The sequence below is a fragment of the Pygocentrus nattereri genome, chromosome 26 (assembly GCF_015220715.1).
Source record: "Pygocentrus nattereri isolate fPygNat1 chromosome 26, fPygNat1.pri, whole genome shotgun sequence".
Taxonomy (NCBI): Eukaryota; Metazoa; Chordata; class Actinopteri; order Characiformes; family Serrasalmidae; genus Pygocentrus; species Pygocentrus nattereri.
Window position 1 is genome coordinate 9,236,760 of NC_051236.1, and position 141,859 is coordinate 9,378,618.

Genomic DNA, 141,859 nt, shown 5'->3' on the forward strand with positions numbered 1-141,859 from the left:
GGGAATGTTTGACCATTCTTCCAGAAGCACATTTGTGAGGTCAGACGCTGATGTTGGACGAGAAGGCCTGGCTCACAGTCTCGGCTCTAATTCATTCCAAACGTCTTCTATCGGGTTGAGGTGCAGGCCAGTCGAGTTCTTCCACACCAAACTGGCTCATCTATGTCTTGATGGACCTTACTTTGTACACTGGTGTGCAGTCATGTTGGAACAGGTAGGAGTCATCCCCAAACTTTTCCCACAAAGTTGGGAGCAGGAAAATGTCCAAAATCTCTTGGTGCTGAAGCATTAAGAGTTCCTTTCACTGGAACTAAGGGGCCGAACCCAACTCCTAAAAAACAACCCCGCACCATAATTCCCCCTCCACCAAACTTTACACTTACAACCACGCAGTCAGAGAAGTATCGTTCTCCTGACAACCGCCAAACCCAGACTCGTCCATCAGATTGCCAGATGGAGAAGCATGACGTAAGGCTTGGAGGCAGCTGCTTGGCCATGGAAACCCATTCCATGAAGCTCCCTACGGTGCTCTTGAGCTAATCTGAAGGCCACATAAAGTTTGGAGGTCTTTAGTGATTGACTCTGCAGAAAGTCGGCGACCTCTGCGCACTATGTGCATCAGCATCTGCTGACCCCGCTCTGTCATTTTACGTGGCCTACCACTTTGTGGCTCAGTTGCTGTCGTTCCCAATCGCTTCCACTGTGTTATAATACCACAGACAGTTGACTGTGGAATATTTAGTAGTGAGGACATTTCACAACTGGACTTGTTGCACACATGGTGTCCGATCACGGTACCACGCTGGAATTCACTGAGGTCCTGAGAGTGACCCATTCTTTCATAAATGTTTGTAGAAGCAGTCTGTAGGCCTAGGGGCTTGGTTTTATACACCTGTGGCCATGGAAGTGATTGCAACACCTGAATTCAATGATTTGAATGGGTGACTGAATACTTTTGGCAATATAGCGTGTGTGTGTGTGTGTATATATATATATATATATATATATATATAGTTTTAGGCCAAAAGCTTCTCAAATTTAATGTCTTGGGCATCAGGCACTGTATTCTTTAGTATTTCATGTAATACTTGAAAAACTGGTGGAGTTCCCCTTTAGCAACTAGCCATTTTCTCCCTAGACATTACTAAACCCATGCCAGCATTTACAGCAGATCGGCAAGAACATCTTCCATGTGCACAATTTTCATAAAATGCTTTATGTGCTGCTGAAAAAATCATAGGAACTATTAAAACTCTTCATTGGTTCCTTTATATCATATTATATTCACAAATGACATTCTGTGTTTTCCTGATGGGTTGATATCTCAGTGTAAAGGATTATGATGGTTTAACAGGTGTTCTGATTCCAGATGTATTTGACTGTTTCCTAATGCAATCTAAAGGTGTCCTACAGGAAACTAGTGGTCTATAATGGTAACCCTTAGCAAAACCTGAGTTTAAGTCCTAATGGCTCTAATGGTCTTTACTCATCAGGGCTCATCCACTGGCTCACAAACTGCAGGTCTGCAGGTTTTCTCCTCTTCAGAACTGCTCTGAATGACTTCACTCACATAAGAACCATTTACCCTGCTGAAAAAGACCATTAGAGTCCATTAAGATTAAAACCTAGGGTTTTACTTTCGATTGAGAATTGGCTTAATGGTTTCCAACAGAGAGACCTTAAGATCCCATTGGGAAACACCTACAGAATCAGCCATTGGTCACGTGTTAAAGCATTAGAGTCCATTGAGATAGGAAAAGCCAAAACACATTACAAAACCGTGAGGAACCAACAGAAACGCTTAATGGTGCCTGTGGGTTTGGTCAGCAGGGTGATTGACGCTTCACTGGAAACAGTTCTACAGGTCAACTCTTCGGGGTTTGGCGGCTCCAGGCTGAGGTTAGGTGGACTGGGCTGTACAGGGCTGTACTGGACTGTACGGTGAGTGATGTTATAACTCTGTGAACCCGAGCACAGTCAGTGCGTCGCGCGCGCGCGCGCCCTCGCCCGCGTTCTAACCGTCAACCGTCTCGGTCTTGTTGCCACAGCAACCGCTGAGGAGAAATCTGTGCAGCTTGTGGTGCCGCATTGAGGGGGATGTAGCGCTTCTGCTCGGGCAGATGGGACCTCAAGATTGACCGTGACTCACCAACAGCAGGCGACACGGAACGGCGAGAAAGGGAGAATGCTGCTCTGATTCGCCCCCTCCTGTCTCCGGCTTCGGAGACACCGGCGCCGGACACGCGTTTGTTTTTCGCCCCGCGGAGCTGGGAGCGGAGGGTGAGTGTTGCTGGATGTCCGTTAGTCCTCGGCTACGTGTTGACTGATTATTCGGAATCGGCAGCCGTTAAAAACGCTGTAAGGATCGCGCCGTTGATCCGGAGACAGACTGACGGCCAGCGAGGCAGATGTGGTTACATTTGGCGCCGAGGCAGCTTAACGATGAGAGTTTGTTCAGAGGCACAGACGCGCCTGACCCGTCGTTTGGAGTCCGTTACCTTTAGTTAACTAATTGTTGTGCGCGTTTCAGCTGCCAGCCCGAATCGCCATGGGACCGTCAGGAGTTACAGAAGCAACAGGGACGATTTCTCATTCGGTCATTTCCCTCTAGAAGCCTGACGATGCCAGTTGATGGAATCAGCCTCTGATTTTCTCCTTTAGTTACATAACGCCGTGTTATGGAAAGCCGTTCCTGCCGCTGTGGAGATTGTATACAGCCACGTAGTAAGTCATAATAATGAGAACATTTCCCATAGTGTGACCGATTGTCTCATAATAATGACTTACAATCTCACCATAATGAATATTAGCTCGTAATGAAGTCAGAATTATGCGCTAGAAGCTCATTATTATGAGATAGCAAGTCGTAATTATGAGAAAGTAAGTCATAATTATGAGAAGTCAGAAATATGTTTTAGTAAGTGGTAATTATGAGATTATAAATCATAATTATGACCTAGTAAATTTATTATAACGAGATCACAATTATATGCTAAGTCATAATTATGAGATACATAGCTATTGATACAAAGATATTAAGTCAGAATGATACAATAGGGTCTCATTACTATGAAATATTAAGTAATAATTATGAGATACGAAGTAATCATTATGACTTGGTGTCGCATATCATGACTTTCTCATATTTATGACATAGCATCTCATAATCATGAATTGCTGTCTCATAATAATAATCTGACTTACTTTCACAGAATTATGATAAAATAGATAAGTCATAATTATGACCTAGTAAGCCATTATTTTGAGATGCCAAGTCATAATTATGAGACAGGATCTCATTGTTTTGAGATGCAAAGTAATAATCATGAGATCCAGTGTCATAATAATGAGATACTAAGTCATATGAATTAGTATCTCATAATTATGACTTACTATCTCATAACTATGACACAGCATCTCATAATTATGAGATTATTACTTTCTCATTATTATGACTCACTAAAAGGCCAGTGGTGGACAAGGGCTTCCAGACTATATCAGCCTTGAACCCATTTTTTAAGGCTAAAGTATTTGGATGTCTAATTTCTTGTCCATGTTTCTGAATCAGACACAGTTTTAACGTCAGAGACCTGTTGGATTATGGCAACACATGAAATGAAATTGAGGCTCATGTTGTTCTTCATCATGATCCTAAATACTAATTAATAACGCTATTTTTGCAAGCGCTTGACATTCTGCTCAGCTTGTCTTTCTTGCTGCAGACAGTGGCTACGTTCTGCTGCACAGGCCTGAAAGCTACTCCCTTATATTCCTCCCTCTAGTGAAAACAAGCCAAGCCTCAGCATAATTTAGGCCTAAACCATCCATATGTGCTGTCTGTCTAATTACAGCAGGCCAGTGTTTTCCCTCTCACCCAAAGTGGGCCCTCTACAGTCTTTGAATCGTTTGTTGATGATCAGGATGGGTTTGAAGTGGCACTGAAACTGGCTATGAAAGTGCATCATCATGTAGAGGCTAGTGGTGCCAGTACTGTAATGAACTGTGGGAACAGTCAAAGAGAGGCTTCACAGAGTGTTACATAAACTCTTAAGTGGAGGGCGAATTCTAATTAATTCAAAGAGAAGAAGCTGCCTCGACACTATCCTATAGACACGATCCCCATAAGCACCTACTGGCCGTAATAGGGCTTGAGAGACTAATGTGTTAATGACAAAGTGAGAAGACGTGGATTAGTTGTGCTAATGCTTAGGCGGTGAGAATGAAATGGGCAAGGACAGACATGAAGGTAAAGGACTTGCCTTATAGGCTCTGTAAAAACATTTAAAAAAAGCATTGCTATTAAAGGGTAATTCCAGATGTTTTTTCAAAATTTCTGCATAATTCAGTCTTGGAGACTTTAAGTCATTCATAGTGGAATGATTCACGATTCAAACGTACACTCTCTCTGTAAGGGGTGGTGATAGGAACCAGGGGATTGCAGCATCTGCAACTCTAATACAGCCTCTAGTGAACCTACTTGTGCCTTCTGAGCTTTTATATATAATGTTGCTAATGGTAAAGTAGTGAATAATCTGAAAAAATACATCTGGCTACAATTTTGCCTGTACATGTACCAGCCCACCACAGATTGCTTAAAAAAATATGTTTTAGGCCAAAGCCTTTTCTAAAAATGTTTGTCTCAGGCATCAGGCAGTGCATTTTTAACCATTTCATTAACTTTATGTGAAGGAGGTTTTAGAGGCATTAAACTCTACGGACGTCTGGTTCCTATCACCACCACTGTGAACAATTCTGACTCTGCAAATTTGTCCAGAATGAAGCATTTTACACCAAACCATTCTGAATGCCTTTATTTACATCTCAACTGTTTAACTATGCTGACGTTTTGAAAAAACGGTGGAGTTCCCCGGACGTTTTTCTCTATAGACATTAGTAGACACATGCCAGTGTTTAAAGCAGTTCTGCAGGAACATCTTCCCTGTGTAGAACTTTCATAATTCATAAACACCCACTGGTCCACAAACTGCAGGCCTCTAGATTTACGCTGTTTCATTTACTTTGAAAAGCCCCCCAAAAAGAGGAGTGGTTTCAAAACTAGGCCACTAACGACCTGTGTTAGTCTGACAGCTCCGTGCCGGCAGTGGCGTGGAAGAAAGCGGATTTCTCGAGCACTTCCACTCCCATGTGAGATAGCCACCAAGCTGTCCCATCAAATCACACACAAAGAGATAATGCCGTCTTCTCAGTGCAGGTGCATTCTTTAGAGAGATAGGAGATAAATTTAGCAATTGGCAAAAGTCCAAAAGTTGCTTACTGAAGGAAAACAGAGAGTAGGCCTGCAGACCTGTTAATACATGTGGATAATGAACGTGTTGGACTGGAAATGGTGTCAGCAGCGCTTTATGTTTGTTGCTTTTCTGAAGTGGTAAAATATGCTGTAAAGATTCGGTGATCTAGGGCTTGTAAAGGATGCTTGTTTTGAATCAGTATTTGAATCTTAGATCAGTTATTATATTCAGGTTTACATCATTACAATTATTGTACAGTATTTTCTATGTGTACATATCGCTGCTGTCAGAACAAAACCACATATCTCCAAAATAATAACTTCACAGGAAAGGGAAAAAAACCTAGTTTGCTTTTAATGTAAGTCAATGGAACCAGATGCTTTTTCCAGTCATTTTGGGCCGTTTCTGTTTGTCTATTCTCATGAGAGTTGCACACAATGTGAAGGACAGCAGGCTTTTTTGAAATTATGTCAAAAACTGAAAGATGGACCATTCTCATGAAAAAGCCTCAAGCCATCTCTGTAAATATTTGTGTCAGAATCATCACTTAGATAGACTATATTCATGTAGTATAGCATAAAAGTGCTAAAATTATTGTTTCTATTTTTTTTTACCCTAATTCTCATTACTGCAGCGAGTCTGTATGTCTGTTTCTCATCATTTTATGTATCTAGTTTTATTTCTTTTTTAATTGGAAAATAAAACTTGATTGACGTTTAACTGCTAGATATATTAAATTTAATGATCACAACAACAGTGTGGCACATGTAAAAATAAAAACCTCAGTGGTTGTCAAAATATTGCAGAAATGAGATAAAATGGCAAAATATTACATTTTGTGAAATGAATTTATGTTAATAATTAGCATTAACGTATTTAGTCCAACAGCAACATGCAGATTGTGAAAAGAAAAGTTAAGGGAAAAAACATTATTTATACATTTATCTCATTGTGGTGATTTTGGTCTCCTACCTCTGAAAAGGTTAAAACTCAATTTACAGATAATGATTCAGGTTTACTTTTAATTATTTAACCAGGTATCACTGTTTATATGCAAAGACTTAATCATGAAATCATTCAAGTTTAGCCATTTTTACTTTTTCACATTGGGCCCCAGTGTTTGTCATATACATCATAATAAGCCGTAATTGAGCCCTTGCAATAAACACTAGTGAGACATTTTTTTGTAAAAAGTCATAAAAGCATGGTATGGCAGTGTTTGATGGCCGATATTTAAAATAAAGGGGTCACTAAAATGTAAATACAGCATAGTCTGGCAGTGTAATGTAAAAGGTGGAAGGTTAATACATGTGTTTATATTGGAGGGGCTCAATTATATTACTGACATAGTGAAATAGTCTGAAGATGCATACATTTTAATAATTTGAATAATCTTTAATCTGTCAATCTTACTTGTGACCCTGCAGGACATTCAGAAGTCAGGAGTGCAGTGTAGCTCTCCTGAGTGCTCTGAATTGAGTGCAATAGTAGGAATTGAATTGGCCATTAAAGTTGAGCTGCAGTGATCAATTTTGCATAGACTCATTTTGCAATCAATCAAATCTCCTGATAGATGGATCACCCACTTTATTGCGGTGGTTTCATCTCCAGAGGCCTAGTTCTCATAAGCAAAAATGGGTTATTATGGTCTGGAAAGGTGTGATTTTAATTTTAATGTAAGATTAAATAGCTAGATACCCTAACTGGATTTTGGAATCTGCTTTTTGTTAAATTTGGCATGAAATTACAGCAGCATGATGAGCTCTGTTCTTTACACCTGTTCCAAGAAGACCATATAATGACAAAGTCATTAATTATAAGAGTTTTTATTTAATGATTAAACTCAGCAGATATACAGTGTTCTTTGAAGAGGATGTGTACTTGTTCTAAATGTTTGCATAAAAGTATATGCTCTCTGAATTTTGTCATTTCAATATGCTTGGGCAGCTACACCACTGCTTGCTGCTGAGCAAAAAAAAACCCCCACAAAAAACAAGGATCATCAAAATAGAAATATTAGAGGAGGGCAAAACGTTCTTTACTTCTAATGCCAGTTAAAGTAAAAAGATTTTATCTTTGTCACGATTGGCCCCTCCCAGTTTCCCCCATGTGCTTTTTAAATTTATTTTTGATCTTCCACATGCGTTTGTTTTGGTCATCAGTCCTGCCCCCTTGTTTTCTTGACTCTGCCCCTGATTAGTTTCACCTGTTTCCTACCTGTCTGTCATCCTTGTGATTATTAAAGCCCTGTGTTTGCCCCTAGTTTTCATTGGTCTTTGTTTGTTTGTGCTGTTTGTTGGGTGTATGTATTGTATTCTTGTGTTTGCTTCTTGTTTGAGGTTCTGTGTTGTTTATCATCTCTGCACCCTGATCTGGTCGCCTTGGCTCTATGACCCTGGACTGTCTCGACCCTAATTTTGGATTTGCCCACAATAAAAGTCGATTATCTCAGCATATGCGTCCGCCTCCTTGCTCCCCGGCGTTACAATCTTAAGTAATTCTGAAGCCTTTTTATTTGTTGTAACATTTCCACACAATGTAAAGGACTGCTGCTGTATCCAAATGATATAGTAAAACAAAAACAATAAAAATTGTCATATGTCATAATTCAACATCTTTTAGTAGGTGAAATGAATTGAATGAATAAGTGAATGAACTGAGTAAATAAAAATGAAACATCAAATACAATCTACAATATTTTTACTCTTTGATTCATCAAAAAACAACTAAATCAAAATAACTGTACCTGAGTACAGTATTTCCACCTCTAACCTCGTTCCTTTTATTAATGAATATTGATAAAAATATATACATTCAGTACAGACATTCTGTTTTATAATAGCAGTGAATAATGCCATAAATATTTTAGCAAAAACACAATCATTTAAAAAAAATATGATGACACTTAAGAAGAAAAATGACAGACTATTAATCACTGTTATGGCATAAGTCAACAAATGACCATAGTACAGTAGTGTTGAAAACAATGCCAGTGCAGGTTAGTACTTTTTGTTGTTACTGACTAAAATAAAACCGCCAATAATTTTTGGTATTAATTAGAGTTTTAAATTGTGATTAATGGCTATAATTGATATCAGCCCTTTGCAACTTCTTGCACAATTTCTAAAAGTGAGGGGTCATTTCAAAAGCACATTTTTGAGTGCAAGGGGTCTTTAAAGATCTGTCACCATATATTACAGAATATTTGATGCTCTTTGCAGTATATCGTCACTGTCAGAACAAAATCTTGTATATCCAAAGCAGTAATTTTACAGTTAAATCAACACTGTGTAAGCTGTAGGGATCTGGAGACCTCTCTGGTGGAAATGTGTAACTGCACACAACAGAAGAACATTTTGTAATGTGGGTTGTGGCTTGGACCCCTTCCTCAAGCGGATGAATATGATGATTGTTAGAGCGTTGAAAGAGTGTTGAAAGAGAACTGGTGGTGAAGGACATGTCTTCCGAGGGTGTGATTGTCAGCATATTTTGTTTATTTTGCACTAGAGGTCTAAACATTGAGCCGCACCTTCTTTTACAGCCTCTGCACGACATAAAGACAGTTGACGTAGTCCAAACTCCCACCAAAGCTCCTCTGACAATCACTCCCAATAGCTTGTTGGCACAGACATTTAATACTTTTAATATATGGATTTCTACAAACTTCTATTTGCCGTCTGCACTATCCTTTTCAGTATGTGATGCACTTGGATCATTTTCCTGGCAAATTCTCTGAGGTTCCAGTTGTATTTTTTTAATGGTTGCTCTGACACTGGATACTTTAAAGCTGTGTGAAGCCCAAGATTTTTCAAGGTGTGCCAATGACTGCAGAATCCACTGTATGTGATTCAGGTTAAAGACGTTCTGTGCATACAGAAAGATCTGTTTGCTCACTGTTTTGCTGAGTAAGGCTTGTGAAACATTCATGACTTGTTAGAGATGAACGCTGGGCCAGTAAAAAAGTAAAGATGCAGAAGCTGCATGCAGTTGCTTTACATGCAAGCCAGATTTACTTTGTTTGCGTGCTTGACTGAGAAGTTATCATGCAAGCCCAGTGTTTCCTAATTTAATCTGTCGTATTTGTTGTGCTGTTGAAAACTGTGACATAACAGGAGTAAAGTTGACAGAGTTTATTAGTCTAAACCTTATTCACAATTGGACTGCACAGTACCTTTTTATTGGCAGTATATTGAGGATAAGGCTTAACAGTGATGAGGAATATAATGAAATCTGGACAGTTGAATGAAGTGTCTTTGCTTTTATAGAAATAATGTCCCTTTAAACATCTAAAACCCCTCTTCAATCTATTAGTAGACTATAACTCATGTCAAACTGCTGTTCAGCCGATTAGTAATCGATAAGTCATCTCAGATGTGTTGTTTGGTCAATCAATCAATTATCTATAATTCATTCTTGTTACTTATTTTACTGAAACAGCTGATTAAAATATAACAAAAATAAAACAGAGGATTAAATAAAAGAAAACAATGTCATTCAGGGTTCAGCGTTCAGTGGTTTAATCATCTAACAGCATATTCTTTTTGGGGGGGGGGTTTACAATACTGGATATGGAGAGTACTGTATATTTATGACATACTTAAAGGGGCATTTCAGCCTAAAACTAGCCTTTAATATGTTATTTGTAGTGTTTTGTAATGTTCTGTAGCACAGAATTGCATCATCCAGCGTCACTGGCTTGACAGAATTTACAATTTTGTATTATTTTTGCTTTTTTGCCCATCACTGTTCTTACACTAAGGTACCCATTCTGCATTGCAGAAATACAAACAACCATTGGGTACCTTCTTGCAGTGATGCACAGGCTACTGGATACCTACGTGATTTTTGGCTTCCAGTCAGTAACATATCTGGGTTCCTTATGTATTTGCCAGCCAGCAGCACTTGAAGTTTTACAAAAGTTCCTCCCACCTTCAAAATACATCATCAGACCAATGCAGCACCACTGCAAAGGGCAAATGGGTATGTTTACAGCAGAAGCAATTGTGCATCTTTAGGTTTTAAGAAATTATGCTGAAGTTAAGTTTAATAGTCTTGCCTTTTTCTTTGTTTAGCTCACTGTTGCAAATGAATGTGAAACAAAACAGAAAATGCAACAGAAGCGTATTTGTGTTAAAGTCATTCTGACTAGTCAACAAAAGGGTTCAGGCATTCAGGCTGTTTAGTATTCCTTACATCACTCTGCAGCAGAACTACTTTCTCTTCAAGGAAACAGTTCTGCTTTCCTCCCGAGTGCAACGGCAGCACTGGAGGAAGAAAGGAGAGAAGACATGTGCACTGCCAGGAGGAATGAAAGTTGTAGATACGTAAACAGCGTGTCAAGGTGTTTGTGTATACGAGGGTTACACATGTCAAAAATCATGAACTGTGCCTTTAAAGCGCAGGGATTTGGGAAGGAAACCCAAAGGGAGGTATAAATGTTGGCACAGAAAAATAGGTTTGCATCATGCTTGCTGACCACAGGACAGGGACACAGATGGTGTTTGCTGGTTAATCTGTTACATTTCTGGCATCTCTACCTGTACAATGTTCCCCCCTCTCAGGGACTAAAAACACTCACACCTTTGTTTGTTTTTAAACAATGTTAGGACATGAATTCTATTCCATGTTTAATATGTGTTAGCACTGCAGTCGTTGGAAAACATTGTAAGCTATACATTTACCAGTAATTTGAATGTGATTGTTACTGGCATTTTATCTTGAAATAAAGGACAGATGGTGTTTTCAATGTGTGTAAAAAGTAATGAAAACAATGGAGTTGGAGAACGTTTTGATTTGATATTGACAATATATAAGAACCTATACATAACAATATATCCCATATGTACTCTGGGGGACCATGACTATTAGAGCTAGGCCTTTAGTGTCTTGTGTGTGTATATATTATATGCTAATTTCTGCCACTCTCTAAGGGGAATACTAATAGTGTGTTAATGTTAAGCTACTTGCTTAAATATTGCTTGTATTAGTGACATATCTAGAACTCCCAGAAGGCTTACAGGCTTACAGTTTCTTACAAAATTGGTCCCATCTAAATCAGACCATGACCTCTACTATCAGTTCCTGCTTGTGTTATTCATTAGTTATTCTGACGTGTAACCATTAGATATAAACCATTAGATATAAAACATTAGCAGTCCACACAGCAACAGGTGACCAGTCATTTCTAATTTGTACCTGCAATTTGTTGAAATGGTGGCAGGGCTAGGAATGGAGATGAACTTTTCTCAGATTTATGCAAATGAACTATAATGAGGTGAAGTGACCATCATAAACAGCATTCATAAACATTTCATCCTTATTTTCATCCATACTGGCATTTCATCCTTATGCCCAGTAGTTTTATACCAAAAAAGGAAGAGAAACTTACAAACTTGTGTACTTATATGTTTTGCATTTTCTTTTCAGCTACTAATGTGAACAAACAGTAAGGCCTTCTGCTCAGCTCCTGAAGGCCTACCTAATGGGAGAGCTTGGTGGCGTTACAATAAAATAAGAGCAGTGGTATAAAACTTGCAGAGTGTAAATACAACGTGTAATGATACTATTAAATAAAAATAGACTGAAAAGTACAGACATATATTTTAAATTCCTGGAAAACATGAGGCCTTCCCCAAAGGCATAGAAATGCCTATAAAACTAGGACCAGATTATATTGCTGTTGTCGGAAGAAAACCTTGTATCTCCAAAATGAAAACTTTACAGGAGAAGGGAAAATCCTACTTTATTTGTCAATGGAAGTCATTTTGGGCCATTTCTTGTGGTCCACTTTTCATGAAATGTACACACAATGTAAAGAACATCAGGTTTATTCAAAATATGTCAAAAACTGAAAAACGATAAGTGATAGAGTTTTTTTTCTATGATAGAAATGTTTACAGAATATTAATAAACCTAACCTGACCTTTTGTAAAAACCGCATCCTTTTGGTCCTGACATTGTAGGCTACTCGTGTTCCTTTCTGGTCAGAATGTTTTTTTTTTGTTCTGAAAATGTACAAAAGCAAACGCTCTCCCACACACATAAGAGCTTTCGCAATGCATGTTGCTACAGCTGCAGCGCCCCAAAGCAGCAGTCGGCCAAACAATTTTTCCTTATAGTTGTGACATTATCTCTTAAGACTCACAATAAAACTACAACAATCCATGCATGCTGAAGGGATGCTGGTGTCAGTTTGAGATAGTCTGAGCTCTCTAGAATGTCTTATTATAGACCTTTGGGCAGAGCATGTGCCGGCTGGCTTATGTTGCATGACAGGAAGGAGGTCACTGTGGGGTGCTGAAGTCCTCGGGTTTCCAGTCTGATAAAGTGGTGCAATAAAGGCAAAACAAGCAGAAATAGAAACACACAAACAGGTGTTCAGCAGCACCTGAATAGCATCTAAAAGAAGCCTTTTCTTGCTGTGAATAGAGAGCAGTTTCCTTCAGCGCTGTGGATAAGCTCTCCATACCACACAGGTTAACATGCATCAGTGAAGATGCAGCTACATTGATTACTCAGCTAAATGTAGATGTCCCCTCAGGCGTGTATTGGCTTGCTGCATTTTTAATAGGTAATGAATTCAAGCTGGAAAAAAAAATCTTTTCACATGCTGTGCCCCCTATGTTCTGGACATGGGGGCTGACCCGCTGTCTTCTGCTCAGTAAACCGCCCGCTGCTATTTATGTAAGCTTTTTGCATCAGGATCCCTCAGAGACAAGCTGCCATACAATGTCAAAGTCATAATTTCTCTGTCTCTCCTCTCCTTCAGGGGGTCGATGTGCATGTCTCTGCGTATATGTGAGTGTGAGAGAGTGGGGTACTCTTAATCAGAGTCATCAAGGACAGTTGGGGGGCTGCTGTGTTATATAAAGCCCACTCTGTTTCCTCCAGCACGGGCGTGTGCTATTTATAGGCCGGGTTCAAATTCCAACAACCTGCACTACGAGACAGAGAGAGAAAGAAGAGGGGGAGAAAAGCAAAAACAAGGCGAGAGATAAGGAAACGGAGGTGTTACATAACATAAAATGAGATGTTCGTGCTTGGCGGCGTAACTCTGGCAGTGGGCCACCTGTAGGTCCGTGCATGAATCATTCTCTCAGGGGACTAGAAAGCTAATTACGCATCCAGGCACCTGCATCAGCTCCTTAACTCAGCCTGGAGCACTGCATCCCACCACACCCTCTTTCTACGTGAGCTTTCCTTCGTCTCTTGTGCAGCGCTCGCGTGGATGCAGCCCACTTGTCAGATGTAAATAATGAGCCGTATGCTAAGACCACCATAATTCTCCCTCCTTCATTTCGTAGATGGTATAGAGTCACACTCGCATACACACAGCTATGACGTAACCGACAGCTTTATGTGTGTGAAGGGTGTGATCAATGCAGAGGCTGTAAATAAAGTGAGGTTAGAGACAATATAAGGTTTTTGATCAAAAAGGGCAAGTTATCAAGTCACAAAGTGCACAGTTGTAATTCATAATATGGGGTGACATTGAATGACCCCAAAGATTACTGCTCTCTTTTTCTCCTCTCTAGATGCTCTCAAGGGAATGCTGGTTTATAGTGATGACATACTGGCAGAAGAATAGCTGTCAATGAAATGTGTTTTTTTTAATACATGCTGTCACTGTCACAGCAAAACTTCATATGTTTGAAATGTGACTTTACTCTTAATGTAAGTGAATCAGTAGAAAACATGCTAAATATGGTGTGTGTGCGCGCAGTGCTGTGAGTCACTCTGTAACGCCTGAAATAATACTTTAAAAGTCAAAGGCGTCGGGCTGGATTTGGTGGGAGTTTTTCAGACCCCCTCATGCGTCTTTATGTGTTATCGTCACACGCACAGACTCACAAAGAAAGTCTGGCTCAATGTTTAGGCCTCAAATAAAAAATCGAATTAAACTGATGATGATGACAATAGAAGATCCTTCACTTACATCCTCGGGAGACACATCCTTCACCAAGTTTTGCACGTTGCATGCAATTACACATTTTCACCAGAGAGGTCTCCAAGTCCCCAAACTTACATAGTGTAACTTTAATAGAAGTAAAGATTTATTTCTGGATCATTCTTGTTGGTCTGATAATCATGAAATGCTCATGCAATATAAAGGGCAGCTGCTGTTTTCAAATGGCTTTCAAAAAAGAACAAAGTTAGATATTATTTTTCTAACATTTTATGATGCAACATAAATAACTTTATTAAAGCATTGGTTTGGCAAAAAAAAAAAAATCCTATTTACAGTTTTCCACTTAAGCCAGATACACTTGATCAGCCAAGACATGTTTGGTGTCCAAATTTTGTTTCTTTAGTTTAGTGCTGATGCTATGTGGCCAATGTTGCTAATAAACACTAGAGGTCAGTAGTCACCCAAATCTTTTCCACAAATACATTTCTAAATCCAGGTTTTCATCAAGGTTGTACATCCAGGTTTTTATTAAGGTTGTGCAGATTTGTCGACTGTTTCAGGGCTGTTTTTAGAACGAATGACTGAGAACTATAAAAATGATCAATCACAAAGGCATTTGGATGCTAGATTACAGTCGAAATGAAGAGCTGGATGTGGTTTGAGGAGTTTGAAGTTTAAGGGCTGTATTAATGGAAGAGATTTGGGTGTCGTTTTACTTCTTGGCTGCATCCAGAAACCCCGAAAGCTACTTTTTCCTACAAACCGGAAACTGATTTCGTGACAGCATCTCTCTGGCTTTCTGAATATAGGAGCACACAAGAGAAGCTGCTTAAAACCTGCCAAAGCAGCTTCCAGTGGAGGATACACAAGAATACTTTACCCAGGAAGACTTTTACAGATTTTAGAGCGACATCACTGCAGACACGACCAGAGAGAACAGACAAACACAGAGCAATCATTCTGAGTTATATTTGAGTTCACATAGTCATATGTATTGTGTGTTTTCTACTACACTCTTAAAAAAGATGGTTCTTCAAGGGGTCTTGAGTAAAGAAAATGGTCCTATATAGAACCATGAATTCTCAAAGAACCCTTTGTGTGATTAAAGAGTTCTTCAGACTGATTGAGAATGTGCTGTAGATAATTCTACATAGAACCTTTTTGAAAAAGGTTCTATATAGCACCACAAGGGTCCTTCTGTTGTGATGATGTCAAGCTTGTAACAGTAGAAGAACTCTTTTTGGTGCTGTATAACCTTTTTCAGGTTCACACAAAACACACAAATGGGAATAGGCAGGCTCAGTACAGCAGCTTGATTGGCTCATGTCATCAAAAGTCAACATCAAATTTAATGGTATTTAAAGGTATCATTTCTCCAATTTATGCTCGTTCTCTACTTCTAGTACTTTACTCTACTTAAAGTCCTCTAGTACTTTAATTCAAGCCTGTGATATTCATGATGGAGTTCTTTAGGCTGTTAGCTATCTTTTAGCCTGTTAGCTGGCTGACCAGCCAGAAGATAAGTTGCCAGCCCCTCAGTTTAAACCAAAAATGTGTTCTCACTTCATCAATATACTCGGTGGTCCATGCAAGCAGCATGAGAGTCAAAGATTATTCCATTAACAGCACAAGGGTTTTTTGTGCTGTGGTGTAATAATACAGAGTTCAGTTGTTGTGAGGTGGTCATAGGTGTGCATATATCATGGATTTTACAAAGGGCTTAGAACGTGACCCAGCCAATCAGGTTTTAGGACTGGACTATCCGTTTTATAAACATCCAAAAACATAAATACATTTTGGGGCCACTGTATTCTCCATATTAAATCAGTAACACCTGAAAAATGCATTACTTTTGTAACTGACAGTTTATTTTTACTTCTTATTCTTGTTATTTCAGAAAGAAGAGCTTCCCTCTGAATGTTTGAAGTTCAATGCTTGATGGACATAAAATGTCTATCGTCTTCACTTAAGAACACTTTGCTGAAGAAATGGACCCATTTAAGGATGACCTTACCCAGTATTTTAAAGACTATTTTTCCTTCTGCAAGTTCCTATATCAGCTACGGATAACTGTGGAGCAGCATTGTCTCAGGATTCTGAACTAGAATGAATTCAGCGGCTAAAGCAACAGCTCTACAGTATTTCATTACCTCCTATTTAATAACTAGTGTTTCTTTTCTTGATTGTCGTCACTCCGTGCAACTCTAGACCAACACACTTATCTATATGTATCAATATAAGTTTTATGCATGGAAAATAAGAATTTGCATGCACTACTGTGAAAATGTGAATTATAGCTTTTAGGGTCATACCGGTTATCAGCCCCTCAGAGTTTAATGACTGGGCTGATTTAGATCCTCATTTAGAGGTTTATTATTTGCTCACATCTGTAGCTAATGTTACATCAGAGAAACTGAAGAGTTCTATGAAATATGAAACCATACTATTAAAAAATTGACCAAATAACATCTCTTAAGCAACGCAGGAATCAAGGAACACTGAGCAGGACGGCCAGTTATCAGCCTTGGTGTTTAATCACTAGGTGGAATTTAATTGAGTCAGGGGTTTGATCATTTCCTTTGAGGAAGGCAGCCGAACAGCTCTAAAAAAAAATGACCCCGCACTATTCAAACAGAATTTGAAATAAATCCCCTAAAAAGCTACCGCAAAGCAGAAATCCGGGGGCGCTTGCAGGGCGGCCAGGTGCTGTTACGTAGCACGCTCAGACTCTATACTTCTTAACGTCCCCACCTGCATTCTGGCCCTATCTGCTCCTCTTCTCCCACTCTCGGGATGAGCCACAAATCAGACTCGGAGGCGGAGGCCTCGCAGGCGTCCGTTGTCTACACACTAGAGGAGCTGGAGTGCAAGATCTGCTACAATCGCTACGACATGCGCATGCGCAAGCCCAAGGTACTCAGCTGCCTGCACCGTGTCTGCGCCAAATGTCTGAAGAAGATGGTAGAGCTGGACGCATCGCCCAGCATCGTCAGCTGCCCTTTCTGCCGCCATGAGACACACGTGCCTGACGAGGAGATCTGGCTGCTGCAGGACGACAGCAACATCCTGGCCATCCTCACCTACCAGGACCAGGCCAGGAAGAGCGGCTCGGCACCCGCTGGCGAGGTCCTGCTCACCCCTAACAGCCTGAGTGGAGGTGGGAGTGGAGAGCAGGCCCACAGCTCTTCCGACTGCTTAGTCATCACCATCATGGAGGTCCCGGGTGAGTCGCAGTCTTCCGACTCCATGAGCATGCTGAACATGGTACGCATGTACCGGCCGGCCAGCTTGGACTCACTGCCCTGCCACCTGCCTGTGCAGAAGTGTCGCGCATGGACGTCACGCACAATACCCCGCTTCCTCATGGGCTTCCTCTGCCTGGTGTACTTCAGCTCGCTTCCGCTGGGTATCTATCTGTTGATGATCCAGCAGCTCACCTTGGGTGTCATCCTGGTCAGCCTGGTACCCTCCACCCTGGTCCTCTGTGTCTTCTATGGCTTCTGTCAATGCCTGTGCCATGAGATCATGGAGGCTATCGCCACATAGCCAATGTAGCTTCCACATGTTTTAGCTCATCACTAGACATTATGCACTTCACTTAGCAAAACCTGTAAAGAATAAAGCCAAAATCACAGATGTACCTGTTAAACCCCTCGTCTGACCGCTCACCTACTGTTGCACCGGAATATACCAGCATTTATCAGTGAACTCAACAATCCCCTTCAGATTGTATGCAGGACAGGACACCTTGAGTCAAGCAAGTTAAGACTTGGCAGTTAAGACTTGGCAGGTTGTGTGGATTGAGCTTAGGCTGCCTCAGCTTGCTGGCATTTTTGTATTTGTTAGCTCAGTCAGTGGGCCTTCAACACAACTGTGATCCTTTTACATACCACTAATAAGAGAATGAGATTCTATTGTACCTAACATGGAAACTATGGGCTTTGTTCTATTACATGAGTCAAAAATGTGTCCTATCTATATTAAGTTGTTTTATGAAAATCTATTTGTTGTATAACTTTAAAGCATAGTCACCATATCTTTGTCAAAGTTTCTAGTTGCCTTTGTAAGGCATGTCAATTCCCAAGCTGTATTTTAATGTTGTATATGGAAAAACAATGTGTTTGTCATTGCTTTGAGAATGAACAAATACCTTCTAACCGCCTAAACTGTTATTAGATATTCAATAAAGACTCAAAAGACAGCCAGCTGGATGTCACTTGATGGGGAATTGTAAAGGCCTACCATACTAGCTAAAACTGAATTCAGCTGAGAGGACCATTTTTCAGTGTGTTTAAATAATGAAATGTTTCTATAAACATCATTGCAGTATGTCGTCTGAATTTTAAAAAACGATACTGACAAAAGAATGGACATAATCAGAGAATTCAGTTTGATATGTATTAAAATACTCGAGAAAGTGATTCATAGCCAACGTAGCTTCCATGTGTTTTAGCCCATCACTAGACATAATGCACTTCGTTTAGCAAGACCTCTAAAGAATAAAGCCAAAATCACAGATGTGTCTGCTAAAGCCCTGTTTAACAGATGGCCAAAGGAAGTGTGAGAGTTTATGACTGTGATGTTTTGCTAGCTGAATGGACTAATCTTAGTGGGGTTGCTTGGGATACTAGACCTGTGGGAGCGCTGATGTGTCAAGGGTCCTCTCCTCATCGACCTGCTGCTTTCAAACGAGCCTGAGTAACCACAGGGGGTGTCAACAAAGATTCCTGGCCTGTTCCTCTGCAGTCCCGCACCTCTCTCCCAGCTGACAATTAACTGCACCTAAACCCCAAAACGTACACACAAACATAGGAAAAAGGTGGTGTGCATGGATCTGATGAAACCTTGCTCAGTATAAATCACACTCCTCTTTCCATGAGTCACATTAAGTATGTGTTTATTTTGAAACGAGGATTCCCCTCAGATGTGACGTACATCCTCAGGTTGATTCGGAGGGCATCAGCTGCAGGCTTTGGGCCTAATTGAAACGTGTGTCCCTGAAGGCCAGCTTCTAAGAAGCCATTGGAAAGGAAGTGCAGAGGTGAGTTGGGTGATAATAGAGTGGTTGGCAGCAGGAGTCACAGAGGCAGTCAAACTGTGGCATGAGTGTGTCAACACAACAGATCGGGAAGAAGGCATGACGTCCTGAAGGACTGTTAGAAAGATTCAGGTAATCACTGGTTCCTTTCTTTCAAAGTTGGAAGGCAGTTACACTGATTTTTCTAACTGTGTGTACAATTAAATGATCATGATAACAAAGTCATTAAGATTGATTTGACGTGAAGTGCTCCATTCGAGAGAAACCGGAATGTCGGGATTGTACATAGCAGTGGTGATCGGAACCAAAGAGTCCTCATAAAACCGCTTTTACATGAAATGTTACGAATACATCGTCTGATGCCTGAGGCACTGTTTTGTGATAGTTTTAGCCTCTTTTCTTTTTTGCCTGGTGGATGTAGGCAAAATAACCTCAAAGAAGTGTATTTATTATTGTATTTATGTGACATTGTATTGTATTGATATCACCTTTTCATCATTATCAATGTGCTTACAAGATGTCCAGGATCCCTGGTCATTTTGGATAGCAAATAAAATGGTACTTCCATAGTAAACTGGTTCCTATCACCACCAGAAACAGAATCAGTGTCTCTACAGTGAACCGTTTCACATCAAGCCACTCTGAATGACTATGTTTACATCTCAATCACTGGATTATACAGGAATTTTTAAAATACAGTGGAATTCCATTTAAAACAGGTACAACTACAAGAACTGGTTAACTAATTTGTGATATTGGATGAATTTGTTATGGGATCTCATGCAAAATGCTTAAATTATGTTGATACCCAAACATGATTAGTATATGATATATGCCATATTAATGTTATAAATCGCTGTTGTTGGAACAAAAGCTTGTATATAATAAAGTTGTTGGGAGTGGGGTTGAATATAAATATACAACCATTTTTATTGATTTTATAGCAATAGTTTATCATATATAACAGTACATACAACATATATATTGCATAATCCACAAGGACTTGCATGATTGAATAATGTACTTTCTCTGTCATGTAAAAAAACGAATAAAACATGAAATATTCTACATTTTAGCAGAAATACAGTTACCTGTAAGCATCACTGTGCTAGACTAGCTCTGCAGAAAGGTTCATCACTCAAAGTATTTTTAGTTTATGGCCAGGACGTCTCTGTGTACAGGCAACCAGTCCCAAATGTGCTAAATCTTTAATCAGCTGTGGGCTGTGAGCACACCAGTGGGCATGAATCGCTGGCGGAGGTCGGTGGGGGAGATACAGGCCAGGAGGAGACAGGTGAGCGAGTGTGAGCAAGCGCAAAGCGCCCTCAGCAAGGTAACCGCCTGCTACCAGCAAATGGCCACCTGCTTAGGGAGCAACACAGATGGGAGCAGCCTGAGAGAGGAGCTGGAGGAAACCAGGGCATTGGCTCATAGGATATGCACAGGTAGGGAATAGTGGAGGCGAGTAATAGGTAATTGGTAGCGGATTTAACTAAAGTATTGTGGGCAACATTATTTTAATAATGACAGATATTATTTGTGTGACTATATACAACATTTTTTGCAAGTCTTTTGGCAGCCAACTTTGTGAGGTCTCTATAGCATAAAGCTGGGCAATATGGGGAAAAATGATTGTGATTAATTGTTTAGTTAAATTCTTCAACAACAAACATGACAATAATAAAGAAGAATATATTTACAATATACACTCACTGGCCACTTTATTAGGTACCCCCTTTTGCTTTAGCCCATCTTCTTCAAGGTTCGACGTGTTGTGTGTTCAGAGACGGTATTCTGCATTCCTTGGTTGTAACAAGTGGTTATTTGAGTTCCTGTTGTCTTTCTATCGTCTCGAACCAGTCTGCCCATTCTTCTCTGACCTCTCACATCAACAAGGCATTGTCATCCACACAACTGACCGCTCACTGGATATTTCCTCTTTTTCGGACCGTTCTCTGTAAACTCTAGAGATGGTTGTGTGTGAAAATCCCAGTAGATCAGCAGTTTCTGAAATACTCAGACAGCCCGTCTGGCACCAACAACCACGCCACGTTCAAAGTCCCTTAAATCCCCTTTCTTCTCCATTCTGATGCTCGGTCTGCACTTCAGCAGGTTGTCTTGACCACCTGTACATGCCTAAATGCATTGAGTTGCGGCCATGAGATTGGCTGATTAGCTATTTGTGTTAACAAGCTATTAAACACTTAATAAACCTAATTTTACCTAATAAAGTGGCCGATTAGTGTATATTGATGACAATTGGAGAACTCTGCTGCAATTTTGACTTAATTCACGCTGTTCCTCACTGTTACTGGTTGGCGTTTTTTTTCATGTAATTCTTCTATTAATAAGTTACATGGAAAATTAGATCAGGATTTAAATCAATTTCTGAAATTCTCAACTTCTTTCTTTACTCTGACATCGCCTGCTTCAGTCCACTGCTGCTCCAACAGTCCCCAAGCAGGAGTCAACGGAGGAGCTAAACATATCACTTACAAACACGTCCACTGCTGAGATTATTTGTTTATTCATCCCTCAAAAAAGCTCTGTGCTGAGATTAATAACTCATAACTAATAACTCCTCTTCACACTGATTTGTCAGTCTACTCAGGCTGTACCAGGAATTTCAGTGTTTGTGAAGAAGCGGTTAAATGAGGTCCAACACCATTAATGGTGTTGATTTTGAAGATTTATTTTTATTTAGTGGTTAAATATTCCAAAATACTGCCTTTACAAAATATAACTGAACTGAATACAGATACTTATTCTGACTTGTACTGAGTAATAATACTGACTAAATTTAATTTAAAACTGAATGTCAGTACAGTATGTGAAATGATAACAAATGACAAATTTGACACAAAATATACATCAGAATTATTTATAATAAATGATTAATATGATGCCTGTTTTTGGGGGGTGGGGTAGAGGGAAGTTCTTTCCTATTGTCTTGTTCCTAAAGGGCACATATCCTCCCTTACTACATGTGTTATTTATCCTGGGTATGCTCACATTCTGTTCCAGGGATGCACCGGAGGCTTCTGGCCCTGCTGGCGGAGACAGAGCAAGTGCAGGAGGACCGGGAGCAGGTGGAGCGGATGTGGGTGCTCTTCCTCTGCGCCCTGGAGAATTTCCAGCAGGACCTACGGAAGGTCAGCATCCTCCAGGAGACCTTTCCCCTTGGCCAACGCAAGGACCGCCGGGCCCTGGTCAACACAGGAGCAACTGGTGGAGGTTCTGAAGTAGCAGGTCGTGCTGCCACCGTACAGACACCCTGGGTAACAACAGAGGGTGAGAAGAAGCCAGACCTCAAGAGCCATGTGCTAGAGATTGATGGCCTGCTCCAGGAAATGCTCCAGAGAGTGAACGTGCCATTGTGGTCAGTGGAGCCCACACAAAACGCCTGGGGAGAGGGCTGTGGAGACGCACAAGACGAGGATGATACTTTGGAAGAGATCATGGAGGTGGAGGTGGTGTCTCAGGACAACAGAGCTTCTGGCTGCTGCAATCATTCCAACTGCAAATTAGGGTGTATATTCTGTTTGCTCAATTAGAGCCATGCGTTGATTGGAATATTAAGAGTACAGCTCTGGAGGGGAGTCCAAATTACTATGGTATGCCTTGTGATAACTCCAGCTAACGATCATTTGTTGGGATCTTAACAATGTCCATTTCCTGTTGCACAGAGTAGACCATTTTAAATGTGTGAAACACTGCCCCCTACCTGCAAGGAAAAACTTTCTTTGCACAGGACTATTGATATCCCAAATGAAAAAAACCTTACTGGTCACACACAAAAAAATTCCCATCTGAGAAATTGGAATATTTTACATGAATCTTATTCTTCCTTAAATCAAAAGGGACAAAACTTCAGTTTGTAACTCAAAGCAAAAATTGTCCCAACTATAAACAAACTTCGGGCTTTGTTTGCCAAATCATCCTACATTTTTTTCCTTAAATTTGCTCCCAAGAAAGATCCTAAGAAAAAACCTGTCAGGACATGTTCTTAAACAGCAGAAACGATCACACCTTTGTGCTCTCAAGTGGACGGAGTCTGTTTTTACCCAAGAACAAAGACAATTAAGGAAACATCAGTAATGTCAGAATCTTCATGAAAACCACATAAATAGGTTTTAAGAACAAATATCTTAAGAACGGCTGATGAATGAGGCCCAATGTCCTTAAACAAAAGGTCACAAGTTTTGGACCATTTGATAAGACTGTAGACATAAATATCCTAGTCTCTTGGTGCTAGTATGATCATCTCAGAGAAAGAGGACAATGCATGTTAACCCACTCCCAACCTGGAGATGTGTGTTAGAACACAGACACAGCTCAAGTCTGGCGTATTGTTTTCATCCATGTGTCACAGGTCACTTAACTTAGTGTAGTTCTAGTCACTCAGATAAGAACATGGTTCTACCCCTTTTTTGTGAACATGGCAGTATGCGCTACGCTTTACTGAACATTAGTGAATAAATACACACGAGTCCAACTACTGAAGGTCATTTTATTCAGACAAGTTAAATTCAACATACAAATACTGTACATTAAACAGACTCAGGTTAATTTACATAATTATAAGCAAGGAAGAAAAAAAAAAAAAAGAAAAAAAAAAAAAAGGTCACACAGAAATGGAAGGGGAGAGGAGAGACAGGCATGTTAAACTGTGGGGGTCAATTCTTGTAGGTTGCGTGCAAATGGGCTTTGAAGGCTGGAAAAAGAACAAAGGATTATGCAAATATTTTCTTACCCTCATCATTCATAAAGTGAATATTCATCACACCACAATAAGCAGCATAACCTCTGACTGACCACTGCATGTACTTTAACTGCTTACCTTCCTGATTATCCCATAATTCAGCAGCAACAGAGTTCATAGGGCTATCATTGTTGGGCTCTATAAAGCAAGTGGATATTGAAGGATCGGTCATCACAAAAGAAGCTGGATATCAGAGACAACAAGCAAGTCATCAAGATAGAATGCAGATCAAGTCTGAGAAGCATCTTACCTCCAAGTAAACTCTGAATGGATAGCAGAATGGATCGAACATCATAGAGAGCCGACCACTTCTCTTTTAAAATGTCTAAGCAGATGAACCCATTCTCGTCAACATTTGGGTGGAAGCAGGAAGTGATGAATTTCACTCGTGGGGCATTGTAGGGGTATCCACTGGGAAACTCCAATGACAGTTTATACCTCAAGCCTTCATACACCTTAACATTCAAATAAATAAATAAATCATCATCATCACTGGTTGAACAATACACAGGGGGGAAAACTGAGCTTTACCAATTCATTTCTGGTTAAACTGAAGAAAAAAAATGTTTACTGTCTGCACTGAATGTGGGGTTTCTCAGCTAACTGTAGTAAACAAAAGACTTACTGTTCCTTGTGCCCCATCTATTGTGCCAATCCATTTGAAGAGATTGTCAGACTCTGGAAATGCGGAAATTCCCTTATCTCCAGACATCTGTGGGCAAAAACAAAAAAGTTAAAACGCTGCAAAATATTTTTGAGAAATAACTTTAGGTATTTGGTAGACTCACCATAAGCGTCATCAGCTCTTGTTGAAGCCTGGAGACACAATGACGGCAATCAGTAATGGGCATATTAATGTCAGAGAAATAAGGCCACACTTATCAAGTATTGGATATTTCCTGCATATGACTGTTAGGGGTGCACAGACATGGGAGTTATGGGCCAACACCAGTTTTCCCAATGTGGAATATGTACAAATTGTGGAAACTGGGGAGAAACATAACATTTGCTTCTGTATGGTCACTAATGCATTAAGATGAATACAACATTTAATAAAATGCATGCATTTTAGTGCAGTAGGCCAGCATCACCTTAACATATTGCTCTTCTGAAGTACAATACGAGTCAAATGCCCCATGCTATTTTTTTTTTTTAAAGCACATACATGCTGATACCAACATGATTCAGATATCATGCACAAGTATTTAGCCATGCATAATGCTAGTTGTCAACTTGACTGCAATACCTATGCGAACTTTCAAGAACCATGTCAACCAACGAGAAACGAAGCAAGACAAGAAAGCAGAGGACCTTTAGACTGGTCATCCAAAAAATCCAACATGTACTTCATAGAGGTGGGCGACATGGCAAACTTAACTTTCACGACACAGTTGGTCACGAAATGTACATTTTCAGACATATTAGACGACATGCATGCTCAGAAAATCAAAATTATTGTATTGCGACAAAATGCATCACTCTAATGGTGCATACGGTCATACTGGCCAGCCCTACTACAACTCGAGTCTGGAAAAGCTTTGGCGCTAGTATGAATGGCAAGGACATGTCATTGCGTACCTTTTCGAAACGGAGCCTTTCGGTACACTTCCGCCAGTTTCGTTTCCTTTTAAAGCAGCTGTGGACGAGGCTGCCGCAGGATCCATATTCTGGGAGGCCATTACTTAAAACCTGTGAAGAGACCATTCTGGTTAAGGAATCGCGACATTCTGCCCAGTTTACCAACCGACAACGATGCGTATATAACACGAGGACAGTCCGACTAACATTAAGTTGAAATCAACTCCACACGAGGCTAAACCTGGTTTCGCCAGCTGCTTGTCCGAATTTTCCAGTTCCACCTTAAATGGTGCAGCAGCTACTTTAGAGCGCCCGATGCGCCAGTGTAACTGCTGCACTATTTAAGGTGGAACTGGAAAATTCGAACAAGCAGCGGGCGAACAGGAAGCCAACTTCGGCTTCGGTTGAGTGTACAGTGTCGGAGCCAATTAAGTCAACTGAACGGCGACAAATCACAAAGACACAGCAAGATCATCTCAAACGATCTTCAAACGATGACTCAAGGAAATAAGTTCTAGCTGCGCTGAGTGACTAAAGAACCAACAGACGCTGAACAGCAACGTTCACTCAAACGCACTTAGGTTCGCCAACGTTAGCTACCTAAACTAGCGACCTTCATAAGCTAACGTTGCACAGACACAGCTAAATTTTTAATTACAAAACCCGGAGCGCTCAGAAGTTTAGTCTAGACATAAATTCTGACTAGTTTCCCCCCCTTTATTAGCTAGCCAGCTAACTTAGCAAGCAACGTCATTAAGCACTGCAGTGCGAACCTAACGGTAGCTTAGCCGAGCTAGCAGCCGGACGTCCATCAAGGTCTCCAACTGCAATAAGCTAGGGTAAAATATCGACCGGGCACGTTGTTTAGCTCCAGCGTGAGATATTAGATGCATCATCGGTCTCGTCCAGACTTGATAACCGCTTAAAGTAGGCGAATTAAATGAAATAACTAGCCAACCACCACGGCGAGATTTTGGCTTAGCTGGCTAGCGTTAACGTCTGGAACAACACGACAGCCACATAACAGCAACGTTCAGGCTGAAGTCAAACGCAGACGAACAAAATGTACGCAAAACCTTTAGTGTACAATCAAACGCCTTTCTTAAATACCGCTAATAAAGTGAATTAGACGCTCAGTGTATATTACCAGCTGCGTGCCGTCCTTTGGCCAACAGTTACTAACGGAGTTGTGCACGGTGAGATTTTAAAATCTCATCCCGCCCCCCCGTTTAAACGGACTCGCTCACAACTGTTTCACCGCCCCGACCGGCGTCTCCACCAATCACAACCCAGCACTCAAAACAAAGCTCGGCCTTAGCAACCATTAAATAACGCGCCTTACGGCCCGCTGCGACTTGATTGGACAACGCTCTCGAGTGGGCGTGTCTACGACCGTTGAAAGCACCGCAGATGAACACAGGGAGCAGAAAGAGTAGACAAAACATTATTTATTGTTTAGGAAATAAACTGATATTTTTTTTCTGTTTCAATGTAAAGTGTAACAGATTTTTTTAAACAACGTACAGTATTTCTTTCTTTCCTCACTGTAAAACCCGTTTTTCTCATTTACCCATAAAATAATTACAGTAAGTACACGTTTAAAGATGGTTCTACAAGGAGTCTTTAGTAGACGCAACGGTCCCATTCAAAACCATGAGTTCTGTATAAAACCACTTCATTCTTAAATAGTTGTCTGCACGGTGAAACGGATGGAGAATGTGTTGTAGGCTGAACGATTCTATACAGAACCTGCAACTACAGAACAGATTTTGGTGCCAAATAGCACAAACATTTTATATAGAACCATATACAACACACTCTCAGTCAATGTAAAGAACCATTTCACCATGCAAAGAACCTTTTAAGCATGAAATGGTTACATATAGAACTCATGGTTCTATATAGAACCATTGCCTTTACTTAAGAACTCTTGAAGAGCCACCTTTTAAATGTGTACTGTGCTACACTGCACATGGCATACTACAATACCTTTGTAGCTTGAATAGAAGAATTTCCTTTTTTTTGGAGTATTAAACAGTAAATAAAAAGGTGAAAAAGAGAAATTATAGACAAAATGAATGAATTCCCTTTGATAAGTAAAAAATGTTCCAGCACTGTGTTAAAAAAAAAAAAAAAATATTAACAAGGTATAAACTTAAAGGAGTGTTCCACCAGTTTTTCAAAATTTCCATATAATTAAATGGTATAGATATAAACATTCAGAGTGGTTTGGTGTAAAATACCCTGTTCCAGAGACACCCAACAGAATTACTGGTGGTGACAGGAATCAGACATGTGCCTCTAAAAGCTCTTACAGAAGTTGTTAAATAAATTGTTCACCTAAAACACACATATACATACATACATATATATGTATATATGTGTGTGTGTGTGTGTGTGTGTCTGTGTATATATACATATACTTACACATACACACACACACACATACATATACACATATATAAAGCTTATTTTTTTGGACTATTTCACAATCATCACCATTACATAGAAAAGTTCAGAAGACACGTGTAGGTTCACATGTTTTGGATAGTAAATAAAATGGATAATATTTGTGCTGCAGACATCGTAACGCCTGGTTCCCATCACCACCACTGTATGGAAATCTCAGTCTCCACAATCAACCATTTCACATCAAACCACTCTGAATAAAGAATGAACCAAGTTTATATCTCGCCCACTGAATTATGCAGAAATTCAGAAAAAACACTGAAAAAGTCCTTTAAAGAGGAAAATAAAAAAAGCCAATAAAAAAATAAAAGGAAAATAAAAAAAGCCAAAATCACAGAAGAAAGCACTCGCAGTACCACTGAGTTTACACATATGCAGATATTTTCTCATACAAAAAGGTATTTTGCTGATAAAAGAAAAAAGGAAGACAAACATCTAAACTGTTTCAGTCTAACATTATCTCTATAAATACTGGTTTATGAAAACAAAACTGGTGAACATCTTACAGTTCACACTTTTTCCAGCATGAGGGTAAGCAACAAATTCCTAAGCTTGATTGTAAGGCCAGAGTCAATAACGAAAACCACAAACGGAAATCAAAAATAATGCAATAATGCACTGTGGTCAAGTGCAATGGTCCAGTGACTTCTATTGTGGTTTAAAAGGTTGATATTTTTTGTGACATTAGGAAATGTATCTATCAAAATTCTCTATCAGTTTCCTCTCGTTTTTATTCAATATGATTATAATTATGACTTAAAATAAGTCATACTATACAGACGAGAGGGAACTGATCCCAGAAAAGAACGTATAACCTAAAATGTGCTGGGCTCTCATTCTTCTAGTCTTTCTCAGACCTCTGAGATTCCATTGCCTTCTGCATCTTCTCTACCATCCATATCGGCACCCCGAATGGTTTCAGCTCATCCAGCCTCAAGTCAGGGCAGTCTCTACAGATTTAGAAGAAGAACAAAAATTATATGAAGCTCAAGTCATTATAGTCATGGTCCCATTCTTGGTGGCTAGTTCATCCAGTCCAGCTATTCTAACAGTTAGGAACTTGGCAGAGTTCAAGCTCTGAAAAGAGAGAAACGCGCAGATTCATATCATTGAAGTTTGGTTGTGATGTCCAATCAGTCTGCAAAAGTGTCTTTCATGGCACAGAGGGCTACAAGTTATCACACAATTAAAGCATCACATCTTGCAACACATTGCTTTTACATGCACTAATCAAAATGATTGATTTCTGCAGTTATCTGATTATTCAAATGGTCATATAAACAGCACACTCCAATTTCTTAGCTCGGAGTAAGGCCAAGAAATCTAATTAAGAAATACGATAAAGAGAGCTGGATTTTAGCTCAGTAACCAGATTTCTCAGTGCATGTAAACTCTTACTCTGATTTCTTTCCGATTTCTCAGTCTGCACATGTGCGATAACAGACCACGGTACCGGAGCGTGGCCATAAGATTCAGCAAAACACTTTTGGAGCAACGCTGAAAGCAAATACATGCTTGATGAAATTAAGGATTTAAATAAGCATCTTCTAGATGATGTATGTTCATATTTTCAGCTAAAGTAGCACGATGTTTGAAGAAAGAAAAAAAAGTCTTGGCATAAAGAAATCTGCTTACTGTCTGGCTTATGTAGACCTGGAGATTTCCTACAGTTATCAGATTATTAAGTGTATGTAAACACACTCAGTGTCATGACAGTGAGTGTTGGGCAGAAATAAGGCTGAAAAACTTGATGATAATCAATCGTAAGTTGTTTATCAGCTGAAAAGATTTCTATACAGATTAGGGTATGAAAGTCTGAGACCACATCGAAAATCTGGGATTTTTCTATCTAAACCAGACAATAATAAGCAGAAAGTTTTAGAATTTGGAAAAAAAATAACAATAACAAAAACAAAAAACCAACAAAGAACAGTCATGACGAGTAAAACAAAGAAGAAATATTGACTCGTGCTTTTCGTGATTGTGCGTTATTTTTCTAGATTACTAATAAAAATGTAAGCAAAATTGTGAGAGGTTAACCTTTAAACAAAAAAGGTCAAATTTTCAGTCTTATTTCTTCTGTTGAAGCTCACGTTCAGATGATTCTCAGATGGATCTGATCTACTCAGAGGATTTTGCACAAAGTTGTGTAGTCCAGCTCGAGTGCATGCTTTCAAATTCCAAATACTAAGAAATTCTGAAGGCTAACAGTTCAAAGATTCTACTTTTTCCTCAAGCTGTTAGGCTAATAATATCATTTGTAATGAAAAATTTTGTATCAAATTAGAAAAGCATTTGTACGAAGAGGCAGGACTCCACCTATACGTTCTCTAACAAGGGTGGGATTAATCATAATAAAGCACTGATATCTACTGTTTGTATATGTTCGATTTAACCAGGAGTAAAGGGTCTTATAATGGTCTTATAATGGACTATTACTTACTTGTATTCTTCACTTAAAGCAAGCTCTTTGATGTCCTCTTCGATTAACAGATATGCCTAGAAAGTGCACATCATTAAAAATTCAGAAGAGTTAAGAATGAGCATCTATTCATGCAGCACACACACTTACCATCTTTCCACCTGTGGCTCTCATGTGCTGCCGCTCTGCAAGCCAGTGTTTGTCCTGAGCATCAGCAGCGTACTGAAACAAACACACACATGCTGTCACAGCTGGACACCATTATAAACAGTTATAAACAGGAACCCAGCAAAGAAAATCCACAATACCTTGAAGAGGTCTGCATGTTTAATGTAGATCCTTCCTCTGGTGCCACCCATCCCTAAAGCCCTACAAATAAACTCCATTAGTTGTTTTTCTCTCTGCATATATACAATAAATTCTTCTAGCAGAGATGACGTTTTCTTGGCTTCGGCCACCAATAACTGCGTTCCAAAACCTCGACTGCAGCCGAAGTAGTGCAGGTCCTCGGTAGGACTGTCCTATGAAGACTCCTCCTTAGTAGCCTAGGTCACATACATGGAACAGTCTTAATGAGACAGCGTGGTGATGACACCAGCGGCGCGAAATGTGAGAGAACTGGTGAGAAAATGTTGTTGCTGTTGCATTGCGATTGTTGCTTTTTCATTTCTTCATGGAAATGGAGATGTTCCTATGTAGTACGATAAACTACATATTTATAAATACTTTTAAATAAAATCCGATATGTGGACAATATACGACATATAGACAAATGCTTTAATTAAATCAGTCATTTTACACTTTATATGGTAACGAAGACGAATTCAAATAACCGAAGACCTGGAAGGATACATCTGATGTGTCCTTGTACTGTAATGTAAATCAATCAGAATTTAGGCTACATTTCTATGCTGTACATGAAGTGTCATTCGCTTTGGAACAGCCTGCCATGACGTAGTAGCCGAGAAATACAGACTAGGCTTTGGAACGCAGTTAATGTGACGTAACTGGAGAGAAATCCAACAACCGTAGACATCATGGAGTCCTCACATGCCGTGTTGCACACACAGCAACTCAATGTTAATGCTCCCACAGGACAGGCAAAACAAAACAGCAGATTATGTGTGTGCAAAGTGTGCAATGTTGTTCCAGCTTTGTGCAAACTTCATTAGAGGTATACTAAGGCCTTATTTTAGAGCTCTACTAGCAGCTATTAGCAGACCTTGGTAAAAAGAAAGAAAAAAAACTAAGCAGGGCCTTTGAACCTTTAACACAGCAACTACAGTGTTTTGTTGCTGTGAAAACATTGTATCTCTGAACTGGTAACTATCGGCCCATTCGTCACTACATGTTCACAGAATGCAAAGAGCTGTTGGTGTTTTCAATGGGACTGGATATCGAAACTCAAAATTTATTTCATTTAATGTTACTTTACTGAGCGTTGAAAAACTTACCTAAGCAAATGAGCATGTGTTCCAAAATCTAGACGGCTGACTGGCTGTGTAAATTACAATCTGCATGCATGTTAGTAATGTCACCACTATGATTAGCTTGCAGTCCTTTACAGACAGAAAATAAACCTGTTTCTGACCTGCGTTCAGTTTGTGATTTAAAAGAAGGTACTGAAAAGGTTCAGAAATTGGTAGCCTTAGTTCTACATTTTGATATGACAGCTTTAATACACTACTTTCTAAACATTTTAAATTAAGTGACACTTTTTAATCCCACAAACAGGGAAATTTTACCTCAGCATTTAACCCATCCGTGAAGAACACCGCATACACACTAGTGAGCACACACACACTAGGGGGCAGCGAGTACACTTGCCCGGAGCGGTGGGCAGCCCTATCCACGGCACCCGGGAGCAATTGGGGGTTAGGTGTCTTGCTCAAGGACACCTCAGTCATGGGCTGTCGGCTCTGCGGATCGAAACGGTGACCTTCCAGTCACAGGGACAGTTCCCTAACCGCCAGCCCGCAACTGCCCCGTTTACCAGGAATCACAATTTTAAATGTAGCACAGCACCTTATAAATCACCACAACAGTGACGCCAACAATTTTGGCCAGTGGTGCCCTTATGCGTCCTTATGAGATGCTATCACTCAGCCACATGACCCAACTTGGAGCAAAGCAACTCAATAAAGAAACACTCACTTGTTCGCTCTGGATCCCAAAACAAACGTGCTTTTCTCATTCAACCTGGCGGGATCCCACTGGATGAGAGGGAGAAGTACATTGAAAGCAGGCAATCTGTTTATTATATTGTCAAATAGTACATGATATAGTAAAGAAGAAGATACAACTTTCTCTTAACCTTTGGTCCTTCTCGCTTTATGGGCTCAGATGTCTTTGGCTTTATCCTGTAGGAGAATTTTACACTTCAAAGTTTACTTAACCTGCAAGTCCTTAACTTGAAAACAACATACAGAATCGTCCACAGTACTTACGGAGTGCTGTACTGTATAGTTCTGTCATAAGATATAACTTGCCCAGGGGGACGTCCCTTTCTCTAAACACAGAGGAAAATCATGTGTCAGTAACGACTTTCATAGTGTGAACTGGAGCCACTGAACCTGCTTCGTTTGTGAAGGATTGGCCTTTAGATTAGATACGCTTCATGAATATTTTAAATGCAAATTCAATCAATTTTTCACAATTTCATTGAGTTTCGTCTAGATAAACTTACTGAATAGTTCATAGTGGTGGTGATAGGAAGCAGATGTCTGAATTGTTAAATGGCTCTAAGTTATTTTACAGAAAGCTACAACACAAAAGGGCTATAAATCCGATTTTGAATGATAAATCTAAACATATTTTTGTGATTTACCACTATTTTACCTTTATCAACATCACATACTCTGTAAACAATATAATGTAGATTTAAAACATAAAAACTTAGTAAGAAGTCAAATAATAACCTGACAAATGTAAAACAAATCAAATTATTGTTCTGTTAATACTAGAAATACAATAAAATATTTGAACAGAGTTGCTTACTTCCTTAAGTTAAACATTATATCTTCTTTTTTTTTTTACTGCATATAAAATCTCATACATGTTCACGTCATTTTAGATCAGCCAATAACACAATAACATTTTAATAATAATGTATTACTCTGACCACTGACAAAAAAGCAGCTCTATTAACAGACCTACCTTTTTTGGGATTGGGCTGCCTCTTTGACTTGATTCATCCTCCATCTGCCGTGAGCGCTACAGGATGGATGGAGGTGTTTTAAGACAGCTGATTAAAAACCTCAGGACTGAAATTATGTTCAGAGCTAAATTATATTTAGTCTCTCAGAGCCAGACGTGAGAAATGTTAGGATAAAAGTGGGTAGGAGCACAGACTTATTAGGGTGGGAACAAACTGAGTGGGATTCTTTTAACAGCTTGTGAAGACTGAGTTCAAATGGTGGGCAATGATGCGATCATCAACATTGTCCAACGGGCAACAACCTGTTGTTAGCCCATGGATATAACCCAAGTTAGCATGGCTAAAAGTGCCCCGAAAAAGCTCCAATGTAGATGTCTGTCATGTGCAGAGAACACATTATATACAGTAAAATTAAACATGACATCTGTCAACAGAACAAAAAACGTCCTGTTAAACTAGACCACCTTTAGAAAATGGGCACAAAATAGAAGTTGCAAAAGTTTTCAAAGTCTATTTATTTGTGTAGTTTGTGTTTATTTGTGTTTAATAATAATATTAATTTATATATATATATATATATATATATATATATATATATATATATATATATATATATATATATATATATATATATATATAAATAAAAAATGTTATCACAAATAACAAAGTGATTTTCTGGATGTTAGTGTGTTTGTTTAACCATTTTCAAGCCTCTCCTCGAGGAAGTCCAGTATTATATGTAGTTTAAAAGCAGCTCCTGGTTTCAATCAGTGCTTCAGTAAATTGAGCTCATGATGTAATTGATGATATTAACGAGTCTCTGTGGCGGCTGTGAGGGTGACAAGGAAAAATATGGTCCCAAGAAATTTTTATTATTTTTCATTGTTTTTCTGTTTATTTGAATTATGAATATGACTTTATTCTAATGTATATTGTGATAAACTCACTGCTGAGGTCAAGTGTTTAAAAATTTGCTTAGGTGCCTAAAACTTTCCCACTGTACTGTGTGTAAGAGAAAAGATGAGCTCTCAGATTTGTATTCGAGCCAAGTGATGAGCCAGCTCATCTACTAAAATTATACGAAAAGAATATTTCTTATTCGTAGCAACAAATAACATAAAAAATATATAAATACCTTTACTCACCACTGGACAATGTTATGAGGAATTTGGGGAGGGTTTTAGAGGGGTATACCCTTGTGAGCAGCGGGTTTCACCACTAGCACCAAAAGTTTAACAAATTGTCCTCAGATGGACATTCTCACTGTGAGGTCATGTCAGGCCCTGCGAGACTAAAGTATTCCAAGAAAGTTCATTTTGATTACTATCATTAAAATGTCTTGAAAGACAGAAAAGAACAAACCCTGGGACAAATACACCAACAGCAAATTCTGTTGGAACAGCAAAATAACATTACACCCAAACAGCACCGACTAATCTTTACCTTCACTGAGGCATCGAAAACAGGTCTTTGGGGAGTTTTCTCTGCTTCTGGAAAAAGCTGTTTTGCCTAGACAAGGAGAAATTTGCTTAACAAACAATCCTTCTTCTTAAGTTTTAGTCTGATGCTTGGGTGCTGCATCTTCCTTACATGTTCCAAGCAGTTTCGACAAGCCTCCCTGATAAGATGATCCGTTTGTACATCTTCTCCCACGTTCTCTTTGACATTGCTGGCTGCCTTTTCAAAAAACTGTGCAGAGAGGAAAAAAAATGAGAAACTGAAATTCACTATACGTATCCCCAGGATTAGACAGAACTGGTGGACATCTGGCTTGTTTATTCACCTTCATATATTTTCTGAAGACGGCCAGAATGTCCTCATTGAAGCTGGGCTGCAGAACCTTCCGAAGGAGGTCCATAGAAATAACAGGATCTGTGTAACTAGGAGAAGCACAAAGATGGATAATTGGAAACTGGAAACGAGCAAACAGAATGTCTTTACATGTTTTACAGATACACTTTAAGACAGTTACCTCACGGTCATCTGTGAGCGTCGACCCCTGCGGTGAACTTGTCTGTGCTTGATCATGATGTTCCATGGGTTCTACCACACAAAAAAACAAAGCAAAAAAATTGAAATATTGTAGAGAAAAACATGCTGACACTACATTAGCACTGATCATTTTACTAAAGCCCAGGGTAAGTTGATACATGAAAATCATGTTTCTGGACCAGGATCATACAGAACCAACCATGTATGCATAATACAAAATACACTCGTTTGACAATTTAATAGAAACACCAAACTGTAGACTTCATGTATAATTGGAGCCCAATTTGCAAATTTCTTGCTCATGAAGATCCGGGTAAATAAAGTAAACAAGAGAATGTCGAAAACGGTTCCCTTTAAATGCATAAACATTAATGATTCTTCAGGCGACTAAAACTCTTTAAAAACTTTTAAATATCTTTAAAAACGCAGAAGAAACATCCCGTTTTTGTTCGGTTGAATAAATGTAAACATTAAAAGCTAAAATTCAGATAGCAGTAAAGGTTATTCTTGAGCATTTCACATATTTGTTCTGTGAGAGGATGGACCACCGGAGCTTTCAGGTTGAGCTTTGGGTCATTTTGCATCCGTGGAACTGAATTAGTTTGTTTTGCAGTGGCTTTTCCACTTTTAATCAAGGCCACGGACTCTGAACAGACGAGACACATCAGTTCTGAACACCGAGCTCTCTTTTCATACGCTTTTAAAAAGTCTGTACAACACAAATACAGCCATTTAATTTACCATCCAAAACCACCAGTGAACCTACTCCGGTCTTCTATATGTGTAATGTAGATGATGATGGAACAGTGGTAAATCTGAGAAAGTTTTCTTTGGATACTATTTTGCCTTGCATGTACCTCTACACCATGAACGGATTTTTAAAGACATGTTTTAGGAGAAAAACCTTCTCAATCATGAAAACGGTGTTCCAGGCATCAGGCGGCACAATGGCAAACATTTCATGTAATAACTTTCTTCTAGGGCGATGTTCAGAGGCACTAACCTCTTCAGACATCGGGTTCCTATCACCACCACTGTGAACAAGTCTGCCTATCTGAATCTACTGAACAACAAAAAGATACTGTTAGCTAGGTTAATTATATTTTTAAAATATATCTGTGCTCTGTCTTCTATGATAATAAGGTCACCGTCACACACAACCTGAGCACTGATGGAGCTGCTCTTCTTTCTCCACAAGCAGGTGACTTGTGTACTTGAACAGAGTCACCCACCAGGTTTTGGAACGACCCTGCGGCAAAATATCTCAGTGCCAGACACAAAGTAGGACTCGAGCCTCCGTTCCTGTCTATGTGGTGGTCATCTTTTCTATCTTCAATCGACAAAAAAGGGTGTAATCTATCCTGCAGAAGTGGCTGCCAATGCAAAGCGAGACTCATTTCATTTTTCCACCGATCAAATCGACCAGTCACTTTAACTGATTTTTTACAACAGAACTTGCACCCACTATAGGCCACGTGTCATTTTTAAAATATAACTTAAGTCTGCTTTGAAACTATGTTACTTGGTGCAAGCAGTTAAATGCTAGTAGCTCGTAAACCAAGTTTAAACCACCTTTGGGACCGAAATGTGTTTTAATATGACCATTTAACAATATTTTTATTTTATAAAGAAAACTGTCAAATCATTATTCAGGTAAAACCCACTCTTCATACCATAATCACAGGCATGTCAAACTGGGGACCTCCCAGGCCAAAGTGCTGTGGAGATCAGCGTTTACCCTCATCTAACACTCTGAATTCAGTTCATTCAGCTCACGAAGGCTTTGCTAATTAGCTGATGAGCTGAATCAGGTGTGTTTTATGAGGCAATGTGCTGAAGTCTGCAGTGTTTTGGCCCGCAAAGACTGGAGCTTGGCACGTGTGAGCTAAGTGATGCCAAAAAAAACATTATTAGCTGTTTCATACTGACAAAAGTAGAAGCATCTACTCTTACAGAAAGGTTTTGTACTAGATGTTGGAACATTGCTGCAAGGATCAGACTGCACTACGCCTCAAAAGCATATGTGAGGTCAGGTACTGATGTTGCATGATCAGGTCTGGATCTCCAACTCATCCCAAAGGTATTAGATGGAGCTCCATCACTCTAGAGATCACCTCTTCATAGCCAAATTTTGGTTGGGGGGGGATAATACCCCTCTAGCTGATGGTCAGCATTAGACATGGAGACCTGTGTGGCTGCTACAGAGCATCTGATTCTACTGGGTGCAACTGAACAAAGGGCAGAAACAGAATTGTCCTTACTTCATTTTTAATGGGGGTAAAAGGCACCATGTAGGCAAAAGGCACGACCAACTGTTTCATTTTGAAGAGAGCAAAACCAGTCCCTTTAACTGGAATTAGTGCAACACAGTATGCAAAATATATATTTTTTAAATCACTGTATTCATAGGTATGGATAATATTTTTGGGACTGTAGCACTACTGCTTTATTTCTGTCTGCTCCAGCTGATCAGATGTCTGAAAGAATAAAAAGCATGATCATGTATTGTCATTTTTTAAACGAAAGTATAGCAATATTATATTTTTGCCATATCGCCCGCCTCTAGTACTGTGTGTACGTTTCAAAAACCTACCACTCACTCCCAAAGCACACAGTCACTATGAAACCTAAGGTGCAGAACTTTGAATTCATTATTTTTGTGATGAACATATTTACATAGGCTTTATAACGCTTGTTCTACAGATTAGCCCCGCCCACTCACACTGAAGTTATAAGGAGCGCTTCACCCTGGACTGCTTTGGAATGAAGCGCAATACGGAGCAGCAAATCAGAACAGAGCTCATTTGCATATGTCGGTCTGCAAACAGAACATCCTGTTTAATTCTAATGGATAAAGAGGTCGTATGGCGTCGTTATTAGGAAATACAAACGTTCATGTCCAACACTGACATGGTTTCCTTTGACGAGGCTGAAGTCGGCTTCCTATTCGCCAGCTTCTTGTTCAAATGTTCCAGCTCCACCTTAAATGGAGCAGCAGATACATTCTGACGGCTCAGACACCAGGATGTAAGTGCTGCACCATTTAAGGTGGAACGGGACAATTCAAACAAGAAGCTGACTTCAAGTTCGCGTTTCTCTGCGCCTCAGTTCAGCTGACTCGAACTCCAGAAATGAGTCATCATCGACACGACGGCGGTAAAGGCGGCGCGTTTCTCACTCAAGCAGCTTGTGACTCACCACGGACTGAACCTGCTGCTCAGCCACGTCCTGCTCGGCGACGTCCTGCTGGAGCCAGTCTCTGCGGCCCTCGTTCCTGTGCGCACCCATCGGTGCGGCTTACAGCGCTTTGACTGCGGTTCTGAAGTCGCGCTCCGGCTCTGTTCGGTCGGAGGTCCCGAACAGCTCGCGTCGTTATAGCAGCGAGAGCGAACAGCAGATTTATCCGCTCTGCTGGCCGTTTCAAGTCCCTGCGCAGTGCAAAACTGACAAAACTCAGCGTATCATACACACAGCTGGAAGCTACAGGGGAAATTATGCAGAATAACTCGCCGAAGTGACACTAACTCGCTTTTTCCAAAGAGCTCGTAAAACTGCGAGGTTGCGGTTGTGCTGAAATCACTTCAGAACTGACATCCGGGTCCTTTCTGGCGATTTTTCAAAATAAAAGTCGGGTGCTCACGGCGCACGCGCACAGCCGTCGTGGGCGTGGCCGAGCGATGAGCCCGTTTGTAACGGTTGTGCCGCCATTACAGTTGTGGCTTTGGGCAGATTTGAGAGACACTTTTTAATCCCATAAACGGGGAAATTCCACCTCCGCGAAGTGAAACACCACATACACACTAGTGAATACACACACACTAGGGGGCAGTGAGCGCACTTGCCCGGAGCGGTGGGCAGCCCTATCCACGGCGCCCTGGCTAGTGTTGGGGGTTAGGTGTCTTGCTCAGGGACACCTCAGTCAAGGACTGTCAGTGCTGGGGATCGAACCGGCGACCTTCTGGTCACAGGGCCTGTTCCCTGACCTCCAGCCCATGACTGCGCTATGTGGATCGTTTCTGTGTTTTTGTGGATTAAAGGTGGAACTGAACTATTGCAGACTTGTTTTATCACTGTGTCTTTAACGCAAGAACGTTTTGGACAAATATGCACAACTTTATTAGCGAACAGCATGGGAGCATCACATGGGCTGATGAGCTTGATGTTTAGTTTGGTTTGGACGTGATGAGTTTAAAATAAAACTGTTCTGTTTCACACAGTCCTGACTTTTATTTGCGAAGATTCGTATTCGTAAAAGTAAAACGGTCTCTCCAAACCTAATTCTACATGCTTTTTGGAGGATTTCAAACAATATGTCATCCTAATAAAACATGCAAAATTAAAGAATTTAATGTAGTGTGATGGATGTTTTTTTAATTATTTATTTTCTCTGTGTACACTGGCAATGCATGCATGCATATTTTCAGTTCTTTAAAGTTATTCAAGAACACTTGTTGCTTTTTGGTGGTAATAAAAAAATGACAGCTGGAAGGCCAACTTATATACTGTTGCTAGATTTCGCAACTTATCAAACTACCCAGTTACTAAAGTTACTTTTAAAATTTACTGGAACTTTAAGCAACTTTTGAAAAGTGATTCAAATGTTAAAATGCATGCTTGTCCCTAATTATCTGTCAGTTAGGTAGGCCGACTAACTACCGGTACACTGCTTAAATCTATATTTCAGAACGTGTAGCTTTACTAGTTAATGAGAAAATAAAATGTAATTGTTCAACAATACAATGTGTTGTGTGTAGTGTTGCATATTACCTTTGCAAAAATGTAATAATAAACAATCTAAAAATTTTAAATCTTATTTTTCACTGAGAAGACCGGTCAATTTGTGCTTTAATTATGCTGATTTTTTTTGATAAATCATTAAAATATCCCTTTTAGTGACTGCTTTCCATTTCTAGCCAAGAACTTAAAAACTGAATTTGTCCTAAACTCAAGTATATACAGTCGCATGCAGAGGTTCAGACACCCTGATGAATTCACTTATTGACTTTTCTAAGTGTAAATAAGTTCACACAACCTCTACACACTTTCAGGCAAATAAATTAAAAAATAGTAAATGCTCTAAAATTAGGATTAAAATTTGTTTACTGTAGAGCATTTGTTAAGTTTTGTTAACTTGTTTTCACTCAGAAAATCAACAGATCACGTCATTTGATCAGGGCGTTCAAACATTTGTGTACAAATTTATGAATAAGTACGTCAGACTGTTTGAATTGATTAATTTATATTTAATTACCATCTTTGTGTGTAATTATGTCATAACTCCTTTGCTGTTGGTCACACATTTTACTGAAAGGAAAATCAGACGGATTACATCAGACTGAAAGGACCCCCCCCCCACCCCACCCCCCCCCCAAATAAAAGACAATAACAGCCCATCATTTCCTATGATCATAGATGCTGGATGTACCGAGTACTAGAGAAGTTTCTTGACCTCATTTTTATTTTTTTATTTTACACTGTCCATCTCTGTCACAATCAGACACAGTGATCATACCGTAGGGTGGACCAGAAGAGAGGACACACGCCAAAGACCAAAGACCACACACACGCAGGGGTACATGGTTTCAATAGAGTTTACTGAGAGCCAAACTGACCCAGATGTATATCTTCATATTGATTCAGAAGATGAGAAATGCCACAACATTGATAATATACAGGAAGAGGAAACTAACGATTTAAGCACAAACATTATTTACATTCATTCCATCTTTGTCCATCAAAATTAGAAGGGAGGGGGGGGGGGGGGGGGGGGGGGGACATTCATGGTGCTTTAGAGCCAATAAAACAAATGAACGCAACAGTGATGGGGTAAAAATCAATAAAGATACAGACAGAAATATATGCAAATCCATCATTAAAGACAGAAATGACGTCTACAAGCTAATGCAATAATGAAGCTACATGTAATTATTTCTGATTGTGAAGTTTCTGATCATGCAGAAAAAAAAAACAACAAAAGGAGACTTATAAAAATAATGAGTCATTTGCTGGTTACACTATGCATTACTGTTCATACACAGCTTTTACATACAAGATAAATTTCTCCTCTTTAGTTATCACTTTGGTTTAGTTTAAAATGACTTCTATTTTATAAATTGTATAATTCATAAACAGATTTGTTTTAAAAAAATGTTAAATTAAAAATAAAAAGCATGGAGAAAAAGACATGTACAATACTTTTTTTTCCCATATGAGCGCACTACCAAAAAAAAAAAAAAAAAAAAAAAAAAAAAAAAAAAAATCAATCATACTTCATAATGCTTTTCTGTACAATATCTACAGTTTTGCTGGTGACAGAAAAAACACCCCAGGAATGAGAATCCATCTGGTGTTAAATGCTCAAATGAGGAATTCAGAGGGTGAGTAGTTTGGCGAGTTGGAGGTTAACAATGTCAAGCCAGGTTATGAATCTAAAAAAGAATGACTTGCTGCTTTAACAGCAGGAACACATGAGCCATTTCCGCAAGCCTTTTGAAGTCATTACAATACATTACTAAATGAAAAAGGAGAAACATAAAAAAAAAGATATATACAGAGGGAGGTGAGAATATACACAACAGATAGGATAAGATACTACATATAAGCATACAGGATCCCAAAAACTCAATCACATTAGTGTGTTACTAATTGCAACAAACGAAGCCAATTTTAACAAGAAATTTCATGAATCCAACAAGAACTGACAGGGAGTCCTTAGCCCCCCTTTTTCTTTTTTTTTTTTTTTTCTGTTAATTTACATTCAATATGCTGCCCAGTGATCAGGATTAATCTCGTTCTGGAGTAAACAAACACACAAACATTTGTAACATCACAGAAGAAGAATAAAAAACATGACGTTTAGGACCTTCATACTTTTGTACTCTACTAATCTTCTGAGGACACAATGAAGAGTGTAAGAACCAATAAATCGTGGATGGATAATCACTATTGCTAACATGCAATATCAAACCACTTGTAAGCTTTCGTTATTTTAATTCTAGGTTTAACTATTGCTTGCTCTTGTAAGCTTCAGAGATGAGAGGTAGACTCAAAAAGAAGCAGGGGTGGCACATTGTTAGTGGAAGTAGATTACCATGTACAAATGCCACTGACTAAAATCTGAAACCTTTTTGGAAAGTTTCTCTAAATTCATCGAAGGGGACAAGCTTTAGATTCTGTCATTTCTTCTGTTTAAATGGAGCTCCTGTTTGTCACAGTAAGACATACCAAAAGCCTTCGTAAGAACATATTTTACAGCTCAGAAAGAGATATAAAAAAGTGAACCATGTTCCTACAGACAAGTAAACAATGTCAGTTGGTTTTATCACCATCCTCTGTGCATATGTTAGGAACAAACATCAACCAAGAGTGAAGGAAATCGAACTGTGGAAACTACAATACATACATCCATATCTATCTGAAAACTGACCTTTTTTGTTGCGTCTGCTATTTTTGCCTCGTCTGTTAATTTTCAGTTTTGAAGAAACCATGTAGACCAAGCTTTGACCCCCAGGAGAGTTCAGTTCTCCTGGTGCCTTGTTCTAGAAGAGGGACCATTGGGGCTTGCAAGGGCATTCAGAGTAGCCTCTATAACACATAGGAGCGTAAAATGAACTGGCTCTTACACAGGTAATAACTACGCACAAAGCCTACAACTACTCTGTAATGTGCATCATCTTAAAGGCTTATAAACATAGCTGCCTACTCTCTGGTCCACCTCCCTCCTGTTGCCATGAAAGAAAGAAACAAAACAGACCCAAACGAGAATGCACAACTCCAAGAAACGCTGCCCTCCATCCTCAACGTTCAGTTCTCGACCTGACAGACCGACAACTCTGCCAGGGAACAAAGCACAAAGTTAAAAAGGCCAAAGAAACAAAAGGACTTGACCAGAATTACCACGTCTTATACAGACGACAACGGTAACAACAACAAAACGTAATAATTAGTGACCAAACAATCACTACATCGATTTAAAAAAAAAAAACCCTCAACAACTATGACGACATTAATAATAAAAACCCAGAATAACTCTTTAAATAGTTGAGGCAGAGAAAAGTAAATAAGTAAGAGTCTCTCTCTCTCGCTCACTCTCCTTCATTCGCACTCATGAACTTAACATGCAGAGAGTCAGTCTCAACCCAAAAGCACGGTTTCAAAGCTCACTCACATATACGCACACATTCACACATTTAAATGTTTGCCACTTCTGGCGCAGTCTTGTCTACAGGACTGCTGTTGTCTCGGCTTCCCGGAGTGTCCAGGCTTGCCGAGCGCTCGTGGCCTGGTTTGGAGTCTTTGTCTCCGGCACTGGCGGAGGAGGGCCCAGGAGAGGACAGTGAGCGTCCGGAGATCTTATAAGCCGCCAGGACCTCCTGAATTCTCTCTGTGGTGGGCTCCCACTTGGCAAAGCCAGCATTGTTCTGCAGGAAGATGACTGCTGTTCCATGTATGGCCTTGTAGTACATCTCCTCCCTGTAAAATAAAACAAGGTGATAACATCGTAAAATTGACAGAGAGCAGGACTCAGCAAAGAGACAATATTTATCATCATCGCTACAGATTATGCCACATGTCTCAGAGTACATCATGGATACTTAAAGAACACTGATAAATTGCATGTTTCCTTACAACTACAGCATGACTAATCCTGTTGAACTGGAGCCTATCCCAGCGGCCACGGGGCGGAATGCAGAATACACCTTGGACAGGTCACCAGTCAATCGCAGGGCAGACAGACAGACAAACACATTCACAGGCGCAAAATAGCTTGTCCAATTGGCCTGACTGCATGTCTTTGGACTGTGGGAGGAAACCGGAGAACCCAGAGGAAACCCACAGAGACACGAGAAGAACATGCAAACTCCACACAGAGAGGACCCTGGTCACCCGGCCGGAGACTTCTCTAACAAACAGATAGATGTAAATCTGGCTTGTGCAAAATCTTAGGCAGCCATAAAAGCTGTTTAAAACTGTGTAACATTTGGCCCATCACTATACACATACACAACAAATACAACAAATACACAGGAACAAATAAACGCATAAAAAGAGTTTTTTTTTTTTTTAAACAGTCCATGGTACTGGCATATACATTAAAAACTTTATTGTAGTAGTAATAATAATAATAATAATAATAATAATAATCATCTTCATTTATATGGCACTTTTCATGCCAGCAGCAGCTCAAAGTGATCAAGCTTAAACTGAGCATTAATGTAAAATTAGAAATAAGAAAAACAACAAAGATAAAATTAAAAAGATAAATACCAAGAGTTTTAACTAAATGTTAAAGACATACATTTTAAAATGTTTCTTAAAAGTGAGCACTGAGTTTGACTGTCTAAGGGTGAATTAAATTCAACAGTGTAGAAGCAAAATAAGTGAACAAGGCCCCTCCATGTTTTCAGTATTTGGGGATTTAGGATCACATGCTGGAACACAGACAGACCTTCTGTGATGTAAGTGATGGTTTAAGGTCATTTAGAGCCTTAAAAACTAGCAGAACTTTCAAATGTGTCCTGAAAGGTACAGGCAGACAGTGCAGTTCTTTCAAACTGAAGGTGATGTGATCTCTATTTTTTGTTAGAATCTGTGCTGCTGTATTTTGTAGGAGTTGTAGAGGATGAACTATTTTCTTAGTCCAGCAAGAAGAGCATTACAGTCATCAACTCTGAAAAAATTTCTCTGTATCGTTCTGAGACAGAAAAGTCCAAACTTCAGCAACATTTCTCAAATGATAAAAAGCTACTTTAGTGACTGTGTTTACATGCGGGATAAAACAGCTCAGAGTCCAAGCTTCGTACTTCAGGTTTTGTATATGAAGCTAAAGTTTCTCAAAGCAGCTTTCTCAGAGTTTTAGTACCAACGATCAGTATTTCAGTTTTTTCGTAATTTAGTTGTAGAAAACTTTGACACCCACTGAAAAAATCTCTCGCACACAGCTGGCCAGCCTGTCAACAGTCTTCTTATCAGAAGGAATGAAAATGTATAATTGTGTGTTGTCAGCATAGCTATGAAAATTATATTTTGTTTCCTAATGACATCATCTAGAGGTAACATACAAAGAGAGAAGCAAAGGCCCTTAAACTTAATCTTGTGGCACTCCACAAGAAGTTTTAACATTTTACGATAAATGATTTCTAAGCCCTGAACTGTGCCTGAAGAGCCCATCCAGTGTTCAAAACAGTGGATTAGAATCTTGTGATCAACGGTATCAAAAGCTGCACTAAGATCCAATAAGACCAGAATAGAAGCATTTTGTGCATCATTGCTAAGCCTGAGGTCACTGACAACACAAACCAATGCTGTCTCACTACCATGGTTTAAACAAAAAACCTGACTGAAACTTCTTATATAACTTGTACGATATTTGATACACTTGACAGGCGGATTGGTGCTGGGTCAGCAGTGATGCGGGCTCTTTACCGGTCTGTTGTGGTAAAGAAAGAGCTGAGCCATAAGGCAAGGCTCTCGGTTTACCGGTCGATCTACGTTCCCACCCTCACCTATGGTCATGAGCTTTGGGTAATGACCGAAAGAATAAGATCGCGAATACAAGCGGCCGAAATGAGTTTCCTCCGCAGGGTGTCTGGACTCTCCCTTAGAGATAGGGTGAGAAGTTCAGTCATCCGGGAGGGACTCGGAGTAGAGCCGCTGCTTCTTCACGTCGAGAGGAGCCAGCTGAGGTGGTTCGGGCATCTGGTTAGGATGCCTCCTGGACGCCTCCCTCGGGAGGTGTCACAGGCAAGTCCACCTGGGAGGAGACCCCGGGGAAGACCCAGGACACGCTGGCGTGACTATATCGCCCAGCTGGCCTGGGAGCGCCTCGGAATCCCCCTTGGAGAGCTAGTGGAAGTGGCTGGGGAAAGGGAGGTCTGGGCTTCATTGCTTAGGATGCTGCCCCCGCGACCCGAACCCCGGAGAAGCGGAAGATGATGGATGGATGGATGGATGGATGGATGGAGGGATGGAGGGATATTTGATACACATTTGTTTGAAAACAACTTTTTCTGGGACTTTACTTAAAAAAGGTTGGTTTGAAACTTGTCTAAAAGTATTTAGTACAGAGGAATCCATGCTACTTTGTTTTAACAGAGCCTTCATGGCAGTTTTAAAAGTGTCTGGAAATAGTTTTACAATAGTTAAAACATCACTCTGAACAATCAAAATCCATCTTAAGGAGAGAAGTCAGAACAGGGTCAAGCTCACACTTGGACAAACTTAGTTCGTTTATAACAGCTGTGAGCTTCCGATAATTCATGACAACGAGAGACGTCATTACTGATGTAGGTGGTTACATGAGCTTGTTTCAGCTGGGTAACTATGCTGTCTTATCAAGGCTACTTTATGTTGAAGATGAACTGCAAACTCATAATAAATAAAAAGTCACAACGAGACACACCATCAGAAACGTTAGGTTTAATTAGTCGGTCTATGGTGGAAAACAGGACTTTGGTTTTATTATGTTTATTCACTACACTAAAGAAATATGACTGTCTGGATATTTTCATAGCTTTATTGTGGATGGAGATCTGCTATTTGAGAATATCAATGGACACAAAACCCCGAAACAGATTTTATTGTCCACAGTCATGCTATGAAAAAGGCTTAACACAGCGAAAAGTGCCATGGAATTTAAGCTTTGAAATATTAATCCACACAGCACCTTCAATATTTGTGCTATTTTCCTTACCAGTATCACCCTCTAGGTTTGTACATTTTTAAACAATTATTCATATCTTGGTTAGAAGAATAGTTAGAAGAACATAGGCTCCATACCTGATTTCTTGCTGAACTCAGTGAAAGATTAATTGCATGTATTTGTTCCATCATCAGATTCAAGTTAATGAAGGACTGATCAGATAAACTAGGTATTGGATGGTAACTGAACATTTATTTCTTTCAATGTTAGTGTTTTTTTTAAAACAAATAAATCATTATTACCCAGATAAACAACCTTTAGACAAGACTTAAAAGCCAGATACAGGCAACTTTTCAAAGTATTGTTTGGACATGAAAAACACTATACACAAGATGCTTTGTGTTAACTCTATTCCTTTGCTGAGCCACATTAGTACAGTGCAGTTATTCCTTTTCAGACTTTTTGAACAAAATGTGTTTCATTTCATATCCAATATTGGAAAAGGTTTGAAATAATTTTTGTGCACAGTATTTTGCAGAATAGAACAAACAGGAGTCTGTGCACACATGGAATTTAAACTATTTAAGAACACAGTTTGGCGCTAAATATGCATTTATTATAATTATTTATTCATTCATTCTTCCAGCCAACTGTGTTCTGAATTTCAAAAGCAAAAGGCCATGCATTATTCTGTAGTAGTCACTTCCACAGTAGCGCAAACTCTTATATTCGCATTTTTTCTTTTTTGTTTGGTTAGCTTTTCTGTTTGAGAATGTTAACACCACAAACCGTGGGGGGTTGGAACTAATTGTATGTAAACTGAATGATCATCCTAATCAATATAAATCAACCTTTTAAAACATAAATAACCTTTTTAAAAAAAAAGGACTGAATGGATAATTAAAAGACATGACTGAATACATTATATTGCCAAAAGTATTCACTCGCCTGCCTTCACGCACATATGAACTTGAGCGAGATCCCATTCTTAATCCATAGGGTTTAATATAATGTTGGCCCACCCTTTGCAGCTATAACAGCTTCAACTCTTCTGGGAAGGCTTTCCACAAGGTTTAAGAGTGTGTTTATGGGAATTTTTGACCATTCTTCCAGAAGCGCATTTATGAGGTCAGACAATGATGTTGGATGAGAAGGCATTGCTTGCAATCTCCACTCTAATTCATCCCAAAGGTGTTCTGTCAGGTTGAGGTCAGGACTCTGTGCAGGACAGTCAAGTTCTTCCACACTCATCCATGTCTTTATGAACCTTGCCTTGTGCACTGGTGCGCAGTCATGTTGGAACAGTAAGGGGCCATTCCCAAACTGTTCCCACAAAATTGGGAGCATGAAATTGTCCAAAATCTCTTGGTGTTGAAGCATCAAGAGTTTCTTTCACTGGAACTAAGGGGCCAAGCCCAATTCCTGAAAGACAACCCCACACCATAATCCCCCCTCCACCAAACTTTACACTTGGCACAATGCAGTCAGACAAGTACTGTTCACCCAAACGCATAAGTCTAGGTTTCTTTTTATTCATTTTCAACAGCAAGTAGTGTCAGTTAGTGTTTTTCCGCTAGTATCGTATGCGGTCTCCTGAGGTAACTTTAGTTGGTACAGCCTGTTATGTAGGTCATTTGCACTTGACAGGGAAAGTCACTAACGTTTACCAATTTGTGCGGCGAGAGTTCACAGTTGTGATTTTGTAGCTAGGAGTAGAAAAAAATGAAAAACGTGCGAGGCTTTGTGCTGAGTTGCAAAAGTACTGCATGGTGTGGAGAGGGATAAGTCTTGTTTCACTCGTTTAGTTTCAGTATGTGTGCGCGCGCTAGGAGTGTACCACATCGTATTGTTCGCGATAATACCGGTATAATTCTAAGCGATAAAAAAATTCCATATCGTGATAACAGCGATATTCTGACTCGTTGACGTAACGATGTCATGCGCACGGCGTATGTTCGTTGCGTGAGTCATTCTGGAACAGAAAGGAGTAGCTATGGCGCAAAGCAGCTCTGTGGCGGAGTTTATCCCAAAAAGGGGAGCGACTTCAGTAGAGTGGAGGTTGTTTGGTTATAAAATCTCGGATGTACAACAGATCATAGTAATATGCAAGATATGCAAGATATGCAAGAAGCCTGTAACAACAAAAGGGGGAAACACAACTAATCTGTTTCACCACCTCAAGCAGAAGCACTTAGTGGAGTATGAGGAAAATCAAAAATATCTGTTTACACGCAAAGACTGAATACAATCGGATTACAGATCCAGACTGAGGTGTTTATGCTCACTCTGCTCAACAATCTGATGAAAATCTTTGTTTACATGCTCGCTACAAGTAATCCGATGCAAAATGACGCGCATGCGTGGAGCAGCGCTGAGAATAAACGTTACCATGACAGCGAGCATCACGTGAGGTCCAGTCGGAGTGAGATGAGTTTCCAGTTGGCACGCTTGTGTTTTTAATCGCTTTAAAATGATGTCGAGAGGAAGACGTCGTGTTCTGAGACACATAAGCTGGACGTCCGTCCCACCGCAGTCTTTTAAAGCTCAGAGTATAAACCTCGTCTCCTCTGCAGACCAGTTTCTGCTCTGCCACGCTGAACGGTATAAACCTTTGGCTGTGACGCGCCGCGCATGCGCAGAACATACTTAGACCTTCCGATTGGAGTGTAAACGGATTCAGGCTATTATTCTTCTATTTAACGGATTATTTACAGGTTTACTCACCTCGTTCAATCGGATAGAAATTGTATTCCGAATGGCCTCAGTCGGACTAGACTATTCCCGATTGAGGTGTTTACATGGACGTATTCTATTCCGTACACTATTAAACATGGCTAATGCCGCGAAGAGTGCTCAACTGCCGTTAGGCACATTTACATGCATCCTAATAATACGTCATATAATATCACAGCCGATTATCAGTTACATTACAGCGTTATGCAAATAGCTGCAATTAGGAACCCTGGACAAATCGAATAATTTGGCGCTATTTGAAGACGAAGGCTCCTCTGCGGACTGCCACTGCTAACTTGGTAACGACCTACAGCTTCTGTGGAACTTGAATACACAATTACATCTCTATTAATTGTATAATTTACTGCCATCAAACAAAAATATAGTTAAACATGCTGTGCTACACAGGCTTTTTTCACACAATACAGGCTTGAAATGGAGATGGACCATGCAACATGAAAACGACCCAGAACATTCCAAGAAAATCCAATATGTAATGTCTCAAAACAAAGAAATGGAAAGCTTGGAATGGCCAAGTCAAAGTCCAGATCTTAATCCTAATGAGATGCTGTGCAGGCAAGAAACCCATTAAGCATCACAAATCTGTATGGAGGAGTGGGAAAAATGTTCTCCCAGTTGATGTCAGATTGGTAGTCGATTATAGGAAACGTCTGATTGACGGTATTTTCAGTCAAAGTGGGAAATATCAGTTAATAAGTCACAGAGTGTTTTTTCAACAGTAGGAATTAGCAAATTTTTTGCATTATTTTTGTCAAGGAAATAATAATGAAGCCAAATGTTCATTGCTTTTGCAAAAGGTGAAGCAGTAATCTATATATAGTTAGTAATCTAACTAATCTATCACTTATCTATAAATAATATGTATAATGATGTATAATTATAAAGAACTGAACATTCAATAGGGCGTCCTAGGTTTTTCACATGACTAAGCAGTAGGGTTAAATGGAAGTCTGAGGAACTAGGAGAACACAAGGGACCAAGGACTCTCACCTCTTGCAGATATGCTGAGAGCCACTGCGATACTCGTGTTCAAAAGCAGGTACTGTCATTTGGTGTCTACGGAACCGACTGTTCTCCATCCGAGTCAAGGCTGGGGTTGGGGGGTCACGCCATTCGGGAACAAAGATGATAAAGGACAGTGGCTCACTGGACTTTTCGAGAAGGTCCTACATGAAAACACATGGGCAGTGAAAGAGAAGAGAAAGTGACGACTACATTATCAAATATTTTAAACACACATCCAGCTGCTGTGTAAAAGCCAGGGACACAGGAAGTGGGGATGCTAAGGGTGCAACAAAACCCCATATTTCAAAACTTTAAAACCCTTTAAATGTAGTAAAGACCTAAAGCCAAATCACTTCCCTCCCCAACTACAAATGCTTTGGATGTACGTTGTTAAATCACAAGCAGGTTGAGATGCAAAGCGTGAAGTACATGCAGACTTATAGGCTTGTTCTGAGCAGCATATAGTTTTTACAGAAAAAAAAATTAAGATGCCCACTTTTTGTTTAATCAACTGTTATATCTCCCACTTGGTGTGTGTTCAACTGGTGAACAGCAGTGTCATAATAGGAGTGACACAGTGTAAGCTGCTTAAAATTTCAGCACCTCAGCTTGAAGCACCTTCCCATGACCCTGACTGCCATATTCAGTTTGCTAAACAGTTTTTATATAATTTTTTATTTTTACATCATGCTGGTTACAATTACATGATTTCAAATGATTTGCAAGAAGCTATGAAGATATTGTCTGTGCCCATATTGATGAACAGAGCTGTATGACAACTGATGATCAAGAAAGCTGCTAAAAATCAAGAATGGTTGGGAAACCATGCTTTCAATGGTTCCTCATCATAGAGGAGTTATCTCGAAATTGTATAATCTCATTATGTCTATTAGTGATTACTCTGATCTAAAATTGAAGGGTAAATGGGAGGAGGAACTAGGAATTCAAATGGAAGAAGGCATTTGGGAACAGGCCGTGGATGGTATACGTTCTACTACCTCTTGTGCACGACTTGGATTAATTCAGTTTAAGGTTTTATACAGGGCACACTTCTCTAAATCTAGGCTTTCTAAATTGTATCCAGAAGTGAAAGATGTGTGTGATAAATGCTATGGTTCCCCCTGTGACCTTAGCCACATGTTTTTTCTTTGTCCTGCACTAAAAGGTTTTTGGACGGGTTATTTTACTATAATGTCCACTGTTCTTGGAGTTCAGGTACAACCTTGTGCACTAATTGCTATATTTGGGGTTTCAGACCGCTCCCTCGAACTTGGCACTATGAAAAGCGGCACTATAGCTTTTACATCCTTATTGGCAAGACGCTGCTTATTGTTACTTTGGAAATCTACCAAGCCCCCTTCTATTTCTTGCTGGCTGAGGGATGTCATGCTTTTTTTAAAATTAGAGAAAATAAGGTACACACAAAGAGGGTGTACAGATAAATTTTTCCAGAAATGGCAGCCCTTTATATCGTATTTTTCCAACCTAAAAGTATTACCTGGTTAAATGTGTGCTTCCATACAAGTGTCGTGGCCTTTCTGTAGCTATTGCTATTCGCAGTGTGCGTGTTGGGTGTGGTGAGCTGGGATGGGACATTTGGGGGGGTACATTTTTGTTTTTGTGTGTGTTCTATTATAAAACCTGGTCGATGTGTGGTGGAAAAATGGGGAAAGTTGTGAAGGTATTCTGTATATAAACGTGATGTTGTATTGGGCTTACTTTCACTTTCTCCTAATAAAAAGTTTTTGGGAAAAAAAAAAATCAAGAATGAAGTTATAATAAAAGAAACATCTCAGGATAGCTTATATGTGAAAAGTGGCGATTAAATCTCAAGGCAGACGTCACAATAAATATATAACAGAGAAAATTAGATATAAATAAACTTTATAAAATTAATTTTAAATAGTAAAAAAATAAAATGATAAAAAATAAAATGTAGATCACTTAATTTCCTGTTCCCAAGAAACTTTGACATGGATTGCAATGCTCATGCTTATTACTCATGAAGAGTAATTATAAACTTTTTAACAGTAGCGTATACAAAATGTCCACGCAAAACATTTCCATCTGAGAGAAACTATCACAAATACAGTGTCCCTTACCTCAAAGTGTGTGACCATGGCATCCATGAGCTCCTCACAGAAGGGAGGGTTGGCTTCAAATGAGCCGCTGACAGGAGAGAAGCTCAGAAATGGCCTGATAGAACAATCACAAGACAGCAAAATCATTTACATAGGAAACAGAGGAACTCATTATGAAACTACTGATCTCTAATAACACTGAACGCAGAGACGGCTGAGGTGACAGTTAGCAAGCATTTCTGCACACATACCCCCGAGAGCCGAAGAAACCGTCAATGTCAGGGAAGGCAGAGCAGAACTGCTTGAAGTAGCAGTTGAGTGGTGAGGCGAAGCACTCAAAACTGACCCCAAACTGCTTGTTAAGGGCCTCAAACACTGGTACAGGGAGCGCCCCCTGTAGGCCTGTCCCCTCATTCACACCTGATCCAAACATCACCTACAACACACAATTGCAACGTGCAATTAAGTCATGGACAATATGGGTAGTCTAAGAGATAAAAGGCTTATGCAAACGTTTTGTAGAAAGATAAAAAAAATCTTTTTACCTGGTATCTCTTTATAAGGCACCATACACGTGACAGAAACTTTTCGAATCTTGGATCATCAATACAACTGTACCGGTACAGGAGCTCCTAGTGAGGATAAAAAAACAAAAAGGCTTGTGTTCGGCTCAAAATGATCCGAGATGTATGCTTGTAGATTATGCATTAAGAGCATACTCATATTTCATACACATTATCACCTACATTGGTCCTTATAAAAGTTTATGAAGGAGTCCTACCAGTTTATTGAAGTGGCCACGGTTGACCTTCACCATTTCTCCTTTATAACGCAGACAGGCGATGTCATTCTCAAAGTGCAGCTCAACGCGGGGCTGCGGAGGGGACGGGACAGACAGCCGGACTGGATAGCAATACACTAACCGGTCCTGCATCTCTGTACTCTCTGCTCCGTCCACTACAACACAAAAATAACATTGCTCAGACAGGAATTTTGCAAGTTTGGGTCTTCTATTGCTCGCATGTGCTACTGTAATTCTGAAATAATTCTAATAAATTAACAGCTTTGTGCTACACCTGCAGCAAAGCTTGGACTGGTCGTTTCAATCATTTGAGATGTAATATTAAGATCCAATTTATAACCTTTACATATAATACCATATTTGTTACAGCATAAAAAAGCACTAAATGTCAGTGCTTAATCGGTCAGGCCCAATTAAGCATACAGTAATAGCTAAAATGTGGAAATTTTAATACTTCAGGAACAAAAAGTTAAAAAGAAGTATTTTAGGAAGCAGCAGCAATTAAGAAGCTATTAAATGATAAATAATTTACTATAATTCTATTTGCAATAATTCATGTGGAATGTTACTTTACTTGTCAAACAGTGTCTTTGGGCTTTTTTTTTAACCAATAATAAGTGTTACTACTACCATTATTATTATTGTTTATTGCCACTGTAAGCCAAGGCATGAAATAATACATTTTTTGAGGAATACAATGTTTGTTAGATTAAACAGCAGCTCAAGTCTTTTATCACGTTTGTCCAACCTGCGATGTTGCACTCTTTCAGCAGGTTGACGTGGGCCTGACGGATTCGGCGCACGTATTCAGTGGAGATGTGGTATATCTTAGAGCAGATCCCCTCCACAGAGTCTTTGGCTACAGCAGTCACGTGAGGACCACACTGCTTCCGCAAGTGTTCCAGGCGATCCTGAGAAAACCCCAGCAAAATCAGCACTTGAGGGATAACAGTAAGAGGGATATGCATGTAGGAAGGTGTGGATAATACCATGTAGTCTTCTTTACTGGCAGAGTGGTCTCTCCTCAGCCAGTTCATGGTGTCTTCAACGTTCCACTTCACAACCTTTCTACTGTCAGGTGTTGCGTTTCTGTAGACAAATAGGTGCTGCTGTTACACCATCTGTATTTCACCTCCATCCAAAATACTGTCAATATTTCATTAACTCCAGGAAATATACTATTTAGGCATTATCACCTCGATTCAATCATTTTCTTGGCTGCCTCAGCGTATTTGAATAAAAGCTTTCTGGCCTCCTCCTTGTATTTAATGCGGGAGAGCCTAGAATTTCAGAAAAGGAGCATAGTTAGTTCTCAAAGAACTGAAATGTACATATATTCCAGTTTTTTTAAAAAGTAGAATGGATTCCTACCTGATGGGGATGTCATTCATGACCTCTCTGAACATGGAGGGGGAGACGGCAGGGTCACACTCGCTGGGGAGCAAGGGGTCCACTCCTTTATCTACCACCTTCCTCTCCAGCAGCCAGCGGTTGAAGGACTCCCGTGGCGGCTCTATTCCTACAAGGTCCAAATCAATATCTCAGTAAAGATGCACAGAATCAAACTGGACAACACAGCTTTATACCATGAGAGCAGCCTGTGACTATAAGAGTGTTTCCCTTTAATGAAATAGAAATTTAAAAAAAAAAAATAATAATAATAATAATTGACACTGATGTCAATCAAACGACGTTAACTTGGTTGAAAACAACCTGAACTCTTACTGTCTAGTTCAGCTGGAAGTAAAACAGTCTAAGGGGAGCAAGCTGAGTCACTGTATATCTGGCAGTATATTCAAACTAGGACTGAAAGACTGTTTATCCTAATTATACTAAAATCGGAATTTGAAAGAGCAATTTTCAAATTGCAAGAGTTGGAATTTTAATTATGGCCTACATTGTCAAGAAAATTGTTTTCATTTTACATATGAGATTTAACCTAATGGAGCATGGGGAATGTGAACTGCCTGTACATGATTTAGACTAATCAGAAGCAGGTCTCAGAACAAAAGAAGGACTGACTAAGCCTTGGGTTTAGTCGTTGCCAGTTGCTGATTTGGCCAAAAAGACTTCAAAACGTCTTTATTTGAAGTGTAAGGCCTGCTTAAGGACAGGTCCATAATTTAAATAAAATAGATCATGAAGATAATTTTCATTCAGTGTTTCACACACTGAATCGCACTAAATCCACTTAAACATGACTAACTATACTCTTCTTTGTAATGAAACAGTCAGTGTTGTCTGTAAGTGCTGACAATATACTCAAAAATACACTTTTTTTATAACTGTTTTTAATGTCAAGAAGACATATTTGGTAAAATTCCCTACTGTATCACTAATCTTAACAGAAAATTTGCTCCACAAAAAAAAAAAAAAGGAAAATTTAACAACGGAAAGCTGTCCTTAAAAGTAATGCCTAACTTTTGAGCCAAATCATTTGCGCACTGAGACAAAAAGCCCTATTATGCATTGCAGGAATGGCTTATTCTCTTTTTTGAACATGATACGCACAAAGCATGACTCATGCCCTGCAGTTGTACCTACTGCTCTGCACACCACGGCTCGACATCACACCTCTGACTAAAACATTACAGCCAAAATGGCTCCTGTCATTAATAAACTCATTCTTTCTGACATGAGTGATTGAGTGTGGTGTTCTATCCAGAGGAGAGAACATTTAGCGGGAAAAGTCTAAAGTGAGGAACACTATGAAGAGCAGATAATTTGGGAGCAGGGAAAGAAATGCAAAAATGGTGGCACTTTGTCAAGATCTCTTTTACAGGCTTTATAACTGCCTCCTCTCTCTTACCACCGAGTCCAATGCAGAATAGGACCACAGAACTCAAAATACGGTGCTCTTCAAACCTATTTTCCTTACTATGCAATACACACTGATGAGCCAAAACAGATGAGGGGAATACCATTGCCATGAAGGGGTGTACCTGAGCCACGATGACGTTTATGTAGGTGGACTGGGTCAAATTGACATCCACATGAACGGATGGACTCTACAAAGAGCGTCACACTCCTGACAACTGGTTCAATTCTTGCAAGCTGGTGCCACCACTTCCCCAAGTAAACATGAAGCATGCATCCAGCAGTCCATCCAGTGTGTTTGTGTTGTGACACATTCCTCCTATAATCATCATTAAAAATTTCTGTGATGTCTCACAGTAGCTCTTCTGTCAATTCAGACAAGCCTTTGTCACCCACAGACATATCGATTAGCCTTGGGCGCCCAACCTCCTGTTGCCCGTTTGTCGTGTCTTTCTCTTCAGGCTACCATCTGTAGGTTCACTACTGGAAGAGACCACCTCACAGTAATTTTGCCGTTTTGGAGATGCTCTAATCTGGTTGTCCAACCATAAGGATCTGGCCCTTGTCAAAGTTGCTCAGGTTTGGACATCTGCCTATTTCTCACCACGTCAAACATTCGACTACAAGAACCGACTGTCTGCTTACCATCAAACACATCCCAGACCTCGACACACCCCACTGTTAAGAGTTAATCGACATTACTCGTAAACTGTTTCAAGAAATCCAATGTTCTCTGAATTTTTTTTCACTTTCACTGTGTAAGAAAATTTTTAAGGCTACACATCCAAGCTAATGCATTTAGCATAACAACCTATCTAGTTTCAATTAAATTCACCCTTAATGAAGCTGAACATTTAGAAAAATCAGTGTGTATGCTATTACAGGACAGAGTCACAGCACTGGACCAGATTCAGACTCCTTACTATTTACAGACTTTTAGATTGTTTGATTTAGTTAAAATATAATAGACTGATATGTTGATCATTGAAATAATGACTAAAAGGTTAGACAAATTAAATAATCTCTACTAATAAGTACACATCTAAAGGCCTAAAACAGCTGTGAAACCCTATTCAAACCCAGCCAAATACAAAGCAATTCAAAGACAACACCACAATGAGTGCCACTTCAGGCTAGATCTGTTACAGGCTTAAATCAGATTCATTATTTTTTCCTCCAATATCAGATTCAGCATTTTCTGCTGATGTCATTCAGATCTGCTACCAGATCATTGCCATCTTTTTTTCATTATTATTAATAGTCAGATAAATAAATAAATTTGTGACTTGTCTAAGTGTGGTTAGGCTCAAAGGTAAGTACGTACCCTCACGCTGGGAGCACAGCTCATGGTAATGCTGGCGTAGTTTGGTGGTGAGCTGGGCACGCTGCAGCTCGATCTCAGGGTGGGGAGGGAGGTAGTCGTATGGGGCTCGTTCTTTAATCACTGCATTGGTCTGAACATCCAGATCCCAGTAGATCCTAAAATTACGGAATCATGGGTATGATATAAGCACAACATACCGACGTACAGATAAACTCTAAAAAGCCCTGGTTAGGAAAATAGCCATCAGTCTGATGGGATAATTTGGTGCACTTACACAGATGGCCGATATGGGGCCGGGGCTGGGGTGCTGGGCTGGCCTTGTTTGTCATCTGAAGTGGAGTTCCAGGGCTTTGCTCCAGGTGTGCTGGGGGATATTGGTATTGTTGGGGTGGTAGGAGTTACAGGGATCTCAACCTGCATATCAAAACATTTCTTTAAATGATCACTAAAGTGAACCTGAAATCATAATTTACACCGTTACTTCACATAGCTGGTCAATTTAAACATGCTTCAACATATATCATTGTTACTTTGTTATCTTTCAACAAAGTGTACTTTTGATGTTACCATATGAAAGGAAAATGGAACATGATGTTTACACTTAACATTTAACAATAACATATTCCCACTAGTATTAATCTAAAACTGTACAAAGATCTAATACAACGACATTAAGTGGTGATATTTTATACGTTTTTTTTTTTTTATTGTACTCCAATGCTTTGTATTCAGCTTCATGGAAAAAACCTGACCCTTGGCCTCTTGAAGCTGTTAGGACCCCCTTGGATCGCCTCCTCCGATGGGCGTCTCTTTCGCTGCCCATTGCCCAGGCCGGGATCCCCTGCCCCCTCACCTGTGGCAGGAGCTGCATTAAGGCCCAGAGGATCAGACTGAAACAGCAGCAGAGCCAAAATTAGCACAGTATCAGTACTGAAACACTGTCTGGTCACAGATATAGACAAAACAAGAAAGATAATCACAGAGTCTATTTTTTTTTCCAAGATCTTTTGCTTAAAAAGTGGTAAATCATATGTTATTACAGCTCATCATTTCTGATCCTTGCTTCACAATCCTATCAGGTTCAGCTCTAATGCACAGTTCATTCAAACACAATTAAGATGGTCGTATTTACATGAACAAGTAAATTGGTAAAAACAAGAAGGTGTGACCTTAGAGGCTCACACATAACATAACACAATAAATAAATAAATAAACAATGGCAAATGAGAAAATGTATAATTATGTCCTAAATCTGATGCGTCTCCTTTGCACGAAAATACTGAAAATCACTTTTTGTGAATTGTGCTTCCAAAGTAAGATATTATAAAAAAATAATAAATAAATAAATAATAAAATCCCACAGACCTCTACAAATTACTGAACTGCATCCAGTTTCACAGGTTGTCATGTGTATTATGAATTAGTATTTTAATGTATTTAAGCACACTTTTTAGTAATTTTTTAAGTAGTTAAAAAAAGTTTCTAAATGGTTCTTGATTTGATATAATGTCAGAAAAACTGCTCAGAAAATATGCTTTAAAAATTTTTCTTTTCTGGTCCACTTTGTACTTACAATGACATCATGCTGCCCCAGGACTGGCATCTCCCACAGTGACTGGTTGGTGAAGCGGTTGAAATAGTATGGCCTGTTCTCCCTCTTGCTCCAACATTTCGCCCACCCAGCCTGAATCAGCTCATCTGAGAGAATGACCAGACTCACTTAACAAAAAAATGTAAATATTTTTAATCCAACATTCAAAAATTCCTAAATATCTGTCCTCTTCAATACAGTGAGGAAGTCATGTACATGAGTTATAAAACAATACATAACCAGAATTACAGGCAAACTTATGTCAATTAAACACCTTGTGCTCTCTTTACAATTACAGTTCTTTGTTAGAGATGAAGGCCTATAATTAGTGCTGAATGACATAATTACACCAGTATAAAGTCAACCTGACATACTGTGATGTTTTCAGCTTTGATAGGTAATGAGCATTTTATTAATGATAAAAACCTGGCGCCCCAGTTGCCAGGTAGAATGTTTTAAGCTGATTTTTAACACTATATTGTGTACTGCAATGACTGTATCCATGATCTATTTTATTTAATGGGATATTCCCCCAATTTTGCCATATTTCTGCATTGTATTCTGTTAGTTTGTTATTCAGAGTGGTTTAATGTGAAACATATGATTCTACAAAAATCATAGAGTCATAATTGTTCACAGTGGTGGTGAAAAGAACCAGATATCTGAAGTGTTTAATGCCTCTAAAGGTTCCCACCAATTACAAGAAATTGTTATGACTGTTACAACTGTTACACTGTCTAGTGCCTGAGACATTGTTTTATAATAGTCAAATGCTTTTTGGCTAAAGTGTATTTTTAAAGTGAATTCATGTTGGAGAGGTAGATGGATGGATGTCCCAAAAAAAAACATGCTTTTTTTTTTTTTAAAACATGCTTTGTTTTACTATCAACATTACATATGAAAACTAGGTTCACTGGTCAGTCTGGATAGCAAATAAAATGCCTATATGTTTTGTACACATTGCAACCCCTGGTTCTAATCACCATTACTGTAAAGAAACCAGAGTTAAAACGTTTCTCTACAAGCCATTTTATATCAAATCACTCAATGGCTGTTTGTATGTCAAAAAACTGAGAAAATATTGAAAAATTTTATGCAATATAAAAGAGAAAAAAACTAAACAAGCCAATGAAACTAATCCATGTCAAGCTAATTCCATTGAAATACCATCGATACTGTGGTATAACGTAAGAAAAATGAGTTTTATTCAATTGTATGAGGATCTACCAGCACTAACTGTAACCATGTGATTGAGACGAACACACACCTGGCAGCTCTTGGATGGGTTTGCTAGTGGAGGGTGTGAGGGGAGAAGCTTGTGAAGAGGACCCGGTGGGTGACATGACCATTTCCGAGTCTCCCTTTACTGTTCCGTGGTTTTCACTGGTCATAGCTCCTCATCTGTCCTGCCTTTTACACAAACAAGAACGAAACAACTGTCGTTCAGGGTCATTTTAGGACTGGCTTATGTACTAAATAGCATGCAAACGTAAACATCTGCAGTTCGCACTTTCACATAAACGAAACCATTTGGCCTTAATGATCTGACCTGAAACCATTTGGATCAAGTTAGGTTAGCTAAGCCCAGTTGGAAATAGCAGGACATCAGCTACCTATTCACACGGAGTTGGAGCTTTTACAGAGAGGCGCCAAAACACTTCATTCATGGAGACCAAGCACGTCATCAAAACATCTAGCGCTAGCTAGTTAACAGTTAGGCTACTGTAGCTTAATACAGTACGATTCCGCCCTTGTTGGCAAAAAAAGTGAGCTTAATGTTCAAACAGGTCTTAAATAATGTTATGTTCGGGACCCTAAGTTAAGGTAGCCTTGTCTATAGAGGTGGTGCACGTCCGCAGCCAGACTCGACCGGGGCTCGTCCTGGAACGAAAACAACTTGTCCGTGATTAGCCTGCTAGCGCGTAAGCTAACGAGGGATTGTTTTTATCATTTTCAGGATGATTCATAACGTTAACTGGCGGTTACGTGCCGAGACTGAATTTAGCTTCCAGTTTGCCAGCTCCTTGCTACAATTTTCCCGTTCCACCTTAAACGGTGCAGCAGAATGAGGCGCCAGAATGTAACGTTAACTGCTGCACCGTTTAAGGGGGAACGGGAAAATTCTAGCAAGGAGCAGGCAAATAGGAAGCCGATTTAAACTTCGCGGTTGTGTGAAGGACTAGGGGCATTAAACGAAGCATTCAGACAGAAAAGAATGATCGGTTTTCCGAAGCTTCGCTGCCTTTAAAAGTCGTTAAGAGCGCAAACGAGCGCACGCATGCGCCTGCTGCTGCTCCAGCGCCCACCCCAGAATCGAGCCGGCCGAAAACAAACACGGAGGAGGAGGAGGGAGAGAGAGCGCCGGGCAGCACAACAAAGGCGACAGCAGCAGCACCAGCGAACCCGGATGGGGGATACGTTGAGGGGGGAAAAAAAGAGGTAAAAGATGAACAAATGCCGGGCCGTTCGGGGCATGTGACATCTAAAACCAACTAGGACGGAGAGTTCAAACGGGGGGGAAAGTGGAAGATTTAAGCCCGGCCAGCGCTCGTCTGTCACTAAGCCGATTTTAGGCGCGCACTTTGGATCGGGGAAACATTAGACAAGATGGCGGGCTGAGCCTCCGCGCTCCCTGCGCGGAATATCGCCCGTTTATTCCGCGCTCCGCGCAGACCTGCAAAGTTTGGCAGCACGTCCGTGTGCGCCGTACATTCCGCCGCATGTCTGTTGCCACAACGTGCCGCTTAAATAGCTGAATGCCTTACCTTGGAGAGGTTTGCTCGGAGACCTGTACAGGCTTTGCTCTATTCAGTCCGGACCCGCCTCCGCCTCTCCCTCCCCACCGACTCCGCCATCTTGTATCGGGCACTCGGACCCGGGCAGTGCGCATGCGCCGGTTTGATTCTCCTGCCCGCGGCCGCTCGGTAACAGAACGGGGCCATTTGCAGAGGGTCAGGAGAGCCGTGTGTGTGTCGGTGCGGCGAAAGCGGACCGTTTGATTTAAGCAATCGTCCTTGTCCTGGTGTTGTAAAGGTTTCTCTTCAGTAGTTACTGTTTGTGCTGTAAGACGAGCGTATCCAGAGTATCCAGCAGCAGAGCCGCAGTACAGTAGCATTAGCCCCGGACTCGCACTTTCAGCTCCCCGCGCCCCTGTTTACTAACTGCAGCCGTACTTTCGTCTCGCGGGAGTGAACGGTGAACTGAGCTTATAACGTTACTTTTATTAGATGGGAGAAACCTCAGAAACTGTTTGTATTTATGGCAAAAACCTTTGTATTTTTATGCCGCTGTCTACCGACCAATGCTTGACGGCCAGGCTTGGTCTTTTATATCACGATCACGCGGGATGGATCCCCTTGCTTTCTACTCCCTATGTAGTGCACAGCCTTTTTACATACCCCAGTCTACAGCGTAGAAGGCAGAGGTGTTAGCCACTACACTAACCAACCACCTATTATACGATAATGGATTCTATATTCAACTGAATTATATGCCGAACAAAGCCATTTATATTTAGACACTAGCTGCGCGACCCCCTGTCTAACCTTTAGAGCACTGTTTGTGCACAGAAGCCATCGTTTTCTGAACTGTACACTTGCACTGTGTAGGAAGTAGGGAGCCATTTGAGATTCAGCCATAGCGTTCAAGGGTTTCTGAAAACGTTTCGCGCTATCTTCCGTGCCCTCGGCCGCTTCGTGACCTTGTGTGCGGTACTACGACTCTTAGACCCTTCTCAGGACATGGCCACAGCGTTGTCAGCTACGTTGAAAGGAAAGTGGCCAAAGCGTGCTCGAAAAGTGGCTTAATGTGACCAGATGACGCAATTCACCGATTAGCATATTCGTGACGCAATTGCGTCGTCTTTGCGGTCGGCCCGGTGTCGGACCTCACACCTGGTGGCTTCTCTCCTGCTCTCTGTGCCCAGGTACAGGCCTGCTGTGTTTGAATTCAGCCATACATAGAAACCGAGACAGATCATTTAAAGAACACGACTGTGCTGTGAGTTCAGAGAGATCAGAAATGAAATAAATCCCCGTGTGACGGCGATGAGACAGCTAACCGACAAAACGACTGAATTAAATTACTGTTTACATTTGCACAACTTATTCATGTCTATGTTGGCGGCCGTGCTGACTAAACATGTGAACGGACTAGACACAGGGCAGTACTGAAGTCTCCCCGCTTTGCAAAATAGCTAAGGTTTGTCCAAAAAGTCGCTAAATTTGTAGCACTGGATGGCTACTTTCAAGTGAAGCTAGCTAGCTAATGTTACTTAGCGTAGCTGACTTTCTGACTAACGGTCTAACACACATTTAGCTGTGCTGCTAACAAGTTGAATAAATTAGTCTTTTTTTTTTCTTTTCTACTTTTTTTCATTACTTGGTGGGTTATTGTCCCGTTTGCCGACCTCGGGCACATTTTAAAGCCTAATCTGAAGATTGAAGATAGAAAGCCGTGTAATCTGTTTATCAATAAGGCAAGGAATCTGTTTACATAGTTAGCCTGTTCGTGTGAGGGGGCATTACGGCGGTATTCATTGTTATTGTGTCAAATTAGGTCGCATTGTGCTTTTTAAAGTACAATATGGATATTGTCAGTACTTAAAGAACATGGACCAGCTTCATGTTTCACTAAAATGACATAATTAGTCTTTTAATTTAGTTCAGTGTAGTGTGTGAAACGTTCTTTGTCTGTATAACTTATCAAACCTCTGAAAGGTAACTGTAAGCTGAGAAAGTGTCTTGAAGTATTGTGCTGTTCTATATTTGCCATATTAACCATTCCATGTCTTTTAGTTTTAGAATAAGTGTATAATACATTTTCAAATAAAGCACTGAAAACTACAATTGTGAGCTTTTTTTGTTTGTTTTTTTGTAAGGAGTGTATAAAAAAAGAAATTCCACAGAATTTTTAAACTAAACTATTAAAATGTGAACAAAATCATTGGAGTTAGAGTTGTTCCCAGTGGAGCTGGTGGGGACCAGATGTGTGAAGCATTTAGAGCCTCTAAAAGCTCCCTTGAAGAAAGTTACCGAAAGACCTTATGCAGGAGACGTTGTTTTACAGTCATTTTGATATAAGCTTTGGGGCTACAGTGTAGATTTTTAGATCCCAGAGAGAGCGTGTTTGTGTGTAAGACAGAAAAAAGACCAATGTCAGCATTACTTATGAAAACATAGGAGACACATGTAGGTTCACTGGTTCTGAATAGTAATCAAATGGCTAAATTTATACTGTAGGTGTCACAACCCCAGATTCCTGTTCAACCACTGTAAGATTTACAGTCCAATTAATCCACTCTGAATGACATTATTTACATCTCAGTGCTTGGAGTTTGAAAAAAAAATGGGTGGAATTCCCTCTTTAATAGCTGTGGGAACTGTAATCGGTTTATTAAAAAAAAGCATGTAACCGCTTATGACTACACCCTGCCACCTCTTTAAGATCTCTTAAGGTTATGTAACACTGTTAGTTATAAAGCATAAGTTGGTCAAAGTTTAGCAAAGTTCTGCTGTACGCCTGCACCAGATTTAAATGAAAGTACAGAGGCTGCCATTGAGCAACAAACACTTGAATATCTGGAACTGCAGGAATCTTTATTGTGTTGTATTTTTTCCACTTAGGTAAACTCCTGATATCTGCGTGGGTTTGAAAAACGGTCTTAATTAAATGACCTCTCTTCTGACTGGCTGCCCTATATTGTGCCAGGCTGAAACATTCCTTATAGCTTCAGTGTAAATGGGTGGAGCTTAACTGCTGTAGGTTAAGCAGGTGGATAGATACATGCAAATGTTGTGCCTTATGACATCATAAAAATGAATTAAAGATGCTGTTTTTGCAGCTTAGCTTCAATACATGGACCTTGAGGGTCTTGTACCTTTAACAGTATTTACATATCACATCAAAGTCCTTTATGTTGTATTATGTAAACATTATTAACATCATTATTAAAATATACATGTAAAGATGTACTATTCACGACCCAAAAGTTAATATAGGCAAAAGAAGCTGGGGAAAACAGCTTGTTTTGAATCCACTGTTTTTGTGACGTCATAAAAACCAGCACATTTATGTAGACCCACTAATACAGCTTAGACGAAGCACTTCTTGTAAGTCGCTCTGGATAAGAGCGTCTGCTAAATGCTGTAAATGTGAATGTAAATGTTAGAGCAGTTAGTTGTGTTTATAATGAGGCACGAGCGCAGCCAATCAGAACAGAGCTCATTTGCATAGCAGTTTCAAAGGCGCAGTCTTTTTAAGGGATAAAGAGAGGTTGAAAATGGCCATGTAAACATGAATATATGAATATGACCGTACAAGTGGAGCTCCAGGGAAAACAATAAGTACAAGGAAAATGTGGGATATGAGCCCTTAAAAAAAAACAAAAACAAGGAAGGCTTGGTTTTGCATGATCTGGGCCCTTTAAAGCACTGAGCCACCGGCATCCAGGCCTACACGAAAGTGCCAGTGATCAGAGAGTGGTGTTCTGAAATCATCTGGGTATTTGGGAGTCTGGGGTATGGTTTAGGAGAGGGACATGAAGACCAGCTAGGAGGATTTACTCTTCAGACTGGTCCCTCATCTGCCTGGCACAAAGAGCATGTGATGTAACACAGGAGAGGGACATGAAGACCAGCTAGAAGGATTTACTCTTCAGACTGGTCCCTCATCTGCCTGGCACAAAGAGCATGTGATGTAACACAGGCTTCGTGCAAACCCTCTGCCTGAGATGGTCTCGCAAACCAGAATTCAGCAGAGTGCCATGTTATAATTAGCTACAACTTTTTCAAGCTTGGCTAATTCCTAGAAGCATGTAATTTTCCTTCTCTTAGCTTGTTTTTTTTTACCATTCACTCTCCAAAATGCACCACCTTTGACCTTTGTGGTTAAAAAAAAAGGAGTTTAACCATATAGTTGGTGTGACTTTAAATGTGCTTCCAAGAAGCCATGAAGTAATTAAAGGGTCACTCTCAGAATTAAAGAGCAGCATTACATTTCTGTTAAAGGTAGAATCAGCACCTACTTAAAAAAAAAAAAAAACAAAGACTAAAAGACAAACTAGCATCGGCTTAAAAGCGTGCAAACTCGTTTTAAAGCTAAGCTTCTACCCAAGCTGTGATATAATGTGTGAAAGTTTAAAAAACCTCGGCTGTCAATTCAATCCTCTGCTTCTTTAAATGCCACTTCAGAGTAAACGCTAACATACCGTGTGTTTATGAAAGAAATTACTGTCATTATTGCAGCCACAAAGTCATACGACATCAGCCAAGGAGGGGAACACCCCTTTCCCCAACCTGCCCATATAAATTCTGACCGACATGAAAGGGGAACAGACAGAGAATGGGCTTAGAAAGGAGGAGTGAACCTCAGGATTAGACGCAAACAGTCACTTGAGAAAGCCACTGACCAGTTCTCGAGCAAAAGGGACAAATCGAATTTGCCAGTCCTCGTCTTTTCCATCCAGCTTCACCAGACGTCCACTCAGCCATTCTACACTGCTGTAAGTATTGGGCAGACTTGTGAAAGCTGTGAAAGTCTTGGGAAATGATGCAGGGAAAGCAGTTCTGTTGCACAAAGGCTGCACAAAGTTTACAGCAGCACTTTATGCTTCCTTTTTGGAAGGAGAGCTCTTGCCACTTCCACAGTGGCTCAAATGGAGGTGAGTCAATCTAATCTTAAAGTATTGCCTTTTCTGCTTTTAGTAAAGAGTAAATATATGAGTCCTTTGTGTAGGAAGGATTGGGGTGTGCTTTTCGGTAGTTTCAGTGTTTCAGTGTCTGTTTTCTTAAAGTTTATTCTAGATCTTCTTAGTATTGGTTACAACTTTAAGGCTTAATCACAGAGTGAATAAAGAACACGGTGTGAAATTGTTTTGGCTAGACAATTAATAGGACTCAATTATTAATTAAATTAGACACTAGAATATGCAAACATCCTCATCTTCATATTTCTGTCTGAGTGCTGCATTAAAACAAAAAGCGACTTGCGTACAAGACATTCAATGTGTTTGGCAGTAATGGGTCATATTCAGTCTCGTACACTGGGTTCCTTGGACAATTTCGATGCACCGTTTAATGCACAACTACTGTTTATTGCTGCATTTAACATATTGAAAGGAAATACAGCACAAAACGTGACGTGAAAAAGTTACAGCACATTTTTTCCCATGCAAAACTCAACAAATAAATAGAAACTGTTCATTAAAATTCGTAGAGAAAGGCCATGTTTAATATTTGAGGTCCCTGTAGAAGATGCATTAAACTAATTTTCATTTAGAAAATGAACAAAACATGTCATTTGACTGTAAACTGTTAAAAATAAAAACACCAAGTGTAAAGAGTGCCAGAGTGCCGAGTGTAAAGAACCTTTTAAAAGCTTACAGAACCTCCATAGAAACAATATTTTTTCGGGCTGCTTAGAAAATTAGATCAGAATCTGTTAAATATTTTTAATAAATGCATTTTTGCCATACCTACCTGGGGGGAAAGTCTTTTTGCTCCAGAACATCCTAAAAAAAAAACAACATACCTTTTTAAGATTGGCTGAACTGATTTCCTTTGGTCTCTTTCTAAACGGTGAACAACCTGCTTCCTTTCCACCCCAAAATTTAGGTTATTGCAGGCCATTGACCCCAACTTGTTTGTGAGCTGCAGGACCCCCTGCCACTCTTCACCGCCCCGCCACTTTCTCTCTACCAGTTCAAAGCCTGGAATGGAAGCATTTCAGGAGTAAAAAAAAAAGGAGTGTTTTAAACCCTGTATACAAGGCATATGATGTTGTGAGAGTAAGCAACAGCTGGCCAACTTTATGTTAATAACCTCCCAGAATATTTATGCATCACTGGAACTGGTTCCATAGAGATTTGACCTCATTTCGCCACTGTGCTCGGTAAGTCAGTTATGTATGGCAAAGGCCGCTTAGTGAAGTTGCACAATGCATGTGCTGGGAGATGTTTCTGAGTTCCATGTAAGTCCTGTGATTTCAAAAAGGACAGAGTTTAAGAAAAACAGAATTTGAGCAATGTCTTTTTCCTAAAAGTGTGATTAAGTTAGAGACCCTGGGGGTCAGTGACCTAATAAAACCTCCATGGGGACTCTCTTTGTTTTGGTCGTGCTTGTTCAGATGGTTATGTCTGGATGACTGAAGACAGCTGCCCCCAAAAGACCTACACACACATACATACACACAAAGACACGTGAGGACTTTCGGACAAGATGCCTGCCAAAAAACACAGAAATGTTATTATTATGGAGGATCGCTGAAGTGAGGCACATGTGGTCATACAGGAAAAAATGACTATGTATTTAATGAAGCAGTGAATGCTTACCTTAGGAGCATTTTGAAACTTCTCTCTCTCTCTCTCTCTCTCTCTCTCTCTCTTTCCCTCCATTCATTCTTTAGTGAAGGGTTACTATAGAGATGTGTGCAGCCCCTGCTGCTCATTCAGACAAAGAGACAAACAGCTTTTCCTTTAAACAAATGCCCCCTCCACTTGATCATTCTTTTACTCCATACCACATACAGTACTGGGCACAAGACAGGGACCAGCCTTCATTTATTCAATTGTCAGTCAAACGGCCATTAAGCACAAGTTAATTATTGTTCAGGACCAGGAAACAAAGCAGAAAACAAATCTAAAAGAATATTACACAGACAAACAAATAACATAATATCATATTCTCACTATTCAGTCTGTCCACCCTTTTATTATGGTTTTTCCTGGAGACTTGTTTTCAGTTTATCATAGAAATCTGCAGGGATATTTTTCCACACCTCCAAAGTTCGGTCTTAGTAGTTGGTTGCGTTCTTTCCTTCTCACGATCCAAGTAATCCCAAACACACTCAGTGAGGTTGAGGTCTGAACACTGGGGTGGTCAGTCCATTGTTCTGAGAACAGCAGCGGCTTTTTCCTCTTATTTTCTTTTCTTAGTAAGGCCTTCTTGACAGCTATATATCCTTTCAGACCCATAGCGCTGAGTTTTCTTCTCACAGTGGAAGGATGGACAGAAGCACCTGTGGATGTTTTCAGATCTGAAGCAGCTTGATTTTCTCCTCTCTCTTAAAGATGAAAGCTTGAAGTGCTGTTAATGGAGACAGTTTTGGTCATCTACCTGGTCTTCTCTATATCTTTTTATTTTTTGAACTATTTTTTTCTCCTTCTTTGTGCATGTGCTTTATTTTATGGTGTAATCTCCTTCTGAAAAATGAACAAATGTTTTTGTGTATATACAAATACACTGACCAGTAACTTCATTAAGTTCACCTCCTTACATCTACATTTATTGTCCATTTTATCAGCTCCACTTACTGTATAGCTGCACTTTGTAATTCTGCAGTTACAGACTGTAGTCCATCTGTTTCTCTTATACTTTGTTAGGCCTCTTTTACCCAGTTCTTCAGTGGTCAGGACCACCACAGATATTATTTGGGTGGTGGATCATTCTCAGTGACACTGAAGAAACAAGGAGGTGTGCTTATAATAGCAGCCAGTGTGTGTGTATATATATATATATATATATATATATATATGTGTGTGTGTGTGTGTGTGTACACACACATGCACACACTGTGTATATAACTGTATATAGACACAGAGTTAAGCTCAAAATGTTCAGCCCCCTTCATGAAATTTAACCTTGATTTTGGACCTTGATTTTGGTGCCATTCAAAAAGTTTTGGATGTGTGCTTTAGGTCATTGCCTTGCTGGGAGACGCAAAGGTGACCTAAAGCCAGTCTAGCAGCAGATTTCTTTACATTATCCTTCAAAATGTCAGCATAATCTTCTTTTTTCATGACCCCATGCACCCAAACAGGGTTCTTGGTGCCTGAAGCAGCAAAACAGGCCCACAGCATTGTGCTTCCTCCACCCTGTTTAACCGTGGAAACTGTGTGTTTTAAGGGTTGAAGGCCACTCAATACCATCCTCAAACAGTTTAGTGTCATCAGACCAAACAACAGACTTCCAAAACTCACCCATGTTCCAAATAGTCAAGGGAAAACTTCCCTTGGGAGGCACCATGCTCATGTTGCGAGAAACTTTATTGTAAAATAAGTTGTTGTTCTTCTGTACGTATACAAAGTGTTTCAAAAGACAAGAGACTTATTATTAAAGATATAAGTGTGTTCTGAAGGGATGTCAAGATATTTTGGAAGCTGTTAGTACCTATTCCTCTCCTTCGATTGCAGCAGTGGAACCTTATGTAGTCTGTAATAGAAGTGCTTGTTTCTCTTTGGCTGAAAAGGATGGACAGTGAGCAAGAGAGAGATCGAGAGAGAGAGAGAGAGAAGGGAGAAGGGGGAAGGGGGCAGGAGGCGGTGGGGGGGGGGGGGGGTGTTGTGGCATAGAGGATGGAAACAAATAGCCTTGACAAGTTAAAAGTTCCCAGAAGCAGCCGTTTGCCTTTGCAGACAATAGCAGTGAAGGCACCCGAGGTAGGAGTGCCCTAATTATTTAACTGACGATTTTCCGTCACTCTTTCCGTCAACTCTTGCTGTATTACCTTGCGTATGGGTTGTTAGTGTATTTCATGGATTTGTTTACTTGTTTGTGCAGATGAATAGTCAGCAATGTTGTGATGAATAGTGTACAGACTGTCTAAATATAGACATGAGCCGTCAAACCCTGGAAAGTTCAGTGGACTGTTCTAGTCCTTTCTGACTAATTTCATGTGAAGTACTTTTCATGTGGGTGTTTATGGTGAAACACACTGTGTTGAGAAGAGAATGTAACTGAATAATTCATTCATCCATCCATCCATCCATCCATCCATCCATCCATCCATCCATCCATCCATCCATCCATCCATTTTCTAAGCCGCTTCTCCCTTGGAGCCTGATCCCAGCGGTCATCGGGCGGAAGGCAGGATACACCCTGGACAGGTCGCCAGTCCATCGCAGGGCAGCTGAATAATTCATGTGTCTATTATTTATCTGTTGGCTACGGTTTGAATGTTTCCACTTTCCTGAGTGAGTCTTTTTCTCTCACCTTGCTTCATGTTCGTCTTCTCTTGGGCTCCAGGTAGAGTGAGGCAAAATGGGAGTCTATGCAACAGCCACCATCATCTTCCTCCTCCCACTTGTGGCAAAGATGACAGAAATTCCACCTGGTTGCAAGATTCGTATCACCTCCAAAGGCCTGGAAATGTGTAAGACATCATTTATTATCATTATTTATTATTATTTATTATTATTCTAGCAAAGGAAGTAGCTACACCCCTTTCTGCAGGTCCCCTAGTGGCCATTCAGCTGGAGGAATGAAAATTGAGGATTTTTAATTAGTATAATAAAATAAGATAATCTTCCTCTGGACTCAGATGACTCTTTGTTGAGCTGCTAGTGAGCAGCGAGGAGCGATATAGGAGGGGTGAAAAGCGGCTGCTGTGAAAATAATTCGCACCTCTCCATGAAGATGGTTGTGCTGGGATAAAACAGCACAACTGCAGTTTTCTTGATATAAAATAATTGTTCTTCAGACAGCTGCAACTACAAAAATGTATTCAAAACATAACACTCTTTTGTTCACTAATGTTCACTTGCTTTCACGCTTACGAATATGAAAAAACATGTTGCTTACAGTTTCTAATCATGCACATTTCCATTCAATTTAAAAGCCAAAATTATTGAACAAAAAATATTGCAACTGAGTTATCTGTAAAACAAGTGGACTCTGACCATTTAATGGCGTATTAAACCAGAGTTTGGTATATTATTTGTCAAGTTATGTGACACTCTGATTTGAGTGTTCATTTATTAGATTTACTTTTATCATCTGATACGTTCTCACACATCATCAGTCCCTTACTCTATACTAACTCGATGACATTGTAAATGAGGGGCACCCTCAGTGTTCTCCGAGACTAAATAAAGGTTGATTGATTGATTGATTGATTGATTGAGAAAAGAAACCAAACTGAGGTGAAGTGTTCAGACAGACAGTTGTCTTGCTAATTTTAGCGGGTAAGTTGTTGTCCTCCTCAGCTGATCATGAACTGTGTCATTTCTGTAACCCATTCTCTTCACTGTGGTGATTTAAAGACAGTTACCACAGTTACGGCTGCAGTAAGATGTTCAACTTCCTAACAGTAATGTTAGCAATCTGCCTTCCTTCTGCATTCACCAGCTATTGGGAACAAGTTCAAAACAGCCCCGTAGCCACTGCTACCTCAGTGACGGCTATGCTCATATAAGCTAGACTAGCTGTTAATATGTCATAGTATGTTACACCATGTTTTAAAATCTAGATATTCTCAGTGCAGAGTTCTGTCTATACATCATGAGAAAAGACATCTTTAAATCTCAAAAATCTCACTTTAAAGTAGTGGTTACCATGGAGACCTACTTTTCTGCTGAGTTTAGTTCCAACCTGCATCTAACATGCAAGCCTCCCATTTACTTAAAACTAATGATTCTGATCCAGCCAATCAGGGAGCTGTGAAGGAGTTAATTAGCTGGAGCAGGTGTGTCCGGTAGTGGTTGAAACTAGACTCTCCAGGACCAGAGTTGGTCAACACTCTAGACCACTCTAGAGGCAACTGTAGGAGGCGAGTAAGCATTTTTACCAAAGATGTAGCAGGAGTCAGCAACATGCGGCTCTTCAATTTTTAGATAAAAAATAAAATAAAATAAAATATAATAACGTCCCCTTTTGCAGTAAAATAAAGCTTTACTGAACAAACACTGTTTTAAAAATAAATGTTCTGAAACGCTGGATAACTGCTAGCTACTGTGTAATCCTGAAGATTAGCACTAAGACTGCTGGTCACCATAGCAAGACATGCAACCATCTCCCCTAGCTAGTACCTAATGAAAAGGCAAAAAGAAATATTTAAGATGAACTTCAATAATTTGGTGACAAATGGACTTGTCTGCGTTTAGAAGCGCTCAGCTAGTTTTGTGATACGTTAAATCTTCAACGAGAAACTGACGAACACTAAAAAGTCGTGAGGCTGAAGATCAGCTTCTCGTTCTCCAACTCCTTGTTCGAATTTTATCGGTTCCACCTTAAATGGTGCAGCGTTTCCATTCTGGAGCCTCCGGCACCATTGAAGGTGGAACTGGAAAATTAGAACAAGAAACCGGCGAATCAGAAGCTATAAAAAATCAAATGTTGAGAGACCTTTTACAGGACACGATTCTACTTTTGTGAAAAAGTTTCCTACCAGAGATGAGAGAAAACCCACTATAACTGCGCTAAAGCTTAAAGCAGAGCAAAGTAAGTCTGCAATTTCATTAATATTATATAATATTAGGTAACGTCCATACCAGGACATTAGGTAGCACATATTAAGGCGTATTTTCAGCCAAGATGGTAAAAAGTTATTTAATAAAATTGGCATAAAATGTTGTGGCAGATTTTTGTTGAAAGGAAAAAATGGCTCTTCTTGGCATTTGGGTTGCCGACCCCTGCCTTAAGGTTTTCTTGTGCTTTTTTCTACAGTAAAGTATGAGACACAGAAGTTTGTGGAGCAGGAGCTGGGAAACATCACCATGCCAGAGATGCACGGCAAGGAGGGACGCTTCCAGTACTCCATTACAGAGTCAGTTGGACTTGTCCAGCCATCATCAGCTATGTTTACTGTCTTCTTATTTTAACCCAAGATTTACCTCAATTCAGAATTCAGTTCAAATATGAAATTACGAGACATTATCATTCCAGCAAAGACACAATGAACATCAGTTCCTCCTCATCAGTTAGAACTGGATAAATTACACTTTTAGCAAACTCAGTTAAATTACATCACTCAGAGGATGAGTAAGATGTACTTTAATGGAAAAAGGTCACTATAAAATGTCTAGACAGAAAATCACTTGGATCACCCACCACAAGTTATTCAGAGATGAGTATTATCCAAAGGTAGGCTAAAGGTATAATGCTAGGAACCTGGTGGACAAATCAAATTAGAAATAAAGAAAAGAGCTATAAGAGTAGAAGTTACTGAGCAGTTAATGAGCTAATTAATGGCCCTATGGTGGAATCAATAGGGCGCAATAATGAAGGTGTTTATCACTAATGGCTTTACTTAAAAAGTTAGTAGTGAAAGAGGTTTGTGGTTGATGATCTAATTACTCCTGAATTGCTAGTCCACAACCTGGGGCCAAGCAAGTTCAGCAGACACAGGGTTTCTCAAAGTCATTTTACAAAGGTGCTTAACAGCTTTCTCTGTTAACCCGGTTTAGATACTTTGGCTAATCCTCATGATGAAAAAGTGCTTAAATATGTAAAAATGAAAGCATATAAAGCACCGCAACATATGCAAAAGCAATGCTGTCTCCACTGCACCACCTCAGTGCTTATTATTGTAATAATTATATTGCAACGCTCACTGCTATTAAAAGAGGCATTGCTTTTGCACAAGTTGTGGTGCCTTATTTTCCAGCTGTTGTTGCCCACAGCCACACAGTACACAAGCAAAGCTTTGCTCTCTTTCTCAACTCGTTCTCTCACCCAGCTCACGTCTCCTTTACCACACACACGTACACACCCTGCCAGGGTAGTTTCTAGCCCACATCCCAAGCAAAATGAACCAGGTGCAATGAATTCTGGAGAACACATAATCCAAAGCTAAAATGTCAAAACATTTCTTGAAGATGCTACAACACTCTTAATATCAGTGTAGTTTGATTTTGTTTCCTTTGCTAAAAAGAAATGTTTTTCATGTGATTGATGTCATGAAGGTCATGAAGACCCTGCAGGAGTCCACCTCCATCAGTCCCTGATAGAACAGAATTCAGAACCATTAGCCAACTTCATTTACACACAGAGGAATTAGACCTCTGCATTTAACCCATCCATGCACCCACATACATGCATACTAGTGAACACACACACTAGAGTGCAGTGAGCACACTTGCCCAGAGCAGTGGGCAACCCTATCCACAGCACCCTGGGGTGCAGTTGGGGGTTAGGTGCCTTGCTCAAGGGTACTTCAGTCACACACTGTTGGCCAAGGGGATCAAAAAGGCTTGTTCCCTAACCTCCAGCCCATGACTGCCCACGACTGATCGACCTAAAGCTTGCTTGATGGTCCAAGAGCTGTTCATGGTGTGAAATCCTGAATTGTACCTGTCTTGGAGCAAGTTAGTCATGCATTTGCCATGGCAGGTGTCTGGGTAAAAAGTGACCCCCTATCATGAGAAAGAAAATCCAGGGTAAGATTAAACTACGGATAAAGTTAGTTGACTAAGCCATAAATCCTGCCTTATGAAACAGTCCCCTGTTCTGAGTTTGTTTAAATGAGTTGGAGATCAAATTGGCCCCTAACGATGAACCTGTGCCTCTGTCCTCATCCCAGTGTGAAGATAACAGAGCTAAACCTGACAGCTGACCTCAGTTTCCAGCCTACAGCTGGACTTCTTTTTGAGGTGCACAACTCATCCATCACTGTCAACTTCCAGAGACGCATCCTCTACTGGTTCTTGTAAGTTTATGACGTAGAACTTTCTTCTTCTTAGCATAAACCCATTTGGGCTCCTTCTCTCATGCTAAAGTTAGCAAATGAATTCATCATTCTCCATAACTTAGTCTTACAGTATGTTGCTTGATAAGTGAATGAAATACCCTTGTGGCAATAATAAAGTAGCACAGCAGATATAGCTCCATCATGAAACACAACTACTCCATTAAAAGTGTTTTCAATAAAATAAAATTAATATGGTTGTAGGCAAATGTATGAAATGATTCTAAAATCAATATATTATACAACCTCACAGGTGTTAGATAGTTAGTAGGACACTAAAGAGCTGTAAATAAAAATGAATAAATGTTAGATGTGTCCAGGATGAGGAACAGAGCTATAGATGATTCCAAAATGACTGAGAAAGCAATATATCCTTAGAAGTGAGTTCTAAACATGTTCTTTATATGGTAAGTTGGGTTAAAGCTTTTGAATGCTAACATCTCTTTGCCAAAGATGCCATATGATAAAACTCTACTGACTCTTTAAAATTCCTTGGATTTTAAAACATGTGGTCCAAATGCTGACTGAGATGAACCTGAGTAGAACAGTCTTTCTGATGGATTTCTCTTTCCTCCATAAGCTACGATGAGGGTCCCATCAATGCCTCTGCAGAAGGCGTGAACATCCACACCGCCCTTGACTTGGCCAAAGATGAGTTTGGCCGTCTCAAGATCTCCAATGTCACCTGTGGTGCTTCCATTGCCAAAATGAGGGCCAAGTTTGGCGGAACCCTTGGGTACTGGACCCCATACCTAAATAAAACTTTTCCTCATCATGCTTTATACACATTGGCAGATCCTCAGTATTCATGTTCAGCTGTGCTATTACTCTTTAAAATAAAAGGTTCTTAGAAAAGTTCTTTAGAACGATGCTGAAGAAGAAGCATTTCATGGAACCTTTCGGCAGGTGGTTCTTTGCTTGGTGGCATGTTTAGCTCCGCAACAAGCTCTTAAAATGTTTTTTAAAATATCTCTGACTGGTTTCCCAGAGCACCTTTTCAAAACTTGTATAATTTTAAAGGACCTCTCCATAAAAAGATCAATGCCTTACCCATACCCACCAAGAACCACAACCACACGGTTCTTCAGATTCCATTGGTTCTTTAATAGCTTTGCAAAATAAGACCTATGTATAAAGGAAATACAGGCATAACTAGACTAAACAATGACCAAACTTCAAACTTCTGCCCAGTTTATCACTCTCTTTATGCAGTTGTATTCAAACGTTTAAACACGGCAGGTCAAATTACAGGCTTTGTTGATTTTCTAATTGATTATCTAATTGATATATATATATATCAAACAAATAAACAGTAATTGTGCATCAAAATAAACATCCATAACATTTTATTACTTAGAAAATCAAAAAAAATATTATTTGAGCATGGCCACCCAAACTTTTGCATATTGCATATATAATCTTCAGGATTAAATGATGAACAGACAGGCTTTATTTCCGTGTAAATGATGAGATTATGTGCAAATTTGAAAAAAAAAATGCAATAAAAATGCAAACAATTTTTTAAAATTCCCATGATCTAACAAGGTGTGTTTCGTGTAAATGATGTAAATGAGATATGAGAGTAAAGGACTCTTTAAGGTTTAAAGAACTCTTTTAAACAACAAAACAGCCTCCATATGATGTAAGCTTCTATACCAATTCAATGGTTTTCCTAGAAAAGGACAATCTAAGAAGATAATGATAAGATAAGATAATGATAATGATGTGCTAATGATAGGAGGGAAACAGTAGAGGTCTGGCTATATTGTACATTGTATAATTTTATGTTTAATATTTACATTGTTGACTACTTTCATGTTCACAGGAGGGTTTATGACTTTGTCGCAACGTTCCTGACCACAGGAATGCGCTTCATCCTAAATCAGCAGGTTTGTTTCTTCAGGCATGAAGAGGCATGTCTTTATCTTCTATTTATGTTGTTCCTAAGATGAAAATAATATTTATGCAAGTTGTATATTCATTTTAGATCTGCCCTTCACTAAATCACGCTGCACTAGTGCTGATCAACCAACTGCTGGAGACGATTCCAGGTCAGACAGCACTTTTGACTGTTTTTATCTCTGAGTATTTGTGATGTCATGTCTTTGCCTGACCGGTCCAGAATGTACTGGGAATTGTGGAGGTGTTTGGATTGGGCAGTTCCTCTGAGATATTTGTTTGTTCGTGTTTTCCTGCAGTGCGTGCAGAGGTGGATAAATATGTGGGCATTGATTATTCGCTCTTGAGTGACCCTGTGGTTACTGGCACTAGTCTTGATATGGACTTCAGGGTGAGTATTTTATCATCAAGGTTGATATTAAGTATATAAGTGTGAATAACTGTAATGGAGTTAAAAGAGACTTATTTACAGTGGTGGTGATAGGATCCAGGTGTCTGCAATGCAAATATAACATATAAAATCTAAATATTTTGTTTACTATTCAAAATGGCCAGTGAATCTGCACGTCTTCAGAGTTTTTATATGTAATGTTGATGATGGTAAAATTATGGTAAATTTGAAAAAACTGCATTTTCCTTAGGGACTATTTAGCCTTAACCTTGCTTTAAATGTACACGATTAAAATATGTTGTAGGAAGAGAAACTCGTATCTCCAAAATAGTAACTTTACAGGAGATCGAACAACTTTACTTTTAATGTAAGTCACTGGAACCAGAGATTTTTCCAAGTCATTTTGGGCCGTTTCTTTTGGTCCTTTCTTTTGGTCCTTTCTTCATGAAATTTACACACAATGTATAGGACAACAGGCCTTTTCAAATTTTGTCAAGAAACGAAAAATGGAGATACAAGTTTTTTCTGACATAAACATTATATGTTGCATCAACACAAATCTTATCAAAGGCAAACTTAAAGAAAGCATTGTGAAATATAGTATAATAGAGTATATAGTACTGTGCGAAAGTCTTAGGCACCCAAGACACATTTTATATATAGTATAGTATAATATAGTATAATAGAGTATACAGTACTGTGCGAAAGTCTTAGGCTGTGAAGGTGTCAAGGAAAAATATGGACCCAAGAAATTCTTGTTACTTTTTATGATTTTTATGTTTATTTGAATTATGAATATGACTTTATTCTCATGTATATTGTGATAAACTCACTACTGAGGTAAATTGTGTGCCTAAAACCTTCTAAAAAACCTAAAAATTGTGTTTTTGTAACACTTTTAATTCAATACAGTTCAAACAAAACTTACTAATCACTGCTTTCTGCTTTTATTAGCATTTCACACACTGTCCAGCTTTTGTGGAACTGGGTTGTAGATGAATATTACAACTTATGAGCATTAAGTCTGAAAGAATCTCTGTCTGTCTCTGCAGGGCATGTTCTACGATCTGCAGAATGAGAAAGATACTCTGGTGAACTACGCAGTGAATCCTGTTGTGAGAGAGTACGACCGCATGATCTATCTGGCTCTATCTGAGTATTTCTTCGACAGTGGACTCTATTCATATTTCAAAGGAGGGGTCTTCAGGATGCACATATCAAATGACAGAGTAAGATGCCTTCTAAAGATTGTTTCCTCCTGTTTGTGCTCAGTAGAAAGGCTCTGAATAATAACACTCAAATATTTTTAGATGCCAAAAGACCTGGAGATGCTTCTCAGGACCACCTACTTTGGAGCTATCATGATGTTGGTGAGAGCTTTCTTTTTCAAAATATGTTTGTATTTTTAACCCTTGTGTAGTGCTCATGTTTGTTTTACTCAGTCGTCTGATGTATAAAATATTACAAGTGTCCAGCGCAGGGTTCTCCTTTAGCAGCTGTAGCCAGTCAGCAGCCTGTCCATGTTGTCCACCCTCTCTCTCTCTCTCACACACACACACACGTGCCCCGCAGGTTAAGCCCAACACCACATAATATAAATATGTAGGGGTGAACTGTGTGAAGTCACTAAAATTTGTTATTTTATATGTCACAGAAAATGAACAAAGGTCAATGAATCTGAGGTTGAGATAAAAATAAAACATTAAAAACATAAAAAACAGACCCCAGCACCACACAAAGGCTAATGTGTGGAAGTTCTGGTAAAAAGTGTCCAGAGAGGCAAAAATCTAAAGGATGCTGCTTAAATTGTGCCATGTTTACGCTCCTCCAGTTTCTATACTTTTTCTTTCCATTCACAAAACAAAAGCTGCCCTGTACATTGTGTGACCATTTCATAACTAATGGACCAAGAGAAATGACTTATTTGGAAAGGTTTTGCCATTTGCCAATAGCAACAATATGATTTTGTTTCATCTTTCAGAACCCAGCTCTGATGGAAGCTCCTATCTCCTTGGAGCTAGAGGTCACCTCAGCCCCTACCTCTACCATCAAGACATCAGGGGCCAGCGTAGCTGTCCACTCTGGGGTCAGAGTGTTGGCTCTTCCTCCAGGAAAGGCACCGGTCCAGCTCAGCAGTATGACCATGGTAAGGACGTTCCATCACATACGTGTTTTGAGACATGAACCTTCTGAACGAAGGAGCTTGTGTCCCTCAGACAGTGGTCTAACTAAAATTGTCTTGCCGTGCTGGTAGGAGTCTAAATTCAATGCCAAGGTGTCCATGAGGGGGAAGAGACTATCCATTCATCTGGACCTTAGAAGGTGCGTACAAATACCTCTCAACCAACTTTCCTGGACGCTTCATTAGATCCAGATATGGTTATAGATATTGAGCGCATCTTCTGTTTCTAGGTTTAAAATCTTCTCTAACCAGTCTGCTTTGGAATCATTAGCGGTAAGAAATCTTTTCAAGTCAACTTTGCATTAAGTTATTGCTTTGAGGGAAATAAAATAGAAGCTCAGCATTTGAGGATTAACGGCTGAATCTCTGCACTCTTTCTAGCTAATCCCTCTCCAAGCTCCGCTGAAGACTATGCTGCAAATCACGGTGGTGCCTCTCATCAACAGTAAGTGAAATTCAATGACTTTACTTGTTTCCATGTATGGCAGTTGTCCTCAGTGTAGCATGTCAAGGTGGGCTATATGGCCAAAACATATCATGATACTTGAAGGCATTTTTGCAATACACAATATGTATCATGACATTTGTTTTTTTCTAAGGTTTGTTAAGTTAGAACAGATGACCTAGGACCAATAGTGTCATATTTGGGTGCAAAAAATCTTCCAAAAATTATGAATACAGTTATTTTTACTTTGATGTTTCACATATATTCTCAGAAAAAAGGTATGAAACTATCACTATCACTCTTGTCACTGGGGCGGTACACTCAAAGGTACATCTCAGTACCTTTAGTCAGGGAACATAATTGTATGATAATCCACTGAAATGATATTTTGTGCTGAAATGCTAAGTTGTACTGACTCCATGCACCCCGTCTCGTCTCCAGGCTTTTATTTTACTGTTCTGTTTTAAAATATTAGGTCATGAAAAGTGTATTTTTTCACCTAGAAGCTTATTTAAGGTGGACAACTGGTCCTTAAAACCAAACCACTGTTGTACCTTTGAGGAAACATTTACATTATTTGTATTTTGATGAACAATAAATGCAGAGAACCTTTATTTCTAACAGTGGACTGGACTGGACTGAATAAAAAAAAGACCAATTATACTTTTTGTAATGAAACAAGCAGTTGGTCATTGTTCCTTAAGAAGCAATGAGGTCCACAATATTGTCTAAAAATCGCATATTATGGTGTAATGTGTAATTAATCACACTAATGATATATCATATTGCTCACACCTGAACGAATGAGTCATACATGCAATATTGATAAATCATCCCTGTCTAAAGAAAAACACCTCAGTTCATTTCGGTTTTTATTTTTCTACATTAGTTAAACAAAGCAGCCGTGCTTTACGTCGTGTGAAAATTTCATGATTAACGGACCAATAGAAACGCTACAAAATCACTTAGAATGAAAATTTTTACACTAATTTACATTGAAAATTACAAATTTTCTCCTGTAAAGTTACAGTTTTGGAGATGCACGTTTTTCTTTGGACAGTAGCAATACGCAATATTACCTACAGTTTAAAATAAAGTAAATATTTCTAGAAATATTTAAATTTTAATTTAAATTCTTTGGCACAATGGCATAGAGGAACCAATTTCTGTCCCCTAAAGAACCTGGTTTTGGGTTCTTGTGATTTTAAAATTTCTGCATAATTATTTGGTTAAAGCAAAGTCCCTCAGAGCATTTTGATGTGAAATCCTCCATTCTAGAGAAATTTTAAGCATCAGAATTGTTCACAGGGGTGGTGATAGGAACCAGACATCTGCAAAGTGTAAAGAGTCTCCATCACGTCTATCACGTCAAATGTTAATGAATACGCTGCCTGGTGTCTGACATTGTTTTATTCTTTGGTTTTGAGAAGGTTTTGGCCTAAACTTATTTCTTTAAACACATTCTTGGCAGACATGCAGGGTGTTGCAAGGCAAAATAGTCCCTAAATAGATTTTTTTTTTCAGATTTATTACTATTGTACCATCAATATTACATATTAAAACTCAGGAGACATGTAGGTTCACTATTTATTTCAGATGGAAAATAAAAATGTCTATATTTTCTTGGGAAACACCCAGTCCTTATCACCATCATTATAAATGAATGGATCCGTTTGTCTACAAATGAATCATTTCACATCAAAACACTCTCAAAGACTGAATTATGAAGAAAATTTTAAAAGACTGGTGGAAATCTCCTGCAAAGAACTGCAACACTGTAAAGCACATTTGGTTGAACACTGAATGAAGGCAGTATACTGAATAGCTTGTTCTTCTGTTTTAATGTAAGATTACACTAAGAGAGGAGTGCGGATCCCTCTGCCTGATGGTATCGACTTCATCGAGGAGGTGGTGGAGTATCACAATGTAAGTCCTGAGCTGTCCATGTGACCTGTACTAATGTTTTTAAGGACATCATTTTTAAAATTTCTCAATTTTTTTCTTTTGCCCTTTAGGGCTATATCATTGTAGGAGCCAACCTGCATTTCAGAAGTGGTCTGAAGGAGCTGATTGAGAGGAAGCAGGCTGGAGAGTCTGACAACGCTGACGAACACTGAATGTTTCATACTTGGGATTTAAATTTTTTTTTTTTTTTTAAACTGTTTCATGTTCACTTTTAATATACACTCACTGCAACAGGCAATGCTGCCATCAGACATTACAGACTGTGCCAGGGTCACACAAATAGCTGTAGAAACCTTGTGTTCTTGATTACATGTATTAATTAAATTTTATGTGCACAGTTTCTAACATGATGCATCACTGCTGTACTACACATAGAAACGTGTATTTTTGGTGTCTTACATTCATGTTTTAGTAGCTCATGTAAAAGAATGAATGTACTGTTTTAAACACTTATGTCATCTGAGAGCCATGCTGTCCCATATTTCTCAAAGAATATTACCAAAAAAAAAAAAAAAAAAAAAAAAATTATTTGAGGTACGCTCTTTGTAGAAAAAGGCTTTCTTGAGCGACACCATAGAAGAACCACTTTTGATTCCTTAAAGTGAGTATGAAGAACCTTTTAAAAGGTTCAAAGCTGGGGTTACCATCCCAGTCCTGCTGACCTCCTGCTCTACACAGCTGATCCAGCCCACAAAGAGTTAATCAGTTGAATCAGGTGTGCTAGATGAAGCACAAAAATGTGCCTAGGGCCACCAAGACAGGGACTGGAAAGCTCTGGATTAAAAAGGGATTCTGCCATGTTTTCCTCAAAATGTCTACATAATTAAGTCAGTAAACGGTAAATAAAGTCAATCAGATTGGCTTGATGAGAAATGATCTGTTCTAGACAAATTTACTGAGGAATGTTCACAGTGGTGGTGGTGACAGGAACTCGGTGGTTGGAGTGTTTATTGCTCTTATAAGCTATCCCACAAAGTTCTTGCATGAAATGGCTATGAATACACTGTCTGATGCCGGAGACATTTCCCTTTGAACCATGGTTTTTCTAGTCCAGTCCTGGGGGACCCAATGCCCTGAACGGTTTCAGGTGTCACTGCTGTAACATAAGATTTCATTTGTCGGCTATTTATCACACCATGATTACGTGTGCTAGAGTGGGGAATTCTCAAAACTGAGGGGGGCAGTCGGTACCCAGGACTGGAGCTGAAAAACCAAGAAGAGCTGAATCAGGTGTGAGGCAGTGTTCTGAAGTCTGGAGTGTTTGACCCGCAAGGACCAGAGCCTGGCACACTTGCTTTGAAAGGCAATGTTTCGGGCATCAGAAATAAAGTTCCTTCACATAAAGGCCACACATCATCATCTCCAAAGGGCTGGTGTTGCTGCAGGTTTTCATACAAACCAAACAGCAGCATGTCTTATATATAACTATATAATCAGTTATTTGAAACTTAGACCAACTTAAGAAGTGAGCTTCTGTATTCTGAATGGGATAAAAGACCTGAGGCCACACCAGCCTCTTTGTGGCCCAGATTGTTGACCCCTAAATGTAAAATGTTCTAAACCAGTTCAAGGGTTCTTCATAGAGCTTTCACACTCTTCTCATTTATAAAATGACAAACACCCCAGACAAACAGCTGGGGTGGTTTCAGGTTTTCACACCAAATCAGGGAGAAACTGGCCTGCTTCCACTTCCTTAATCAGCTGATCTCAGTCTTCAAGCAGTTGGCAAGTTATACGACATGTAGTTGTGCTTAGTTTGAGTGAATACCTGAAGCCCTCGATGGACGAGAATGGTGACTTGTGGTATAAAGCAATATATACAGATCATATGCTGTAAACTTGATCTGAATTGCAAAGCATTTTTATAACCACTCTGCACCTCATTGGATCACTGACCTTTAGCATTCCCGCACATTTGGTTTTCTGTGGCAGACACTCGTATAGTGGTGTTGAGTTGCATCAGCTGGTGTTTAGAGTGAGGCAACAATCTACCCACAACCACAAGCTATCTGCTGAACACCTGACAAGGTAGACAAAATGTTAGAAAAATAACACTTAAATACTTCTGGAAATTTGTGTTCCTAATTTATTTTGTCCATAAATCTCAGTCAAAGTAAAACAGAGCCACAGTAACCAATTTTAATATAAAAACAAATATTGAAGGCACACAGATTCATCCATTTCCCACTCGCTGACTTAATATTCTGTGCATATTAAAGCAACCCTGAGCAATACAGTCCAATCATAAGAAAACAATCTCAGTGCTGCAACACATGATTATGTTCCTTTTGGTCAAGAGGTCTTAACCCATGAGACATCACTAACATGAAATGAAAATCCCTTTTTAAGTCATTAAAAATACCAGGTGGTTGCTAGTTAAATGCTGCAGAGAAAACAAGAACAAATCACATTTAATAGAGAAATTGCATGTGAACAAATCTTAGAACGAGTATATATGACAATAAAAAACAAAGACAAATCAGATGAAGTCAAAACAAACTCAGCAGCTTTTGGCCTTTACGATTATCTGAATCAAAGCCTTCCAGGTCAATTCGAATCACACCTCCATGAGCCTCTGGTGTCTGCTTTAGGCAGTCAAGACTTTCTTAGTCATTTACTGCTAACTACTCCTTACTCACACTTACTGCCAAACAGATCTACAAGTTTTTCCCCACAATTATCAGATCAGAAAAGACTTGGACTAAAATGGAAGCCAATATGCAGCTATAGCAGAGCATTTAACTAGATTTTGATTATTCTAGACACAGACAGAGATGTACCACAGCCAAACTCAAGTGCTTTTCACAGTGACTCAGTGCAAATTCTGACTAGACAACAGCGTAGACGTCCCTGGTTGAACCTTAGTAGGGCTGCTTGGTGAGGAAGCGGCTGAACATGGCGTAGGCGGCTATGGGTTTATCAGTGGGGACCATGTGACCAGAACCCTGTGGAACAAACCAGAAGTACATGAAAAATAAACTTCTGAATACTATAGATCAGGAACATGGACAGGGGCTTATTTAGGCACGTGCAACTGAACACTTCCCAATCACAGAACAGAGATCAACTTCCAGTTAGAGCGGAGGTTCTCGCATCCCAGTCCTGATAACCCAATAATACTCATTTGTGCCTTCTTTCATCTAGTACAGCAGATTCAACTCAATAAGCTCCTCACGGTGTGTGTAGATCAGGGGTGCCCAACCTTATCTGCAGAGGGCTGGTGTGGCTGCAGGTTTTCTCCAACAAAGCAGGAGGTCACCTGATGAAGTGTTTGAAGACTAAGACCAACTAATTAAACAAGTGGAGTCAGATGTGCATCAGCTTGTTTAAAGTGAAAACCTGCAGCTACACTGGACCTTTGAGGATAGGACTGGACATGCCTGATGTAGAGTATTGAAAACACAACTGTGCACAGCATGGGGGTCACCAGGACTGGGATTGAGAGCCCAAGGTTAGAGATGAGTCGAGCTAATGGTTGTTTATGCTAACTCACTAACAGTTGTTCTGAATGGCATCAAGTGATCACCTTCAGACGACTCTTACCTTGATCGTGAGGAAAGCCAGGTTGGTGAACTCCTTGACAAATCCTCCCACCTGCTGATTCTGGCCGTTGAAGTAGAGCCACGACCTGCGCTTCACTTCAACCTGCCGCAGATACGCTCGGTTATCGGCTCTGTAGCTTCACAGTTGAACATGCCACAAAAACGCAAACTACAAATACATGGTGCTGGATCAGAATCTCACCTTTTGCTGCAGAGAGTCAACAAACCACTCGTCTCCAAGGAAATTGCAAGCCATGTCCACATCACCGTTGTACACCAGCACACGGTATTTCTGAAGACAACAGTGTCACTTAAGATATATTTTGCACATTCTAGGACTTTAGTTGTTCAGGAAGACATGACATCACAGCCATATGAAACATCCACAAAAGTGTTCAAGGATAAGCTACTTTAGTCGCCATATCAATCCCAGACACTGGCTTTAACAATAAGGATCGTTTCCCCCACTTCATTTTCTTAGTTGGCCCCTCCAACGCACACACAAACTCCAATCCACTGCACCTCCATTATTTGGTGTTCACTTTTGACTTCTTTGGGTTACAGTACAATTTGTTTAGGGGGTCTTTCACTCACCAGTGCACCAAGCAGCTTCAGATACTGCTTCTTCATATCCTTGTAGATACGGTTGTAGTTGAGATTCACCTCCATACTGACAAAAAAAATGGACATTTAATGAAACCTCTTACTCATCTGTGCTTTCATAGAATATTTACATTTTTCGTAGATTGTCTAATGCAAACATAAGATTTTCTTGGACCCCGTCCAAGACAGAGGTCGGCAAACCCAAATGTCACCACGATGACGACAATGCTGCCAAAACATTTGTCCATTTTACCCTCGACAGTAAAAATGTCTCAGTATGTGCTAATGTACTAGTATAGACTAAAAAAGTGCTCTGCTTCAAGTTCTAGCTCAGCTATAACTTCTCTTTGCATATTAAACTTATCAGGAAACCAGCTGAATGTTTATAAGGCAAATAAGCTGTTTTGTTAGCTACCAGCTAGGTGAGATTTTCTTCTGTGTTGCTATGGTGACCAGCAGTCTGCATGCCTACCTTCAGAGATAAAGGATGGTGAATTAGCAGATATAGGTTACATTAACTACAGTGTTTAGGACCATTTAGCGTTACAACAGTGTTAAAACGATCTGCAGTAAAAAAGCTCTGCTGAGAAGGATCATTTTATTTTTACCTTGAAATCTAATTCTGCTGTGGAGCTGCAACAGCGCAGTAAAACAGCCACATGTTGCTGACCGCTGGTCTACGCATTGATGATAAATATACTTATGTGACACAGTACAAGTTTCACAGACTTCCAAGTTCTCACATAATTGTATTCAGCATGTGGCCATTTGTCCTTCAGGATCTTGATCACAGCACTGAGAATATACGCAGGCACAAAGCCCTCTACTACAGAGAGGCCCAATCCCAATTATTAAAGTAAAATCAGCTAAATGAATTATCTATGAGGACACTCTGAACCAATGTCAGTGTTACTCCCTGCACTATAGAATTAAATCAAAGTTCTCAATTGATCAGTTTCTTTCAGAAAGACACAGATGTTCTAGTCAACGTTTGACTAATCTGTTATGCTCCTGTTATTTTAAGTAAGAAAAAACAACAAAGGCCATGCACACGTTTACGCACCTACAGATCGCCCAGTCGAGCGCATCAGGCGAGATGTGAAGAGCAGACTTGACGTAGGGGTTGTTTAGGTACAGAGAAGAAGGGGTGGAGTTGGTGCAAGGAGGATCCATCTTCATTGCTTTGAGGTATGAGATGCCTCGCAGTTTCTGAGAAACAGAAATCCCTCATCAATAACTGCTGGATGAGTGGTCCATTCAAAAGGATCAAAGCTTACAACCTTCAGTCTTGTGAGTGTTTTGTCTTGCAAGTCAAAATACATCACCTGGTTCCAAGATGTAGTCCACTTGTGGTTAATAAAGTTGTTGCCCAGGTCACGGATCACGAGCTGGCCATTTTCAACACTAAACCAAGAAACCACCACAACACACAGTAACTACATGCTACCTCTACCACGTCAGCATCCAACTCCACGCATCACAAAGCACATGGGTTAGGACAGGGTACTGTGTGCTGGGACTGTGTGCAAAAGCCATTTATTTGCTAAATTTATATTGTACATACAAATGTGCAGAAGTGTGTTCTCTGTAGATGTGTACACTTTTCTTTATCAAAGAAAAGAAAAGAAAAAAAAAAAAGAAAAAAAAAGGAAAACTCATTTGACTGGGGGTGCCCACACTTTTGCATATAACTGCATGTTTCTCTCAACATAAACAGTTTATTATTATTTCTTCTTATGTTTAAAGGAGCAATTTCATCCTCATTAGTAGAAACGACCCTACTTAAAAGCAAACATTTAGTCCAAACTCATTATTATATATGTATTTTTTTAAGTGCTAGTGGTGTCAAGTTTACATCGTCAAACCTTCCCAGAAATCAAGATCAAAGATATCCGTTTGTGATTTTTCTTAAAGGGCCCATGTGCCTTTTTTTTGCCATTAAACCCCCGTCTGTGGCCTACTGTGTAGCATGTACCAAAGTCAAAATTAATAATAATAATAACTATTATTATTATTATTACTACATACCTTTACAACTGTTGCATATTATTTACAAAATGTATATAAGCTCTGTTCTGATTGGCTACCCTGTATTGTGCCTCACTCAAAAAAAAAAAAATAGCAGACCAGTTGCAAAACTCTTCCTAAGTTTAGTTTGAGTGGGTGGAGCTGAGTTGCTGTAGGCTGCATACATTTCTGTAAATGCACTGGTTTTGGTTACGTCACAAAAAAAAAATTAATTCCAAGTGGGCTGTTAGTTTCTATATTTAAACTGTATGGACTGGAGTGAACAGCACGTTTGAAAATGTCATTGTTTATCTACTATTTAAAAAAATAAATAAACAAATAAATAAATGTAGTTTTTCATGATCTTGGTGCATGCCTTTCATTTCAGTGTTTACCAAAAGTGCCCAAAGCCTTGATAAGATAACAAGCGTGTGGATATGTATCGTATCTTTGTGGGACAGGCAATCACAAACGTGCAACTCAGATTCAGAAAAGGGTGCGTTTAGTGCGGGTTTAATGTGCTCTTCAGAAACGGAATGTATTTGGACACCCCCAGAAAGCAGATGAATGTGCACACAAGTACACAAAACCACAAGCAGTTTGCTGTTCTGAACGCAATCTAAAATCTCTAAAAGCCTCCACAGTCTACAGTTATCATAACTAAACACTACAAACAAACTGCATATCTCCAAAGTCATGACTGACAGCTCAACAAGGAGATCACATTAGACACTTATGATCTTGATTATATCAGGAGCAGGAAAAGCATCAGCTGCTTTACTACAAGTGAAAATCTACAGGACCTCAATTTACTTTCTATAGAAACATACAACCATCTTTTACGTTCAGGACTTCAGGTTTTGAAAGGTTCCTCACCTCGTCCCTACTCCTCCAGCACAGGGAGCATACAGGTTATATATGTTCAGCCCAGAGTTGTAGACGATATTCTGCACTTCCGATAGCTACGACAAGAGGAAATGGGTTAACCTAAACAAATATCAAAAATCCAGATTTTCAGGAGATAAGAGTAAGAGAATCACTTACGCTACTGGAGCAGTTTGTATCAGGATTGTCATAGAAGTTACAGTTTCCATCTTTGCAACAATATTGCTGCAGTGTGGCCCATAAACTGAAGAAAAAAAAGAAGAAGAAAAAAAAAAGAATATTACTGCCTTGTTCAAGACGTTTTAATTAAGTAATTTCTTTATAAAAAGGTCCACCAAGCTGAAATTTTAATTAATTTACTTAACACAACACAATAACACAATTTAGAGCTGGAAAAACTCCTTTTCTTCTCCTTCCAGCGAGCAAAGTGTCCCTGGGACAATTCTCTATTTAGGTTTGTTGACCAGTCTTATAACAACTATGAAATATTTAATAATTTAAAATGTAACAATTATAAATAATCCCTATTTAAGCAGCAAAATTTTGTCATTGCTTTTTATGAATCAAGTTCAATTCTCATCAGTATACTTTCTATGTTAGTGTTGGCAAACTGTTCAAAAATCTATTGAATATCAGGTTAGAGTCATTTTACACAGTCATAAAACCAAATTTGTCACCAATGTTTGTGATTCCAAACTTTTGAACTGTGAGTGCAATCATTTGAACAGCAGTTGAAAATGTGCCTAATCTAGTGGATGCCCATTTCGTGAAACGCAGATCAGAGCTCACCAGCCTTATCTGCAGAAGTTCAGTGTGGCTGCTGGTTTTCATGGCAATCGAGCAGAAATGCACCTGATCGCACTTTTGATCATGTGGTCTTCACACAACCGAGTAGCTATATAAGACATGTTGTTGCATGATGGGAACAAAAACCAGCATCCACACTGGCCTCTTGCACTTAAGACTGGTGATCCCTGACCTAGAAGAACAGAGTCCGATCTTGAGTTATAACAAAAGAAATGTATCTTGCATGTATCACTTGCTGGACCTTTAAAAATGACATATAAATAATAGGTTATTAATAATAAATGATAAAATAACATTATTAATAATAAGTTAAAAGCAAAATCACCTTTCTCCAAGCAGTCCATGGTAATATGCAAAATAGACCAGAGAATTGTCATTCAGCTCATAGCTGGACAAGCCATTTCCAACAGCTATGCCCTAAACAATAAACAAATAAAATATAGAGAAAAGAACAGACACTACAAACTACAGCTCGAAAGCACAACTCACTCCCTTACTCCCTCTACAACCAAAACCCCACAAACAGGCACCTGCAGGTTGATGCTACTGTCCTCCATAACTCTCTCAGCCAGGGTAGGGATGTAAATGCCTCCATAGCTCTCGCCAGTGAGGTAAAACTCGTTCTTACTGTACTCTGGAAAGGCCTTGAAGAACTCCTTGAGGGCCAGGTAGTTGTTCATGGACACCTAGTGGACAGATTGTGTTAGAAAAGGGAAAGAACATCTCCTTACAGTTTCATCGTTAACTAAAAAACCTCCAAAAATAAAGCACCAGCACACCTCCGTGTCATTGGTTGTGTACTTCTTATCATCAGAGTAGGAAAACCCGACACCTGCTGGTGACTCCAGGTATAACATGTTGGCGATCTGGAAACAAATGTCAGTTTGGCATCAATACTGATCCAGTTAATAGTGGGTTTTTTTAATGGTTAAACAAGGACAAGGCCTCTGATGATTGTTATTGTTATTACGATCATCATCATCATCATCCACAATTGTTAGCAGTCAAAAAATAATCACTGTTGAAAAAAACCCTCCATTTTTGTTGCTCACTTTTTAAATATTTTGAATGGGTTCATTTCACGATTAACAAGCGAGACAACAATGCTCCAAAGTTATTTTGGGGGGGTGGGGAATCTTGCTCCATTAACTTTAAGTTAAGAACTCCTTTTCTTCTCTAAACTCTCCATTCTGGAAACAAGGTCTGACGTAATTAAGCGTTTATATTTCGTTTGTTCAGTACTTGTTTTGCTGCGAATGCATGTTAACACACATATGGGGACATGTCGGTCTTATGAAAACAAAAGTAATACTTCCGACTGTTGCTGTACCACCTTCAGAGGGCAGCAGTGAGAAATGCTTATTTACTGGAAATTGGGCTGCATCTTCAGTCAGGTGCTGCTAAGCATCAACAGCAAGGAGGCAAGAAATCAGCCAGTTTAGGCTTGTAACTTGATATTGTGCATAAAACAAAACTAGACAGTTAAACTGTTAATTGCAATTATTCATGTGGTAATTCACGACCAGTTCAATTCCATGATCTCTAACGGCCTTGTTTAGACACTAAGCAAAACCTATTAGTGCATGGATGTTATAAGACAAAAACTATGACCATCACGCTAATTCTGGCCTCTCAATGATGCAGAAATGTGCGCATGCTGATGAAATCACATACCATATTCCAAGAATAAGGATTATACTCCAGAGAAGAGCCATCATCTTGGATCTGTAAAAGGAAAAACAACAAACAAACAAAACATTTAACCCACAAACACTACATCTGTACATTGATTAGAGTATTTTGTAGAAACTTGTATGCAGACACATAAAAAGATGGTTCTTCAAAAGATACCATTCAGAACCATGAGTTAGAACCATTTCATGCTTTGCATGCTGTTCAGATTGATGGAGAACATATTGTTATATGGTTCTATATAGCACCAGAAATGGTTCTTCTGTTGTTACAATCTTGATTTCGGAACAGCAGAACGTTTCTGGGTGCTATATAGAACCGTTAAAAAAATGAACAAATAAAAGGTTCCATGTAGAAGGCGTTCTCCATCAAACCACGGAACTACTTCCCCATGCAAAGAATCATTTAAACATAAAATAATTCCACATAAAACAAAGAAGAACAGAAAAACCTTCTGAAAATGTCATACTGGCCATGAAAACCATTAGATTTAAGGAAGTCCTCTTAAGGACTAATGAGAAGTATGAAGAAGAAGAAGTTTTCCTGAGTCATCACATTATTTTCCCACCGACATGCAATGGAAGCAAAAGCAGAAGTCAGTAAACGGTGCAGGTTCTAACCAGAAACGGCCCGTGTTCTGTCAGCAAACCATCCAAGGAGCTGCATCCTGGTCCCCCGTTCAGCCACAGGACCACTGGACTGCTGGCTGGGTTTTTCTGTGACTCCACAAACCTAAACAGGGTTTACAGCAGAGCATTTACAACCACAATAAAAGGACCAAACACCTAGACTTTACCCCTTATGAACCTATAAAAGGGACCTTTTACAAGGTGCTTATATAGATCACCATCATCATCAGACCCTATATACTAACACCCGTGACCTCCAGCAGAGGAAAACCAGCTTAAGGATAATGGGCCTATGTAAGGCCCCAGAGAGTGAGGGAACAAAACATATTATTATTATTATTATTATTATTAATAACCCTACCAGTAATGGAGGTGCTTGTTTCCTGCTACAGTGAAGTAGCCGGAGTATTGTTTGAAGCTGGGCTGTTTCGGAAGTCCTGGGAGAAACTTGATTTCATCCGCATCTGGGGCTGAGAAAACTCCCACCGCTCCTAACAGCAAGCACACGACCACCAAACCCATCTGCAATGAACCAAACGAAACAAAAAACAAACTGGGCAAAGAGTTCTCGCGTTTTCCTTCAGTACATAAAACACCTCCCTAAAGCAGACTTCATTCGACTTTCCCGTCCTACCTTAAACAGCACAGCAGTCACCATTTAAAGCATCTGAGGCGCCAAACCGAAACTGACTGCTGCACCATTTAAGGCGGAACGGAAAACTCGAAATAAAAAAGCCGACTCGAGCTTCGCCCGCCTCTCTGAAGAATCCTGAAAGTTAGCTTTGGTTAACTATCCGGCTCCGACAATGTTAGAAAATACATTTTGACGACTTAGATGGGGAAAAAAGAGGCTGCAACATTATAATCTCCACATAAAAATTACAATCTAAGCTAGTGTAACAATAAAACATATACACTTTTCCTCCAACCTTTGCAGATGTTAAACACAGCGGGAAGCGAAATCCAGCATAAATAGACCCATCAACTCATGTGACCGCAGTCCCGTGATCAGGTCACGTTGCTGAGAGAATATTAAATGAAAATAAAAGTTAACTTGTCGTGTTTCATCGTGGTCATGTTTACATAGCAATCAAAAATAGACAAATATACAAAAATAGACAAATAAACAAACAAAAACAAACTGACTAACAGACGAAGCTGCTTTTTTGGAAAAGAGGAATGAAGACACGGAAATCTATTCGGACTTTTATTTTGACAAGAACAAGAGGAGTCGTTTCCGTATTTGACCTCGCCGGCTGCTTTTATTTATTTTATTTTAGTATTAAAATATAACATAGACCAAACAACAAAGGCATACAAATATACAAAAATGTGTCGTATTGGTCCACATCAGGGTGCACACATAGGCATTTTAAATAAAAATGCGCTGTCTATTAAACCCCCGGCTTGTGGCTGATTTGATAAAGATCGAGTCAGTTTACTGAACCGATTCTTTCGAAGAGTCATTCGATGAATCCAACGTCAGAAATAAATTATTGTAGTTTCGAACACGCACACGTTCACTGACAGAAAAGCAACGCACAACACGACAACAAAACAAAGGGCGCCGATGCATTTAGGACATATTTTCAGCTTTCAATCCTTGTGAATCAGTTGAACTGGTTTAGTGAACAGAATCGGCTCACGCGAACGATTCACTCAGAGTTGGGACATCCCTGCTCTCGGAAAGACGGAGCAAGAGCTTCGTGTCGTTGAAAGGCGAGATAACGACGTCGTGGGACGGGATAAACAGGCCGCTCATGTTAAAGGTAAGGATTGGTTTGTTGTTCGCCAGATAAACATTGAATTTAAAACGCATAACACAAAGACACATTTATACCACTGTGCTCTCTAATTATCCGTCTGGGCTTCGGCTAAGTGGCTTCGGCTAAGCCTGCGCGGGGTGCAGAAGCGGTGTCGCTCGGTTTGTATTGGAAACCACAGTGCGTTTAAGGCGAGACTCGTAACGGATGCTTTTCTGCAATATTGATGTTCTACTACAAAACTAAAAAAACCTGTGTTTGGACACGAGGAATCGCTTTGTCCGTTAACGGTAACTGGACCAGTTGAACAACATGGCGCCTGTCTCTCCGGTCCAGACACACGAAGGTGAAGTCGGCTTCTTATCCGCCAGTCTCGTTTCATTTTCCCGCTCCACCTTAATGCTGCAACAGTTCCACTCTGACGGCTGTAGTAGTCGACTAAAATGTAAGCCAACCCCTGCACTATTTAAGGTGGAAGTGAAAGGCAAGCGAGAAGCTGACGGCTAAGAAGCTAGGCTAGCTAACTCCAGCGTCGGTCCAGACGCTGACCTGCAGTCTGTTTGAGGTTCAGTCCAAAACGGACTGTGTTTGTGCATTTCAGTCTTTAACAGAGAAAATGAACAGCTTCTTTTAAGCGGGTACGGCTTTAATTTATTCGTATTTGCGAAGTAATTCCCGGTTTTCGCTTCGCAGCAATGCGCCCCTCTCCTGCTAGCCGTGTCCGTACTGCTTGCACAAAATGGCCGACGGTTGTGCGACACTCCGGCTTGCGGTGGATCATTTACAACCTCGCTCTCGCACTCTTTCTTTCTTAACGGGCTATTCCACCACGTTTCCCCCACGTTTATGAATAACCGAGTCCTTGAGATGTAAACGGTGTCATTCAGAGTGGTTTTATGAGAAACTATTAATTTTAGAGGACCCCGATTTCTTCACAGTGGCGGTGATGGGAACCAGGGGTTGCAATGTTTATCCATTTATGGCCACATTTGTGCTGTAAAGATGCACCTCAATCCGAAACGCTATCACACTACTGTCATAAAACAGGGTGTCGGACATCAGACGGCATGTGTTTTAGGTAATAACGTTCTGTGGAGGAGCTTATAGAGGCGTTAAACTCTTCAGACGTCTGGTTCCTATCACCACCACTGTTAACAATTCTCACTCAGCAAGTTGAATGGAGCGTGGTTTTGTTTGCATCTTAACCCTTTAAATGTGTAGATTTAACCCAAAAATTGGTGGTTTCCCTTTAAGAACGCGATCAAAGTAGCAGACTAACTAACAAGACGTGTCATTCCCCCACTTTCGCTTACAGGGCGGCTTTGTGAATAACTGCTCCATCGATGTGTTTCCACGCAGCGTTGGGCTTCGTGTAACTTCGTGCAACTTCGTGCTTTTGGACTTTCCTCCCACGCTGAGAAATAAATGAACTGAGACGACGTTTTTAAAAACGGTCCTTTTCAGTCCTAATCGTGCCTCAGTTTGAGAATGCCTTCCGCTGCTGTTTTAAATGCGTGTTTTTCAGCTGTGCTTGCTAAAGTTTTTGCCTAAAACGTGTTTTTAAATCTGCTCGTTATACAGAGATATACACTCGCTGGCCACTTTATTAGGCCCTCATACTTGCTAGTAAAGGGTTGGACCCTCTTTTGCCTTCAGAACGGCCTTAATTCTTTGTGGCAGACTTTCAACAAGGTGTTGGAAACATTCCTCAGAGGTTTTGGTTGGTTATTTGAGTTACTGTTGCCTTTCTATCATCTGGAACCAGTCTGCCCATTCTCCTCTGACCTCTCACATCAACAAGGCATTTTCGACCATACAACTGACCGCTCACTGGATAGTTTCTCTTTATCGGACCGTTCTCTGTAAACCCTACAGATGGTTGAGCGTGAAAATCCCAGCAGATCAGCAGTTTCTGAAATACTCAGACCAGCCCGTCTGGCACCAACAACCACGCCACGTTCAAAGTCACTTAAGCAAGTTGCCTTGACCACCTCTACATGCCTAAATGCATTGAGTTGCAGCCCTTTGATTGGCTGAATAGCTATTTGTGTAAACAAGCAACTGAACAGTTGTACCTAATGAAGTGGCCGGTGAGTGTACATAAAGTGCTGTGAAGCAAAATACTACCTGTAGAAATCATACTTTTCAGGTTGACCTCTACTTCAGGCATCAATGTTACATATAAAAACACTTTACTGTTCATTTTGGGTTTTAAATAAAATTACCATGATTTCTGTTTCCTGTCATCACCACTAAGAAATGTGAGCTGGTTAATTTCTCTGCAGTGAATCCTTTCATATCCGTTCACTGTGAGTGACTTGCCGTCGGTCAAATTCCACTTTGAATGTAATTCTATCGGGTTTCTAGGAGTATTTTATGCATATCCTGTCAGGCTTATTATGGATGGGGAAACATTTGGCCATCCTTCAAATTAAACTTAAAATTTAAAGACCACACAATCTGGCTGCTGTTCAGCATGGACACTAATAACTGACCAAGAGGTAAACGTTTCATCGTTTATTCATGTAGTTGTCTATTAAATCCACGTCATTTCCAAGTGAAGCACCTGTTATTGGATCATCACCGGCTTCAGTTTTTCTTCATTCATGTTCGATTTTCCCTCTGGCTTTCATTGTTTAATGCTGTTGACTTTCTCGGTCGTCACCTCAGGGTTTCAATACAAGGGCAGCTTTGCTTGGAACATTTGGGGAGCATTTTCAAATTTCCCCCATCGCTATTTACCACTTTTTGGATTCCATTGTGGATGAGTCCTGTTTTCAGGTTGTCCCATCACCTGCAATGATCTTAGTTTTGAGGATCCTGCACTTACTTTTACTCAAATGCTCTATTCTGTTGAGACTTTGGCCTCGAGTTCCAAGATAACACGAGAAATGGTTGAATCTCGAAAACGTGCGTGTGAACCGTCTGATGTTTTCAGAACATGGCTGCTTGTTTTCATTCCTCTGCGTTTCTCAGTTGGGATAATGGTACTAAATCATAAAACATCTGTTAATCTCCGTGTGCTTATGAAGTATCTTTCATCAAGTTTATAGATGGTGTAAGCCTGTCTGGTGAAATTGCATTTTGTCTCTCAGTATTTTCATTCTCTTCGGTCGTTTAGTGGAATTTATATTTAATTTCTCCCCAAATGTTGCAAACTATTTCCGTGTATTTTTTTTTTCCTAGACATTTTATCATGGAATTTCTCTTTTCTTCCTCTATGTTGATGCCCTGACATTTTCAGGACCTGGGGGAAAGATAATTTGTTTAAAGAAAGAAAATCAAAAATTTTGTATACACTCGTGTATACAGTACCAACGTCAAGTCCATCTTGAGCAAGCGGTCGCTAGGAGTTGAAGCGAATAGCGTCATGTCGCACAGAAGAAGCCGAAGTGGAAGTCCGCCGTCTTACGGCACCAACAGCAATGACCCCCGTGACCTGGAGAGAAGGATTTTTGTCGGCAATTTGCCCACCGCGCATATGGCAAAGAAGGATATGGAGGACCTGTTCAGGCCATATGGGAAAATACAGGGTTAGTAGCGAATGTCCATCTTTCTTATGTAGCTGAAGTGAAGAATAATGGAATTTAATGCTTGAATTTAATTTGAAGCCTCTACAAAGAACATGGGTCATCTCAAAGGTCAGCTAAGAGTAATATTTACACAAACGCATCAAAACGAAATTTGAATTTGGCTGTGGAGCCCAAATGGCGTTTTACTATGAATGTGTGAGTAAAGAACAACGTATCAATCCACCATCAAACATCACGTTTTCGTGCATGAAACTTTTCCTTTTTGCAGCCTTGTCCCTGTTTCGTGGATATGGATTTGTGCAGTTTGAACGGGTGGAAGATGCTGAGGCAGCTATAGCGGGACATAACGGTCGAATTTATAGAGGTTATAAACTAGGTAAGGCTTAATTAGTGTGTAAACACATTACCACACCTCATTTTGACAGTTTATTAATTGTCATTCAGTTTGAGATAGCTGACTTTTTTTTACTTGGAAGTCCAAAATAGTGTAGCTTAGATTAGAGAGTTGATACGATAAAATTACTCTCGTAGTTAAAGACGTACTTTGCAAGAGATTTTTTGACGTTTTTGTGAAATTACAGTTTTTCACACAGCAGTGGTACAGCCATTTAAAGGATCCTGTGTGAAAAGCCTAAATCTAGCTTTTAGCGCATTAACGTCTGTCAACTATGTTTTATTATGTGTACAGTGTTGCACCTATAGTCACACATGGCCTGTGTGAAATATTTGTGTAAATTGAGAATTTGACGTTTCACAGAAGACTTGGGCCCAATCCTGTTTCTTATTTTGACCCCAATCCTTTATTTTTGAGTCTCCCTTTGGCCCTTGGAGCGAAGTTACAAGGGTTAGTGGTTGATCATCCCCCTACAAAATGGGACCCTCAAGTAAAAAGAACATTACTTCACCAACAGGCTTCTAGTTGTGCTCTGCAGGCGACCCTGCCAGTCTGCAGTGATGGCAGAGGAGCGTAAAGTTCAGCAACCTCACTGCTGGGCTTTCGTTACATTTAGGGAATCGTGCTCTCAAAGAAGGGAGGAAGCAACAAGTATTTATTATCACCCACTCCTAATTCTTCAGTGATGAGAATGGATCTTGTTCGAATTGACCCGTTCCACCTTTAAGGGTGCAGCAGTTCTGATGCCTGAGGCAAATGTAATTTCAGCACCATTTAAGGTGGAGCAAGAAATTTAGCTATCTAGCTCCCGAGACATCATACAACTATTTGGTTTATTTATTTATTTTTTTATGCTTGTTATGAAGAAAAGGACCATAATACAGTGAAACGACATACAATACAGTGGTTATTGTAACTTTGTAATGGAGAAAATACTCACATTTGTGGGTTTCTGTGGTCGCTTGCGCAGCCATCTTGCCGGTTTTTCTTTTTCCTTTTTCTCCTCTAACACTCAATTTGCAACGTGCCTCTGAAAACCTCCATTTGCAAGTCCATGTAGCCCTAATGCTTTGCTCTACCCATCTCTCAACAAAAATAGGGCTAAGTGGCCGGGGCAAGGGTTGAAATGGGATTGGGCCTTGGTTCAGCATTACAAAGTGGTGAAAAGCATGCTGAAAGGATCATTTGAGCGAACAAGTCTGCAACCTTCAGAGACATTTCTTATGTGGAATGGTGGCTTTTCAGTGAGCATGTTTGAGTGAATTATCTTTTTTTTTCTTTTCTTCTTCTAAAGAATGCAGGCAAAAGTAAAGAAGCACCCTAATCTTTGTCATGTTAATCAAAGTATTACAGTTTTTGTTGTTTTCTGTTATGTTTGGAGCACTAGCTTTCAAGTTCACGGGATTTACGTTTTTTTAAAAGCTTAATTCTGCTAAACAGTGCTAAGTTAAGCTTGCTTAAAAATAAGTTAAGCAATGGATTTAGTAACGTTAACTCCTCCAGCTAGGCCTATTCGTAATTTTGAAGTTTAGATGCAAAGTCAATCTGTAGACTGCTGCTAAATGTCAGTAATATTCAAAGTATAAGAGCTACTTTTTTTTCCCTCCCTCGTTGAAATAATTATTAATGAGTAATTGAGTGTAATCCGGTTACATAGGGCCAAAAATGGCCTCAGCAGATAAAGTACTGAATCTTTAATAAGAAGTTTAGGTTTAGATTTTTTTCAGTCATTCATATGTTGAACCTTTGGATTGGTCTGTTTACAGATGTAAATATGGCAGCGGAGAGACGACAGAAAGCCAGGTCAAGTCCTCCACGCAGGTAAAGTAATGTTGGGAAAGTGGGTTCGAAGTGTTCGATGACGCGTTATTTATAAACTCGTTTTTTTTTTGTTATTTTGTATTGATTGTCTTTTTTTTTTTTTTTTTTTTTTTTTGGGGGGGGGGTTCTTTTCCCCCTGCATTGGTTTGGTAACCATAGCCAGATAAATCATTACAGGAAGCGAAAAACGTTAAATTGATGTCTCTTTTCTTCAAAATGTGTCTTCTTGCTTGTTCGTTCTTTAAAGGTTTTCAGAACATGCTGAAATAAAGTTGAAAGGGCAATTTGAGTCTATTTCCCTTTGTGTCCTTGTCTCCTAACAGTGTGTTACTCATTCTGTCCAAACTTATGCGGTATTTCACAGATTGCCTTTAATTGTCCATAACTGCGTCTTGTTCACATCTGTCAAGTTTTTTGCGCCAAACTGATCCTCGCTCTCACATCTTCAGCAACACTTCATTTGTTTGTAAAAGCAGTAATGGGTTGAGGGAGGAGGGTGTGATTGGATTATTTCGAGACGTCGGGCCTGACTGTGATATCTGCACAATCATATGACTGTGGTTAGGCCTGCTGTCGGCCTTTCCATAAAATAAAATGAATCTAACTCTGTAATTTGGATCGTGTCTGTCTTCGCATCCTGTTGACCACATCTGTTTTTAGAAGAAGAACGTCAGAATTTGTGGTATGCTAAATTAATATTAATGTCTCAAATGACCACTTGGTCATCTCGCTGAACCCATTTTGGTTCTTCTGCAAACCATGGAAAAGTGGAGGATCCTTTCTGAGAGGATTCATTTAATATTTATTTGATCGTCATTTTGGACCTGTTAGCCTAAAGATTTCTGCTTTCGCGCTTCTGTTTCTCCTCCTGACTGGTATTTTGAGGAATCATTCTGGAAGCTTCACCCGCATCATCAACTCGTAATACGTCTGAAGATTTCGATTAATGGGAGCATTTTGATTTTGGTCCCATTCGTAGTACGTATGTCTCGATACAGAAAATTTCTAGAAACGGCAATTAAAATCTTCTGAGCGTGAGTATAAGATTACTTGAAATTAGTTAAAATCTTCTGCACGGCATTTAACATATAAGAGAGCAGAGGTCATTTGTTTTTGGCTGAGCCAAGTTGGTTTCTCCCTTGTTTAGTTGGCATTTGTTGACTTGCTGTTTTGCTCATCCAGGCCAGCTGGTTATGGGGACACCAGGGAGCCCCGCCCCCGCTCTCGATCGCCAGTGCATGGACGAGAATCCCGCGACCACCGTGATAGCAGAGACGTGAGGGAACACAGCCGAGGGCCACGGCCTGGGCCTCCGCGAGACCATGAAGATGAGAGGAGCTATAGGAGCTCTGAGGGGAGAGACAAAGACCCAAGAGATGCTCCTTACAGGTAGATGGCCACTGATTTCAAAAGAACATGCTAACGGATAGCTATGTTTGCACTATTGAAGGCAAAAAAAGGCAATATCTTTTGTTACACAGAGACGATGGTTATGATCGTGGATATTACCGTGGTGAGTATGATGCTTACCGTAAGAAAGAAGAGCCATACGCGGAACGCTACAGGGAGCCTTGGAATGGAAGAAGAGAATCAGAAGGTTAGTCTGCTCAAACCTACTCTACGTGTCCGTCCTGGTAGAGATGAAAGCAGAAATCTGTTAGTCGTTAATGAGCATTAAAGAGTGTTTGTATTGTATATTGTTCAGAGGAGAGGCTGCGGCCTGAGGAGCGCCGGAGGAACGAGCTCTACCGCCAGTACTACGAGGAGCTGCAGAGACGTTATGATGCTGAGAGACCTGTGGACTGCTCTGTTATTGTGGTCAACAAACAGCAGAAGTTAGTCTTTTGATTAGCCTGACTGTTATTCCCATTAAATTTGATAAGTGGACTTTGAGACAGAGGTTGAAATGTTTGGTTTGACCAGTTTCTTCTTGGTTGATGTTTGTTTGAAATCATGGCAGAGCTTTCCAGAATAACTAGCATGTACTATTCTGGCTGTTGTTGGTATGGTTAAGCTGTGCTTCTTAGTAGTTTAAGACTGGCTGAGGCTCTTAATTAATGAGTGTTTGTCTCTTTGTTTCAACCCTATGTAGAGAGTATGCAGAAACAGTGGGTCGGAAGGTCCGAGATCTTGGCATGGTGGTGGACCTCATCTTCCTCAACACTGAGGTGTCCTTGACCCAGGCTCTGGAAGACGTGAGCCGGGCTCGTACACCCTTCGCCATAATTATTACCCAGCAGCACCAAGTGCATCGCTCTTGCACAGTGAACATCCTCTTTGGCACGCCACAGGGTACAAGCAGCTTGATGACCGATAATAGTTATTCATTTGTATAGAAGTCATTAAGATAATGGTAGATTCATTCCAGGAGTCATTACGATAATGGTTTTTGCTATCTGCAAATTTAAAGCCAAGTTAAAAGAGCCTTTGGGAGATATTAGATTGAGTTAAAAAAAAAAAAAAAGACTTTTGGTTTTCAGTGCTTTTATCTAAAAGATGTAGTGTACGGTGTTCTCCTGACATCGTTGTTGTTGTTGTTTTTTTTTTGTTTTTTTTTTTGTTGTCCCAGAACACAGGAACATGCCCATGCAGGATGCCATGGTCCTGGTGGCTCACAACTTTGACTCCTTTAAGGTTGAGAACCGTGCCAAGGAGCGAGATGAGATTGCCAGAAAAGCTGCCAAGATGGCAGATGATGTATTGATGAGGGAGCATGAGAGAGAAGGCCATCCAGTTTCTTTACTGACTGCTATTACACTGCTTTCAGAGGGCAGGTATGTTCACAAATGGAAATGGAAATTAATGCAGTCAAATTGAATGAGTATCAGTGACTCACTGAATGCATTGTGGCTGAGGAATCCTAGTTCATGCATCACGTCGTATTAAGATTTCTAAGGACTATAAAATTTGTATTAAAATGTCTTTTTTCCCTTGTCTAAGGTTCCTAACTCCTGATGAGTTATCAAGGCTCATTAGCTACCTTCAAGACAAACATGATCGTCTGGTGCGAGGCAGTACAGACTCTCTTGGTAAGATTATTTATAATTCAGGTGGATTTCACTACAAAGTTATAGCTTTATATATTAGTCTATAGCCATTATTTAAAAAACAAAGTAGTATAGTTCACCACCACTATGTGGTGATTAGTTGATTTTATTCAGGTGTACCAGCACATCTCTAAAGTACTCGTCCTTCGGTTTTACCAGTTTCTATCTATATTGTACTTAGCTAAAGCAAAGTGCCAGTGCAGGATGTTTCTCACAAAGGAAGCAGTGTTGACACTGGAGAGCAGTATTGATAGTATTGACACCAAGCCTCATTACATTTTTCTTTTTGTGCAGGACCCCATTCGGCTACTATATCAGCCACTCATGAGCCCTCTCAGCCCACCCAAGCTCTCACCCCTGCCTCCCACCAGACACACCCCTCGCTCTCCACACACCCCTCACTCTCCACACACCCCTCCCTCTCCACTCACCCCGTACACTCTTCCCACCTGGCGCCTGCCTCCACATCCGCCACCAGCCAGCAGCAAGAACTACAGGCAAAGATCCTCAGTCTTTTCAATAGTGGTTCAGGCAGCTCGGTGGCCTCCAGCCCAGCTTCAGCCCCCCAGCCCCAGGGCTACGCCACCAGTCTGGGTCAGCAGAGCACTGGACTGCCCTCGGCACTGTCCAGTTCAGCCATGTCTACGCTGGCTGCCACGCAGTCTCCAAGCATGCTGAGCCCTCGGCCTACTTTGAGGCCTCCTGTTGGCCGCATGCCAACACCACAGGGTCTCCAGAGACCTGTGGGAAGTGCAGGGACGGGCATCAACTTCGACAACCCCAGTGTGCAGAAAGCCCTCGACACACTCATCCAGAGTGGGCCCGCCCTTAACCACCTGGTAAATTCAAGCAGTGCAGCGGCAGCAGCGGCGGCAGCAGCAGCAGCAGCATCCAGACCAGGACAGGCACTCGGCCAAGGAATGGGCCAGGGTATAACCCAGAGTCTGGGGCAAGGAGTGGGTCAAAGTATGGGCCAGGGACCACCACCAGTGTCTCACTACCCTCGCCATTATTGAAGGACATCCTCACACCACTTGAGTGTAGCTCTGTGACCTTTGATTCTCCTTAGAGATTTAGTTCTTGCAGAATTTGGTCCCGTTCTGTTTTTTTCTATTTCTTACTTGGAAATGTGATAACATTTTTTGATATAGGAATAATTTGACTTGTAAAGTCCTTTTTGTTTTACCAAATAGAAAACATGAGTTTCATGAAGCATGATTGTGAGAATTTGATCTGATTGTCATATCTATTGTTTTTTTTTATATATATATATATAAAACCTGTCATTTGTAAAAAAAAAAAAAAAACCCAGTTGTGATTGAATAAATGAATTTTGTGACAACTTTCATTCCCCGTCTTCACAAGAGTATGTGCCCCGAAAAGAAGACTTTGTACAAATCAGTAATAAAATGGTATTAGTTTATTGCATTTTGTGCTGACGAATCTATAAAATGGAATGGGAAATTGCCAGAAGCCATAGAGATAAAGCATTTGAAATGTAAAACTACATTTTTTTTCCTCTTTTGTACCATGAAACACAATAGATAATACTTATTTCTCTTTAAAATATTGAAGTTACACTGACACAAAAAATAAACACCTCAACACTAACCATATCTGTATGTACAGAACCCCCTCCCTCCCTAGCCCGTGGTCCCCAATGCTTTTTTTTTCTTGTTCTTTTTTTTCTTTTGTGCGTACGCACATGTCTGTACACACATACACACCCACGCGCACACAAACAAATGAATAACACAGTGGAACAATTTGTGATCATCGGCCTATACCAAGAAAAAGAAGTAATAAAACATCTACATACTTGTGTTAAAGAATTGAAAATCCTTTTTTGTCTACATCCATTCTCTTTCAAACATTCATACCAAATGTTTTGTGCATCTAATGAATCAAAAACAAGCTTGAAGGACTCGGTCCATGGTAGTTGTTTGTGGATCCTGTTCCAAAAATACAAAACATTCTTCTCAGCATGTGTTTAATGAGCCTAATTGCTTATTGGATGTAGTTTGACGGCTTTGAAGTCAAACAGTAAGACAGAAGATCTTGGAAACCTTGTAAACCTGGGGGCTCAGAAGAGCCCTGGAGTGCTGGAGTCCAGCACATTTCACTTAAGTCATACAAATTAAACCTGGCCAATAAAAGCCAAATCACTATTGTCTGAGCAAGGAAATCACCTGGGATAGGTTCTGGCCCTCCACGACTGGACTTCTAGACCCCTGTTTCAATGAAAAGTTTGCTGTGCTATTTTTAATCTACCTTGGTTAATACTGGACTTATGTGGATGAGGTGCAGTTTCTTGGCCTATAGTTACCTATGCCAGGACTAGTCCCAGACCAAACTCAAACTGGGTCTTTGAATGGACCAAGACGTCCTAAGAGTCATCAGGTTTTAACGTCTTTGGATAAATTGCCCCTCAAGTACTAAAATGTCTGCATTTCCATGCTGAACTGTCCACCACCATCACAATCCATGTGTGTTGGGGCTCAGTTACGATATAGCTGCCAATTGATGTTTTGGTTTAAGGCATAAGTAGAACTCTGTGGAATTAAAGTGGCAGGACTTCTGACTTTGGTCGCCCCTCAAGCTTCTTTTTAATTCATCAAAATGACAGTTTATAACACAAAATATATGAGCAAGTCAACTTAAATATACTTTGGTAATTGGTTCTTCTGCTGATAAATTAACTCTGTAGTCATATTAATAAAAGAAAAATAGCCTATTTTTTTTGTTTTTTGGCTGAACTAAATATAATAAAAATAGACTCCTGTAACCAATACACTCATTTACCCTAGCTAGCCTACTGATTTACCCAAATAAAGCATTTGTACACAAGTTACACCACACGGCTCATAAAAATAACACATAGGCAATTTAAAGAGTCAAAATAAATACTGAGAGTGAATGTAATACTGAGAACCACAAAACATTTAAATATATATTGAGTTATATCAACTTGTTCAGGATAATGTGCATGCGTTGAGTTAGACAAAAAACCTGGGCCCTGGCTCCGTTAGAACTGTTCTGGCTGGACCTTGCAACATCTGGAACCTTAAAACCTAGAGTCTCAGACAGTGTTTAGCTTAAAGTTGGAACGCTTCAGAAGACAAAGCCTCTGTGTGCCCATCTTTATCTCTGAAGACCAACGGAATGGAGCACTAAGGAGGATTTGGCCAGCGTTCCTGAAGTGGAGAGGTGTTCAGCATTGGAAAGGACCCAATTACACCTCAAAAACCAAGGACAGATTGTTATCCAGAGCCCTTATATCTTTTTTTATATTCCTTAAGATGATAAAAAAAACACCATTCTTTATTTCTCAAACGACTAACAGAATATTGGCTTCGTCTCTTGCTACATCTTAGCAAGGTTCCTCTCAGAGTCCTCTGATGACCGATAGAGCGACGGAAGGAAGGCGAGGGAAGATGCATCTGCCTGTTGCCAGTTTTAACAGAGCCAAGAAGCCCAGAAGTGGAAGCGCTTGTTTATAGTCTTTGATCAATATTCAGATTTATACTGCAATCACATTTTGATACAGTGCTTGAGGGGAGGGCTTGGGATGGTGGGCGAAGGGGGCAGTTGGGAGGGCTTGCGTGAGATTTGAAGGGGTAGGGGGATGGTGGGACAGGTGAAGCAAGGGAGGGAGTCACTATATTGATTGTGTCTCGTACAAGAAATGTAACACGTTTATTTTCACATATATGATTTATACGCTGTTCTTCGTATTGGAGAATGAAAACGGCAGCAAAAAAGCTAGTGATCCATGCTAAGTGAAAAATAAGAACTCCAGTATTGTACAGCAGGATAAAAACCATTATGATCAGGTAGTATGTCAGCTGCAGAGAACATATCTGCTCTGAGAAAGCAAAGTCATGGTGAAACCTCGGATGACACTGTTGCCTCCGCATGGCTGCAGTACACACTCTTGCCACTAGAGGAAAGCTGAAATAATCCAGCATGCTCTGGAAACGGCGAATGGCGCCGCCGTTGAGAATGTTAACTCTATAAAGTGCATTTCTATCTCAGCCACCATAGAACAGATGTGATGTACACTCCTCTAGCATACAAAGAGCGCCGATGAATGTCACGGCCCAGACTGGACCATGCTTAAAGCAGACCCAGAGGTAAACAAACAGACACATATATAAATGCAATCAAACATACATACAGAACTTTTACCTCCCAACCCCAAAGAGAACATCGGAATCAATATTGCACATAACCTTGGAAAAAGAAATAAAATAGGTGAATCAGTCTAAGACCACTGCTCGAAGTGTACTAAAAGCATTCTCACAATACAACGAAGGACAAGTGTACTGAAAGCTAGCGTTTCCAAGAGCATTAATATACAAAGCCAAAAAGACACCTAAGACCCATTCGTACCACACCAAGTATCCTGCTAGTCTAATTCACGTGGATCTATGAATATCAAAATACAACAGGTAACGATAGAATGCATCCAAACGTTTCATTAGGCTACATCCACCCACGATGTGCTGGGTCACAAGTCGCTTCGGCATGCTGCCTTCAACCACTGCTGACCAGTTCGATACCAATTAGGCCGAGGGCGTAATTGTTGATTAATATAAGCTAGTGTAAGCGTTAGTTACCTAGCTAGTCTCAACCTCTACACGTCTTGCCAAAACAGTGGTCTGTTATTGGTTATTTTGCATGCCAGTCAATCAGGCCTTTCCTATCAATGTAGGCAGATCTTGGCCACATGAGGGGGCATTCAGATGTCTTTTTAAAAGGCGAGTGTGCTAGAGAACTTGTAGAGAGAATTACCTTTAATCATTTCCGGGTTTCTCAAACGCTAGAGGGCACTCCTGAGCAAGTCCAAAATGAATGGGTTAATATGGAGTATTTGAGTACATAGTTTACAGATGCTTAAACATGTTTAAGATAAAAGAATGCGATCTTATCCTGAACACAGAACAGCATAAAACATTTTAATACCACTGTTATATTTTTTAAACGCTCAAGTTCACAGTGTATAAAACGGTGCCTCATTTACTTCCATGAAGTCAATGAGCATGAACAGCCAATGAAGCTGCTCCGGTCGCCAACCAATCAGCACTTAGTAGCAGTAATACTTTGTACTTCCAAAAACCTGTTTGCTGTAGAAAAAAAGAAACATACGGGTGATTTCTTCTTTGCTTTTTTAGTGAAATAAATCTTTCTACTTAAGAAGAAAAGGTCTGGAAGAATGATTAGAAACTATTTTAACATTTCATTTTCAGCCATTGAGCTCCATTTACCCCAATTCAGTGAGGATTCGCTCGCAGGTGCCCTCTGCCATTTTGCAGTCGTGCTTTTGATATAACGGAAGAAATAGAAAGTGGCCAGGCTCCTCATAAACCGGCTCTGAGTGTGTTGCGTTTTATGCTAAGAAGCAGGATATGCGTCTTAGCAGAGTGAGCTAACAAGGTTGAATAACATTTGTAAAAGAGGCAGCTCTGAATGTGTCGAAAACAGCCAAAACTAGCTTTTCCTCAATCACTGACTACAGAGAAGGCCTTCTTTATTGATTGGTCAGCTGTGATGATGCATGGTGCTTTTTTGATCCTTTCAACTTAAACTTTGAAGCGTGTTGCACAAGCTAGAGAAGACCTTTTGGGTCTTTGTTCCATAGACGGCCATGAACGGAAGCGCGTTTGAGAAAGTTTGAAAAGGTGACATCTGAGCCCCCCCGATCTGCAAAATGCACCAGACTCTGACATAAGGCAGATGTTTGGCTTATGAGACTAGCTACCTAGCTAGCTAATACTGCCTAAGCAAAACTCAACCTAAACTTTACATAGGCTAACCATAACAATCAACACATCAACATACTTGTGTAGTTTACACTCTGGAGCACTTAGTGACCATATAGTAGTGCTAGGTGACTTTATCCTCACCTAGAAGAATAGAGAATTAGCTAGTGTGAGCAAGTCCAGCGTAAGTTTCCCGATTTCTCCATAACACTAGGCATAGAGAAGATCTTTCAACTGCTGCTTCTATTAATAGCACCCCCAATCCACGGATTAAAGGCTAAATTAAGGTTGATATATTCTTCTGTGAAGATGGATGTAAGCATATTTGCGTAGAGCCGCAGAGAACGTGCCCACACATTTCACAGATTGGCATATGCAGAAGTATTATGCTCCTGGCCTTGGCCAGACGGCCTCCAGCAGATGCCTCTTTCTTTCTTTGCCTCTACCTTCTACATACAATACACAATAGAAACCATTTAAACAAATATTCATACACGGACCATGCAAACAGGAATTAAAAAACACAAATAATCTCAAAACATTGGTTGAAAATGATCTTTTCAAACCAACTCAGAGTTGCCTGTTTGGGAAAAAACATGTTCAAAAGGCTCAGTCTATGCAGGCGATGCATGAGCGAAGGTCTACTCATATGCGGCTCGGCGGCCTTACCGAAAGCAAACGAGAGCATATGGCGAACATGCGACGGCTCAGAACGTACACCAGACAAAAAAGCAGCCAGTCCTTGTACGCTTGTGCATTGCATGGTTTGATATTGTACGTCACCAGGAGAACAACACCACAAAAGCTGTCCGGACGTTTCAGATCGGCTCAGCTTCAGATTTCAGATGGAAATGCTGATAGTTGTTTTAGTCTGAAGTTGGCAAAAAACCAACCTGCATACATCTTAGATGCAAAAGTCACCAGCACTGATATGTATTTTCATAAGTCTACCCCATCCCCACTAATGTTTTGTATATACCTTTAAATACTATTTTTTTTGTTCTATGTACATACACACAATACAAATCGATCTATTCGTACACTAGCAGCATTCGCAACTTAGGAGAGGTTTTCATAATCCTTTAAAACAGAAAATACTGTTATTTGTAGTCTCTATAAACTCTAGATTTGTTCTCCAATAATTTATATATGTATATATACTGTATATTCATAACAATAAATCTACCACAAGTGCAAGTGACCATAACAGTTCTTTTCTTTGAACGCAAAACAAAAATATACTATAGCGGTGACGACCAGTTTCTGCAGTGAGAATGGTGCAAAATAAAGTCACACATATAAAATATATGCATACAAAAATAAATAATGCATGACTACATGATTTTTCCATTTCAGCTATTGCACAGTCCTTTCAGAAATGCACTTTTCAAAGCATGAAAAAGATCTCCCTCAGCTATTCTGACCACACCAGCACGCGTATACAGTTTGCATACAATCGACACTACAGCCTTACTGTGTAGAGCTTGATTTTCTGTCTGTGGTATCTCTCGTCTATAATCTCTAACTACTTTCAAGCTAGCTGAAACGAAAAGTTCTTTTTCAAACTGTGTAATCGGTATTTTGTCTTTGGTAATACTTTACTGTAGGCCAGTATTCATAAGGCTGCATGACAGTTACATAAGCTCGTCATGACGACTGACATAAAACTAGATAAACCTTTATAAAGGTTTATTCCAATAGGAGCTCGCTGTCAAAAAAGATGCTCTTGCCAACTTTGATATCAAAACTTATGTCAGTTGACAATTTGTGACGACCCTATTTTGGGTGAAATGACATTACATTATGTAGTTTAGTGTATATCACAGTGACGATGCTGACATCTTAAATCTGTATAAATGGTAAAATGAGTCTCACTTTATTTACTCTACTTCCTCCAATTTTCAAAATTTCTACATAATTCAGTCGCTGGGTTGTGAACGAAGCCATTTACTATCCGAAACCACTAGCAAACCTATGATAAGCGCAGTGTAAGTCATGTGTGTTTTGTGCTGTATTGGATAGCACTAAATTTGAACAAGTTTCCTTTTGGGGACTAATTTGCCTTGGAATGGATTTTAAAACATAATTGTTCATCAAAATGATTGTAAATTGAGATATTTGATATTTGCAGCATATTTATAATCATTTCATGCAATAACGTTTTGTGTGGCAGCTTTTAGAGGTGGAGATCTGGTTCCTATCACTACCACTGTGAACAATTCTCACTGTAGATTTCTCCAGAATGGAGAGCCACTCTGATTTTGTTTACATCTTAACCATTTAGTTAAGCAGATACTTTTAAAAAACAGTACAATTCCCTTTTAATATTTTATGCTAATGTAAAAACCTTACTCTCTGCTCATATTACTCTTCTGTTACCATTTGCTATCCAGTGTCGAACAGAGGAGGATGGGTTCTCCTTTTGGGTCTTGGTTCCTCTCCAGGTTTCTTGCTCTTAGGGAGTTTTTCCTTGCTACCATCGTCATTGGCGATGCTCATGGGGGCTCGGAGCGGGATTTTTCTGTACGCCTGCTTTGCGACGCCTGTTGTAAAGCGCTATGTAAATAAACCTTGAATTGACTTGATGTCACTGTGCCAGATCCTGAGCTACAGTCATTTCATCCTAGAAAGCGACAATGCAACTTAACGTCAGAAGAAAAGTCAAGTGTCACCTGACATAGATGTTACATCAACTTGACATCCAAAAAGGGGGCAAACCTTTATGAGAAACGATTGCTTATTGGAAATCGTGTTTATGAACATCTATGTTAGCTGTCATGAAGGGCTAATGTAGGTGTCGTGTAGCCTATAGTAAAGTCTTACATTCAGCTGATAATGGTTTCCACTCTGAGAGCATTTTCCCTTATATGGCACAAGCAACATCTACATCGTATAGCTGTGTGATCTTTACAAGGATATTTTGGTGCATCCCAACACAGATAATACAGTATGTTAAAGATACTTTAAATAGATCTGTTCTGTAAATGTAACAAACATATATGTTTTCCTTTTTGTAAAAAGGGAAAAAAATGGTAGCTCTCACGCTCTCATGGATGGACACGCGTGCACACACACACACACACACACACACACACACACACACACACACACACACACACACACACACACACACATTTAATGAATCCACAGACTCATTAAATCACTTGTTGCACAGTGGCTGCCAGTGCAGGTTGAGTGCTCGTGAAAGGGGCTACAGTACAGTATGGTTCACTTCCAGTGAGAAGCCAAAAGCCTTCCAAAAGCCTTTTTTTTTTGGAGCCGACCCTGTCAGATAAGGACATTTCTTCACCAGAGGCTTAGTGAATTCAGGAGAAGAACACTACACTGATGCTTCAATACCTCAGAGATTGTACACTATGTACACCAGCGTACGACTGAATCCTTTTCTCGTGTCCCTTCTCTAATTACGGCGTCAATAATGCTGATAAATGATTTCATCTTTTGCTGCTTGGCAATTAGACAGCAAGTCACAGATCTTCCCACGCTTGTTTTTTTTGGCACATGTCGTAGTTGGCAGGGGATAGCTAGCCACATCCGACCGGGAGACACGAAAAGATGAGGCGTGCACGGAGGGTGACGATGAGACATGCACACAAACACAAATAAAATGACAGAACTGTGCCAAGAAAACGGAGCACAAACTTCTTTTTTTCTCAAGTTTCCCAGCACAGTCCGGGGAATGTAACTGTTTTCACGGCAGTTTCCTCCAAGCGTGTTAACCGGACGGTGAGACAGAGCGTCTCACCATGGCCATCAGCCAGACGAGGCTTCTGGAAGATCTGTCCAGTCTGTGGCGGAAACGTCCGGCCATTGTCTTGGTCAGTTCTTCCATCAAAATCCATCTCTCCACCACAGTGATGTGACGTCTGGCAGTTCCTTGGCCTGTTTGGCAGCTGTCATCCTGGCAAGTTCCCTTTTTTGTTTTGTTTGTAAACAAATGATAAAAGAAAAAAAAGGAAAAAAAATCCCTAAAGACAAAACAGACGAATCATAACCCGCCCATCCCATTTCATCAACCCTCGGACATGTCCTGACTGGATGAGAAGAGTGATAGACAAGTCTATGAAAGTGGGGATGGAGAAAACCTCCGGAATGCAGCAGATTACTTACTGACATCAATAGTCTGCCCTCATAATGAACGTGGCACTGAACTCAGCAGGTGAAACCACGGATCACCAGTTCACAACAAATATAGAATGGGAGGAGGCTGTTGGGAACATTGGCCTGCAAATGATAGAACCCTACTGGATTGGAAAAAAAGGGGCTTTCTGAGGGCTGGTTGAAGAGGGTGAGGGATTCAGAACGGGGCCTGTGTGTCAGGTATGGAGTGGGTCAGGGCAAGGGCAGGGTAGGGCAGGGCAGGGATTTCTGGGATATTGCTTGGGGGTGGCATGGGGGTCTTTTGGGCTAGATGTGAGAAAGCAAAGTTTGCGTGGGATTTTGAAGTTGGGCAGGGGAATGGGATGAAGTGATACAGGCTGGTTTTTCAAGAGTAGATGGTGATGACCTCGCGACCTCCACCACGCACAAGGAGGACCCGGTTGATACCCTCAGTTAGGACTTCAAGGAACTCCATGTCTGGGAGAGGGAGGTAGAGTTAAAGAAAAAGAGCAGACACATTGTACAGACCATGAGGACAGTTTGCTCTGCCCGAGCTTTGTGCCCACCTGCGCATAATCTCACATGCATATCATGCAAATAAAGGATACAGTTCTCATCACCAGTCCTGTTTCTGGGTGGTCCGGGCATGTTGAGCAGGACTAACTTGGCCTCTTGGGATTTCTTCACAATTTCCCCATTGAGTCTCAGAGCAGTGTGCATGCGCCTAACGTTAGACTGGTTTCTAAACAATGGAGAATGAGTGGAGAAGGGAAAGAGCATCGGTAACTGGACCATGTGTTCAATCAGAACCAGATGCATATGAAGGTGTGTGTGTCTGTGTCTGTGTGTGTGTGTGTGTGTGTGTGTGTGTGTATTTAGTAGAAGTACTACTTCCTTTTTGTTCCTATAGTTAAGGTTGGGTCCTGAGGTGTAGCACTGCAGGTTTATGTACAGAAGTCAATTGTTGTAACACAAAATTACTAAGGATGCACCACAGATGCATTTTATGGAAATTGTTCCAATTTTGAATTGGCTGAAATAAAAATTGGCTGTTTTTATTATCTCACACGGGAAACTAGCTAGAATATTTCCAAATGTTTCTATGAGCCAAAGTTACAATATGAATAACATTATGTACTCTTTAATGGAAAATTGGACATTTTAAATTGTTGAAAGAAAAGACAGTTACCTATTTTAATAACATGAAGCAAATAAACAGCTAAAGTCAAAAGTAAGAGGCAAGTGCCTAATTATAACAGCATTCAATAACAGTGCAAGTGTGTGTGTGTGTGTGTGTGTGCGTATTTGTGAGAGAGCTAAAGAGAGAGAGAGACAGAGCTGAATACTCACAGATTCTCCCATTCTCTGCAGCATGACAAACAGAGGAACACAAGAATAAAAAGCAAGCACTCACCATTCAGAATGATACAAGTTAATAACTTTAAAACAGGGATGGAAAATGTACAGAGGCACTGTAATTTAGTAAAAGTATGATTACTGGGTTAAAGTCAATCAATTAACAGTGAAGGTTTGGAACCAAAAATGTATACAAGTAAAACAGTACATTTAAGTGTACCCAAGTACTTAAAAGAATAATGTGTTTTAATGAATACATTGAAAGTTTGGTGGTATGGCGACTAGTCAGTGTTACTGGTCCTTGTGCAAAAAATAGTTGTACATAATACAATAGTTGTAAAATACAAATTTGGCTAGAGTATTTGGAAATTAATTATTTGTATTTGGTCTAAATGAAAATGCAAGAGTAATATATCTATAGTACTTTTTGGGAAATGTAATTGAGTACAAGTATTCAATGAAAATAATACATGTGTAAAATACACATCTTCTAGAATACTACCTAGACGCAGCAACAAAGTACAGTTACTTAATTATTTAAGTATTTAACTATTTTTCTTGACAAATCTTGACAAATCTCAGGAGTGTGAAACAGGATAATTTTTTTAAACATTTGTAATTTATTTGATTTAGCAAAAACGTCCATGTTTTAGACAGATGAATATTGTTTGTTTACTTTAACCTTGTTACATGTCAGTGTAGAACTACTGACAGTAGCTTTCTGTTTCTTTGTAAAAGCAATAGAATTAAGGAGAGGGCAGTAGGTAACAGTGTTTGAATAACATGAAAAGTAGTTACTTCTGTGTCCTTGAGTTTCATTCTCTTATGCCCAGGCTACCCACACTCAGAAAACCACACATTTCAACTGACTGGCAGTGTTTATGGAGGATCAGCTCTCCACATCCACATCCCATCCTTAGAACAGCACAACTGTAAGTCAAAACTATACTAAACTATTTTGTCCAGCAGATGGTGTTATAACACTGAGCCACTGAGTCATTCACACGTTTCAAAAGATTGCAGGACACGATGCCATTTTCTGACCAGTGAATATCTTGCTGGTCATGACATTTTACACTCATGCACCTTTTCTAGGGACCTTTCCTCACTTAGTGAATGAAAATGCACTCACGGCTTCATGTTGAAGAGGTCTTTGATAGCCTCATTCGTGGTAATTCCCAGAGGCTTGGCCTGTTCGCCGTCACACTTGGTCTCAGTCCAGGTCATCTGGACGACCGTGCTGGGGGTCTCTGCCTCGGCAGCCGGGGACTGGGGGGTGGCAGGGGTGGGGGGGTTGGTGCTCTTGTCGTGGATGAGCTGCTCCTGTGGGGGTGGGGACACAGTGACACACTGAGAGGCAGGGCAGGGCACAACGTGTACACGGAGAGTGTGAGGGCAGAGGAGGAGGAAAAGAAAGAGACTTGTTACATCTGAGGAAGAGAATAGAGAGATCTGTCACGACTGAGGAAGGAAGATAAGAGAGAGAGAGAACGAGAGAGAGCGAGAAAAAGCACAATATAGTGCATATTTTTATTACCCGGTTACAATTCAAGTAGCATAAGATGATGAGGCAAAACAATATAAAAGTACCACAGACAGCTGTTTTCTAATCTACCATGCAATAAACAAAATGTACTGTAAGCATTTTAGCACAATGACCAGCCAAAAGCAGGTCCAACAGTCTGGACACACCTACTCAAGGGTTTGTTTACTGTTTCCACATTTTAGAACTGTAATAATCGAAATTGTGAAATAACACACATGCAGATATGTGGTGAACAAAAAGGGAAATGGATTAAAAAATGTTAGATTTTTCAAAGTAGGCTTTGTTCCCTTTTGTTTTTATGCAGCTTTTCTAACACATTTGAAGAGGTTCCAACATATGCTAAGCAATGATTGGCTGCTGAAAACAACCTGGTCTAGAAGTGTGTATGAATTAACTGTATATATATATATATATATATATATATATATATATATATATAAATGCAGTTACAATGAACTTTCCCTCTTGCAAGGGAAAGAAAAAGTGTTTCGCTAGCTAACTTATTTTACTTGTGTTATTGTTTGTACTCCTGATGGAGTAGAAGATTCTGGAGGTGGGTTTTAGTGGGGGTGGACCCTTATTAGCAGACGATTTCACTACAATCAAAGTTTAAAATGTTGTCCCTAGAAATGTATTCTTGTTATAAGATTATGTCTGGCTGCACAAGACCATCAACCTTTAAAAATAAAACCAAAAACACAGAAGGTGAAAGTAGTAATAAAGTAACAGTGGAGTGCATTATCATTTCAAATAAGAGTGCACTTAAAAAGATATATTTCTTGAAAGTGTGTACCGAACCCAACAGTATAAATGTAAGAGATAATAGAAAATACCTCTTGATAAATCATACAGGGTATTTACAGAAGGACAGAATCTGCAGATCTAAGATCATGTGTTGGAACATAAACAGACAGACTTACACAGATAGTAGGCCTGGAAGGCTGAGAACAGACTTAGAACAACCTGCTAAAAACACCAACAGACAACTTGAGTTAAATCCGACTTTTTGATACTTCTGTGTAAAGGGAGATATGATCTCAGGACTGACTTCATGTTCAATTACCTCTTCCTCTGGTTTCTCCTCTTTGCTGCTGGCAGCTGGTTCCTCAGTCACACTCAGCTGGGTGGTGACCGCTGCTGGGTTCTTCCGGCGGATCGATCCACGGGAGCTATCAGTGATGCTCTGGATCTGAAAGGGAAATGTATTCAGCTTTAGAAGATGCAGGAGAAGTATTGCTGACCAGACTGGACCCAGTCCCAGCCCTTAAACACTTCACAAAGGACCCCTCACTCCAACACATTTGATTTAGCTTGCTGGCTAATTATCATATATCATGCACTATAGCAGATATGTTAGATCAGGGAATCACCAGACTGTGCACTGCAGAGGTCTTTAGGACTTGCACAGCACTGCCCTAGGCTGGAGAGGAGGACTGGACTCCTGCTGATTTTAAATCCTACACTGCAGTAACAAAATTATGTTGTTGTTTTGCTTCATTTGAGTCATGCTTAAGGCAGTGCAGTTAACATTGGTGCACTTCTCCTGAGGAAAGAAATAGTTACAAAGTGAAATTCATTTTGCTTGGGCGGATGGTCATGGCTACTGGAAGTGTGTGTGTGTGTGTGTGTGTGTGTGTGTGTGTGTGTGTGTGTGTGTGTGTGTGTTTTGAAGGCGGTTATGTAGGCTTGCCTCGCGCTCACGCTCTGTCTTAGTGAGGTTGATCTGCTTCAGGATCTGAGAGCGCTGCTCCATCATCAGGGTCTTCTCATACGTGTAGGCAGAGATGTCACTGTCTTGCTACAAAGAGAATCAGAAAAATAGAGAAGAGAAGAGAAGAAGGCAGATGAGATCAGAAGAGAAGGGAGAAGAGAAGAGAATAAGGGAGAAGAGAAAAGAAGGCAGGAGAAGAGAAAAAGGCAGAAGAGAAGAGAAGAGAAGAAGGGAGATGAAAGGAGAAGAAATCAGAAGAGAAGAGAAGGAAAGAGAAGAGCAATCAAGAGAAGAGAAGGGAAGAGAAGAGAAATGAAGAGACGAGGAGAGAAGAGAAGAAGAGGAGAGAAGAGGAAAGGAGTGGAGAAGAGGAATGGAGAAAAGATGAAAACAGAAGAGAATGAAGAAAAAGAAGGAAAGAAGAACAGTGGAGAGGAGAAAGGAGAACACGAGAAGAAAAGAAAGGAGAAGAGAAGGGAGGCAAAGAAAAAATGAAACAAAAAAATGAGACAAAAAAATTTGTCCTAAACAATGAGGGAGAAACTAGATTAAGATTATGAGATAATGTGCAAGAGAAAAAATGTGAAGAGTGAGTGCAGGAGAGAGAGAGAGAGAGCCTCACCATCTCCACCACCTCCACCTGGGCATCTATACGTAGGTGGTAGAGGAAGGTGGTCAGGTCCTTCTTCATCTGAATAGAGTTATCATCCATCTGGGCCACAGTGAAGATACGCATCTTGCACTTCCTCCACACCTTGAACACACAATCAAAATCAGTAATACTGAAACGTGGCTATTGGTCAGATACATGTGAATATCCCACCTCCTCAAACAGCTTTTTCTCTAATGTCTGCTTATTAGGACTTATATGTATAATATTTAAACTTACAATACTATCATGTGTAATATGATTGTAAAGATTTTAGTAATGTACAGGAGCTGAAGTGAAGTGCTAACCTTGTGCTGGCGCAGGAGGAATGGCAGCAGCATGAGCATACCGCCATCGTGGACAATCCACCACACGTCGATATGGCCCTCAGTGAAGCGCTCGCCGTTGGATGGGAACGCTGAGATGTTCTTGGCCACCAGCAGGGCTTTGCTTGCAGCTGTGGTCTCTCTGACCAACTCTGTAAGATGAAGCAGTCATTTTATTGTGATATAAGAAATTGTATTATTATGCATTGCTTTTTAGCAGAATTCAGCAGATTTTAGAATTAATAGCTCTAAGCAAACACACATCAAAGCTCATTACTGACTGATCTCTTCAGATTCACACCCAGAATCATACCTATTTGCCTAGTCCAGACTTATGGAGTTCTACCAATAATTTCCCTTTGAAAGTGCAGCATTTTTCATTTTGTGATGTCCCAGTTGTTCTTTACTGCAACCAGTCTTGATCTGGATCCTTTAATACTTGGTATTTGGGATCGTCTGAGCTGATAATTGTGACATTTTTGGTCAAAATCATATAAGCATGGTATAGCATTGTTTAATGCCCTGTATTTAAAATAAATGGCTTATTAAAGCAAACATAAAGCATAGTTTTGTTTTTTAATGTAAAAGGTTGTACGCAATGAAACAGAAAACAAAATAATGATGATCCAAAAAAATGGTGGAATGGTTAATAATTTTTAAATGTATTTATTTATTTTTTGGAAGGGCTGATTTGTATTTTCAAAGACTGAACTGGGGTTCAATCCCCCACCTGGGTAAGCACCTATATGCACCTACTGGAATAGGGCTCTGGGGACTTACCAATGAAGTTCCTCCAGAGCTGGTGGTCCTCAGCCTGCTTCCAGTTGCGAGGCCAGCTGACCAGCACAGTGTTGTGCTGCAGGCCACCCAGCCCACTGGCCTGGACCAGGTGAGAGGTGCCATCACGGATGTTTGAGGAGACCACCACCTGACAGAAGCCCTTCACCTTCTCAGTCTCCATTAGCTTCTTCACAGACTGGAAGGAGAGAGGGGAAAGAAAATCAAAACTGAAGTCACTTTTCCATCAATAATATGAACACAGAGTATTTATTCAGTGCAATGAATACTGAATACTTTCGCAATGTCCCAAATGTTGCTTGACTGGTATCCAAAGTTTGCTTCTTTACATTTCTTTAGATCAGTGGTTTTCAAACTAGTCCTCAAGTCCATGTTTTTGCTCTTTCCCAACTCACAACACCATCTCAGGGGCCATCTGGGAAGGGGTGGGTGGGCTTCTGGTGGGGTCCTGAGGACCAATATGAGATCTACTGCTATACATAACAGTACAAAGTCTCTTTGGAAATCAAGGGTATTAATATGGTTTAATCCTCTCCTAGGAATGCTTTACACTAGATGTTAAAACGTTGCTGTGTGAATTTGATTACATTCAGCCACAAGAGCATTAGTGAGATCACGTACTGATGTTAGGTCATCAGCTGTGGATCACAAACTTATTCCCAAAGGTACTGGACGGAGCTCCATCACTCTGGAGAAAGCCATTCTCAGAAACAGAAGCGAGTTATGTTATAAGTAAGAATTTTCTTAATAACTCATTAAGTAAATTAGATTTTGTGCTCTAGGGCCAGTGTTACCTTTCTTTCTTGTGCCATTTTTACATCTAACCTACAACTGAGAATTTAGTATGTCGGTATGCAATCAGTAATGCAATTCACATTTGAGAAAATGAGTGTGATTGTTCATGTGCTTATGAGTACTTTACCTGTTCAGCTTGTTGGGCTTGAGGGTGATTGTCCAGGAAGGTTCCAGCCAGCGCTGTGCCCACTATGGTCAGGCCTTTCCCTGCCTTCAGCTGATTGGTCAGAGAGAGCAGACGAGGCTGCTCAACATTCTGCTCTGCATCCACACTGACCAGCACCAAAATCTGAGGCCTAGAGAGAGAGAGAGAGAGAGAGAGAGAGAAAGCGAGGTGAAAGGACATGTGATATTCATGTGCCCTTCTGTATAATTTCCCATGTCTACTTTAAAGAGTGGGTCTGAGAGAGAGGCCTCAGCTGTTGGCTAAAAACAGGAAGCACAAATGCATTTAGTCATGCTTGTCTTCATGACATTTTAAACATTCTCATATGGCTTATACATCTGTGATGCCCTCGTGAGCCTCTCAGATCATTTTTATTTTCCTGTGAAGTTTGCACACAGTAAGTTTGTGAATATGTACGCTAAGGTTCAAAGGTTTGGAATCATTGTTCAGAATCAGTGATTATCACCTGATCTTCAGTGATGTGCAATGATTTTTAAACCAACCAAAGTTGCAAATAAATGTATGATTTGATTCTCACAATTTGATTTGATTTTTTTGTTGGTTTTAATTTTTTTTTTACATCATTTGAACATGACGGTTGTCTATTACAGTATGTAGAAAAAAATCATGATGAATGGACCAATGAAATGCTTCAAAATCACTTAGAATAAAACATCTTACATTCATTTACATTGCAATTTAAGAACTGTTTGCCTTCTCCTGTAAAATTCCTGTTTTGGAAATACATTCTTGTGATTTTCCATGACAAACACAATATTAAGGATTGCAGGAAATGATCAAATTACCACAGATTAGCATGATGCTATAGGGACATAAATACATACATAACACAACATAGTGGTGGGTTTTTAATTATTAGATGTTTTTAATTAATAAATCAAATAACATATTTTCCCTGTAACTCTGCAATTAGATTAACTAGAACACTTTTGGCTCTCTGTGTGAAATGTTTTGACTCTGTGTTGAGCTGTTAGTGAGCAATAAGGGGCGAAAGGGGAGGGTCGAGAACCCCTGCTGTGAAAACAATTCACATCTCTTCATAAACACAGCCATACCAAGATAAAATGGACAGAACAGCTGCAGCTTTCTTGATATCTAACAGAGCACTTTATGTCCATATCGTGCAGTCTTTCTTCATTGGTTTTCAAATAATTAGTAGGTGCAATAAAATAAAAAAAGAATCAAAATTTAGTTCAGATTGATGAACTGTCCATACTGAATGAGAAAGCTGCATAACATCAAGTATGAAGTTCTGATGAAATGAACATCCATCTGGCATCATATTTGATGAGGAGTGATCAAATCTTGAGGCAGATAACGTATCAAGAACTCACTGCCTGTGTTTTATTTAGTGTTTTACAACTGAACAAAAGATCTAAAATGTACAGTTTAGTGTGGTTAATATGAGTCAATGTTAGTCTTGCATACATTTTGATCTTGGGGACAGTCGTGGGCTGGAAGTTAAGGAACTGGCCCTGTGACCGGAAGGTTGTCGGTTCGATCCACAGCATCGACAGTCCGTGACTGAGGTGTCCTTGAGCAAGACACCTAACCCTCAATTGCTCCCCAGGCGCCATGGATAGGGCTGCCCACCACTGTGGGCAAGCGTGCTCACTGCCCCCTAGTGTGTATGTGGTGTTTCACTTCACGGATGGGTTAAATGCGAAGGTGAAATTTCCCCGTTGTGGGACTAATAAGTATCACTTAAACTTAATAGATTCTGCTAAAGGGCCATATCACGGAAAACCTAATTTACTTATTAAAGTAAATATATGTCAACATTATTAAAGTTTCAAAATGTACCAGTCCATATGGTCCATATATGGAAACTAAACTGTCTGTTTAAAATCCAGTGTTACTGTGATGTCCTGAAATCCAGCACATTTATGTATATCTGCCTATTCAGCCTACAACAGTTTAGCTCTGTCCATTCACACTGAAGTTATAAGAAGTGTTTCAGCTCTGAGTGCTTTTGAATGAGGCACAATGCAGGCCAGCCAATCAGAACAGAGCGTGTTTATCTCATATTAGTCTTAAAGACAAAGTAACAAAACAGGCCTGTTTAATTCTAAGGGATAAAAGAGAGCAAAACATAAAATACAAGAAAATTGTAGTATATGGGTCCTTTAATGAAATTATTATTGTGCGTAAACAAGTGATTTCAAACTTTTGAGTCTTGTAAGAGTGTGAGTGTGTGCTGTCGGACCCTCACCTCCAGTTTTTGGTATGTGGTGGCCCTTCCTCCAGCCTCATGAGGGCGTAACGAGCCGCGCTCAAGGATAGCCCACGTATCCCATCTCCCCACTCTTTCTCGGCCCTGTCAACAACCAAGTCAGATCCAAATTAGCAGCCACACACACAAACAAAGCTTCTGCAATGACTCTAAGGCTGTAATCCTCTCGCTGAATCCTCCCCACTATCTGATCTCCTCCAGCTGAGGTCACGACGCAGCTTGACTCTCAACAAGTTTAAAAAGGAAGACACAAAATAAATCGAATCCTGGATCAAGTTCTGCCTCTCGCTGGCTGAGGAGGATTGCACTAGAGCAGAAACTCTGACATGTCAAATGCCAAAAAAACAATCTGCCCAACCCCTTCTCACTCACCCCTGGAACTCGATATACTTGTAGATACAGCTGGCGATCACCATGGCAACGATGGCATAGTACCAAGAGCAGATGAACATGAGCGAGAGACACAGGCTCATGCCCAGGAAAGACAGAGCCCTGCAGAGACAGAGAAAGAGAGCGAGGAGGATTAGTCAGTATTTCTCAGACAGAGAGAGGCCCTTATTTATTAGAGGTTTGCGTGTGTAAATCAGGTGCAAACTTGATAATACCTGAAAAAAGTGTCAAATCTCCTACACAAAATTGCATGATTTTGAATGAGCCAAATAGCATGTGCCTTCTGTTGTCCTTATGAAATGTAATTTGTGTTCTTTCTTTAAAAAAAAGGAGTGAAAAATATAGGGCGATGCAAACAGACAGATTAGTACCCACAATGCAATGCTAAAATGCTATTTCAACTGTTTATCCTAGTATTTTGGGGATAAAAGAAGATATTATAGTGCCTTTGTAATGCTTATTAACTTATTAAGCCTTAACAAGCCAATACCTAACAAGTAAAGCTCCACTATGTAAGACTTGGGGAATTGGGGACCTCTCTGGCAGGAATGTGTAACTGCACTCAACAAACAATTTTTTGTAACATGGGCTGCGTATCAGTCTTGTTCACTGAATGGATGAATTTGAAGATAGTGAGTGTGTTGAAAAGTATTCAAAGAGAACTTGGTGAAGGGCGTGTCTTCCAAGAATGTGAGTGAATTATTTACTATTGTCATCATATCTTCATCGGTATAATGTTGATTTTGCATTTTAGATCCAGCCAGAACCTGTCCAGGGTGTATCCTGCCTTCCGCCCAATGACCGCTGGGATAGCCTCCAGCACCCCCGCGACCCAGGAGAAGCGGCTTAGAAGATGTGTGTATGTGTGTGTGTGTGTGTATGTGTGTGTGTGTGTGTGATCCAGCCAGACCTTCTTTCTGAGCCTGTGTGTGACATTAAATACATGAAGATGTATGAAGTGCTCTGAAAAACCCCTCGACTCAAGAGCTCTGAAGACTATTATTTCAGGCTTTACAGGGCAACTCGCAGCAGTGCACAACATATTTTTCTGTGTTTTGTCCTCATTAATGCAACTACAGTTTTACCAAAAAAATATCTTCCATAGAGCAGCTTTAACTGGCTGCTTAGTGCTACTTTATTAATTAATACATAAGGTGAATTAAACATTTTATATTTCAGGATAATACATCATTAACTTTTACATAATCATTATCATTAACTATCCATTACTATTTTTTAGCCTTTTCTATTCAGTAGTTGATAAATGCTAATGAACTGGCTGCCCATTGTTACTTTATTAAGCAGTAACTGCTTGTTATTATACATTGTTTATCATACATCTTGAGCACAACCCTTTCCTGTGTACTGGTTCTGTGCTTATGCAAGAATCCATAATAAAATTCCTAATGAACGACATTGCAGTCTTTTTCCTTTTGAGATCACTATTTTTGATTTGTATCAACATCAGATTTGTAAATCACAAATTAGCTTTAAATAAATCAAACGCTCCTTGTTGTAGAGGGAAAAGCTAGATTTTAGTCAACACTGAGTCTCATTAGACCATCTCAAGAAAGCAGTAGCTGGGAGCATTTTTATTCTGTACAATACATCAATAGGAAATCACCAGTTAGCTCTAAATGCATAAACACTGGCCCCAGTTATAAAGGGAATCATTCAACTAAGAAGGTGTTAATTGCTTAATAAAGTCGTAATAAGCAGTCAGCTAATTACCAGCTTCTGGTATGTTAAGGCTTACTAAGAATCATTTATGATGTCCAAATATACTGAAATGCTGCCAATATTTGTAGCACATTTTTAGTTTAAAATGCTCATTTTGTATGAAGTTTTAAACATGAATTCTGATTGGCTTAACATACTGAATCTGGGTTTATTTGTCAATGCTTCATATACTATTTTGTCTTCTGTTCTTCTTCCTATGTCTTTCTATGGTCTTCTAACTCTTTCAATTATTTTTTATATTACTATATTATTACTCCCCCTTTTTTGGCTATAACCACTTTGAGACCTGAGCTCTCCTTAGCTATGGAGAACAATTAACCTATGCAAAAGCCTCATTTGAAATATCTTTTTTTTTTCACCTTTTACACCATGTATGCAATTATTCTTTGCAAATCGCCCATGAACTGCTCGCCAATCTACTGCACTGCACACGCAAATTAGCCCTCTTTATTTAGGATCTCAGTAAATCTCACGGCCTGAATGTGTTAATGACAAGCAGTTTGGACAACATCCCAGTCTCTGATTTCGGCAGTGATGTCAGGGTTCATTTGTTTCAGTGTGGAATAGCAGGGAGTTACGTACTGATTGGTTTTGCTCATTTTGCAAAAAAGCATCAACATTTGCTAGATGAAAATGACCGGTTTTGAAATGCGCTCTGCTTCCCCGTAGCGTTTCTCCAGGCAATTTTATCGCCTGGAAATCAAGAGTGCCACGAAACAAATCACAGATTCATTTGCTCCACGATAGGCTTCATTCATAATACAATCACTCTACATTCTGCATATATATGTGTGTGTACATGTGTGCTCTGCACACCAGTGGTAGAACTTGAAGCGGGGTCTCCAGTTGGGGGTCCTTAGCAGAGTCTGTAAGGCGCAGGCCAGGTTCACAAACATGTAGCACATCAAGAAGAACCTGCAGGGAGCGAGAACAGTGTTTCAGCACTATCACAATCACACGACTGCCACAGTGAGATACGGTAACAAGCAAATACAATTATAAAAGCCCTTTACATTGAGAGGATGGGCGCAACCGAGTCCAGAGAGGCGATGAGGATCCCGCTCTCGCAGATAAAAGCCGTCAGAAGTAGAGCCCAGGTGGGCTCCCCATTAGCTTTGCCATGGCCGAAAATCTGACAGGCAAACAAACATCATGAATATGGTACGAAAGAAGAAACGTTGCTGAATCAGTGGTTGCGTGTGTGCACAGCCTGTCAAAAGCTTGTTAGCTGGTTAGCTTAGCTACTCTTGTTTGGCTGTCATTGTTAGCTTAGCTACTCTTGTTTGGCTGTCCTTGATAGCTTAGCTACCCTTCTACCCTTGTTGTACTGTCCTTAGAAGCTAGTATTAGCTTAACAAAAGGGCTAAAACATCTTCATATATCACCACACAGGTTCTAGTCCAGTTCAACTTAGCCTCACTGTTAAGTTTAGAGAATAAAGATTTCAAAGCAGGTAAACCTATGTTAGCTTAAGCTGCTGCTCCCTATACAATTTGCATAGTCATGCATATTCATAGATCATCACATTCTTAAGTGTTAAAATTTAGGGATGCTCCAATATTGTTTTCAGTAGGGCATAACATATAATATATATAACCAATTACTATTCTATTGTATTTTTTAAGATTTTAATTGTTACTTCAGGGGTACTGTAAAAATATTTGTAAAAGATAGGTGTTTTGTGTCTGTGTGTGTCTCACCCGGAGAAACGGCACTATCCCGTCCCTGGCTATGGCCTGCAGAAGACGCGGGGCACCCGTCAAGCTCTGGAGTCCGGCCCCGCAGGTGGAGAAGAAGGAGCCGAAGACGATGACCCATGGAGACGGCCACGCTAACGTGCCTATCACCAGATTCCCCCGTACAGCCTCACCAAACCTGAACCCATCACAGAGTAACATTAGCTCATGAAACTAATCAGACAGGACCTGGCACAAAAGCAGCAAAAGACATTCAGCTCACTACATACAACAATAAATAAAAACACCAATTTGATAGTTGTAAGAACAAATAAAGAGGAATCTTACTTATCCCTCAGCACTGATCCCTCAATGCAGGAACCAAACAGCACCACACTGGACATGTCTGAGAGCCAGAGTTAAAAAAAAGTCACACTTCTTAAAGATGGAAAGCTGATCCAGGTCATTTACATATTAATGAACTATACACAGTACTGTGCAAAAGCCATAGACACCTGAGAAAATGATATGCAAAGCTATTTATCTGAGCTGGGTTTACCAAAAACAACTTATTGCTAAGATCAACTTAACTAGAGAGAGAGTGTTCAGTGTGATGCTCGCGCTACCCTCTATGAGTCATCTATGGACTGTGATGTTTTGGGAAACCAGCCCTGATAAGTAAGCATTTATTTATTCAAAAACACTTATAATAGAAGAAATACAAATAAACAAATAAACAGTACATGACTTTATGTGAGCGTGTCATTTCTGAAGCTCTCCTCGAAGACGTCCAGTGTTTACTGCGTAGTGTAGTCTGCCTTCTATGCTGTAGCACCCTACACTACACCAATAAGAGTTTTTGAGCAAGACTCCTAACACTAGCTTCGCCTACCCATGTAAAAATAATGAAACTGTCAGACGCTCTGCCAAATGGCGTAAATGTAATGTACTGTTATCCTCCAGTGCCTAGTTTATTGAATCAATAATTCCTTAAATGAAATCAGGCACGTCTGATGGAACAGAACAAATCCCTGTAATTGCTGGAGTGCAGTTAGAAGATGTACAAATTATTATTTGTACATATTCTAATGTTATTTACTGTTTTTATAGGCAGTAAACAAGCATACTGGCCAGATAAATAGCTTTAAACTGTCTTAATGCCTGCATAATGTGGCGTTTACATGTTGGTGGTAGGCAGTTAATGGCAAACCAGCAAACCAGAAATCTATTGTATTAAACAAAGCAACAAGAGAGAACTCTGCTATTGCCCTCAGCATGGGAAGGGCACCGTAAGAGTCAGCAGATGGAACTCTTTCTATCAAGAGTTCAATTTTTCCAGCTTTTGTTTTGTTTTGTCACAGTGGCGGAAAAAAACAACACTTTCGCTACAGAAACACTTCCATGGCTGCATGCTGCTGTTGGTGGTATACCGCTATGAGGTATGGAACAATGTATTTTTTCAGTGGCAACATGTAAACGCAGCAAAAGACTTTTGCACAGTACTCTGCATGGATGCAGTGATACCAAATGAGACATAAATGTGTTGATAAATGTGTTACTATATATAAAAGCTGCTGTTCCTGTAAGTGTAGATATACTGGTTGATATACACAAGGAGTTACCAAGTTTAATCTCAAACTGCCAGATTATTACCCAGTTACTAATGTCAAAGCTCATTATTTAGTAACTACTATAAATTGTTCTATAATCATCGCTGTCAGAACAAAACCTCAACTCTTCAAAAATTGACTGGAGAAGAAAGAAATGTTCAGTCTAAGTTTGAAATATTCTTTTCTCAACTAATTCCTTTGGTACAAACATCATAAACGTTTTACACAGTATAAAGCGCAGCTGAAATTCTCAAAAATGAAAATATGTGGTTTTGTTCCAACAGCAAGCTATGAAGTCATGAGACTGTGGAATTAAAGTGCAGGCTCACATGCAGGTCCTTGCAGTTTCAGTTTACAGTAATATATTTTACATTGTAGGAAAGTGTAGGACCACAAGATGGAGCAGCGTTTGTATGTGCAGGTTGGGGTTGGGTGCATTTCTAAGGATACAGATGAAGGAGGTGGTGCTGATGGCCAAGATGGTGCCAATTGGAATTGATTTCTGAGCATCACGCAGATCACCAGAGCGGTTAGACCCGGCCATAATACCTGTTTCACACATACAGAGACCCGCATGATGAGGGTTAAGACAGAAATATTGGAAACAGATTATTTTTTGGAAAGTTCAGGTTGGCACAGTATTAACTCAGTATCTCTCACTCAGTGTCATATTAAATATTAGAAGTATTCAGAAATCCAGAAATGAGTCACAATTACAAATTTCTCAGAACATTACACACAATTCCCAAAACTTCAAACACAAAAGGCAAGATCCAACACACAAGCCTGGAATATCAGCATCACTCTAATTACTTTCCTGTATTCATGTCATTCATATAGGGGAGAAATGGGAGTGGGCACAGTTTCAAAAGTCAGAGAAATTTAACCAAAGGCCACAAACACACATTTTTAACATGTTATCATTCAGGAAAATCTGAAATACAGACGGCATGTTTTCACTTTGTTTTAACGTTCAACAGTGACTGGATGAAAAAAAAATCTACTAGCAGAACATTTGAAAGTCAGAACAGCACTTTTGTCTCATCATTTCATGCAATTCGATGCAAAATAACAGCTCCAATAAAACTGAACAGCTTAGACTCGCCCAATAATCTTTTGCCCATCATATGACGCTTCTTCCTAGAATGAAGAATTTGGAGTGCACATAGTTTTCACACAGGTTCATCCGCATCAATGCCATGAATAGAAGAGAGACCATTAGCCAAGCTAGCATGCCTGAGTGGCATATTCTGTTAACACTGCAGCACTGCGGAGGGTCAGCCCCCAGGGTGTTGTGACTGACCTGTGACGGAAGGGAAATAAATCCCAACCAGGAGTGTGAAGAAGGTGGTGATGTCAGCCACCACATAGCGGTTTGTGTTAGTGGGCACGGCATCTGGCTCATCATAGGAGGAAAGACCATTCTTTTGCAAGATCACCCCCTTCTCCAGATAATTCCCAAACAGGTTCTCTGAAAGACAGAGAGGCAGAGAGCGGGAGACAGAAAATGAGTGAGAGGAAGAACATGCATGATAAAGAAAGAGAGGTGAGAGAGACAAGGAACAAGTTTATGAGCGGAAAGGAAAATGCAATCCATGTAATTTTAACCCCTTAAAAGGCCAGACGTACTACATACCAAGACCTATTATTCAGCTACTCCTAGGTTATAGAAGTGTGTAATAAAACTGGGTGCGCTGGCAGGCCCTGCCCATTTGAAGCACTAATGTCTTGGTCTGGCTACAGGCATGTCGTCTTACCTTACGTCTACCAAAAAATCAATGACCATATTGTCTAAAATATTCAGATGTATTACTAATTCCATGTATGAACACATTGTCTATGCTATGAAGGGTGGTGCAGTGCTTTTGTGAATGGATAGAGCGTGAGTGTGCACCTTTCAGAATGCCACTGGTAACGCCAGGGATGCCCTGTATCTCTGTCACGTTGTTATTGGTGAAGTAGGTATCACAGGTGGCGTTGAGGAACTCTGAATCGCAGAAGAGTCTCCAGAGTTTGGTGGTGACCGTGGCGTTCTCCCTTTCCATCACCTTGGCGCACACGTCAAAGCCCTTCCATATCAGAGTCCGGTTCCCCAGCATGCATACTCTGTGGACATTTGGATTTGCATGTAGGGGGATTTTGACGGCACTGGGTTAATTCATTTCACATGGGGTCAGTTCTTATATGCTCTCTTATTAATCCCCTATCAAATCACATATCAATTAATCAGCTGGAACTGGCTGGGAATGCTATGAAAGGCTGGGGCAGCACCATCCTGTCCCATACTTCAGCTGGAGATGAGCTAAAATTGTCATCATAAAACATGATTTTAGCCTGTAGTTAGTAAAACTAGCTACCCGTGTTATTAAATCAATACTGCAGCTGGTGTGGTTTTACAAGTGGATGTTCTGTAATGTCATTTCTAAAGGATTTAACTGGATGATTCATACTGGATTGTCTGTTTAATTTCCCACAGAGAGTCTGTATTAAAACGTCACAGCGTGAATGTTCATGTCATATTACATGACAGGGGCAACAACAAGCAGCACAACAGGCTGCACAGTGGTGTTACTGCATTCTCATGCATTATATTAACTAGATTTTAATAACTGAATTTTTCAGTAAATTTGCCTCAGAATTACATTACACTTGGATTTTTGCTATTTTATATCATCCCATATATCTCTAAAATGGCAAATTTACGAGAGACTGCATACATTATCTTCTTAACGTTTGGACTAGGTCTATCATTCCATTATGCAAAAGATTTAGAAAAAAAATGGAGATGTTTGGTTGTGATATGACAGCAATGATATTTGATAATAACTTATTCTATATGGATTTACAAACTAGACACCAAATGGTATACTTACTACTCAATTGTTCAAGAATTCTGTGAACAAGACGTTTTTACATGATAAAAATATACTGTAATTATTATTTTACATTAACATTTGGGTCTAGTTATCTGCCTTGAGATTTTGAAATATGATAAATTCTGGACACTGTTTTTATTCTAACTTGTGATACAGCTCCCTCTGTCATTTTACGGTCTTTATCATTCTAGGCCACCATTTCTTCACTTTTATTCACAGCTTCCTAGACCAGTAATTATTGATCTTCCTTGTTAATTCTTAATCTTCATAGATGAATAAAGTATCTATCTATCTATCTATCTATCTATCTATCTATCTATCTATCTATCTATCTATCTATCTATCTATCTATCTACTTCAGAAAATCTGTGAAATAGTACAGGATGGGCATATTGCATCAATTTTAGACACAAACTTCTAAACACTAGTGAATTGCCTGTCAGATTAAAGGCACTGCAGATTCGTACTGGAGTAAATCACCTACATTACAGTACCTCCCCAGATAAAACTAGCCCAGCTCCGACAGAGCTTAAAAGATGAACACTACCAGAGGATTCGAAGTACTTACGGGAAAACAGGCGGCTCAATGGCGGTCTTGATGACACCAGCATAGACGGCCAGAATGGAAGAGATGACGCAGGCCAGAAACACCAGTGCCAGCTTGTTGACATACTTCACTCCCACAAACACCACTATCGCCATGAAGGTCAACACCAGGGAGCCATACACACGCATGTTATTCAGCATGGCCGCCTCTGCTTCCGGACCCTCTAAACCCTCCATCTTGAAGATGGCTGCCTGTGGCGCGATATAGATCTGAGAGAGAGAGAGAGAGAGAGAGAGAGAGAGAGAGAGAGAAATGTTTTTCATTTGGTTTCTTTCCTGAGCCATGACATCAAATATGGCTTTCTCAAAACATTTCTGCAAGCAGTTGTGTTAACTAGCTGGCTAACGCTGTTTAAACGGCTGCTGGTGACACTGTTTATTCGTCTTTAGTCTGCTGTTAATATGATTTACATCTAGATTTCTTTTCTCCTTTCTCGATGCCCCTGAATGTACACAAAACTCAGAATTATCAGGGATCCAGAGGATGAATATTATTACAGAAGAGTAAGAGGATGCTGAGATGTGAGAGATATCAAGTACAGTGATGTTTAAAAGGTTATGAACCTTTTAGATGCATAAATTGGACCTTGAACTTCAACAGTTTTATACCCGTCCTAATAGTAGATAAAGAGAATCATATTAAAGAAATGAGACAAAAATATTAGATTAGGTTACAAAATCATCTCTAAAGAGTTTTAACTCCACCAATCCACAGACAGACAAACTGTGTACTACTGGAGGAAATTTAAGACTATTTTAAACTCCCCAGGAGGGGTTGATCAACAAAGATCCCACCAAAAGCAAGGCGTGGATAGTCTCTAAGGTCACAAATGAACCCAGGGTAACTTCTAAGCAACTAAAGGCCTCTCTCACAGTGGCTAATATTGAATGTTCATGAGTCCCCCACCAGGAGAAAACTGAACAACACTGGTGTGCATGGCAAGGAGAAAGCTGCTCCTCTCCAAAAAGAACACTGCTGCCCGTCTGAAGTTTACTAAAGATGACATGGAAGGCTACTGGAAGGCTACTGGAACCAGAAGGCTACTGGAACCAATGTGGACAGATGAGACCAAAATAGATGTTTGGAGAAAACTAAACACTGCAGTCCAGCACAAAAACCTTATCCCATCTGTGAAACACAGTGGTGGTAGTATCATGGTTTGTGCCTGTTTTGCTGCATCTGGATCAGGACAGCTTGCCATCATTGATGGAGCTATGAACTTTGAATTACACCAGCAAATTCTAAAGAAAAATGTCAGGACATCTGTCCATGAGCTGAACCTCAAGAGAACATGGGTCATGCGGCAAGACAACAACCTGAAGCACACAAGTCATTTTACCAAAGAATAGTTAAAGAAGAAGAAAGTTAATGTTTCGGAACGGCCAAGTCAAAGTCCTGATCTTAATCCTATAGAAATGTTGTGGAAGGACCTGAAGCAGCAGTTCATGGGAGGAAACTCACCAACTTCACAGAGTTGAAGCTGTTCTGTACAGAGTAATGCTTTAAAATTTCACCAAGCAGATGTTCAGGACAAATCAACAGTTACTGGAAATGTTATTTGCAGTTATTGCTGCCCAAGGGAGTTACACCAGATACTGAAAGCAAAGGCTCACCTACTTTTGCCACTCACATAGATGTAATATTCGATCATTTTAATTAAATAAACAAATAAAATAAATAAATAAATGACCAAGTCTAATATTTTTGTCTCATTTCTTTAATTTGGTTCAACTATTAGGGCTTGTGTGAAAATATGATGAAGTTTCGGGTCAAATTTCTGCAGAAATATAGAAAATTCTAAAGGGTTCACAAACTTTCAAGCAGGCTATAATTAATTAGGCTATAACTGTAAGACGTTTCTTTGATAGAAAAATGGAAAAAATATATGATGATAAGAAAGCACTGCAAATCACACCTTGCTGGGAACTAGTGTAGTAACTGAGCGTACTGTATGCAACTTTGTTCTTTTTGAATTACTTTGTATAACTGGAAGTTGCACGGAAATTATGTTGCAGGTAATTCACAACATGCAACTAACTGAAAGTCTTACTGAGTCAATCGAGCCTTCTAAACGTAATAAACAAGCACAGAGCAGCGAGCGAGAAAAATCTCCAGAGAACTAAAACATTAGAGAGTGAAGAGGCGTGCTTCTAGTCTTTCTTTTCTGATGAATGACCAGCATGGAATTCTGTTCCTTTGGCGCTAATTGAACCAGCCGAGCGTGGAATTAAACGGCCAAATTACTTACCATTAAGCCATATTAGACGCCTTTCTAAAAACACTCTTAATGCTTCTGAATGGTCGCAAGCTGAACTTTACAGCCTACTTCCAAATTTAGCCAGGCAAGTTTTATTGTGTTGAGTTTGAATGTTGCACAGTTGGTTAAACTCATTTATACTACAACGCCAAGAACTTTGAAATGAATTCATTTGGAAATGAATTACTGGAGGAGGAATACGCTTTCATAGTTTAATGAGTGCACACATGCACACATACACGCATGCACACACGCCTGGCCAGTTGTCATGGTGACCTATTCATCATATCATATCTCCCAGGGTTACAATTCAAGTGTAATCTCAAAGCGCTTCTCCACTCTTTTAAATAACAGTCTTTGTGTCTCTTTCGACAGCAGGATAAAACTCCTATTTGAATCAGGCCCGTCTCCCAGTATCTCAAAAGGTTTCCATTTGACAGTGGCAGCTAAGCCGGCGTTCTCCAGAGGACAGAATTAACCCAGAAGCTGGATCAACACCAGCCTGTTCGGAGGGGTGGGTGCTGAAGAACTTGTGTGCTCAGGCTGTAAGTGTATGTAACTGTGGTACAGCTTAAAGACCCCATTCGCCTTTCTGTTCACTGATGTAGCCTCCACATAATTCCTCTCTCATGAAGAGAACGAAAGAGAGTGATAAATACAAGTCATGACTTGAAAGTGAAGAGATGAAACAATGAGTGATGAACAGAATAAAATGGAGCAGATAGAGGTATGAAAAGGCACACAAGGAGGGGGGAATAGGTAAGGAGAGAGGGAACGAGAAAGTGTAGGAGAGTGAAGTGATAAGACGAGGAAAGAGGACAAGAGGGAGAAACTACTGAAAAGAATCCAGAGATAACAAAAGAACAGAAAGGACAAGTTATGAATGGTGGTGGTTCTCTTACCAGTAAGATTTCGATACAGCCCAGGATGTACATGGCCCCAGCGTAGGTGGTTCCCAAGTAAAAACAAATCCCCACAGCACCACCAAACTCGGGGCCGAGCGAGCGAGAGATCATGTAGTAGGAACCTCCAGCTGCACACAAACGTATACTGTAAATACTTTGGATAGAATAATCACATATAATGAACAGGATAAAGATAACAGCGTATTCTCCTGAGATACAGGCTACCTATAACAGTTAGACATTTTATGTGGCCAAGACTACTCAAGCAATGACTTAGCACTTATACATATTCAGAACGTCATACTGAGGTTGATATTTGAAGGTTTAATGGTGTTACAGTGATCCACGTATTTCTGTATGATTCAAATTAAAAGAATGATTGTTCTTATTGCTCAATCATAGAAGCCCATTCCTGCCAAGTTCCTGACAAAAGTATGCCTAAATATTGACTTACTACGTCAAAATAATGACAGATATTCTGAAAATGTTGACATATGATGTTAAAATAAAGACTAGGTGTCTCAAAATAAAGACTTAGTATCTCTAAATAATGACTTATATGTTGGAGGAATGGCTTAGGGTCTCAAAATAATGGCATGTTGAAATAACTGCTTACTATGTTGAAATGATTGTCAAAATATTTACTGGAAATTCTGAAATAATAACTAATTATCTTAAATATTTCGATACAATAAGTGATTACTTTGAGATATTAGAATCAAAAGTTTGAGGAAATAAGAATTTAATTTTAAATGCTAAGTCCAAATTTTAAGAAAATAAAAGGCATTCATTCACAATGCCAAGTCAAGATTTTGTCATACTGCTACCAGAAATAGAGAAGGAGGAAAAAAAATTCGCCCTCTACCTGGCAGGACTGGCTTTCCGTAGTTGGCATTTGGGATGTAGTGTGTAATTCTTTAATAATAAGACTTATGATAGTACTGTAAGTAAGATTTACGAGTAATACCACAGACCACCATTCCTCTATAACCAAGGCAACCATTCATAACGTGTGCTCCTGGTTCTCTCCCCTGATCACTGTGCAATAAACTATATGGTTTGCGCTTTGAGGGGAACCAATAGCTGTCCATGTGGTCAGATCACAGGCTACATTAACACACACACACACACACACACACACACAGGATGAAGCCATTTGCACTGGTGAGGACTTCCCTCCTCAAACATACTACAAGTGACTAGAGCACAGTCCACAACTATAATTTCTGTTGTATAGACCCAATGAGGGTCCATTCACAGCACGGACATAAGTAGTAGGGGAATAATAGTGGTCTTTGGTGACTGACAAACAAAGAGGGACCCAAGCCAGTAATTTGCCCTCAGTATTGCTCTCCTCCAATCAGGAGGTGAGGCTGGAGCTGTGATTAGAACAGGGCCCAATGATAGGATCGTGAATGCATAAATATAGCCTTGAGGGCAATAGAGTCTGGCTGCAGACATGCACTCTCAGCCCCAGTGATGTCACGTGCACATGCACTCTCTGCCACAATGGCAGAAGCAGCTCAACGGCACAGTGAATTTTGGCTGCTGCTGCTTAGCGATATCATCACTTAACCCATTTTTCGTCCATAACTCGGCTAGAGTTACATTCAATGTACATTCCTGATGAAAAAGATCATAGAATCCATTAAAAATATCTGTTGGTTTCTGTTGGTTTTCAGTAGTCGCTGATGGTGTTCTGTGTTTTCCTGATGGGTTGATATCACAGTGTAAAGGATTCTAATTGTTTAATCAGGTGTTTTGGGGCTGATTCCACATACATTTGATCATTTCCTAATGGCCTCTAATGGCAACCATCAAGGCAATTCCCATGGGGAAAAAAAAAACCATCAGGTTTTACTCCTAATGGCCCTATAAACACGGATACGTTGTGACAACGTACTGTTTTGGTGCCCACAACGTCGTCTGCAATGTAATTTCTAAGAAAGTTTGTAGGAGGTTGTGAAAAACATTGACGAGACAGCAAAAGTAATCTTTACTATGTTGACAACCTCCTAGAATCCTTATTAAGTTCTATTTTTATCAATATTATAGTTTTTGATAATATTACACATTTTGATAAATCGTTGTCAGCATGGCTTTCATGAGTTTCAGCGGTAGCTGTTTTGTTTTCTCTGTGAATAAACCTGATATTCATGTCTTATCGTTGTGGTAGGTTTTGAAAGTTTCTATATTTAATTATGTTATTATCAATATGGCAATGTTAATATACATTCAGTGTAACTCTTGTTGCCCAGCAGTTCGTGGTTTTCTGTTTTCCTCATAAAACCAACAAAAAAAGGAGACATTTTTCAGAAAATATGGGAACCACTTATGGACCTCTGACTGTTTTATGTAGCCGGCACCATCTGTTGTGATTGGGTAGTTACAGGATATGTATTGTGACCATTATTTATTTATTTTATATGTATGTGTATCTATTATTATTATTATTATTATTTTCTCTTTTTTATTCTATTTTATTTGATGGGCTTTTGTTATGAAAAAACACAAATACGATAAATAAAGAATTATAAAACCAACAAAACAACTGATGTGGCAGAGCGTGCACTGATCAATAGGCATCAATAGGCTGGCGGTACATTGCTGTACAGGCTGAGGGTGCATGGCTGCAGCCAGATCCTTCTCCTTGATGGTAATGCTGTCTGGACACTAGTGAGAGTTATGGTTCCCAAGGCTACTGCGTTAGACTGTCCCAGCACTCTAGGTATGGGGAGAGAGGAGGGTGTCTCTTACCTGGCACTACTCCGTTGGTGGCAATGGCACTCATCGAGATTGCAGTCAACATTGTCTATGTGGACAAAAGGAGAAACACACTTGATTAGAGAAAATGGACATATGGTTCAGCATATGTCTGCCTGCCACTTATGTTGTAGATTCATCTACAGCTAGAGGCTGTAGCCTGGGTCATGTGTTAGCCATCCCCTAGCCCTTTATCAGTGGTCAGTTTCTGACCACAGAGCCTCTCTATGCTTGATATTTTCAGTGTTACTGCTGAGAATGTTCCATTACACAAATAACATCTGGTCAGTAGTGCCCCCTAGATCAGATTGAATGGGGTGGTTAAGGGTGTGTAACAGTGTGTAAAGTATGCTTATATAGTAGCTGGGCAGCCCTATCCACAGTGCCCAGGGAGCAATTGGGGGTAAACAAATGTTGAGATGTAAACAAAGTCATTCATGGTGGTTTGATGTGAAGTGCTCCATTCATACCTAGTTAGAAATGTTCACAGTGGTGCTGAGAGGAACCATAAGGAGTGTTTAATATCTCCAAAAGTCTCTCTGAAAATTATTACAGAAATGGTTACATATTCACAGTCTGATGTCAAAGACAATGTTTTACGATAGTTTTTAAAGAAGGTTATTCTTTAAAAACACATTCTTGGTGAGGGGTACATTCAGAGCACTGTAAGGCAAAATAGTATCCAATGAATGAAAAGTACTATTAAGAATACTGTGACCTGCACCCGGCAGCTTAAATTATAATAATGTATCATAAAAACCCTGTTCTGAAATTATTTAGCATGAACTATAATCTAAGCTCACATCTTGTTAGTGCATTGGCATCATTTGATTCTCATAGCTTTGAAACAGTGTCAAGTATATTGCGTAATTTCAGTTTATTATGTAAGAAATAATAAGAGTTTAAAATGTCACTAATACATCAAGGTGTGTTCCATAGTCAACAGCCATTGAACTCTTGTATGGAACACGAACTGACATATTAGCGAAGTATTCAACTTTTCTAACAACCAAAACACCAAACATGATTTACCAAATACCAGCTTGTGATGCAAGCTGACTTACCAAAAACCTGTTTAGCACCTTTTACATTACATTACATTACATTTACATTTAGCAGACGCTTTTATCCAAAGCGACTTACAAATAATGAGGTACATAGAACAAACATAGTCAGGCCTTAAAGGAGGCCAAAGGGTAATAGCGGGGTAGAGAAGGGAAGGAGGGCAAGAAGGAGATGAGGTTGGTAGTGGTTCGATTGCAAGAGGCGATTAGAGTAAGTCTTCAGTCTGTCTTCAGGAGTTTCTTAAAAACAGCGAGGGACGCCCCTGCTCTGACAGTGGAAGGTAGCTTGTTCCACCATTGGGGAATCAAGTATGAGAACAGTCTCGATTGCTTTGTGTGAATGTTTGGCAAAGCTAAGTGACATTCATTGGAGGATCTCAGCGGCCGGGCGGTGCTGTAAGCCTCAAATTAGTGATGATGACAACTGCATTTTAGAATATGAAAATCAATCAAGTGTCAGTGACTTGTCAGTGATAATACTAGAACCTATAGGAATAAAATACTACATATCACACGCAAACACTTCGGATTTACTGCATCTTAACAAAGTGCTTATTATGCATTATTACAACTAATAATGTAATTACTAGTGATTGTCACATAACAGACTCTCAGTTATGTAGTAATACAGGTCATTCGAAATGAAGTTTAACACAAAGTGAATAAACCATTTAGAAACGTTAAGTTTTGGGCTTTGGGCTAGAAACGTCTAATTTGGGCTTTACTGACCAAAGAACAAGACATTAACAAACCCCCAATCCATATTCCCTAAAATGCTGGGTTCAAACTGCTCTGAATGAGTTCAAATCAATGATCGAATTACAACAGTTTTTGAAAAAACATACACAATATGTTAATATAGTGAATTATACATTTAAATATAGGCCCTATAAACCATGCGACAATGGTAACTTCTCAGTGTCTGTGCTCTGCATCAAGGCCATCGGCCTCTACATAGTTAGTCCACATTTCCTTACGAGTTCCAGAGACTGTGAGAGTAGGAGAGGAGGATTCTATTCTGTCCTGGGACACTGACTACACTGTGGAGAGACTACGCTGTGTGAGAACAGAGAGACAGAAGCATTGATTCTCAGCTCAGTACACTTCACACACTGTCTCTCTCTACACTTTCACACTGTAGGTACAGCAAGGGAGCTGCAGACTGGCGAACAAGAAATGGGGAGAGAGAGAGAGAGAGAGAGAGAGAGAGAGAGAAAGAGAGAGCTATTTGGGTGTCTACACAGGAACTGAAAATACGAACACTGGTAGTATAAGTAGTTGTAATACTAATACCACTGAATGAATGCATTGTATGGCAAAAAGTTTGTAGACACCTGCTCATCCAATGTTTCATCTGAAGCCAGATAACATATTTAAACTGATATGGATTTTGACCACAAATACAAGACAAATATGATTACTTTATTGCATCTTAAAGACCTGGATGGTGCATTTCAATCACCCAACTTGATTGCTGAACAGTATTTGCAATGCAGACATTGCCATCCCTGGTACTTTTCACTGCCACGGTAAACAATTCAGAGTGATTAAGTTTCAGTACAATGAACATCAAACCTTTATAATTGACATTATTTACATCTCAAAGACTGAATTATGCAGATTAAAAAATCCCCTTTATTTGAATTGATCAGCATTTAAATGTGCTGTGAATTGCACACAGTAGTGTGCTGTGTACAGTGACCAGTGCTTGGTGTATTAGACTGCAATCAGTCATAATGGGCACAGGTCTCTCTCTCTCTAAGGAGCTCTGATAAGACTCTCATTGTTTAAGTGCTTTATCTGATGAAGCCCAGCCTAAGGCCCAAGCAAGTGCTAGTCCACTTTCACTTAATTACACCTAATACACACACTCTATAATGTCCACACCACCACTCTTATCATCATCACATCAACCCATATGCTAATAACATGACAAATATAGCCCATGATTGGCTGATGAATCTGGTTTGAGCAGCTGGTTTCCCCAAATATGCCAATCGTGCCATCTGTTTCCAATTGGGAGGCAGTAACATTGCGATATCAGTTATGGCAAACCACTTTCAGAGGCTGTACATTAATGAGCGAACAGAGGACACGGCTCACATCATAAACCCGAAAACATTTGACAGTCTAAAACAAGATGCAGTAATCATTATTACCATAGACTGACCGATAGCAGCTGTCTCTGTCCACCTCCGTGGTAAAGGAGTCTAACAGCGGGCCACGTTCATAAACTCTGCAAATCAAACTCTCTGCACAGACTAGGCTCGCTCCACTAATTCAAGGTGTGCGCTGCTTGGTTGTTACTTAGCAACAGATCGTCAGGCAGATTCGGCCTGCGGTGAATGCATGTTTACACAATCATATGACACATCAGAAACAGAATTCAATCTAGCAGTGCTGCCGAGCCAAAGGGGACCGAGACGACGGAGTCATTTTTGCTCTGTAATTGGAGAGAGAAGCAGCTGGACAAATAAACCAACAAAAAGTTAAAAGCCCTATTTGAAGGCAGAGTAGCCACTGAGTGTTTACCTTCTGTTATATGTTAAATAAATCATAACATTTCTCAGCACTCACAGAAAATTATGCATTCATACATTTGGATGGAACATTTGTAGTCATGCAGAGTAAAAAATATAAAGCAGCGACCTCATTTCCATTTCTAAACAAGTGAAAAACACATATGTAAAGTTGTCAACATTCTGTAGCTGCCTATATATATGATGTGTTGTACTCCTCCAGTTCTGGACTTTATGTGAAAAATGAAATTAATTTGCATGGGTTTGTTTTTCACATAAAACACAATAAAAACTTCCTGATTATCATCTTTATT

The 141,859-nt window shown here is 39.9% G+C and overlaps 9 protein-coding genes across 26 annotated transcripts in view; 4 read left to right on the forward strand and 5 right to left on the reverse strand.

Annotated features, from left to right (window-relative positions):
• The first annotated feature begins 1,613 nt into the window (after positions 1-1,613).
• Positions 1,614-18,578, forward strand: LOC108410937 (E3 ubiquitin-protein ligase RNF182). Of its 4 annotated transcripts, XM_017682267.2 has the most exons (3): positions 1,614-1,941; positions 2,049-2,280; positions 16,055-18,578. In XM_017682267.2, the coding sequence occupies exon 3, from the start codon at positions 16,951-16,953 to the stop codon at positions 17,701-17,703; it is 753 nt and encodes a 250-aa protein (XP_017537756.1). In that variant the 5' UTR covers positions 1,614-1,941; positions 2,049-2,280; positions 16,055-16,950; the 3' UTR covers positions 17,704-18,578. The 4 variants fall into 4 exon arrangements, with proteins under 4 accessions (XP_017537756.1, XP_017537759.1, XP_017537757.1 ...); XM_017682270.2 differs by lacking the exon at positions 2,049-2,280; XM_017682268.2 differs by lacking the exons at positions 1,614-1,941; positions 2,049-2,280 and adding an exon at positions 2,298-2,724.
• Positions 18,579-20,244: 1,666 nt separating this feature from the next.
• zgc:109913 (regulator of G-protein signaling 9-binding protein) lies at positions 20,245-23,787 on the forward strand. Its single transcript, XM_017682248.2, has 2 exons — positions 20,245-20,640; positions 22,220-23,787. Exons 1-2 carry the CDS (start codon positions 20,439-20,441, stop codon positions 22,747-22,749), a joined length of 732 nt encoding a protein of 243 aa, XP_017537737.1. The 5' UTR covers positions 20,245-20,438; the 3' UTR covers positions 22,750-23,787.
• On the reverse strand, positions 23,692-26,790 carry ube2c (ubiquitin-conjugating enzyme E2C). Of its 3 annotated transcripts, none has more exons than XM_017682238.2 (7): positions 26,683-26,790; positions 25,536-25,646; positions 24,746-24,773; positions 24,583-24,669; positions 24,208-24,412; positions 24,036-24,095; positions 23,692-23,909 (listed from the first exon to the last, which is right to left on the reverse strand). In XM_017682238.2, the coding sequence occupies exons 2-7, from the start codon at positions 25,634-25,636 to the stop codon at positions 23,872-23,874; spliced, it is 519 nt and encodes a 172-aa protein (XP_017537727.1). In that variant the 5' UTR covers positions 25,637-25,646; positions 26,683-26,790; the 3' UTR covers positions 23,692-23,871. The 3 variants fall into 3 exon arrangements, with proteins under 3 accessions (XP_017537727.1, XP_017537729.1, XP_037390874.1); XM_017682240.2 differs by lacking the exon at positions 26,683-26,790 and adding an exon at positions 26,309-26,584; XM_037534977.1 differs by lacking the exon at positions 26,683-26,790 and adding an exon at positions 25,743-25,788.
• Positions 26,791-26,975: 185 nt separating this feature from the next.
• On the reverse strand, positions 26,976-39,170 carry LOC108410933 (deoxynucleotidyltransferase terminal-interacting protein 1). Of its 3 annotated transcripts, none has more exons than XM_017682258.2 (13): positions 38,774-39,170; positions 35,556-35,626; positions 35,367-35,463; positions 35,174-35,272; positions 35,027-35,092; positions 33,583-33,639; positions 32,916-32,935; positions 32,741-32,786; positions 32,581-32,639; positions 30,735-30,795; positions 30,577-30,648; positions 30,448-30,503; positions 26,976-28,954 (listed from the first exon to the last, which is right to left on the reverse strand). In XM_017682258.2, the coding sequence occupies exons 1-13, from the start codon at positions 38,861-38,863 to the stop codon at positions 28,846-28,848; spliced, it is 903 nt and encodes a 300-aa protein (XP_017537747.1). In that variant the 5' UTR covers positions 38,864-39,170; the 3' UTR covers positions 26,976-28,845. The 3 variants fall into 3 exon arrangements, with proteins under 3 accessions (XP_017537747.1, XP_017537746.1, XP_017537745.1); XM_017682257.2 differs by having other exon boundaries at positions 32,874-32,935; XM_017682256.2 differs by having other exon boundaries at positions 32,741-32,804; positions 32,874-32,935.
• A 3,108-nt stretch (positions 39,171-42,278) lies between these two features.
• pcif1 (phosphorylated CTD interacting factor 1) lies at positions 42,279-62,481 on the reverse strand. Of its 2 annotated transcripts, none has more exons than XM_017682255.2 (16): positions 62,356-62,481; positions 60,858-61,000; positions 59,573-59,697; positions 58,752-58,889; positions 58,274-58,413; positions 58,000-58,154; positions 55,230-55,377; positions 55,055-55,138; positions 54,848-54,947; positions 54,607-54,769; positions 53,838-54,013; positions 53,602-53,688; positions 53,308-53,492; positions 53,078-53,171; positions 50,961-51,136; positions 42,279-44,047 (listed from the first exon to the last, which is right to left on the reverse strand). In XM_017682255.2, exons 2-16 carry the CDS (start codon positions 60,979-60,981, stop codon positions 43,765-43,767), a joined length of 2,178 nt encoding a protein of 725 aa, XP_017537744.1. In that variant the 5' UTR covers positions 60,982-61,000; positions 62,356-62,481; the 3' UTR covers positions 42,279-43,764. The 2 variants fall into 2 exon arrangements, with proteins under 2 accessions (XP_017537744.1, XP_017537743.1); XM_017682254.2 differs by having other exon boundaries at positions 59,573-59,718.
• Positions 62,482-66,900: 4,419 nt separating this feature from the next.
• LOC108410935 (phospholipid transfer protein) lies at positions 66,901-83,782 on the forward strand. 3 transcript variants are annotated; one of them, XM_017682262.2, is made up of 16 exons: positions 66,901-67,091; positions 71,611-71,737; positions 74,029-74,128; positions 75,884-76,009; positions 76,629-76,784; positions 77,874-77,937; positions 78,036-78,099; positions 78,247-78,338; positions 79,391-79,567; positions 79,649-79,708; positions 80,320-80,484; positions 80,593-80,660; positions 80,751-80,793; positions 80,902-80,965; positions 82,815-82,891; positions 82,981-83,782. In XM_017682262.2, exons 2-16 carry the CDS (start codon positions 71,626-71,628, stop codon positions 83,080-83,082), a joined length of 1,470 nt encoding a protein of 489 aa, XP_017537751.2. In that variant the 5' UTR covers positions 66,901-67,091; positions 71,611-71,625; the 3' UTR covers positions 83,083-83,782. The 3 variants fall into 3 exon arrangements, with proteins under 3 accessions (XP_017537751.2, XP_017537752.2, XP_017537753.2); XM_017682263.2 differs by having other exon boundaries at positions 71,615-71,737; XM_017682264.2 differs by lacking the exon at positions 66,901-67,091 and adding an exon at positions 67,130-67,250.
• Positions 83,783-84,996: 1,214 nt separating this feature from the next.
• Positions 84,997-94,116, reverse strand: ctsa (cathepsin A). Of its 2 annotated transcripts, none has more exons than XM_017682247.1 (15): positions 94,025-94,116; positions 93,457-93,617; positions 93,087-93,198; positions 92,449-92,499; positions 91,554-91,640; positions 91,305-91,460; positions 91,100-91,191; positions 90,127-90,211; positions 89,959-90,044; positions 88,401-88,479; positions 88,139-88,284; positions 87,067-87,142; positions 86,675-86,764; positions 86,474-86,575; positions 84,997-85,875 (listed from the first exon to the last, which is right to left on the reverse strand). In XM_017682247.1, exons 2-15 carry the CDS (start codon positions 93,615-93,617, stop codon positions 85,792-85,794), a joined length of 1,407 nt encoding a protein of 468 aa, XP_017537736.1. In that variant the 5' UTR covers positions 94,025-94,116; the 3' UTR covers positions 84,997-85,791. The 2 variants fall into 2 exon arrangements, with proteins under 2 accessions (XP_017537736.1, XP_017537735.1); XM_017682246.2 differs by lacking the exon at positions 94,025-94,116 and adding an exon at positions 93,730-93,884.
• Positions 94,117-94,760: 644 nt separating this feature from the next.
• On the forward strand, positions 94,761-105,440 carry ncoa5 (nuclear receptor coactivator 5). 4 transcript variants are annotated; one of them, XM_017682243.2, is made up of 11 exons: positions 94,761-94,864; positions 98,103-98,391; positions 98,660-98,767; positions 100,552-100,606; positions 101,789-101,995; positions 102,088-102,203; positions 102,312-102,441; positions 102,699-102,898; positions 103,176-103,380; positions 103,547-103,635; positions 103,948-105,440. In XM_017682243.2, the coding sequence occupies exons 2-11, from the start codon at positions 98,229-98,231 to the stop codon at positions 104,667-104,669; spliced, it is 1,995 nt and encodes a 664-aa protein (XP_017537732.1). In that variant the 5' UTR covers positions 94,761-94,864; positions 98,103-98,228; the 3' UTR covers positions 104,670-105,440. The 4 variants fall into 4 exon arrangements, with proteins under 4 accessions (XP_017537732.1, XP_017537733.1, XP_037390718.1 ...); XM_017682244.2 differs by lacking the exon at positions 98,660-98,767; XM_037534821.1 differs by lacking the exon at positions 98,103-98,391.
• Positions 105,441-106,396: 956 nt separating this feature from the next.
• slc12a5a (solute carrier family 12 member 5a) overlaps positions 106,397-141,859 on the reverse strand; it is a 226,528-nt gene continuing 191,065 nt past the window's right edge. For 3 of the 4 annotated variants that reach the window (XM_037534818.1, XM_037534819.1, XM_037534820.1), the window contains 22 exons: positions 137,957-138,011; positions 135,197-135,327; positions 131,999-132,246; positions 130,449-130,660; positions 129,858-130,025; positions 129,005-129,103; positions 127,293-127,350; positions 126,969-127,143; positions 126,282-126,400; positions 126,085-126,183; positions 123,511-123,630; positions 123,118-123,222; positions 120,846-121,014; positions 119,906-120,101; positions 119,108-119,277; positions 118,773-118,904; positions 118,130-118,237; positions 117,503-117,628; positions 116,026-116,216; positions 114,888-114,902; positions 114,146-114,279; positions 113,923-114,014 (listed from right to left, as the gene is read on the reverse strand). In XM_037534818.1, coding sequence (XP_037390715.1) covers positions 113,923-114,014; positions 114,146-114,279; positions 114,888-114,902; positions 116,026-116,216; positions 117,503-117,628; positions 118,130-118,237; positions 118,773-118,904; positions 119,108-119,277; positions 119,906-120,101; positions 120,846-121,014; positions 123,118-123,222; positions 123,511-123,630; positions 126,085-126,183; positions 126,282-126,400; positions 126,969-127,143; positions 127,293-127,350; positions 129,005-129,103; positions 129,858-130,025; positions 130,449-130,660; positions 131,999-132,246; positions 135,197-135,327; positions 137,957-138,011 — 2,922 coding nt within the window. Of the gene's footprint in view, positions 114,015-114,145; positions 114,280-114,887; positions 114,903-116,025; positions 116,217-117,502; positions 117,629-118,129; positions 118,238-118,772; positions 118,905-119,107; positions 119,278-119,905; positions 120,102-120,845; positions 121,015-123,117; positions 123,223-123,510; positions 123,631-126,084; positions 126,184-126,281; positions 126,401-126,968; positions 127,144-127,292; positions 127,351-129,004; positions 129,104-129,857; positions 130,026-130,448; positions 130,661-131,998; positions 132,247-135,196; positions 135,328-137,956; positions 138,012-141,859 lie in introns of all 4 variants that reach the window. The other variant, XM_037534817.1, reaches the window with a different exon arrangement.

Bases quoted from the DNA above. Each gene is read 5' to 3' on its own strand.
- LOC108410935 (XM_017682262.2), top strand. From the start codon at position 71,626: ATGGGAGTCTATGCAACAGCCACCATCATCTTCCTCCTCCCACTTGTG. The intron at 74,129-75,883 runs GTCAGTTGGACT...TCCTCATCCCAG, and splicing joins TTCCAGTACTCCATTACAGA to TGTGAAGATAACAGAGCTAA. The intron at 80,661-80,750 runs GTGCGTACAAAT...TTCTGTTTCTAG, and splicing joins ATTCATCTGGACCTTAGAAG to GTTTAAAATCTTCTCTAACC.
- pcif1 (XM_017682254.2), bottom strand. From the start codon at position 60,981: ATGACCAGTGAAAACCACGGAACAGTAAAGGGAGACTCGGAAATGGTC. The intron at 58,155-58,273 runs GTAAGTGCACCA...CCGTAATTTTAG, and splicing joins GCCCCATATCGGCCATCTGT to GATCTACTGGGATCTGGATG. The intron at 53,172-53,307 runs GTATGTGTGCAG...TTGTTCTATCAG, and splicing joins GGTTTCTTCGGCTCTCGGGG to GCCATTTCTGAGCTTCTCTC.
- LOC108410933 (XM_017682256.2), bottom strand. From the start codon at position 38,863: ATGGGTGCGCACAGGAACGAGGGCCGCAGAGACTGGCTCCAGCAGGAC. The intron at 30,504-30,576 runs GTAAGTGTGTGT...TGCACTTTCTAG, and splicing joins GAGCCACAGGTGGAAAGATG to GCATATCTGTTAATCGAAGA. The intron at 28,955-30,447 runs GTAAGTAATAGT...CTAAATCTGTAG, and splicing joins GCTTTAAGTGAAGAATACAA to AGACTGCCCTGACTTGAGGC.
- zgc:109913 (XM_017682248.2), top strand. From the start codon at position 20,439: ATGAATCGCTGGCGGAGGTCGGTGGGGGAGATACAGGCCAGGAGGAGA. The intron at 20,641-22,219 runs GTAGGGAATAGT...ATTCTGTTCCAG, and splicing joins GGCTCATAGGATATGCACAG to GGATGCACCGGAGGCTTCTG.
- ube2c (XM_017682238.2), bottom strand. From the start codon at position 25,636: ATGGCCTCCCAGAATATGGATCCTGCGGCAGCCTCGTCCACAGCTGCT. The intron at 24,774-25,535 runs GTACGCAATGAC...TTGTGTCTCCAG, and splicing joins AAAGGCTCCGTTTCGAAAAG to GCTTCAACAAGAGCTGATGA. The intron at 23,910-24,035 runs GTAAGCAGTTAA...TTCTTTTTCCAG, and splicing joins ATTATGGGATAATCAGGAAG to CCTTCAAAGCCCATTTGCAC.
- LOC108410937 (XM_017682267.2), top strand. From the start codon at position 16,951: ATGAGCCACAAATCAGACTCGGAGGCGGAGGCCTCGCAGGCGTCCGTT.
- ncoa5 (XM_017682243.2), top strand. From the start codon at position 98,229: ATGTCGCACAGAAGAAGCCGAAGTGGAAGTCCGCCGTCTTACGGCACC. The intron at 98,392-98,659 runs GTTAGTAGCGAA...TCCTTTTTGCAG, and splicing joins GCCATATGGGAAAATACAGG to CCTTGTCCCTGTTTCGTGGA. The intron at 102,204-102,311 runs GTTAGTCTGCTC...TATATTGTTCAG, and splicing joins TGGAAGAAGAGAATCAGAAG to AGGAGAGGCTGCGGCCTGAG.
- ctsa (XM_017682246.2), bottom strand. From the start codon at position 93,753: ATGGTGACTGCTGTGCTGTTTAAG. The intron at 92,500-93,086 runs GTTAGAACCTGC...TTCCTTTTACAG, and splicing joins CAGAACACGGGCCGTTTCTG to ATCCAAGATGATGGCTCTTC. The intron at 91,641-92,448 runs GTATGTGATTTC...ATTTGTTTCCAG, and splicing joins ATCCTTATTCTTGGAATATG to ATCGCCAACATGTTATACCT.